This window comes from Doryrhamphus excisus, chromosome 15, assembly GCF_030265055.1.
Source record: "Doryrhamphus excisus isolate RoL2022-K1 chromosome 15, RoL_Dexc_1.0, whole genome shotgun sequence".
In the NCBI taxonomy this organism is placed as follows: domain Eukaryota; kingdom Metazoa; phylum Chordata; class Actinopteri; order Syngnathiformes; family Syngnathidae; genus Doryrhamphus; species Doryrhamphus excisus.
The window spans coordinates 7,060,709-7,204,887 of NC_080480.1; the positions used below are offsets into that span (position 1 = coordinate 7,060,709).

The 144,179-nt window shown below is 40.5% G+C and overlaps 2 protein-coding genes and 1 long non-coding RNA gene across 9 annotated transcripts in view; 1 reads left to right on the forward strand and 2 right to left on the reverse strand.

Annotated features, from left to right (window-relative positions):
* LOC131103837 (paralemmin-2-like) overlaps positions 1-71 on the reverse strand; it is a 7,991-nt gene extending 7,920 nt beyond the window's left edge. Inside the window, exon 1 of the mRNA XM_058050452.1 lies at positions 1-71. This exon is cut by the window's left edge and continues 76 nt beyond it. The gene's annotated coding sequence lies outside the window, so the exon portion shown is untranslated.
* A 10,472-nt stretch (positions 72-10,543) lies between these two features.
* On the forward strand, positions 10,544-76,644 carry plppr2a (phospholipid phosphatase related 2a). Of its 7 annotated transcripts, none has more exons than XR_009119691.1 (9): positions 13,597-13,965; positions 23,657-23,760; positions 44,951-45,139; positions 62,161-62,281; positions 65,618-65,868; positions 66,140-66,316; positions 68,762-68,905; positions 72,003-72,131; positions 72,251-76,644. XR_009119691.1 is itself a non-coding variant. In XM_058050448.1 (8 exons), exons 3-8 carry the CDS (start codon positions 23,692-23,694, stop codon positions 69,038-69,040), a joined length of 1,086 nt encoding a protein of 361 aa, XP_057906431.1. In that variant the 5' UTR covers positions 10,544-10,561; positions 13,832-13,965; positions 23,657-23,691; the 3' UTR covers positions 69,041-69,841. The 7 variants fall into 7 exon arrangements, 5 of the variants coding, with proteins under 5 accessions (XP_057906431.1, XP_057906429.1, XP_057906433.1 ...); XR_009119692.1 differs by having other exon boundaries at positions 68,789-68,905; XM_058050448.1 differs by lacking the exons at positions 72,003-72,131; positions 72,251-76,644 and adding an exon at positions 10,544-10,561 and having other exon boundaries at positions 13,832-13,965; positions 68,762-69,841.
* LOC131103838 (uncharacterized) lies at positions 75,776-102,520 on the reverse strand. The gene is made up of 3 exons (XR_009119693.1): positions 102,378-102,520; positions 76,974-77,045; positions 75,776-76,585 (listed from the first exon to the last, which is right to left on the reverse strand). It is a non-coding gene; the product is annotated as an uncharacterized LOC131103838 (long non-coding RNA).
* Positions 102,521-144,179: the final 41,659 nt, after the last annotated feature.

A 144,179-nucleotide genomic window follows, 5' to 3' on the forward strand; every position in this document is an offset into this window, starting at 1 on the left:
CGAGACTGCTGTAGTCATGATAGTAGGTTCCACCCACTGCCTACCGAACACCCCTTTACATTCAACAAGAGACTTCTTCTTCATGAAGCATCAAGTGAAGCAGAAGGTGGGCCGGGGGTATTTTTTTACAAGACACTAACTGACGGATTAAAGTGGGCAGCTACAGCTGGCAGAGGGCAGGGATGCCGATGGAAATAGTTCAATGACACAGCACATAGTACGCATTCTGACACTGTATCTGCGTTGATAATGTGAGCTGTAAGCACGCTGCGGCATTCGCTGTCTTTGCCCAAAGTGGGTCACTGGTATTTGCACTTTGTCATGGCTGGTTTTTACATGAAAGAGAAGTCAAGCAGGGTCCGCACACACCCCTCAAACCTTTCACAGAGCACTGATTATTAGGCAGAACATGAACTTCTTCTTGGCATGTTCACTTCAGGCAGCAGCCATCAAATGAGTGCAGACCATCGAAGTGACATCCAAAAATGTTTGTGTGCTCCACTTATTTTGACATGCGGTGAAATTTCATGTTGGTTTAAAGCACACTGAAGTGGACTGTCAAATGGCTGAAAAGAAGGAAAGGCAATTTTATACACTCCCCGATCCCAATTTTAAGACCTTTTTACAATTTGAACTTTTGAAGTAGTGCGTCCATTAAATTAAAGAGCAAGACAAAAAAAAAAATTTGAGTAAGAAATTTATTTCAAACAATCATTATTCTGGTGGCACGGCGGTCGAGTGGTTAGCGCGCAGACCTCACAGCTAGGAGAGGGTTCAATTCCACCCTCGGCCATCTCTGTGTGGAGTTTGCATGTTTGCATGTTCTCCCTGTGCATGCGTGGGTTTTCTTCGGGTACTCCGGTTTCCTCCCACATTCCAAAAACATGCTAGGTTAATTAGCGACTCCAAATTCAAGTGTGAATGGTTGCTTGTCTATATGTGCCCTGTGATTGGCTGGTGACCAGTCCAGGGTGTACCCCGCCTCTCGCCCAAAGACAGCTGGGATAGTAGGCTCCAGCACCCCCCGCGACCCTCGTGAGGAAAAGCGGTAGAAAATGAATGAATGAATGAACAATCATTATTATTGTTCATCGGCTGATCAAAACTGCATTGATCTCTTGATGGCAAAGGTTAAATGTATTTTTTGTGATCTGGGCTGCTTTCTTCTTCAATGCAACAATGAAGCTTCGGGTTGTGCAGGGGCGTCAAACGGCACCTGGCTATGCAGAGATGTTGCCGGGTGAATGAAGGGCCCTCATTAGTGTGGTAATGACTGGAAAATTTTGGGATGGATAGCAAGGGTAGTTTATCAGTATATCTGATCAACCTCCATGTGCAATACTAAGGGCTCTAAATGCAATATACTAAGTTCTATGTGAAGTATTTCCATAATGCCTCATATTAACTCACTAGCAAGATCTCAGTGTATAGACTGGTCATATATCTCATCTTGTTTCATATTATCTACATACTGTATTGGAAATAACTTTTTTTGATTTTGTTAATACTTGGGTTGTTTATATTGTTTATTTTTCTATATTGTGTATTTTCTACTGCTTAACTGATTCTGTACTCTTGCTGCTGTGCAATTCAAATTTCCCCACTGAGGGACGAATAAAGGCATATCTTATCTTATCTTATCTTAAAAACGGTTCCAGAAAGTGGATGCGATCTGTGAAGCCATCTTCACCACTTGGAACTCAACAGCCGAGATTCAAACCAAGAACTACCAGACTGTGAAGCAGACATGCTAACCATATGTGACAGCACATGTTGAAACATGACCGTATTTCTTACCGATTCTTACCAGACTCCGTCATTTTTATTTTGTTACTGTCTCTTTAAGAATGGGAAAGTGATGAGGGCGTTGAGTCCTGAAGGAAAACATAAGTATTCAGTATCAGTTGGTCTGTTTTTGTTGAAGTTTGTTGCTGCCGAGAGAAATCGGTAAGAGACCGTGGTGTACTACAAAGATATTGATCAGCTCACTCTGACAAGGAGCTCAGTTGTTAACGCATGTACTGTCTCTGGGAAAAGTGTGAGGGAGTAGGCATGCGGTGTGAAGCTGTAGATAGAAACAGAACACATTCCTCACACATATAACTTGAACTTTGAACCCCCTTCATGGCATCCAAGCAATAAAATGTCATCCCACTTTAGCTCCACCTGTTTCTACAGTACTTTGTCAGATGCTTTCAAAGTATAGGCTGTATAAGATGTTTGGATACTTGCCCGATCTGGAAATTGAAGCATGAGTAACCTCTAATGTCAAGGTTATCCATGTATCCATTGCAATCATTCATAATATCCATCTTTATCACATACTACAGTATTAATTGGCCCTGTACCCTAGAAACTGCCCATGAATGATACGGGGAAAGGCCGAAATGATACTGTGTCAAAGCCCAGGGCAGTGATACTGATAAAATATAGAGTTTAACCATGTCCTGTATCAGCCCCCGTAGCTGTCCACTCAGAGCGTTTGTTTTGCTGCCGTCTGTGCTCTGTCAACATGTCAGCAGTTAAATAGTAAATAGTATAGTAAATATTAGTATAATAGTAAATATTAAATAGTACGTGATAATAAGCTAATGATTAATAATAACTAATAAGCTAACTAATGGATGCTCCCATTAATTGGTCACTGATCAAAATCGGTTGATTTCCATGAAATATAACGTGATCGCAAAAGCCTGTCACCTCTGGCTCGGAGTATTGCAACCTGTAGCGAGCGCCTTCCACCCTTTCCACACCTTCACCCTGTGCAAGGTGTGCCAAACCCAAAACAATAATGTCTGCTGTGTGGGACTTAACTGTCATTTGTGACTGTCATATACATTTTGCACCCTGCAAAACATGAAATATCTCGCCGGGGTGGCACATTGATATCGTGGCAGTCGGAGCTCTCAGGTGGATAGCACTTGGGGCCCCGCTGCGTGACGCCTGGGGGTCCTGTTCGAGTGGCATTCAAAGTCTCCTTAAAGAAGTCGCTTCTTTTCCCGTAAGATTCACCAGTGATATATCAATTTAAAAATGTACACTTAATCTATATGGCCGATATCAAGTGATTTCACTCGTGAGTGATCGGTATTGGAATCGGCACACTGATCGGAGCACCCCTAATTCAGATAATATCTTGCTGTTCCTTTCAGTATTTACATGAAGAGTATCGCATTCATTGCCATACAACGTGCATGAAGGATGCTAGTGAAGTGGAAGCACCACGGGGGGGTTCTTTGCTCTGTTTGAATATGACGAAGATGCTCATTAAGAAGGTCACCGGCATGCCGGGGGGAAATGCTATCTTTTCATAGCAGCCGTTGTCACATAAACACACACACACACACATAAATGCATATACTGTACGCACACAACATACCACCTCGGAATGAATGCGATCATGATACTGTATGTCGCCGGGAGCTTAATGAGATGAGAAACGGTAGTGCTTGATGTTTGGTTGGCGCTGCAGCAGCGGTTCCACAGATGCACCGCCCCTATTCCCATGATGTGCTTTCTGTGGAAGCAGGCTTAAGTGAAGGATGTTGGAAGGATTATCATAGACATATGACATCATCTCCACTAAGAGACGCAGAGAAAAGCCCTTAGCCAAATGATCTGATGTCAAAAAGAGCACCGCATCGCAATCCAGGGATGAGGAGGTTTTCAAGCGTGCCGTATGAATGAAGTAATCCCACCAAATTGAATTTAAACGAGGTTTATTACCCAGGAGCTGAAATTCCTCAACTAAAGAACTGAACAGAAAGTCTCATTTATCATAAGACTTCCAAATAGAACTGTAGACGACTGTTTTCGTCTTAAATGAAATCAGTCACTTAGCACTTCAGGTCATTTGATATGCCATGTTTTCTCCTTTATTATTAGTAATGACTGTAATCTAGTGGATCAATACGGGAAATTTACAGGAAACTCTTTTAAATTGATGCTTGACAGGGCCTGAGGCCCCTAAAAACCGGGGCCCGGGACCTTATGGAATGGATTACTACCAACAATAGGAAGTACTATATAGTTATACTCTGATACGTTTTCACTTCCTTTTTTATGTGATGCATAGAAGCCCTCTTCTAAATGTCGGTTTGATTCATTTCAGTGGAGTTGTCATCTTGCGGCATGTCGACTGTGAGCCACACTGTGTGTGTTTGTGTGTGTGTGTGTTTGTGTGTGTGACCCATGCAAAGGCCTGAATGTAGCCTGATGTCAGTGTAACTTCATCATTGAGTCAAATCAGGATCAAATCCTGGACGTACAAGACAGCCGCAGATGGCCGATGTGTGCTTTTATCGCCTGTTTCGCCACGCCAGCTCTGTCAAACGCTTCTTAATAGAAGGACGCGGCGACTTGCTAACTGTTGTTAACCCTTTCCCTTTTGTTAACCGTCTCCTCCCAAGAACAGATGAGTGCAACACGAAGTTGTTCGCTGTTGCATACACTATGAAGACTACACTCGCTCCCACTGAAAGCATCTGTCAGCATACATGTATTCTAGAGAGCTGCGCTGACTAGAATAAGGAACCGTATACCGATGATAATGCACAATTGTTAGTCCTGTAGGACCAATAATGCTTTCATTTCTGCATTTGTGCTTTCTAAATAGTACGATATCACACAAAACTGACATTTTTTGAAGCCAAATGTAATAATTTTTTACTTTTATTGCAAATGCTGATTCAAAATCGGAGAAGAGCACTAACTTTACAAGCATTCCAGTGGAAATTAGCCTTTCACAAGCAGTTACTAGCAGTGATGTAAGTCAGGCGTATTGGTCACTATACATCTGAAGACTATGTTGTGTTATTTGGTCTTGGTAATCTTACTTAAAGGGGATCTATTATGCTAATTTCTTGGCCCTTTGTATTTAGTTGTATGCCCCTATAGAGCAGCTACACACAATAACCAGCACAGAAAGCTTTCTATTTCTTCCAGAATCTGCACCTATTCAGATGTATTCTTACATCCTGTGAAAATGGTCTGTTTTAATGTATTTTACCCTCGGCATGCCTACAGGCACGCCCACTTCGTGGTTGGTCACACTCCCGAGTGCTGAAAACGACTTCCGTTTTGTGTTGCTAGCTGTGAAGTTCATAATTAACAGCGATTTATCTTTTTTTTTTTTCTTCCCCTGAATCCGATCCGGAAGTAAAGATTTATCTGGATTACAGCCATGTCCATATATGGAAATCCACCCCTGTGTGACATCACAAAGGGGCAGTTTTACCACGCCTTATGAAACAGAGCGTTTTGAGCCATCCCAACCTTCTTTTAGGGCTCACTTACAAATGCACAAACCTTATTATCTGAAACTTTGGTATCGTTTAACACAAGAATAGTACATGCTAAGTAGTACATTTGTAGGTCAGAAAAGTGGAAAAAGCATAATGTAACTATACGAGTCTATCCTTATTGTTTTGATACTGAGTTAAGTTCATGAGTTAGGTTTTTTCATTTTGTAATAAGTGTTATAATTTATTGCATTATCATGTTGATTGCTGCCTTCCACTCTTAATAATTAACTATCGATGTCCGATAACACTCTCACACTCGCATGGCGACAGTCCAACACCACAGCTTTATCACAGAGTGGGCACTGATTGCACATTTAACATCTGAATGAGTGGACAATGTTTCCATAAATGTGGATTTACGAGCCCCACGCTGATCATATCGGCATAGGAATCCCTCGTATAAATGGCGACCTTACGAGAGAGTAATGGCTCTGTGTGTGAAATAGCCTCATACATTATGCAGAAGAAGAGAGGGGAGGATGATGCATGAACAGGTGCAGCTGAGAAATTAAACATTAGATTTAAAAATGACACCTTTTGCCTTTTGACAGTATTAGCATTGAAACAGAGGCTCTGTGAAGCAATGTTGTGAAGCAATGTGTTAATGATGTTGGTGTCACGTCAAGGACGCAGAGACAGGAGTGTGAAAGATGATAGAAAGATGACAGAAAACAGCACAAAACAGGAAGCACTTGCAATATAAGAGTATAAAACAAGGACAACCGACACACAATAAAGTCATGTCAGAAAATGATAATCTATACTTCAGCACAAATTATTAGATTATTAGAGATCAATAGGCTTGACACATTTAAAAAATAAAAAATAATATTAATAGTCCCTGCTTTTCCTGGGTTCACGTTGGAAAAATGGTGAAAAAAAGTGCTTTCTCTCCTTCAAACGCTCCTCATCGCTTGTTGTTAACTTTCTTCTCCGATTTTGGATCATTTGCAATAAAAGTGACACCCACCCTCGGGCATCTCTGTGTGGAGTTTGCATGTTCTCCCCGTGCATGTGTGGGTTTTCTCCGGGTACTCCGGTTTCCTCCCACATTCCAAAAACATGCTAGGTTAATTGGCGACTCCAAATTGTCCATAGGTATGAATGTGAGTGTGAATTTGTCTATATGTGCCCTGTGATTGGCTCGCCCGAAGACAGCTGGGATAGGCTCCAGCACCCCCGCGACCCTTGTGAGGATAGGTAGAATATGAATGAATGAATATATAATTTAACTTTGGAGTACTGCTGTAGAAGGTGACAAATCTCGATGCTTGCAATTCCAGTGACAAATTCCAATAATAAATTTAGCTTGTGTTCACCTTGCTGCAAGTTTGTGAGGTGAGATTGATTGTCAAAGTTTCCCAAGCCAAAAAAAAACGTATCATTTTTGGATTTAAAAAAAGTATCCCCCCTTCATCATAAACCCCCGGCTGTGCATGCCCTACCTAATGAGGCGCCCCACTTCAGCATGTGGGTGTTTTACAGTAAATCTCTGCAGCCTGGGGCACCAGGCCCTGGATGCTTGGATCTTTGTCACAGCCTCAGTGTGCTGCACATTTGAAGTCTATTTCATTTCATGCCTCTTTGTTGTTATTTAACTCTGATTGGACTGATGAAAATGAGTTCTGAAATAGGATCTGAAAGATCTGGGTTTGAATTTTTTTCTCCGGGGTGGGGGATAGATGACACTGCGTCCCCTGCATATCAGGTCACAATACTTTTTTTTTGTATTGTATGTAAACAAAAACGGATATACAAATGTACTTCTATGCTGTTTTGTTTCCAGCCACTGTCAACCACAAAAGTGAGCTTCCGCCACCATCCCAACCCTTACCTATGAAATTGAATCTATTACCATCTCATTATGAAGCCATTGCTGCTCTGCATCCATGTTCTCTGCTTCGGGACCCCATCTGGTGTGTTCACAATAACATGCATCATTTCCCGTTGCCTGAAGGCTTTATTGCAGGCCAACATGAGCAAGGAGCGACTTCATGGGATCCCGTATAAATGGTGGTGGTCGTGGTGGGGGTGAGGGGGGGTGATATGAGCAAACTGCAGCACAGAAAATGAAATCACATGAGATGGAATTTATTTCCCAATAACTGTAAAAGCCGGGAACACCTGCTACACCAGCCCCGAGTCCCACTTTGACATTTGGACTACCTTGTTCACATCTGTCAAGTGGTGTATTTTGTCACGGCATTCACATATACAGTACCGTGCAAAAGTCTTAGGTCACCATTAGGTTACGTTGTTTGGGGCTGAGTCAATCTTTGTTTGCTAGCCTTACCGGGTTTACGACAGAGAGACGATGGTGACTTCTCTCTGATGTAATCAGTATCTGTATACAACATGATGAATGCATAAGAATGAATTGAACCAGGCACCTTTGGATTGGGAAGCACGTACTTTATCAACCAAGCCGTGCCATCACTGTTGAAGTCACAAAGTGATTCAGCTTTAGAACATTTTAAGTGACTTTTTCACCAGCATTTAAATTGGTAATTCATTTCTAATAGGAAACTTACACAATAATAAGTTTATATAAATATACACTTATAAATACTAAATACTATAAATATATAATACACTAAATGTGGGAATATTTAGAAAATTGTGTTCCAAAAGTAATTAATGTGAGCAGAGTTTTGCCCAACTTTGCTTGATGGTCCTTGAACACACCCACGCGGTACAGATATACTATTGCCATGTATTTCCCCCTATTTTCTTTCACCTCATATTTGGTCACAAATATTGAGTTGACCTTTTTCATTGCTAATGTGTACATTTGTGAGGTGCACCTCTGTGGAAAAACAAAGTCCAGGCTTGTGCTGGTTGATGGTGACTCTGTATTCATTTTGTGCTTTTCATTTGATGTTCGTCCTCTCATAGTTTTAATATTCATTCATTCATTTTCTACCAGTGGAGCCTATCCCAGTGGTCTTCAGTCGAGAGGCGGGGTACACCCTGGACCGGTCGCCAGCCAATCACAGGCCACATATAGACAAACAACCATTCACACTCACATTCATACCTATGGACAATTTGGAGTCACCAATTAACCTAGCATGTTTTTGGAATGTGGAATGTCCACACAGAGATGGCTGAGGGTGGAATTGAACTCGGGTCTCCTAGCTGTGAGGCCTGTGCGCTAACCACATGACCATCATGCAGCCCATAATACATAATGGATAAGAAAAATTAGATCACTATAATGTACATATATGTTATGCCCATATTGCTACTATGGTATAGGCCGAGCGTTAAACAGGACAAGCACACGTAATATTTTTGATTTAAAAAAAAAATAGTCCTGTTAAAGGAAGCTTCTGTTAACTTTGACATCCCTACAAAATGTAACTTCCTTAACGGTGTAGCAATAAAGGAACATGACGCTAATTAAGATGCAGGATTTGCTCAAGGTTGAGTGGGATTGGCCAGAGAAAAAGACAAAGGGTAGTGCAGGAATTTGGTTCTTTGTTGTGGGGCTGATTAATGAACTGGAGACCACAGCTGGAGCCTTCAGCATAATGATACCGAGCAGGACAATATTGTAGTGGGGGGGGGGGGGGGGGGGGGGGGGGTTTGTGTATAGGAACTGTGTGTTCTGTTAAGAGTGTGCATTCATGTGTCTGTGCAGTGTATATTTCCATGATGGGCTTCAAATTGCAAATGCCTCTTGTGCACTCATGTGTCCTCCAGGGATTGATCATACGTATGTAATGTTGCATGTAACTGCACAGTTGTCTTACGTAGAGGAATTAAGCGGTGTATTTTGAAACACGCTAATCATGGAGTAGATCCCCCGCTTTTTGATAGATCAAGTAAGATGATCAAATTAACAGCTGGAATCGGAGTCATTGTGTATTGTCGATGCGTTCCGACAAGTTCCGACGCTGTACTGCTAAAAGTGGCGAAGGCTTCAGCGTATATATTAGTGAGTCACACCATGTTCGGAATCGTATACATTGACCCACATCTTTCACGATCTCCCATCTGATGCTTTACTGACACTGAATCGATATGTGAATAATTTAAATGAGACGTGTTCAGTGGCAGTATGCGGTAAATGTAAAGGAAGGCATTCATCTGTATCAAGTTTGATGCCAAGGCTCGCATCCATCCGTGCAGTCGATTTGTCGTTTTGCATGGACGAGCTTTATTTGTACAGTGCATTTTGGTTGACTTATTTTTTAGGTTATTCACAAACAGAACGATCATTTACCGACATTCCCTTCGCCATATTCTGTCACTCCCCAGTCAATATGTACGGCATAAGAATCCGAGGGGGGGCAGTGGGGGTATGGACTGACAAATGCAGCAGAGTATGTGGCCTGAAGGAGAGTAGACCCCAGGGACAGACATCCTCGATGCTGTAAACTATAACGACCCGATAACAGGCAGATTTCTCATTTCCACAACGCTGCAGCCCCATCTCCACTCCCACCATGACAATCCCACTGAGACACACATTAGCCAGCCCACAGGACCCACTCGGCAGTGGAGGCGGGGTAGTGGAACTCGGTGAAATGGTTAAGAAAAAATAACAACAAATCAGTCTGAAACAGGACTTCTCAATTATTTCCCGTCATGCCCCTACAGGGAACACAAATGTTATTATTGTGTTTATTTCATTGTGCTCATGTGTGTTGCTGTAAATGTCTTCCGGTGCTGGGGGACCTCGATGTGGGGTGGACAGGAAGAGTTTTATTTTGTGTGGGAACATAACACACATGGCCGCCATGTGTGTTTTGTCTTCTTTTGCATGTAAACCGGCCATATAGGCTTTAGATATTATTGTGCCTGCAAAGGTCTGGTGCTTGTGTGTCTCACCAAATGTTACAGTAACATTACTGACACTTGTATTTTACTTTACTTCATGTTAGAATAAAATGTAGATACAATTAATATAGTGTTAGTTATCACCCTTATATCCATTTGCTTAGACAATAGAAAGTGTTTGAATGTGCTGAAGAAGGAATGTTCTCATGATCAGAGACCCCCAGTGACCCCCAGGTTCTGGAGGTGCCTGGATGTGCCAACAGCGACCCTTCAGATGTTGATCCTGCAAGAATGTGTCAAGATAAGAACTCATAAAACAATTAAAGTAATTACTTTCACATACACACACACATAGATAAACAAATACAGCTCGTGCAACTGCCTTCCCCCTTCTGCCCCCCCTTAGAGTTGCACGACCATGTAGTAGGGACCCCCGAAAAGAGAATAAAAAGAGAGGAGCGGCATGTCACTGGGTAGGTTGTTTCACTCTCCTAGCTGTGGGTAACTTTGAATGTTGTTGTCTGTCTCTTCTGTGTTTAAGTGTTTTTACAAGTGTCACAGGAGTTTGAACCTGACACACCATTTATATGAATGAAAATGCTTAATTTAAGTTTAAAAAAAAAAGGAAAAATTGCTGACCTATGCACATTATTTAACAAACTTGAGGCTGTATTCAATCATGAAATAGCATTATTAGATAGAAATAGTCCTTGTACAGGTACACAAAGGTGTTCTGGTATAAATATTTCATAATTTATGTTTTCTTTTATGTTTGTTTTTAGAAATATTACTGCCATGCAAAATAGGTCTTGGTGTAATATTAGTGTTTGGAGTTCTTAATGCACTGCCATTCATAAAATATAGCATTTGGTTGACTAGTGGCTATTACTGTCTCTGAAGTAATTTTATATTAATGATAGCGAGGCAAGCACCCCCAACACAGTGGCTAGCAGAGACACTTGAGGTTAACCTCCTGATTCATTTAGTACACCCCCGGGTGTCAGTGAGCCGCTGGAGTTCACCTGCTGCTAATGTGGCTACGTGCATTATGAAAGAGTGTTGTAGCTCCTTTTTGATGAAAGCTTCCGGACAAACTGGAATCAGATGTCACCTTTTATTTAAAAAGAGGTACATTTGATTTGATTTGGGGTTTCAACTATGATAGCCTCTGATAGGCTGAACTTCAGCAGCCTCCCACAGGATAAACGCAGAGGTCCGCAACCACAGGGCGGATGAGAACTTTCAGAAGCAATGATAAGAATAGGAAAACAAATATAATATGATGTATATATAATGATTATTCTCTTGTAATAAATCATTCATTCATTCATTTTCTACCGCTTATCCTGACTAGGGTCCCGGGGGGGGGGGGGGGGGGGGGGGTGCTGGAGCCTATCCCAGCTGTCTTCGGGCGAGAGGCGGGGTACACCCTGGACTGGTCACCAGGACAACAACCATTCACACTCACATTCATACCTATGGACAATTTGTAGTCGCCAATTAACCTAGCATGTTTTTGGAATGTGGGAGGAAACCAAAGTACCCGAAGAAAACCCACACATGCACAGGGAGAACATGCAAACTCCACACAGAGATGGCAGAGGCTGGAATTGAACACGGGTCTCTTAGCTGTGAGGCCTGCGCGCTAACCACTAAAAAAATCATTGTATTGTGAACTGTAGCATTGTCCTGTTGAAATGACCAAAACATGAGGGATACTCCCCTTGCAACATCTCCACATCACCATATACGGTTTGACGCCCCTGCACAACCTGAAGCTCTGAGCTCGGCTATTCTAGTCATCGGGACTGTCAAGGTTATGCGAAAAACGATTCTTCCACCTTTCAATGTGCCACCTTCTGTGCCTGCTTGCAAATTTCAAACAGACAATTATGTGGCGTTCAAGGAGACACGGTCTTTGAAGATGCTTTTTTTGTTCTTCAAACCCTTCTCTCGTAGTTGCTGTTGACATACAGCCAATCGTAACCCCTTTTTTGGGGGGTCTACAACTTGACTATTGTTCCGTAAGTCAGAGCAAGTTTAATGCGTCCAACCTCAGCAGCAATGGCGTGCTGCGCGAGGCCTTGCTTATGCAGCTCAACAATCCGACTGCATTCAAAAAGAGAAAGCTTCTTTTGCCTTTGCCATGAAGAGATTATTACAATGTAAATACTTAAACATGTCACTTAACCCCCATGTTTGCAAAGATTTTGGCTTTTAAAGGCTATGGTCTTACCATTTCACAAGAGTACTTAGAACCTCTTTAAGAATCTACAGTGCATGGTCTTAAAATTGAGATCAAGAGTGGATTCTGTTTACTGAATCACTATTTGAATCTCATGCATCCTGGAATCATAGTCTTGCAATATGCCAAAAAGCATAGGAAACAAACATTACCCATTCATTTTATTCATATTGTCCTATGACTTCATTTTTTGGTCATGTGATGTCGGTGAACCAAGACATGGCCAACTGAAGCAAGTCCAGATTCTAACATGTACTGAAGGGACAAGGTATGATGATGACTAATGGTTAGCATGATAGCATGTTGGCCATATTCAGGACATCTGGGTTGGTATCTCCATTGCACATCTAACTCACAACAGGGGCAAAAATAGCTTTACCCCTCCCCACTATTTGAGAAGCAATACCTTGGGGAAATTGAAATACATTTTTTTTGGGGGGGAGGGGTCAGGCAGTAGATCTTCATTGCAAGACCATTAAATGTGCAGTGATGTGCTCATAAGTGACTGAACTAGAATTAAGATGAAAATTTGATATCAGTGCTAATGGAAAAGTTTAGGACGAGTCAAAAAAAGTCGGTCAAAATCATGAACGACTCCCGAGGGTACAAAGAAATGTACTTTGGAATCTAGGGGTGATAGGATGATAGGGTGATGTATTCTTTTGATTGATGATTCTTTCTTCTATTTCTCATCCTGACCTGTTTGTGCATTCGCCATAATCACAACTAAACTTCGATACATCGTCTTACTCATGCACCTGCACAAAAACACAAAAGCATGATACATGTACTATTGTGATGTGATCTTCCTCTTCCTGGTCTGAGCAGGGGTGTCACGTGTGCTCCTGGAGGGGCAGATCAATAGCCATGTATCATTTACCAACATTCATTGAGCTGGGCTGGATCAGTAATCGGTACGGCGGTCTTACAAAAAGCGTATATTTCTAAGGTTCACCGCCTCTCCTTCTTTACACTAATGTTAGGGTGAAGTTCATGTCCTCTTCGTTTCTCACGACACTCGCCAAGAGGCATGAGGAAGAAAGTAAAACGGATTGGAGGAGGAGAGAAAGGGGAGCGTGAGGAACGATGGTGGGAGGAGAGATGGACAGTGGAAGACAAGGGGAGGAATGGAGAGGGAACACAAGCTCCGAATACAAATGAGCTGACACATATAATGCATTCCCTCTCTCGCTCACTCCCCCCCCCCCTCCTCCCCAGCCCCCCCTCTCTCTCCCTCACTGTTTCACGCACATACAGATGCACTCTTACTCCTCAGACATGCTTTCCCTCTCTCCCCATTTCTACTGTAGCTGCATTGGACCAAATACAACACAGGAGGTTATTTCAGCCACTTAAATCATTAGTCAGCGCTGGTTTTTGGAGCAAGCTTGTTAAAGGATGCCGTGTGTGTAGTGTGTGCATGTGTGTGTTTGTGTGTGTGTGTGAACGTGCTGCTGCTGCTGCTGATGCACGCCTCCTTCTCTTCATCTCTGAGGAGCTGTGGACAGAAGCTGAGGACGTGAGGAGAGATTTGTCACACTACTTTTACATCATCAACATCTGATCAGACATGGTCACCGCATAGGAATCTGGTACCACGGCGAAAGTCAGCCCAGCGACAAGGTACCCGAGGTAAGCAGGGAATGAGATGGGAGGGAGCAGGGGGGGGTTATAAATGCAGGGATGGATTTCTCCTTCACAAGGGGGAGATTTTAATAGCCAACATGCTTTGGGTGCTGGAGCAGCATAATCTGCATGTGCTATGCAAGTGAATGCTTGACATATTCTGCACTGCAAGTGGGTAACCAAGGATCTGTTTGTTGCGGAGTGTGCCTGTGGGTGTGTATGATCTACTGGGAGGAGTACCTGTCTGTGATATTCAGCATTTCACCATGGTATTCCCCAAACAATGCACAGGTGATTATAAAGCACTATGTTCATGATACTGAGTTGTTGAAGAATTTTGTTAATTTCGATGCTTGCTAACTCAATTCAGGTATACTTATGTTTATAATGTAATAACATTTGCATGATCTGAGTTTTATCATGTTTGATTCCCAAAGATAAGAACGCACCACCACCAGAAACACCCTCTATAATACGTTCCTTTCCTTCCATGTAATATGGGTCACAGAGGCAGAAGCCCAGGATTCCCTGTCTCCGGGCAACTCTCATGGGAATTCTGAGATGTTCCCAAGTCGACTATGGGACGTAGTCCGTCAAGTGTGCCCTTGGTTTACCCTGTGGTTCGAAGGCATCCAAAATAGATGCTCAAGCCACCTCAGCTGGCTCCTTTCAATGAGGAGGACCAGAGCTGGATGACCCAGCTCTAAAGCCTAGGTCACAACTGTTTCAAACAAGTTAAGACATCGACACACATGGAGGACATACAAAATATTTAAACTCGTGTTGGCCACACTAATTGGTGGGGTTTGTGGGGTGCATGACACACATAAGAGTCCGCAAGTGTGACTTACAGTCGATATAAATCGACATTTTGCCCAAACCAAACATCAGCAAAACATACAAAATTTGTCTTGTGACAAAGAACCTCTGCAGTCGGTCTGCTGGTCGAAAATCCGCACATCACACATGTGCCCTCCATTGCTTTTTTTTTTTGCACGCAGACCGGCCGTAGGGGCCTGTACGACCGGTTGTGATCTAGGCTGAAGGGTTAGCCCAGCTAGCCTGTAGAGGAAGGTCATTTTGGACACGTTTTTCCGCAATACTTCCCAAAGCATGTGACCATAGTTTGGGGTTCCCAAGTAAAGAAGCCACGCTGAGGACCATAGTCTTTCACTTCGAAAAAGTCGAAGCTCTAATAAGCCATCTGAACCGCTTCATCCACAGAGCTCAACATCATAAACACTAAGTTACTCCAAGACATTTTGTCCATGAAGAAAATAAACAGAATTAGTGACAAAAGGGTGCAAGAATTTCAAATAATCCTCTACCAACCTTCCAGAGAACAGGTTCAAATTAATTTTCCATGTTTACAAAGCCCAAATTTTCATGTACCCTCATGAGGCTATAGAGTTGAAACAGTGTTTGTTGTGTATGACTGAGAATGACACATGTGCAATTTGAGGGATAAGGGCTATTTTATTTAACAACAGTTTGAGTAGAGTTCTAAACAATGTAACATGACCAGAAGTTACTCCTTATCAGGACATCCTTCCGTGAATGGATGGACATGGGGCTTTTGGCAGACACCAAGCTTATGTAAGGGGTACACTTCAAGGGATTTTGCGAAATATGTTTTCAGAATCAGAATCGCCTTTATTGTTTTGAGTGCAGCTCCATGGTGAATTTTGTAGAAAGTAAAAATAAGAATAAGGAAAAGGATAAAAATAAAACAAAGAATAACAATATAAATATAAAAGTGGCAGGTGCTGTTCAAAATAAGTGTAAATATATGTACATGAAAAACAATAACCAATGCAGTAACAAGATGTAGAATTGCAGTAACCAAAATGCGGAATTTTAGTAAACAAAATGTAGTATTGCACATAGTCTACTTGAGTTTCACTTGAATGAATGAATCTTATTACACATAAGTCCAGTATTGCACAATTTGAAACTTATTGTACATAACAGTTCCACCCTCGGCCATCTCTGTGTGGAGTTTGCATGTTCTCCCCGTGCATGCGTGGGTTTTCTCCGGGTACTCCGGTTTCCTCCCACATTCCAAAAACATGCTAGGTTAATTGGCGACTCCAAATTGTCCATAGGTATGAATGTGAGTGTGAATGGTTGTTTGTCTATATGTGCCCTGTGATTGGCTGGCGACCAGTCCAGGGTGTACCCCGCCTATTGTCCGAAGACAACTGGGATAGGCTCCAGCGCCCCCGCGACCGTCATGAGGATAAGCGGTACAAAATGAATGAATGTACATAACAGTGAGGTGTGTGTTTTAGTAGTGCAAAAATAAGTAATGTTCATTTATGATTGTTTATTGCAGTGATAGCTTTGGGAAAGAAGCTGTCCCTGAGTCTGTTTGTCCGGTTTTAAAAGAACAACTATTGTAGAACCTCAGGTCAAAGTGACCAAATTAATTAATATATAATTATAGCTATAACTATAACTTTTGGGGGTCCCAAACCCCCCAAACAACCAAACCTTGTTTATATCCCTGTGTCCTGACACAAGAAGGCAGTAAAGTATACACATCATTGATGACATTGCTACAGTTCAAATTTGTGGTTTTATGATTAAACCGGGTGTAGCCTATTTGCATATCTTGTCATAATCTAAGCCATTAAAGTTTAGTTTGTTGAGATTTGACTGTACAGTCCAGGATACAGTTCCAAGTGTACTCTGTGGCAAAGGTCTCCAAATGGAACACCTTTGGAAGACTTGAGCTTTACTTTAGAAAACCTCTCTAAAATACACTGTTTCTATAGTATCATTATGATAAATTTGATATTGGACTAGGTAGGGACTCAAGTTATGGCACTATTGTGTTTTCCAGTCCATACAACCAAACTAGATATTTTGAAGGCTCTTTTTTTTTTAACAATGTTTCTTGTCCGTGTATACAAACTCCTATTACTCGGTGCCAGTAGCATATTTCTGAACTTATTTTTGGTAGATCTTGGACTGGATTTATGGTCATGACACCAAACAGTGCAGACACTCACTATAAAGCAAAGAGCCATTTTCCACTCCAGAAATGCTCTGCTCTCTTGAATATTTAGGTTGTGGCATCGCTTGACATGAAGTGCACTGAAACAGAAGAATGACTGACTGACTGACTGACTGACAGTTGGCACTTTCATGCTGCACTACTGCACCTTCAATTGTGCTACCGGTTGTGGATTTATTCTTAAATGGTGATGTGAACTGTACGGCAAGGTTCAAATAACTTGAAAAGCAAGCAATAGCTGCGTTGTTGTGGCAAATGGGTTGTGTGTGGAAGGGTGTATTTGCTCAAATAACAAGCGTATGTACTGTATATGTCCCGGGGCACGGTGATGGACTGCAGAGCCAGAAGAGAGGGCATATGGCTGCCTGGGTTGCTGTGCTTTGACTGGGAGTCCTTGGAGCGGCATGGGACTCCAATGTCCTGCCTTCAACATTATGCATGTCCACTAAAGAGCCACATTTCCCTCTGCAGCTCCATTTACTGCTTTCATAGACACCTTTTTATTGGTAATGCGGATATCTAGCCAACTTTGCCTCTGTTGACAGGTTAGTTGGACTTTTTCTGATTTGATGTACAATCAGATTAAGCTTCCTTTTCACTTTGCCTGCGCTTATCGGATTAAAACCATCTGGAGTGATTCTCAATCTGCATAACATTCTCAGAAAATCTGCATAGGGTTTTACACCAGATTTCAAAGTACATCAATAAGAACAAGCAAAACTGAGCTCATACAGTCAAACCTCAGTTTTTCAATGGCACAGATTTCGTATGATTCCATTTTAGACAAAAGAATTTTGGCCATAATCTTGTCTCAATTCTTGTACACCATCTCGGTTATCAACCAATATTGACTATTACAATAATGTGTTATGCCCTTTGGCAAAATGGATCATGTGTCGTTAATTAAGACGTGGAGGACTAGTCCCAACATTGCTTGTTTATTCATTACTGGTTCACATAACAAACCAACACCAACTCTTGCAATGCAGTCGCCCCTCATCTATAGCGGTTCATTGGTTCTAGAGTCGACTGCCATTAATACATTGATGTTCCCATGATATGGGAACAGTATTGGAACAAATTAATACTCCCTCGTCTCTTGAAGTTAGAAGGTTCCCGACTCGACCGGGAATTTCTGTAAACTAGGATTCCTTAGTTATGAATCAAATATTTTTGTAGTTGGTACATAGAATTATGACAGCTAAATGAATGGGATGTTTTATTCCACTGCTAAGTGACTACACTAACACTGAATAGTTTAGTGAACACAATACAACAACAATAGCTATGTACTATATTTTTCCTTTACAAAGATAATATTGGTAAGATATAAGATAATAATATATATGGTATTAAAGAGGACCTATTATGCTTATTTTTCAGCCATTTGTATTGAGTTGTGGACTCCTATAGAGCAGCTACACATAACCAGCAGAAAACCTTTCTAGATCTTCCAGAATCTGCATCTATTCAGGCTGTATTTCTTTGAATTTTGTGCTTCCTGTGAAAACAGTCTGTTTTAATGTATTCCACCCATGCCCCGCCTCCAAGCACACCCACTCTGACTGACTGTTGGGAGAGGGCGGGGAAAGTATACCTTGGCAGAGTTACAGCACACGCCCATATATGGAAGCCTGCCAATCTGTGACATCACACATCGCCAGTGTTAGAACGCCTTCTGAAACAGAGCGTTCAGAGCCACCCCAAACTTCTTTCAGGGCTCTTTTCCAAATGCACAAACCTCATTATCTGAAACTTTGGTATTGTTTAACACGAGAATACTACATTCAAACTACTAGGTCAAAGAAGTGGAAAAAGCATAATAGGTCCCCTTTAATGGAGTTGTGGTTTACAGTGGCCTTCATCCTATTGATAATAATGTGCTTCTAAATATGCTCCAGTCGGATATTCCCTACTTCCCAGCAGGAATGCAGCATCTAAGTCAGAAATAACACAGAGATGAATGCCATAAACAAAGCATCCACAGAAGGACTGGATAATATAATGCATGAGAGAGAGAGCTACAAAATCCAACGGAAGGGAAGGGACAAAGATATTAAAAGGATTTTTGTTTGTACTGCATCGTCAAATGTTACAGCAGTCGTCCTTCACGCTCCTTTTCAAAAATCAATTATTAATAAGCTCTTGGTGTTCTATGGTGATGGCTTTCCTTGGCTCGTTGGTGCGCTGGACGCAATTCTACTGTATTCCTGCCAGGAACTGTATGTAACTAGATCATAAGCAAGTCTTGTGTTTTCAGACCAAATTATGTCTTTAATTTAGTTTTATGGGAGCAAGGTCCTCACTATGAAATATCGTAACACAGAACACCATAAACTGAGGACCACCTGTATGGTTTTGGATAAGACTTAAAGGGTCCCAGACATGATTCATCAACTTTGCTTGATAGAGTAAACAAAGGTTTCTGGATACTTTCTCTCCAAAATAGTAGTCATGCCAAAACGATGTGTTGCTGCTGGATGTTCATATTATCAGTCATACTGTAAATTTCTTTTCTTTTCCAAAAGAGGAAAGTTTAAGACTAAATTGGACGCAAGTGCAGAGACAGATACGCACCTCATGTTCTGTTCTAGAAACCTTTATCTTGAAAGTACAGCGTAAACGCATTTTGAAAAGGGATTCTATCCCGATGCTACAAAGGAAAAAGACAAGAACGACGTCAAAGTTGCCAAAGAACATAGTAAGTCTCTTGTTTACATAGCGACACGGCTGTAATTATACATGTTATATAAACATGTTTTGACAGTTGGCTGTGGCGAAGGCAGCTGTGGTTGCAATGGCGACAAAATCTAAAGTAACTCAGGCTATAAAGACAACAAGGACAAGGATAAGCAACTCCAGAGTAATTTACATTTACCATTCTGTGTTTTGAAGGCAACCGATCTTCATCTCTAGAGCTTAAGTCCATGTTTTGCATGATCTCCAAATGTTTCTCCCTTCTTTTCGCCTTGGAAATTATGGACACATCACTCACATCTTTGCTATAATCACAGTAAACACCATCTGTCTCGTACATCGCTATGTTTGTGTAACTGAGTGATAGTACTTAGCTATCTGTACTTCAGAAACACAAAATATTGTCGACATACTCAGGGATCACTTTGAAAATACTTCACATAGTCCTTCGTGACTGAAAATAGTATGAGTGTCCTAGAACCTAGAACCTAGAACCTTTGTCCAGATTTATAGTAATATTTTCATTAGCCACGTTTACATGAGGAGACTTTTCTTTTTCCAAATGGAATCTTTCCGAATGACGTACCAGAAAACTGTGTATACATGGAAAGGAATATTCCAATCTCCTGTCTACATGCACCGCTATAATGAAACGGAATTGTCAATGAGGCATGCGCAGTAAAACGTAAACAACATCACGTGACTCATCAAAGATGGCGGACGAGAGTGTGATTACCACGGTTGTTGGGACAGTTGCTATGCTTTTTTTTAAAGCAGCAACTTGAACGTTCAGTTCTTTTAAAGTTTGTATCAAAAACGAACTTTCTGCTCTAGTCCAGTGATGACTGCTCGCCGCCATTTTCAAAACCGGAGAGATGTCTGCGTGTTAAGTCACAGCTGAAAGAACGCACCCTGACAACTTTCCAATTGAGTGGGTACAAGATACCTCAATCGCACTGGGGAAAGGAATATTCCACCCCTGTGACTCCGATTATATATTCATTCGGATTGGCACTTTTCTTTCGGAATGAGGTGTATACAAAGGTTACATTCTTTCCGTTTGAGCAAATAACCCGAATAGAATTGGAATATTTGGGTCCATATAAACGTGGCTATTGATAATTCAAAAGTGAGAAAGGCTTAGAGTGAAATTGTACCCCATAATATGTAGGACAGCTCAGAAGTCCACCTGCACATCAGTAGGGAATGTAAAAGATTTATCATTCCAATGAAACCACCCCTGGTTAGGTGTCCTACTTCTATTTCCATGATCAAAGCTTCTCCCACTCAACTTTGGTCACGTAGGACATCTCTCCCAAAACACAATAGCCACACCACCAACTCACACGTGTACTTTCTCAGCTGGTGTCCCAAACTTTGAGAGAGAAGCTCTTTGTGTGGCCTCCCACAGCGAGGAGGAGAATGTCTTCAATGGCTCATCCTCTTACACCATCTCTTCCCGGGATGAAATTGTCATTGTGACAGAAATAAGTAAGAATGATTCCTCCCTTCTGTTTTTTGATACCTTGATCTTTTGGTATCTAGGCGCACGTATGAACACACACACACACACACACACACACACACACACACACACACAGAGACAGTCACATTGTGCAAATAATCCTCTCTAAAAGCATTCTAACATTGTTCCGAGGACTGCTAAAAGCTTGGCTTCATGCCTTATTCATCCTTCAAGCCTATTCCTTCCACTGGCGAAAAGAAGAGATTAAGAGCAGGGTTGGGTGTCGTTAAGATACCATCTGATATGGGTGCAAAATCCGTACTTTAAAATGTGCTTAAACACTATATTAAATGTTTTAAAAGTGCAAAAACCATGCGTTTTTATTTTGTGGTTTTGACTTTAACATGGATCGGAATATGAATTTAAATCCCATATTATACTAATTTTAATACTATATATGTACATATATACAGTATGTGTATATACTACATATCACATTTTGTTCATAAGTAACTAAGAATTAATCACACACATAATTTCTTTTCAACAATAAATAGGGCCGAACTGCACGGTTGTGAAGTGGATGACATGCAGGTCTCACAGCTCGGAGACCCAAGTTCAATTCCATCTCTGTGTGGAGTTTGCCTGTTCTCCCCGTGCATGAGTGGGTTTTCTCCGGGTACTCCGGTTTCCTCCCACATTCCAAAAACATGCTAGGTTAATTGGCGACTCCAAATTGTCCATAGGTATGAATGTGAGTGTGAATGGTTGTTTGTCTATATGTGCCCTGTGATTGGCTGGCCACCAGCCACTCCAGGGTGTCTCGCCTGAAGACAGCTGAGAAGACAGCACCCCCTGCAACCCTCGTGAGGATAAGCGGTAGAAAATGAATGAATGAATAATAAATAGGGATGTATGTATAGGGGTTTCAAAGTCAATCATACAGGGGACCAAAACTACTTTAAGTGGACATTAGCCCTCCACCCCTTAACCTTGTATCTTCTATATTGAAAGTGGCATGGTACTATGTCCTAATAATCCATGCAGAAAAAATAACAGAAATAGTCAGATTTTTAGAAAGTGTCTTCCTAATTAGCACAGATGAATAGATTAGTAAGCAGCCTACACGTCTTTTATCCATGTTCCCTGGGCGTACAGTGCTGGGATTGGAACCCCTGTGGTTGAGTTTTCAAGTTGGGACAAATGTGCATCACGGCTGGTGAATGTGTCTTTATGTCGGCATAAATTACGCAGATTGCTGTTAGCACTTTGTTTGATAAGGTCAATGATGTGGGCCAACTTGATGCTATTTTCCAAACAGTTCCGCGGGCCAGATGAAATTGCAACATGAGGTTGTTTTGGTCCCATGTGTGATCTACAGTAACAAAAAACAGCACAAAAAGTATTTATGTAAATAAGTAACAACAATCTTTATCATCATTTTCCCCACGAGGGTCGTGGGGGTCCTGGAGCCTATCCCAGCTGTCTTCGGGTGAGAGGCGGGGTACACCCTGGACTGGTCGCCAGCCAATCACAGGGGACATATAGACAAACAACCATTCACACTCACATTCATACCTATGGACAATTTGGATTCGCCACTTAACCTAGCATGTTTTTGGAATGTGGGAGGAAACTGGAGTACCCGGATGCATGGGGAGAACATGCAAACTCCACACAGAGATGTGCAATAAATTCATTCATTCATTCATTTTCTACCGCTGATCCTCACGAGGGTCGCGGGGGGTGCTGGAGCCTATATCGATATATAAACGACTGTATTTTCTGGACTATAAGTCACTCCGGAGTATAAGTCGTACAAGGCCAAAAATGCATAATTACGTGGGTAGAAAAAAACGCACTGGAGTTTATTTTTATTTTTATTTTTATTTTTATTTTTATTTTTATTTTTATTTTTATTTTTATTTTTATTTTTATTTTTATTTTTATTTTTATTTTTATTTTTATTTTTATTTTTATTTTTATTTTTATTTTTATTTTTATTTTTAATTAATTTTACTACTTGACCAAAACAGACATTACGTCGTCTTGGAAGGCAAGTTGTAACATTAATAAAATAATAGAGAACACGCTAACACAATGGTTATTCAACTACAAAAAAAATAATATGTGACATAAACTGTTTTTTTTCTTTATTAATCAATCTGGAGTATAAGTTGCAAGAACAGCCAACCTATGAAAAAAAGTGTGACTTATAGTCTGGAAAATACGGTATATATAATTTTTCTGGGTCTCGGAATGACATATGTCCTGCAGACACATTGGTCTTTAAGATATAAAATATGTAAAGCAATTTCTCAGACTGCAAAAGGCAGGTAGCATAATGACTTCCACACTCATAAAATATGAATACTCAATTTAAAAAAAAAATGTATAGAAATACTGGACTGAATGAAATAGAACACCAGTGTATGCCCACAGCTCATTTGTCTTGGTCAGATTCCACTTAATCTTTCCACTCAGGACTAATTTGATGCTCTTTGCTTCTGGATTAGGAGGAGTTGAGAGGTTGAAGAATTTACACAGAGGCATGGCAGCGGAGGAGAAGCCAGGTGTGAAGAGCAGCAGCTCCATCGTTCCCTGTTTCCTGTTTGTTGAGGTAAGAATCCATGTTCATTCCCAACATGGGATTAAACAGTGTCACCATTGATTCCAATTCTGTGTTATTTTTTTTTTATACAAATGCGAGTTCGGTCACGTGACAGAAGCCCTTTTAGCTTTTAGATTTCCATCTGCAATCTCGGTGTTAGTAATGAATATTTCACTGTGATCTGCGGAGTTGGGGACAGCTCGACAAACATGCCGCCTGACAATCCCTCTTGGCATTGCACATCCCGCCTTGTTACAACACCGGGAGCAGCTGAGGTGTTCTGAAGTGGCTACAGTTGTTCTGTGGCGTGTTGAGTGTTTTTCCAGCATGTTTGCGAACAACATGATTCAAACAGAAAATATGACAGAAAAGCTTTTCAGCAGATGTGCTGTGATGCTTTGGAAATGGTTCTTTTTTTTTTTTTAACAGTGCATTTTCCGTATGGGCTTTTTGTGGGCTGGCAAGATTTTACTGTGAGAGGCAGTGTCAAAAACTCGTAAAACATTTTGAAACGGTGTCACTAGCCATGCACCATAGAGACGTTTGACCACAAGTGGATTATTTTCATGCTTTTATTGCAGGTTTGAATTATGTCACAACAGGCACAAGCATCCTGAACAGGAGCTACTGCTACGCCAAGCTAAACCTCAAACACCAAACTCCTGTTTTTGTCGCGCTATCGTGAGTCAGTGAAACTAGAGTTTTGGTCAACCCATGATGAGTCAGTAAAATTGTAATATTTAGGGAAATTTGGATGTTCATCAACCCATGAGTCGGTGAAACTTGAGTCTTGGTGTCGAGTCTTTGTCAACCTGTGAGTAAGTGGAATTTGAGTCTCTCTTGAGCACCTGTGAGTTAGTGAAACTCTAGTTTTTGTCAACCCATGATGAGTCAGTAACATTTTAATATTTAGGGAAAATTTGGGTTTTCATCAACCCATGAGTTGGTGAAACTTGAGTCTTCGTGTTGCGTCTTCGTCAACCTGTGAGTCAGTTGAACTTGAGTCTTTGTTGAGCACTCGTGAGTCAGTGAAACTCCAGTTTATATGAGTCAGTAAAATTTTTACATTTAGGGAAATCTTGGTCTTCATTAACCCATGAGTCAGTGAAACTTGAGTCTTTGTGTAGAGTCTTTGTCAACTTGTGAGTCAGTGGAACTGAGTCTTTGTTGAGCACCTGTGAGTCAGTGAAACTAGAGTTTTCATCAACCCATGATGAGTCAGTAAAATTTTTATATTTAGGGAAATTCGGGTCTTCATCAACCCATGAGTCGGTGAAACTTGAGTCTTTGTGTCAAGTCTTTATCAACCTGTGAGTCAGTGGAACTTGAGTCTTTTTTTTCACCACCCACGAGTCAGTGAAACTCCAGTTTATGAGTCAGTAAAATTGTAATATTTAGGGAAATTTGGGTCTTCATCAACCCATGAATCGGTGAAACTTGAGTCTTAGTGTTGAGTTTTTATCAACGTGTGAGTCAGTGGAACTGAGTCTTTGTTGATCACCCGTGAGTCAGGGAAACTAGAGTTTTCGTCCACCCATGAGGAGTCAGTAAAATTTTTACAATTAGGGAAATTCGGGTCTTCATCAACCCATGAGTCAGAGAAACTTGAGTCTTAGTGTCGAGTCTTTATCAACGTGTGAGTCAGTGGAACTTGAGTCTTTGTTGAGCACCTGTGAGTCAGTGAAACTCCAGTTTATGTGAGTCAGTAAAATTGTAATATTTAGGGAAATTTGGATGTTCATCAACCCATGAGTCGGTGAAACTTGAGTCTTCGTGTTGCGTCTTTATCAATCTGTGAGTCAGTGGAACTGAGTTTAGGGCTGCACGGCGGTCGAGTGGTTAGCACACAGACCTCACAGCTAGGAAACCTGAGTTCAAGTCCACCCTCAGCCATCTCTGTGTGGAGTTTGCATGTGCTCCCCATGCATGCGTGGGTTTTCTCCGGGTACTCCGGTTTCCTCCCACATTCCAAAAACATGCTAGGTTAATTGGCGACTCCAAATTGTCCATAGGTATGAATGTGAGTGTGAATGGTTGTTTGTCTATATGTGCCCTGTGATTGGCTGGCGACCAGTCCAGGGTGGACCTCGCCTCTCGCCCAAAGACAGCTGGGATAGGCTCCAGCACCCCTGCGACCCTTTTGAGGATAAGCAGTAGAAAATGAATGAAGGAATGGGTTTTCATCAAACCATGAGTCTGTGAAACTTGCGTCTTCGTGTCAAGTCTTTATCAACCTGTGAGTCAATGGAACTTGAGTGTCTGTTGAGCACCTGTGAGTGGTAGCAGGGTGAGTAAGTTAATACCTGTGAGTCAAAATTTGGTAAAAATAATCATGAGTTATTCATGACTTGGACCACTCTACTGTGTAGTACTGAACAATGTTTGTTTTGGCGGATTGTGTTTTGTAATACCAAAAAGCCGACCAATCCCAGCTGTGTGTGGTCTGCATCATGGCTGATGCAAGTTCAGATCTCGTAGAGATGCACGTCAAGCTCTCCTTGAGGGTTTGCAGGGGGAGGAACAAGACGGCTCATGCATAATGAAAGCATAATGAAACCTTTAGTGTCACATCCCTCAATTTGTACACCTGCATGAAGTGAGCTGGAATATTAAAAACTGGTCGTTACCTGAACACCTCAGTACTCAAGGGAAGGACTGAGATACCATAGCAAGGCCGATCAGCCGCACCCTTGTGTGTCTGGGGAAACACTGGCCCCCCCTTGGCTCTAATACACTCTGATCGCTCTCCATTAGGCCACTCTGTCGTGTGCCTCCCACTCATCAGCTCTCAGACCTCAGGACTGAGTCAATTCCCTGGCTTACTCAGCATTGAAGAGCAAGTGTGTGTGTGTGTGTGTGTGTGTGTGTGTGTGTGTGTTACAAGAAAGCATTAGGGACTATTTTTAGCTTTCATTTTTTATTTGGAGACATCCAACAACAAAATGGGGTCAGAGGGGAAAAGCCCTGTACATATAATAAAGTTTGTTTTCCTTTTGTGCATGTTGACTACATTGTTTAGTTATTTGGAGTCCATACATATTAAAGTAATCCATCAAATTAGACCTGTGTGGCCACCAGAACTAGTGATGAACGTATGATACTGCTCATTGTTTCCAATCCGATACTGAGTAAAATTCAGGCTGGTATCTCATGTGTCTCGGAAATTTGAAAAAGTAGTGTATTACATATTACTTATTTACCATCACATAAATAATAAAAAATACATTTAATTAATTATATATATATTATTTTATTAAATAAATTACAAAAATATATATGTATAATACAACAGTATTCAACACATTAAATTAATAAATAAAAAAATTTATCATGTCAATAAATTTTTTTATTTTTTTAATTAATTAATGTCATTTATTTATTTTAAAACCCACAGTTTATTGAGGTAGCGGGATGATACACAGAGTAAACAATTAAAAAAATAAAATAAGCAAAATTAAATCAATTAAAATGAATGGTTAATTATTAACAAAATAATAAAGAAGACATTTCATTCATTAAATATGTATTATTATTATTATTTTATTAACTAAATTACAAAAATATATATAATACAACAGTATTAAATACATTAAATAAATAAATAAATAAATAAAATTAATCATGTCAATAAATCGATAATTTTGTAATTAATAATGTCATTTATTTATTTTAAAACCTGAAATTTATTGAGGTAGCGGGATGATACACAGATATAGTAAACAATTAAGAAAATAAAATAAGCAAAATTAAATCAATTAAAATAAATGGTTAATTATTAACAACTCTGTTATTATTATTTTATATTATTAGAATATTATTATTAATTTGAGAATCAATGTTAGAGCACGTTAGCGCACACAATCAGGAGATTGGGAGGATCTGGGTCGAATCTTTAGATCCGGGCATCTGTGTGGGGTTTGCATGTCCTCCCCGTGTGCGCATAGGTTTCCTCCCACATTCCGAATATATGCATCTTATATGTTATGCTACATGCATGTTCATTGGAGACTCTAAATAAATTTCCCAATAGGTATGAATGTGAGTGTGAATGCTTGTTTCTCTATATGTGCCCTGCAATTTCCTCGGCTCTCGTCCAAAGATGGCACCAATATTGGCTGCTCTTTTGGTCCCAACCGCTCAACTGTTGCAATTATCAATGAAGATGAAGAATGCGAATGAATGCTGGGGGTGGGGGGTCAAGGATTTTGTGCACTGTTATGAGGAAATCTTTTATTCCTGTATTTATTTCATATATCCTTTTATGTGTTATGTGTACATACTGTAGGTAGTGACTTATGAGTTAATATAGTTACAATATAAGCGCCTATACTTGCACTAAAGCTCAACTTACATCACAGTTTAGGAACACCTCTGTGGTAAACGGCAACAATTCTTATTAATATAATTGTTAGCATCATACACAAATCTTGTGAAAACAGTGAATACACTATAGGCAGACATTGCACCAATATGCATTAAGCACAGATTCCATGAAATGATAGAACAAAGTCATGCTGCCAATTGACACCACGTGTCTAGATGCGTCATGCTGAGAAGCCAAGTGTGAAGAAGCCTGCTACACTCTGCTCTGGATGCCTTAAAAATGCCTTAAAAACACAGCAGAAGAAAATAAAAAGTCCAAAATAATGTAACTGGAGAGTAGAAGGAGTTGACCTATCCAGGATATAATGTGTTTGTGTGGAGGAGAGATGACAGTGACAGGGACCCATACCAAGCTACAATGACCTGCAATTTTCTTTCGCCCCACACCTCATCAGCAGTTTCCATGGAAACCAATCAGCTAGACTCATTCCCCGTCTTTGCTCTCTTTCGTCGGAATCCTTTCATTCGCCGTGCCCTAATCACAAGTCACAACCTTTTCCATCAGCGCTACCCAGCTCAGCCATGTTGTTCTGCTTTTCGCCTCCATTTTGCTTTTGTCTTATTTCGCTTTTCTCCTCCATTCTTTACCGAGTGCACTGTCTCACAAATAGAAACAGCTTCATTTCATATTTATTATCACATTTCCAGCACAAGTGGACATTACATTAATTACACTTATTTAATATTTGCTTGTTGAATGAAAGTAACTATATGCTTCAATTAATAAATAAATATTAAATAAAAAAGTAAATGTGGCTATTAAAAATAAAAATAAAAATAAAAATAAAAATAAAAATAAAAATAAAAATAAAAATAAAAATAAAAATAAAAATAAAAATAAAAATAAAAATAAAAATAAAAATAAAAATAAAAATAAAAATAAAAATAAAAATAAAAATAAAAATAAAAATGAGAGAAGGCTTAAATATAATCCCTGTATATTGCTATGTAGCGTTTGCATCCATGCAAAATGTTTATATTTTGGCCAAAATAAGCTTGTTTTCTCCTACCTTCTGGTTTGCAAGACCAAAGCAAAGAGTCTTTTTTTTTTACTACTACCACCATTTCATTTAATTCCGTAACTGTCAGAAAAAAGGTGATCCAAACTGGCCAACACATCGACCAACCTACCTACTGCACCATGTGTGCATACCAATAAATATCTACGCAAAACACCCATGCCAAATTTACACCTATATCTTGCCGCAAGGCATGTTGGGTAGCCCCCGGTACACTTTCTCACAGCATTTTTGCCATATTTTTGTTTGATTGCAAACTATATTGAGGAGGTTGTCAAGGTAGTAAACATGGAGTGATGTTGTTGTTGTTGTTGTTGTTGCTGGACTACCTAGCATGCCTTGCGGCACTTGTAAGTAACAGTTCACTTTGCGTGTTATGTTTACTGTTGTTGATCCAGATTGTCACAGGAAGTGGGTGAAGCTTCCACATTATTATTATTATTATTATTATTATTCATTGAAATGAATAAGGTGGGCAAATTTGACCACCCTTATTGAATAGTAATGTTGTTCTGTAGCCACTCATTGTGTAAATAAGCAGTGATTTTCTGTCAGTGCTTCACGGGATTAGTTTGTATACTTATTGCGAGGTTAAAGTCAAATAAACGTTATGTGTGCAAAGGCTAAATCACCTATCGATCCAATGGAAAGTCTTTCCTATCCTAAAAAACATTTTTCATTATTTAATGGACATATTCATTCTGTTATATTGATTTTTCCATTCCACAGGGAGGGTACACAAGAAAACATAAGGACCATTAAAAGGAGCCGCTTTAATCCTTTAGCCAACCAAACGGATAAAGGCTGATGGAGTTTATACAATGCTGTTGTGTTTCATATTTATTTACACAGAGGATTTGATTGGCTCACAAACAGTATTTAGTAGGTTTAATTAAAAAGAATAAACAATAATTTAGAAGAAGATTTTTATCCCCTAGGATAGAGTTGACAGTTTTTACTGTATCCCTTTCAGGATCCATGATAATATGCACAGCATCTCTTTCTTGAGTCAGGTTGCAGTACATAAGCCACCACCAGAGGGCACTGTTGCTACACGGCTGAGTCTCTCTTGCAAACAGTAAACTGACACTTGGTACGCCCACGTAAAACAAATGATGTTAGATGGAATATAATAATGCATCCTTCCACGTTACTGTTATAATGAAAATCTTCATGGTGGCAAATTATGTGGTTTTATTATGTATATTGGGTTGGGTGTTATTATATTATTATAAATATAAAATGATCATTTATACAGAAAGGATCAGTAAAAGCAGTAAAATGTAATAGAACACATATTGCTTATTAATATTATATACCCATATGATGATTACTAAGGAATATAATATAATATATAATTTATTTTATAAATTATAAATATAATTTTTTATAAATATAATATAATAAATACAGTAACTGAATACATGGCATGATTGACAGCACCTTATTAAATCATAAAGTAGTTAAATTATATCAGTCACGGTGGTATAAATGAATTAATACTGATATGCTAAAAGTGTTTTTGTGTGATACTAATATTTGTCCCATGCTGTTACATTATCCTTTCACCTTGATTACACAATTAGAAAAAAAAAAATCTCCTTTTGAATAGGACATTCATTTTGATAAATTTAAATAATACCTGAATTAGACTATACTTAACAGTATTTGGCATGCAAGGCAAACGTCTCTAAATGTGTTTAATAGGTTGGTGGCACACTGATAGCGTCTCACCTGACATAAGAAGTCATCTAGCGTTACCGTTGTTGGAGTATCAAGATTGGCACGCGCACACACACGGCGAGCTTTCAAGAGAACAATCTGATCGTGTTAACAGCTTCTCAGATGAGCGAGCCATCGATTGAATCTGTAAACAGAGAGCTCAGAATAACACATGCTATTTATTTCTCCACAGACGCTGCGTATTAATAACAGTATACGGTATTACATCCTTCATGCTTGACTGAGTACATACTAGGACTTGCATGAGGGCGGCCGCTGAATTTTCAATTCGGCTTGGGTCACATTTGTGTCTGATGATGGAGTCAGGTGACCTGCGGCTTTTTTCATTGCTAATTCCATTGCTGTCTGCTCTATTAGTCCATGCGTCATTCTTTTATTCTGTCTGGGTGTATATGAGTCAAAAACATGGATGTTTTTTTTCAAGGTGTAGTTATTTCTTTAAGAAATTGATGATTTCTTTGGGTTGATGTGCAAAATGTAGTGTATTTTCCAGATTATTAAGTCGTGTCTATCAAAAAAAGCATCACAAAGACGGAAAAAAATGGACTATAACCTGTCATCCAGAAAAAGATGACACCAGAGTACTCGGTCAGTGGCTGACACAGCAGCTACAATCTCTACGCTAGACTTAATTAGTGTCCTAATTAAACAACAATTACTCTACAACATTTCTCAATCCACACAGGCATCATATAATTACCGTTGCACATTACTTACAGACATATAGTCTCCAAGGCAGAAGCGTATTAAGTAGTACTCCATAAACAAATGCAAAATTTGTGTGCTTAACTGCGTAACGTCAATAGTCACGTTTACTTGAGGAGTTTTTCTCTTTCCGAATGCCCTTTCCAAAAGCAATGGTATACATGAAAAGGAATATTCCAATCACGTGTCTACATGCGCCGCTATAATCAACCAGAATAGTCAATGGGGCATGCGCAGTATAGCGTAAACATCAACATCACGTGATACCGACTTCCTCAGTTTTTCTTTTACTTGTTGGAATAACTCTGTATTGCCAGTTTTTCGTTCGTCCAGTCTTGAAATTTAGTTTGAATCAAAAACAAACTTTCCGCAGCAGTCCAATGCCGATTGCTCGCCTCCATTTTTTTAAATCAAAGAACATCTCAAGCTGTGTGTTACGTCATATCTCAGCATTCGCTGAAAGAACGCTCCCGGGAACAGGAAAAGACAAAGTTCAATCTTGCTAAAATGTATTTTCTTTTTTAATAAAACTGGACTTGTGAATGAAGTATAGAAGGGTTTAGATTCTGTTCCATAGATGGCGGTAATGCACACAAGAAGAAAAACACCACGAAGAAGAATGCAGTACAAGCGGGTACAAGATACCTCGATCGGATTGGGGAAAGGAATATTCCAGCCCTGTGAATCCGATTATATATTCATTCGGATTGGCACTTTTCTTGCGGAATGAGGTGTATACAAAGGTTACATTCTTTCCGTTTGAGCAAATAAACCAAATGGAATTGGAATATTTGGGGCCATGTAAACGTGGCTAATGTGAACAGTACAATTCCAATTTTTATAATCCATGTCCACGGAAAGCATGTTTTATTGTGCAAGAGTCAGATAAAGGTACTCACCGAGGTGAGCAAAAGTTCATCTTGTCATGTCTTGTGTCACTGAAGTAGCTAGCGGCAATATCCCGCCCACACGCGCCAAGGAACACATTTGCAAGTTTTCCATAAACCGTCATAGCCAAAATTCTTGCACTCATTCATTAATTTTCTACCGCTTATCCTCACGAGGGTCGCAGGGGTGCTGGAGCCTATCCCAGCTGTCTTCGGGCGAGAGGCGGGGTACACCCTGGACTGGTCGCCAGCCAATCACAGGGCACATATAGACAAACAACCATTCACACTCACATTCATACCTATGGACAATTTGGAGTCGCCAATTAACCTAGCATGTTTTTGGAATGTGGGAGGAAACCGGAGTACCCGGAGAAAACCCACACATGCACGGGGAGAACATGCAAACTCCACACAGAGATGGCCGAGGGTGGAATCGAACTAGGGTCTCTCAGCCCATTTTGTGAATATATTAAGTCTAACCTCTGGTACTTGTTATTGTAGTTAACTATTGGTTATTATTTTCAAATGAGCTTTGTTGAGACAAGATGTAAACAATGTGAGGAGTACCCGGAGAAAACCCACACAACTGTGAGGCCTGCGTCCGCCGTGCAGCCCAATTCTTGCCCCCAATCCCTGAAACTGCCTCAAACACTGCAGCAATCTTTACTTCCGGGAACACATGGAAAAGTGTGCACGACATCACACACGGTCATATTAACTAGCTCTACTCTGAGTTTTCGGACACTCATTTCGGCCGCTTATATTCGCCATCTCGTTGTTTCAGTCCCAACCCAGATCTCATGGCCATAGGTGAGGGTGGGATTAGACGGGAGATCAACTCTCTCGTCACCATGGCGGTCCAGTACAGTGAATGCATTACTGCAGACGCTGCACCAATCCGCCTGTTGACCTCACCCTCCAACTACATAAAAAATCAGATATTAGCTAAAACTGCGAATAGGGCATCAAAGAAACTCATAGTACAGTAGGACATCAAACTTTGAACTTAATGTATTTCCGGGAGATTATCACCCTCCGATTTCTTTATCCACCCATCCGTTTTCTACCGTTTATCCTGTCCAGGGCCATGGGGGTTTGGAGCCAAAACCTGCTTTTTGGGGGGGGGTGAAAGACTGCCTACTCCCTGGACTGATCACCAGTCAATCACAGGGCACACACAAAGACGGGCGCTGAGTCACTGAGTGGGAAATGAGCCCACACTGTCTCCACACAAGTCAGGCTGGGGAAGCGCTACGCTATTAGTGACTCCAAGAGTTCAGAATGAATTCCCTGTCGGAAATAATGGAAATAATGTGTTCCAGGGTTACACTCTCTCTTTCATGGAACCTTTTAACCTGAAACGTGTTAAAGCTGGTCCCTGTTCGGGAATGTGGAAAGCGAAGCAAAACACATGCAGATAGTTGATCTTTTGATGCTCGCTGAACCGAGGTCTTGGGATGAAATCGAAAGGTTTTGTACAACATTTTTACACAAATATCCAATAAATCAACACGGTATATAACAACCAATACCAATACAGGAAACACTGGTTTTCTTCCAAATTGTCAGGTCGCATCTTGTCAATGAGTAATTTGAAAATAATGACCAATAGTCAACTAAAATAACAAGTACGAGAGCTTAATATATTCACAAAATGGGCCTAGAGATCCTAGTTCAATTCCACCTTCGGCCATCTCTGTGTGGAGTTTGCATGTTCTCCCCGTGCATGCGTGGGTTTTCTCCGGGTACTCCGGTTTCCTCCCACATTCCAAAAACATGCTAGGTTAATTGGCGACTCCAAATTGTCCATAGGTATGAATATGAGTGTGAATGGTTGTTTTCCCTGACATGAGTGATCTTGTGTGGTTCTATAGAGCCAAGCAACACAGTCGGCTGTAGGCGATAAAAATATCTCAAAAGGACCCAAATTAGAGCCCTCTGGACATGAAATAACACCCCTATAGTCGCCAATACACTCCTGTTACCCAATATAGGAGACATAATAAGATATTTAGGGCTGCTCAGCGGACTAGTGGTTATCGTTCAGACCACACAGCTAGGAGACCTGAGTTCGATTCCACCCTCGGCCATCTTTGTGTGGAGTTTGCATGTTCTCCCCGTGCATGCGTGGGTTTTCTCCGGGTACTCCGGTTTCCTCCCACATTCCAAAAACATGCTAGGTTAATTGGCGACTCCAAATTGTCCATAGGTATGAATGTGAGTGTGAATGGTTGTTTGTCTATATGTGCCCTGTGATTGGCTGGCGACCAGTCCAGGGTGTACCCCGCCTCTCGCCCCAAGACAGCTGGGATAGGCTCCAGCACCCTTGCGACCCTTGTGAGGATAAGCGGTAGAAAATAAATGAATGAATGAATATTCACAAAATAAGAATCCACTTTGCAAAGTTGCACATTTTGATGTGGCACAAACATCCACATAAGCACAATCTGTGAAATTACGTATAAACTGGACTCATTCAGCACATTATGCATAAACTCACTATGGGGAAAACATTCAATTAGAAGTTTTAAAGAAAGACACCTTCCACCCCTTTCTATTCCCTCACATAACCACTGAATAGAATAATCCCTCGATTATTGCGGGTAATTGGTTCCAGTCCTGCCTGTGATAAGTGAATAAGTAGGATTGCTTGTTTATAAATGAAATATATTTGTGTTAGAACAGAGAAAACCCGTTTAGAACTTTCTCAATACAGTTTGTAACATTATTAGAGCCCTGTAGACATGACATAACACCGCTATAGTCACATTTACACTTGTATTACCCAGTATAGTAAACATAATTGGAGAAAATGTAGAATACTACATTTTTTCTGTATTTTCTGAATACCCTATACTCATGTTTTAGTTGAAAAATGCTTGATTTAGGGAAAAATACATACATTAAGCTTGAGTATGCAAATTTTTTGACTAATAACAGGCCGTATTAAATTGCAAAACAGGATAATTTATTAATATATTTATGAAAATTTGAACCGCAATTTGGTGAGCGACGGCTATATCATTATGGGAAAACTATACTGATATGAACCGATATCCAGTTTCTCAGCCAATATTGGCGGATGATGATGATGATGGTCGGCCTGGCCTATGAAGACGTTTATCTCCATGATGTCAGATGAAAGAGAAATGGGAGGCGCTTTTAAAATGGTGGAAAAAGAAAAGGGGCCGGGTGGTAAGGACGATTAAAGCAATTCTTTATCTTGTTTCTGTCATTCCCATTGGACTCCACATTCCCTTCAGTCCACACATTAACAGCACAAAAGCTCCCACTCGCTTTGCTCTCCTCTTAAACCTGCCCTTGGACACACACACGAACACACAAACACACACTCGGAGAAATACGGCTGAAAGGGTGCAGGTCAATACTCTCCAAACATCATGTTCTGTTTCCAAGTCTCCTTATCTTTTTTTATGCTTTGTCAAATTGCAGACTTTTAACTCTGTCAGTCAGAAAACTGTGATTTAATTCATTATTGATACCCTTAATGTTCAATAATGATAATAATTATTTTGAAAATGAAAAACGGGACACTAAACAAGGATTAAATGTATGTAAATATTTCTATAGATGCCTCAGGAATACAGTCGTTGCCTATTTCCCAGTCTTTTCAACGTCTGCCAGCAGGGAGCCTTTTGTACATCTGAAGTGACAAATTAGCCTTCAGTGCAGGCCACTGAGCTTGTCCAGCTCCTGCTGAGAAGCTCTAATTAGCAATGACCGCCTGTCAGTATTTTGTTCCTGCTGCAACATAACCTACATCTCAATCGGAAACTTCCTTTTAGAAGACATGTATCATGACATAACTGTAGTTGTAATAAAATGTAGGAAAAGACACAAAGGAATAGCAATGTGTGTTGAGTATAAAAGTGGGAGCACGATGTGTGGGTTGGATGTACTGGCAATATTCTTGTGAGTGGGTGTTTTTTTTTTTGGCAGGGTAGAATACAAAGACACTGACTCACTATAAAACTATAAAACAATACAAGGTCATGAATCAAAACTGTCTCTGGAATATATAGTAACAGAAAGCTGACACAGTATTCTATGTGGTACGGTCATTATCTAAATATGCTTTATGTTCATTGATGTTCTGTGCATTATTCAACATAACACAACTAAAAAATGGAGCTTCCGTTCTCAGATCTACCGTCGTTCCTCGCTCTGCCGCAGCAGGTGTCAGTGATGTTACATTGATGAGACAACAACAGGAAGTACAAAAAGGGGTTCTCCCAATGCTAATGTGTGCGTTTTAAATGTCTTATTCATTCTTTTTCTACCGCTTATCCTCACAAGGGTCGCGGGGGTGCTGGAGCCTATCCCAGCTGTCTTCAGGCGGGAGGCGGGGTACACCCTGGACTGGTCGTCAGCCAATCACAGAGCACATATAGACAAACAACCATTCACACTCACATTCATTCATTCATTCATTCATTTTCTACCGCTTATCCTCATGAGGGTCGCAGGACGAGCTGGAGCCTATCCCAGCTGTCTTAGGGCGAAAGGCGGGTTACACCCTGGACTGGTCGCCAGCCAATCACAGGGCACATATAGACAAACAACCATTCACACTCACATTCATACCTATGGACAATTTGGAGTCGCCAATTAACCTAGCATGTTTTTGGAATGTGGGAGGAAACCGGAGTACCCGGAGAAAAAAAACACGCGTGCACGGGGAGAACAAGCAAACTCCACACAGAGATGTCCAAGGGTGGAATCGAACTCAGGTCTCCTAGCTGTGTGGTCTATGTGATAACCACTAGTCCGCTGTGCAGTCCTAAATATCTTATTATGTCTCCTATATTGAGTAACAGGAGTGTATACGTGACTATAGGGGTGTTATTTCATGTCCAGAGGACTCTAATTTGGGTCCTTTGAGATATTTGTAGCGGCTATCGTGTTGCTTGGCTCTGTAGAACCACACAAGATCCCTCATGCTGGCAGGGGTGGTCATACACTTTGGTCCATGGTTGTTTGGGTGCAGGCCTCCTGGCCATGGTACATGAGGGTCAACTGGGCATCGTCACGACCTGGCCTGGACTGGTCTGGTCTGGTCGCTGGGCATTGACAAAGATCTGGAGATTATGGTAAAGGACTGGAAAGCTTACCTCTACCTTTCCAGACCCTTTTGTGGCCACCAAAACTGTGGGCCCACATCTAAGTGGTCCTCTTTGGGCGGCTCCACGGCATTCCTCTGCACCAGGAGGAACCAAAAGTTCACTGTTGAGGTAGAATAGTTGACTGGCACTTTGATCTGGCTCACGTAATACACACTAATATTCAGACGGGGCTATTTGACACTCCCTGTACTGACGGGGACATTGTGGAAAGTTCTCATTTGATCTTTCGTACATTTTGTGCAGACACGTGTGAACAAAGATTTAGAACGGTTGTGTTAGACGTTGGCATCACCATGGTGACATGGACAAAGTATGAATACGGTAAGCGCCATCATTTAACGTGCGGGGTTTCTTTGCACACTGTGACCAGAATAAGATATAATAGAGAACAAATATGATGGAAAAGTGCCATGTGATTGACAGCTGGGATAGGCTCCAGCTCGCCAGTGGCCCTATTGAGAAGAAGCGGTATAGAAAATTAATGATTGAGAGTTTAGAAGAGAGTTTAGAAGACTAAAAAGGGGGGCTGCATTGCTGTGCAATGAGCAGTCTCTATTACTGCTTTGCGGCATTGCAGGCCCATAAGCAGACAAAGCAGACCCATAATTAAAGGCACAACCCAAAAGCTTAGTTCATTCATTCATTCATTTTCTACTGCTTATGCTCACGAGGGTCACGGGGGTGCTGGATCCTATCCCGGCAGGGTACACCCTGGACTGGTTGCCACCCAATCACAGGGCACAAATAGACAAACAACCATTCACACTCACATTCATACCTATGGACAATTTGGAGTCGCCATTTGGAATGTGGGAGGAAACTGGAGTACCCGGGGAGAACATGCAAACTCCACACACAGATGGCCGAGGATGGAATCGAACTCTGGCCTCCTAGCTGTGTCGCCTACACCCTAACCACTCGTCCGCCGTGCAGCCAATTATTATACAATTTATAAAATAATACACAAATAGTTATTTGACTCTCCGAATGTATCATAAGCTCAATAGGGTTGGGTGATAAGAATGATTGTGAGCTATTCGTTTTTTTTTTTTCTAAAACCTTCCTTTCCTTCCTTTCTAGGGCAAACTAAAAAGGAGAGAAAATGTTTCTAACAAGCACTCAAGGGTCATTTTCACAATTTCCCTTTATGTGCTCTAGCTGACCCAGATTTCAGGTCCTCTCTCGACTGGGCAAAGGGGAAAAAACTCATATCCAGACAAACACTTTTGACATGTAACATTTCTCTTGGCTGACAACACAGTGACCTTAGAGATATGAGAGAAACAGGAACCTGTGGAGAGGTAGGAGGCACGGAACAAAATGGACCAAATTAGCCTGCTACCTGTTTACCCCTTTCTATATTCCATTGTTTTTTGAACCAATCCCATATCTCCTTACCCTTCACAACTATGCCTTGTCCGTCATATGTAGCTCCTGTTTTTTTGGAACCCTCTTAATAGAGATCTACTTGTTCATCTGCTCCAACTCTTCCATCCATGAAACATAAGAAGCTACAGACACACAATAGAAGTGATTTGAAATGATCACCGCTTGTAACTCAATTCTGGCATTTCATCATAGGGCACATATAGACAAACAACCATTCACACTCACATTCATACCTATGGACAATTTGGAGTTGCCAATTAACCTAGCATGTTTTTGGAATGTGGGAGGAAACCGGAGTACCCGGAGAAAACCAACGCATGCACGGGGAGAACATGCAAACTCCACACAGAGTTGCCCGAGGGTGGAATTGAACCCTAGTCTCCTAGCTGTGAGGTCTGCGCGCTAACCGCCCGTGTAGCGTAGTATGTTGTAATAATTTTCCCAAAATTCCAACATTATTCTAACATTATTCTTCTTCCTCTTGCGGCTTTTCCCTTCAAGGGTCGCCACAGGAAATCAATCTCCTCCATCCAAGCCTGTATCTCTCACACCAACTACCCTCATGTCCTTCTTCACTACATCCTCTTAGGTCTTCCTCTACGCCTCCTACCTGGCAGCTCTAAACACAGCATCCTTCTACCAATATATTCACTATCTCTCCTCTGGACATGTCCCAACCATCTCAGTTTGGCCTCTCTGACTTTATCTCCAAGGTCTCTAAACATGTAATGTCCCTCTGTTGTACTCGTTCGTGATCCTATCCATCCTGGTCACTCCCGATGAGATCTTCAGCATCCTTATCTCTGCTACCTCCAGTTCTGCTTCCTGTCTTTTCCTCAGTGGCACTGTCTTTAGACCAGGGGTCTCAAACACATGGCCCGCGGGCCAAGTGTGGCCCGCAGGACACTAGTTTGAGGCCCCCGCCTTGATATGAAAGTTTAATGTTAGAAAGTAAAGTTTGATATGGATGCTGTATGGTATCATGTACCCAGAAAAATTATTACGTTTATGTTAAAGGTTAAATAACTGTTAATAGTTACCCTCCCTATCCGTGTGGAAGTGGTAAGTTTTTGGCTATTTAAGTTTAAAGGAAATAACTTGAAGGCTACCATTTAGGTCGCTAGCTCTCTAGTTTGCGAGTTAGCATGTGTCTCAAGACCCTGCAGTTGCGCAATATGTTGTAAATAAAAAGAGTATAAATGTGACTATAGTCGTGTTTTGTCATGTCTACAGGGCTCTAATAATGCTTTGTTCATTTTAATCTGAAAAAAATAATTTGTCTACCCACCAACTATATGTGGTTTCTTAAGTTTTTATTATTTGCCGTTTTATTATTATTATTATATTTATTGCTGATTTATTGATTTTCTTTATTCTTGATTTGTTTATTTATTTTTCATCTTATTTTGTGTAGAAAAATAGAAAGTAAGATATTTGAGAACAGTGGAATGTTTTATCAGAGCTTTTCTTGTAGAAAATTGGAACCAAAGCGAAGTTTAAATTTTTTTTGTTTTCAATAAATGCGTTTTTTTTTTGTTTTTTGGGGGGGGAAAACCTGATGCGGCTCAGTCTCACCCAGACCCGAGTTCCAGTGGCCCCCAAGTAAATTGAGTTTGAGACCCCTGCTCTAGACCAAACAGCATGGCTGGTCTCACCACAGTTTTGTATACCTTTCCTTTCATTTTAGCTGAAACACTTCTATCACAAGTCACGCCTGACATTTTTTTCTCCACCCGTTCCATCCTGCCTGCACACGCTTCTTCACCTCCTTTTCACCATCTCCATTCTTCTGAACTGTTGACCCCAAAGTACTTAAAATTCTCCACCTTCTGTATCTCTTCCCCCTGTCACCTCATTCTTCCACTTGGGTCCCTCTCATTCACATACATGTGGCATAGATACCGGCAAAAAACTGATGCACGAACGGGGAGACTGCAAACTTCACACAGAGGTGCCCAAGCGGAGATTCAGACCATATTTAGTTTTACTAAATAGAAAGCCAGATAGAGCTACAGTGCATTCATCTCAAGACGTGCAAAGTGTGTGTCATAGCTAATGTGCTTCGTCTTTCTAACGGGAATTAAAGAACATTTTCCTTCCCCCAAATTCAAGGCACACATTACACAATGAGCACAACCTTACGCTTACCTTATGTAAGAGAAGAACTCCCACCACCTTCATCAATTTATAATTTCCAGCTTTCATCAAATATGGCTGACCTTGTGAAGCTGTCTCTTGATGTTTGTCAAGAAAAGGTACTTTTGATGGCGTGTTTTTATTCAGCTTAGGAGAGGGAGAGAGATTATATTTTAAGTGCTGATGTGCACCAAGGTGGGCCTTTCACAAGCCATCGGTTGTGTCTGTACCTTGGAGTCTTTACCGCAGTATTTCCAAAATGATTTGCATTTGAAGTCATCATGTCACTCCAGTGAAATTTAATGCGTAGATTGTGAGACACAGGTATGAAATATTCACAAAAAGTGCAGGAAATATGCCTGAGAGAGGATAGATAAAGAATGGCAAAAGCAGCTGAGATCAAGCGGGGAAATGAGAAAATAAATGGAAAAGGGTTGGATTTTAAAAAAAAAAAGTACTTTTAGAGCTTAGGGCATATTAAAAAAAAACATTGGTGTTCTTTTCAAGCTTTTTAGGGAATATTAACTTGTTTGCAACTCAAGGCGAAACAGCCGATTTTAACACAAGTGTGAGAGCCAGTCGCTCTTTAAAATAATGAAATATTGGAGACACACCACACAATAAAACCAGAGGACAAAAGGAAGGCTTTGTGAATCACACATTTAAAAGCAAACCAAGGAGCTCCCATCAGTTGGCCGTGCCTTCCATCCACCTCCAGTGTGAGTGCAAAAATACACTTTGTGTAACCTTGTTGTGAAGCTTGGAGAAATACTTATCTTTAAAAAAGAGTTTGTGAAGCCGGACACTAAAAATAATGAAGCATCTGAGCCTGATCCTTCAGATAAATTTTCACCATGACAACTGTGGATAGTGATGTCTCCCTTGAGATAAGAATGGCTTCCTACCAAGCATACCGAATAAAAACTTCTTCTGTTTATCATCTCTATGTGCTTTGGGCTCATCCTACCGCAAGTGACTAAACGTGAGTGTTATATTAAGGGGAGTGTTGAAATACAATAGCATATTGCAGTATTTCCATCAGAGTACTGAGCTTTTCATGCTCAAACACTAGATAGGACAGCTCTAGTCTGAGAGGATTTTGCAGGATCGAATTTATCGTCTCAGTCTACGTTCACACTGCAGGGTATGATGCCCAATTTTTAGTTATTTTATCTGATCTCTTGATGGAGACCATTGAAGCCAAGATCCCTGGTCAAGATCTCTGGTGTCAACATTATAGCTTTTTGTCATTGAGCCTTTTGCTCGGTTTTTACAATTTTGGTTCTGCTGTAAGCCTCGGGCTAATGGCAAATAAGCCACAGACCAGACATCGGGCACCCCGTCTTTTTATCTGGTGAAATGACTTATTACTCTTGTGGTCCGGTGATGGTGGTTGAGGGGAGAATAGGAGTTTTGTTGCAGCCGGAGCTGGTCAAATCGAGGTGTACTTCACACAATGCTTGCAGAGCGAGGCCCCTCTGGCTGGGTACTGGGGACTGGGTTCAGGGCTGGGGCTTGAAACAAATGCGACATATTGGCTCCCCTTGTTCATTCTGTTTAAAAGCAAAATATTCCAAAATAAGGCTATGGCATTGACCGTAGAAACCATCCGTTTTCATATTTGCGTTTGCTAACTTGCAGGCTGCAGCATTCTCACGAGCAGCCCCAACTTCACCCATTGGCACAAAGAGACACTCACTTCGTATATTTGGCTATAGAACCAACACGCCCGGTATTGAGTACCGGCACAGAGTAAAAACGCTCTTATCATTCAGCCTGTTTAGACAGGAGGAAAACAAACAGAAATGCACAGGTCAATTTATCAAGACCGGCAAAATTAGGGTGTTTATTTGTATTAATGGCTGCACGGTGTAGCCAGTGGTTAGCACGCAGGCCTCACAGCGAGGAAACCAGAGTTCAATTCCACCCTCGGCCATCTCTGTGTGGAGTTTGCATGCATGGTTTCCTCCCACATTCCAAAAACATGCTAGGTTAATTGGCGACTCCAAATTGTGCATAGGTATGAATGTGAGTGTGAATGGTTGTTTGTCTATATGTGCCCTGTGATTGGCTGGCGACCAGTCCAGGGTGTACCCCGCCTCTCGCCTGATGACAGCTGGGATAGGGTCCAGCACCCCTCGCGACCCTCGTTAGAAAATGAATGAATGAATGAATGATTTACTGTATTGTTTATTGTGACATGCCAAGCTCCAATTGGTGGTTTCAGTCCTTGGCTCATTTGTATATGTTCGTTATACGCAACCTAAAAGTTCAGACTGCAGTAGCATTGGATGCATGTTGGATTTATGACCGGTGTCACAAAATCGGAATACAGGCCACACATAAAAAAAACATTTGAACAGTCCTGCAGTGTGAACATAGCCTAAAGTAGAGGGACTCCCACATGTTAAGATACAATGGAGTGGGGCCTTTGTCATTTGGGTGGGTGATTCCACTCAGACCAGAACTGTCCTACCTAGTCTTTGAACATGGTAATGGTTTTATTTCATTTGAACATGCATCAGATTACAATTGAATGCATCACATAATCAGTTCACAGTCCCACATGGAGTACTCCAAAAGGAGTAGTAAGAAGCAAAGCTTATTAAATCCTACCCCTCCATCTGGTACTTTTACAATCAGTAACTGTTACATTTGTTCACTTCCTGCTTTCCTAATATAAGTTTTTTTTAAATTGTATTTTATTTTTGTCACATGAACTGATGAAGCCTGCTCAAATGTCTTCTAAAACAACCTGAACTGTCTCGTTGTGATTGATGAGTTGATGACCTGAGTACGAAACTATGGTAGGTATTGTTTAGTCAGACCTCATGAACGGCACTATTTAGCTAAGGAAGTACTGTGCAAAGAAGCAGTCGTGTTTATCGTGCAAACATATCTGACACACAGCCATAGTAAATATTCTCACAAGGCTGGAATGTTTATGGCAAGGACACATTCACACCTCCATGCCTTTATAACAGACTACACTGACTACACTCTTTCGGGAGCTTAGTCAGTTTTGACCTGCTGGAGTGTAATCCAAGCTACAGAGCCTTTGCGGAGTTCTGATCAAGCTCATCAAAGTGGATGCCACTTTGTTATGTTCCTCCTGGCTGTTGTATCAACACATCTCTTGCGGGGGCCAAATGGGATTTGTCATTCCTGGGTGGTGATGAAAGAACAGCGGGGTTGAAGGTTTGCTCGCTGACAAGCGCTTTCTGTTCAAAAGGACTGTCACCGTGCCTGCACAAGTTGTGTGCACAACTCCGACGCTATTTTGCCATTAATGATGATAAAATACAGATTAGAGGTAATTTTTTCTCTATAAATTGTGTTCATTTTTTCTAATATTTTTATTTACGGACTTTCCTCACACTTGCAATGTAACACACACACACACACACACACAAAGCTCGACCATGCCCACTCTCTCTCCCTCCAGTTTCATACTTTACTTTACTTTAGTGCAGGCAGTGCTGTGGAACCTTCTTCCTGTATTTTGTTCCCATTTTTCTCCCCAATCTCCATCTATCGCTTTCATGTTCTTATCTTTTATATGTATGCTCGCTCTCGCTCTCCCTCTCTTTTCTTCTCAGCTTCTCCTCTGAATCCAAACACTGAACATCCCAGCGTGTCTCTCATATTTCCCTATGCATCTCCTCAGCGCTGAGGGGAGCAAGAACCGGACTCTTCCCTCTTCCTCTCCTCCTACACCCCGTCCTCCCCCTCCTCTCGCTCTCCTCTCGTCATCTCGCTTCCTAACGGAGAGATAATGTTCTATTTCCAGCTGGTGATCATGGCTGGGACGGTTCTCCTGGCTTACTACTTCGAGTACACAGACACTTTCCCCGTGCACGTCCAAGGGTTCTTCTGCTATGACAAGACCTTCTCCAAGCCCTACCCAGGACCAGACAGCACCAGCAAGATCCCCCCTGTGCTCATCTACTCGCTTGTCTCAGCCATCCCCACTCTCACGGTAAGAGTTTTATCTATGTAGAGGTGTGTGAGGAAAGCGACGCTTGTAAGTGGGTGAGAGTGTGTTGAAAGGGATGGCTGTCAAAGTCGCTGTCGAGCACCAGAGTGAAAAGTTCATTGGTTCTCCTGTGAGTTTTTGCAGTGTTGTGTTGATAAGGTATCTTTGACATGAACTGCACTACTGATATAGTGAGCAGATTGGGAAGCTGCATGGAAGTGACACCCTCCCCCAAAGCCTTGACAAGCAGGTGTATGTGTGTGTGTGTGTGTGTGTGTGTGTGTGTGTGTTCAACATAATAGGAATGGGCAGGCGGGTCATTATAGAAGGAGGCAGATTCAAGAACACTCCAAAAGACAAAAAAATAGAGAGCCAAAGTCAGCACATAGTTATCATGGCTGGCAGCAAGAGCGAAAAACAATTGGTGGGGAATAGAAAGAGACAATAAACACAAAGGGAAGCAATTTAGAGGGTGTACATGTGCTCTGTGCTTCTGGGAGCGTAACTGTTGGGTCCCAAGCAAGCTGGAGTGCAGCAAACTTTAAATGGGCAAGACCATAAAACTAGTCAGACCAAAACAACTCAATAATTTGCCCCGATTACGGTACATCCAAAAGTACCGATTAGAATGAATAATATATGGAATTCTACGCAGTTCTTACAGTAAATCTCTAAAACTGATTTCTGTAATGGCTGCATGGCGGACGAGTGGTTAGCACGAAGGCCTGACAGCTACGAGACCCGATACCCCTTACCAGCAATTCCACCCTCGGCCATCTCTGTGTGGAGTTTGCATGTTCTCCCCGTGCATGCGTGGGTTTTCATATTCCAAAAACATGCTAGGTTAATTAGCGACTCCAAATTGTCCATAGGTATGAATGTGATTGTGAATGGTTGTTTGTCTATATGTGCCCTGTGATTGGCTGGTGACCAGTCCAGGGTGTACCCTGCCTCTTGCCTGCAGACAGGTGGGATAGGCTCCAGCACCCCCCACGACCTTCGTGAGGGTAAGCGGTAGAAAATAAATGAATACCAGGGTTTCCCAGTTGAACAGCATAACACATGGCAGGTAAGACACAACACACAATGTGGAATGAGAAATGACTTCACACTAACAACAAACAAAAAGAGCCCGCTAGGCATGCTGGGTACTCCAACGGCGGCTCCCCCCAATGCTTAGGCTGCAGATTCAGGAAGTAGTGACATGGACACTAATATCACGTTTTTGAAGTCATTTGTAGCTATTGTGTTTTGATCTGACAAGTCTTAAGTAAGTTTAATCAAGTGTAGAATTTCTCCATAAGTGTCGAAATCTGATGGCTTTTAAATGAAATTCATATCGCATAAATTTCAGACTGTAAGTCTCTACTTTTACATTCTAGTTTAAACATTGATGTGGCGACTTCATGGCTAAAAGTAATACAGTTCCCATAATGCTCAGAGTGCAGATTCAGGAAGTAGGGAAGTCTTATACAGAAATGATGTTTTGATCTGACAAATTTTAAGTTTAATCAAGTGTTCTCCTGAAAGTTGACCTGAAAGTGTCTCACGTTTCACTCATCACAGCACAGAGTGTAGGATTGCAAGGTTTAGTGCGTCTTTGTGTGTAAATATCCCATGTTACAACAACACATGCAGCTTTTCGACAAGTGCGGCCTACATATGTTACAACATTTTTTTTTCTCATTGGTGGATAGTCAGGAAGTCGATGAACTGAAGCTTTTTGTTTTGATGAATCAAGTAATCGCTTGGCTCTAGACCAGGGGTGGGCAAACTTTTTGACTCGCGGGCCGCATTGGTTTAACAAAATTGACGAGGGGCCAGACTATTATGTTTTTTACACGTAACTGTCCACCTGGAATTATTGTATCTGTAAAAGTGTCATGCAATCTGCTATATGTGCAATTTGAGGTCATTCATTTGATGTAAAGTGCGTTATAAATTAAATTAATTATTATTATTATTTAAATATTTTTATTTTATGTGAGTGTGAATGGTTGTTTGTCTATATGTGCCCTATGATTGGCTGGCCACCAGTCCAGAGTGTACCCCGCGTCTTGCCCGAGGACAGCTGGGATGGGCTCCAGCAACCCCCGCGAATGAATTAATATTTTTTGTTTTTATTTTTTTTTATTGTGCTTGTGTCCCTTTTTTCAGGAGCACTTTGTAAACAACAGACCACATCAAATAACAATATTGATAAAACAGCTACTTCAACCATCAAAAGGTTGGCTCAAGCCATGATGCCAGGTTGTACGATAAATTTCAATGAAATACTTTAAAAAGAACAGGCGGGCCATATTCAATCACTTGGCGGGCCGGATGTGGCCCCCGGGCCATAGTTTGCCCACCCCTGCTCTAGACGGACCAAATCAATTTGGTTACCATTTTTCCAACTGTTTTCCTAAGGCAAAGCTGATGTGTGTGATAATAGATAAAAGATAATTGGTCCGCTTTCATGGATGACTAAGGAAATGAAAAGTATTCACATTTAGATTAGGTACAAGGTAGTCTGTTGCTCATATACATGACAGGCCATACATAGTTCAATTGATCGATCCATCAATGAATTGTTGAAGCTGTATGGTGAGCTATTAGCTGAACAATGACGTGTACATTATCTTTTATGAGTCATAAACGTTTTTGCAAAACACTCATAAGTCAATAACTTTATGTTCTATTGTTAATTTTTTTTTTAAAGATGCTAGAAAGACTTAGCTGGAGTACATATTCTACTGTCATTAATCCTACCTGGTCTTTTACATAGGTGTGTACACTTTCATTTTCTCACACTTTGGAGTTTTCCTTGCATACCTTTTACATATAGGGTCAATTCCGGACTTCCTGAATGATGAGGCAATGAGAAAAGAAATGTTGTACATACGCAGGCCGCACTTGTGTCCTATTTTAACACGGGATACAGTATTTACACACAAAGACGCACTAAACCTTGCAATCCTACACGCGGTGTTTGTTTGCTGCAATGAGTGAAATGTTTTTTCCATTGGAGTTGAACAGCTACTGTAGAAATTTTACACTTGATCAAACTTGATTTTGTCAGATCAAAACACCAAGACTTCACTACTTTTTGAATCTGCACTCTAAGCATCATGGGAACTCCATTGCTTTTAGCCATCAAGTCGCCACATCAATGTTTAAACTAGAAGGTAAAAGTGGAGGCTTACAGTCTGGAATTTATGCGATATGAATTTCATTTGGAATATACATATGACGGGCGGCACGGCGGTCTCGTGGTTAGCGCGCAGACCTCACAGCTAGGAGACCAGGGTTCAATCCCCACCCTCGGCCATCTCTGTGTGGAGTTTGCATGTTCTCCCCGTGCATGCGTGGGTTTTCTCCGGGTACTCCGGTTTACTCCCACATTCCAAAAACATGCTAGGTTAATTGGCCACTCCAAATTGTCCATAGGTATGAATGTGAGTGTGAATGGTTGTTTGTCTATATGTGCCCTGTGATTGGCTGGCGACCAGTCCAGGGTGTACCCCGCCTCTCGCCCGAAGACAGCTGGGATAGGCTCCAGCATCCCCCGCGACCCTCGTGAGGAAAAGCGGTAGAAAATGAATGAATATACATATGACCTTTTTTCCTTTTCATGTTCTACATTGATAATGGTTTGGTTTATTTCAAACATAACTATAAGGTTACAATGGAGTTCTATACATCACATTACAGTTTCACAATTCAGCATGTACAAAAGGAGTAGGAAGGAGCAGAGCTTGGATAATCCCAGCCCTTCTTGGTGTTACAGGAGGGGCATATGGGGGGAGGGGCATCTTTGCACTGCACTGACAACAGTTTTTATTTTTTATTTTTATTTCAATATTTACACAAAGTATGTAATTTAGGATGCTTTTGAAATCTGTTACAGTTATCTGCCATTCGGTTATTCATTCATTCATTTTCTACCGCTTATCCTCACGAGGGCGGGGGTGCTGGAGCCTATCCCAGCTGTCTTCGGGTGAGAGGCAGGGTACACCCTGGACTGGTGGCCAGCCAATCACAGGGCACATATAGACAAACAACCATTCACACTCACATTCATACCTATGGACAATTTGGAGTTGCCAATTAACCTAGCATGTTTTTGGAAAGTGGGAGGAAACCGGAGTACAGAGATGGCTGAGAGTGGAATTGAACTCGGGTCTCCTAGCTGTGAGGCCTGCGCGCTAACCACTCGTTCACCGTGCAGCCCCATGCGGTTATCTGTCCTTTAAATTCTCCAGGGAGATTATTATTATTACCATCGTCATTTCAACACTTTTGCTGTAATTGATAAGAACATATAGTTTACCGCTTTGATACTCACATCTTTGTGATGAATATCATGAGAACCGATGGTGGATTATGCATTTTGATGCATTTTTAAGCACGTGAATTAAGTCTAAAACAGTAATTCATTCATTCATTCATTTTCCACCGCTTTTCCTCACGAGGGTCACGGGGGTGCTGGAGCCTATCCCAGCTGTCTTCGGGCGAGAGGCGGGGTTAAAACAGTAATATGTACTTTAAATCAAAGAAAAAAAAATCTATAGTCAGTTTTTGTGGAACGTTTGGCAACTTAAATAAAAGGGCATTACCATGGTGTGTGTGTGTATATATATATGTTTGTGTGTGTAATTGCACAGCTATATTTATAAGAACTGAATACAGGAGTTAACTGGTTTTGATGCCTTTTCCGGAGTAGATCTAGGTCATTACACATGGCTTCCACCTACACTATTAGTGTTTCCTCACGTGCACCAGCAGAGAGCTCGTGGTGCTCAACAGCAGCAAGGTAAATCACCGCACTAACTCCCCGTGATGGAGCCATTGTGGTACAAATAAGCTCTGCACCGCGGCTTTATTCTAGGCGGCAACACCGCGGTGCTTGCTGTAGAGATAATCAACCGCAATCATATTACGCTCTTTCACTTTCTGTTCCTGCAAATCGGACATGAGTAATAGGACTGACAAATGGGACTTTCTGTGTCAAACCACCTTTACTTGAGTTGTAAACTGTAGGCTATAGTGATCGGCAAGTCCGGGTCGGATCATTTCCACACCGTCAATCTTTACAAAGGCTTTGCTTAGATTCAGGGTTTTAAAGTTTGTGAGTATAAAACAGCTGGAACCTACCCTACTCCCCGAAAACTCAACCTAGGTTTTGTCCTCACTCACCAAAATAAAAATAAATGATTTTTGCCTTTTCTTACTAACTAGGCACGTTTATTTTGCCTCCCCATCCAAACTCTTCTGTGTAGCCTGTTGTCCACGTCCGAAAATGTACCATAATGTACCGAAAACACGTACCATAAACGGGTCTGTGTGTGTACAATAGGGGTGTAAGAAAATATAGTTATGGTGATATATCGCGATACTTCGTTCCACGATACTGTATCGATATTAAAAAGTATGATTTCGATATTTTTAGGCATTTATCATAATATGTATATGGTATTTATTCAAGTGCAGACACGGCAAAGGTTCATTTCTGATTTTAATTTAAACCTCCGATCGTTAGGTGGCAATACTTACGTAGTCAATTAGGCAAGGACGTTGAGTTGAACGAGATTGACGAGTGAAACGTCTTCACACAAAAACACAGTTCAACATGGCGAATGCGAGCACATAACAGCGACCCCTGCGGCGTACAAGGCTGAAGTGTGGACACATTTTGGATTTCTACACAAAGTAGGGTGTGTACAAATTGACAAAACCCATGCCGTTTGTAAAATGTGCCATACCCGAATAAAGTATTCGGGAAACACGACAAATCTGCGAGACACCATGAGGACCTGCCGCTAGCAAGCAATGCAAAGGTCCTTTTGTATACTACAAAAGTAGTACTGTGATATTGCAGGTATTTTGTTTTTCAAATTGATATCACTATTTTGTTAAATAATGGTTATTTCAAGCATCCTAAAAGGACTTTTTACTGATGTTAGTTACTTTGTTCCACAAAAATACTGTTCTGATGGTGGATAAGTCAGGGACTGTATACTCTGCATTTTTTTCACTGCTAATAGAATGTGAACATTTGAGCAGGATCTTGAGACATAATTTAATTTATTTGTTTTTTATGGCTTTTTTTAAAAATAAATTTAAAGCTGGATGTTAAAGCTTTATTTATCCAAATGCTACAACTAAGTTTTTACAGAGGAAAGTTTGTGATACAGCATAACATACTGTTCTAATTGAATAAAAATGTGTTTAGTAAGTGCATATTGCTGGTGGAATTCAGTTTTTCCAGGAAATAATCTTTAACTACAAGAAAAACCAAAAAAATATTGCCTTGTTAACAGTATCGTGATATGTATCGTATTGCCAGATTCTTGCCAATACACACCCGTAGTGTACAAGTCGTTCCGATGGCATAGAACCCACCCTCACGAATGCCTTCTCTTCTAATGTCGGCTCAACATTTGCAATAATCTTGACTAGTTAATTATAGACTGAGCCAGAAGCGTAACACAGTAAAGTCCAGCATGTCAGAGTACTCTGACCTGAACTCAACTTTGGTATCCTTGAACATGACTGAAATAGGTAGACCAGGGCGTGGTACAATTCCATTCAAATTGGCATAGCCGAGTCATACAATAACTGCTAAACATAATAATAATAGTACTAACAAAGATGTATCATTGATTAATGCAATCTCTGCTCCTGTGAGTAATTACCACCTTTTCACAAGCAAAATAATTAGACCGACTTGAAATATGGAAGTCAAATTGCAGTAATACAACAATTTGGACAAGCAAACAGACGGACGGGACGCAGGCCAGCGGGGCCAGGAGCGAGAGACTAATCTTTTATTCATCACTATCCTTGTGGGGAGGACAGTGGAGCCTCAAAAGGATATTGTTGTTTTTATGTTTTCTTTGTAACTCTGCTGACTTCAGAAGGCGTTTACACACGCAGCCACCTTCATTGTCACATCAGCTATAACGCAATAAAGTGGACAACAAAACTGCTGACTCAGTATGCCTTATTAAATCCAGCCGTGCGTTTTGAAATATACAAATTTTGTCCGGGATGTAAGTTGGTATAAGTCGCAGTATCAGTCAAAAAGTTTCACTTTGTCACAGAAAAATATATTAATTATTAAATTGTTCAATTTCATGATTGAAAACTGCCTATTTTTATTCTTATTTATGTTTTAAATAACTTATTTTATTTTATTATGTCTACTATATTGGGTTATATCAGTGTAAAGGTGACTATAGGGGTGTTATCCATGTCTTGAGGGCTCTAATTATATTAAAAACCCTATTAAGAAGGTTGGAAACAGACTTTCTATGCTCATTTGTAAATAAGGAATATGACTTTTTCACTTATCACAGTCAGTTTTGGAACCAATTAACCATGATAAATGAGGGATTCCTGTCCAGTGAGAGTGAGATTAGAGTCAAGTGAGATTTTTGAGTGTCCTAGGCACATTCAATTCCTAAGAAAAGATGACAAAACCAGAGGGAAGGGGCAATATTAATACAAACAACGAGACAAACAAAAGCTGATATAAGTACCTTACCTGTTTAATCAATGTCAGAATATCTTTTAAATTGATGCAGCCAGTAGGTACAGCAAAAAAACAAAAAACAAAGCACCATCTCTTTAACTTAAAAGCCACACGTTAAATTATATACAGTGTTCCCTCTTTTATTTTTTTACTATTATATTATAATGTTTTAAAAACCCTCATTATACACTTTAAACACTTTTCTCAGACAAGCATTAACATTTTCTCACATTTCTCTCTTGCTTAAACACTCAAAAAAAGTTCAATTTAAATTTTAATGATCAACCTATGAGGTCAGCTGGGATAGGCTCCAGCACTCCTCGCGACCCTTGTGAGGATAAGCGGTGAATGAATGAGTGAATGAACCTCCTGACTTTGGCCCTTCTGGTCCTCTGTAGTGTTTTTGTATCCTTGTTAAAACATATTACTTCTTCTGTAATGGCGCCCTACAGCTGCAACTTCTTCTTCCTCAACTCTCCTTTGGGTGCAACCACAAGTGACTTTGACGGCATGGAATGTTTTGTCAACATTTTGGGTCACTTTTAGTCATAAAGTGAAACTGCTTATTTATTCATCGCAATTATAGCTGCAATTTCATTAGTGGTTGCCCACTCCTACACCCATATCTTTCATGATTGACTCTGCTCTCATCAACATTTGTCTTTCCAACTCAAAGGGTCTTTTCTTCTGCTGACACTTTTACTGTATGTTTCCCACATCCCAATGGCCGTATCATCTGCTTTTTTGTTGGTAAACAGAGAACAGCTAGGTTATTATTTTATGAGTCACAAAGATGAACTCCGATGTCCAAAAATACTCTTAAATACTGACTTAAATAATAATACGCTCATATGCTTCACTGCTTTCCATTTTGTTGCATTTTGCTGTTGAGTTCAGTCTGTACAGCACATATAAATAAATATTCTAAATCGTATTTGAAATTGGGGGGGGGGGGGGGGGGGGGGCTTCGTAAACACATTTCTGTCCCCCCCAGTTGGGGCATGACAGAAAATAATTGAGAAGCGTTGGCTTGAACGGATCAACAAATACTACAAAAATTGAGCTTAATGTGTTTTCCACATTTGAGCGCTTAAAATTCAAACTATTACTGAATATTGCTCATCAAATATTATTCATATTTTTTATTATTTAAATTAGTCATCCTATTTTTATAATAGTAGTTATAGTAGTTAGTAGTAAAAAGTAGACACAGAAGACCACTGTCTATTTAAATTATTATTATTTATTCAAAATTATTTAAATTATTTGTGCAATTTACTGTTTACGCTGTACATTGTTGTTCATATTTGATGTCATCTATTTATTGTCCACATTATTATTTATTATTTATTATTTATTATTTATTATTTATTATTTATTATTTATTATTTATTATTTATTATTTATTATTTATTATTTATTATTTATTATTTATTATTTATTATTTATTATTTATCATATGGGAGCCAGGCAACAACATTTAGTTGGCAATTTCACTGCTGTGTTATTGTGCAATGACAAAGGAAGTCTATCTATCTTTCTATCTATCTAGACTCAAATATGTGTTATCACACCGTTTCTTAAAAGGTGTTACTTTGGGGTGTTTACACCAGACAGGAATTACACTCATTCCCCGTTCTATATTTATATTTAGGGGTAGCAAGGCATAGCAAAATGCTAAAATTGTTGTTCCAGTAGCCAGTCATAGGAGTGTAAAACCATGCTCTTTGTTTAAACGGGACTAACGTGTGGTGGATTGCAGCTATGAGTAACTCCCTTTATATTTGCCTATAGCCATTATCTGTGCCTAAATATACATATGACCCGCTGTCATAAATACAGAGCCCCCCCCCCCCACCCCCCGTTTAGACTGGTGTACCACAAGCCCATGGGTCAAAGACACAGATGGTAGGGTGGGATTCATGGTGGGACTGGTAGCACAGCTTGTCGTGGCACAGGCTGCCATGTTGGCTTTCTTGCTTCTGTTCTGTGAATGCAAGGCAAATACAGAAAATACACCATGAGATGCATTCAAAGTCATTTGAGCACATTTTGAAACAAGTAACACTTACCATTGTCAATAGAATACTGCATTAAATGGAGTAGGACTGTCAATCGTCTTACTAACAGGATTTATACAGGTAAACATCAGAATCCAAACTACAACACATCAAACACTATTGTGGGACCTCTGAAACTTTAGAATTGTTGACAAATCGTATAACATGGGGCCTTTCGTGTGAGCTGGTTGTACAGTATAAAATATTCCTGGTGACCCGAGTCCGTCCCTGCATCGACTCGGTGGATTATGTCTAATGGAGACAGAGCTGGAACGTGCGTACGCCTTCTTCTGGCTGATCTACTACTTGGATCAGAGGTTAACAAACCTAACAAGATGGTTTTTTGTGTGTGTGTGTGGTCCCCATGAAGAGACAGGACATTAACTACGAAGACTTCTTATCTATTCTTGAAATTAGGTTTCATGAATTACTAAGGTTTGCTGTTTGTAAGAGTACAAAGGGGTGAGTAATTCAGGGACTGTACGGAGAATGCAGGGCTTAATTTTTTTGGAATGACCTGTATTTTTACATCTTGTTGATTTATGGTTGACAATGGTGATGTACTGTAGTGTTTTCATTCATTCATTCATTTTCTACCGCTTTTCCTCACGAGGGTTGCGGGGGTGCTGGAGCCTATCCCAGCTGTCTTTGGGCGAGAGGCGGGGTACACCCTGGACTGGTCGCCAGCCAATCACAGGGCACATATAGACAAACAACCATTCACACTCACATTCATACCTATGGACAATTTGGAGTCGCCAATTAACCTAGCATGTTTTTGGAATGTGGGAGGAAACCGGAGTACCCGGAGAAAACCCACACATACACAGGGAAAACATGCAAACTCCACACAGAGATGGCCGAGGGTGGAATTGAACCCTGGTCTCCTAGCTGTGAGGTCTGCGCGCTAACCATTTGACTATTAACTATTACTATTAACTATTACTATTAACTGGCACCCAGTCCATGGTCTGACAGGTAATGGTATGAAAACATGGATGGATGGATGAATCCTGGGTTTTCACCCTCACTAATTGTGTCTCTCTCTCTTGAATCCAAATATAAACTGTATACACCACTGGCCATTCTTTTTAATCATGTCAAAAATTACTTTGGGCAATTCCTTACTTGATGCCGGTGTTTTCAGGAGGCTGGTCTGAATGGTCCCCTGATGGTGAAGATGGCTTCACGGAGGGCATCCACTGTCTGGAACTGATGTCCATTTTTGTAAACTTCCCTTGCCATCCATCCCCAAATGTTCTCAATTGGATTTAGATCATGAGGAAACGCATGACAGTCCGTTATTCCTGAGGCAGGTGTTATAAACTGCAGTATTGTCCTGTTGAATAAGTCAGTCATGACCACACAGACGAGGGCCATCAGGCATTAAGGATGCCCCTGTACAACTTGAAGCTCCAGGAAAACACAGAGCAGATCATGACGGCGCCCCCTGTGGGGAAAACAAGGTGGGATCTCCTTGTCATGCCAGTAACGTTGGAAGCCATCAGGACCGTCCAAGAGAATACAATTCTCTTCCACCCTTCAATGTCCCATTGTTGGTGCTTTCATGCAAATTCCAAACGGGCGATTTAATGTCATTGAAGGACTCGGCACCAGCAACAACCATGTCTTGACCGTAGGGATGAGTACTGGGCACCGACACACTTAAAATAAAAACATATATGTACATAAACCTTCACAAAATGACCCAACATCAGTACCATTGAGTACCAATATATAATCCCAGGTATTGGGTATTGGTTGGAATGCGAACGGTACCCATCCCGACTTGATTGGATCTTCCGGGTCTACCACTTAACTGTTCCGTAACCCTCATTATTATCAACTTTTTTTGTGTCACTCCCATTTGGAGTGTTTTGTACATATTTATGTATGTGACATACGTACGTATATAGTATCTCCACTTCTGCTCGGGCGGTGTCTTTATCCTCTTCATCCTTCTCAGTAAATCTTCTCTTCTTACAGCCACATCATCATAAAAAGGGCACGTCTGATTGCACATTCGTTTGACTAATAGCCACCGACACAAATCAAGATCCGATTACTTACACACAGCGAGAAGAACCTCCCAGCCTTCCATTGTGCGGACAAAAATGGCTCCCTGATTGTGTTTGCACATGAACAGAGTTGATCATATCCGTATTAACGTTCATTTCCTCGCTTCACTCTCTCATCTTGCATCTATATAATGCAAGTGAGTACACTTGTAATAATCGACACTCGTTGTATGCCGGTGCGATTCTTTGTGCTCATTCAGCCATGATACAACATCACAGGCCTTTCTTCAGATGATAGCGGGTCCAGGAATACTCGGATGCAACTGTGGCATAGTATTTATAGCATTTATAGTAGTAGTTCTTTGTTTTTGTTGTGGGACTGGCTGCCATAGTATTGTTTATAACTGGCAATGCTTCACTTTGGGCAAAACCTGAACTTGTGGAACTTTGAGAAACGAAGGGCCCACTCCATATCAAAACTTTTATACTTTTTAATACTGTTTTGTTGCTGTGTGCAGTTGGTATTTTATTTTATTTATGTACTTTGAGCTGTACATTTAGTGGTGTGGGGTTGCTAAGTATCACCGTCTCCATTAGGGTTTGTCTTATACAATTTTCATTAGTCAAATTATGCCGGTTGTGGTTGTTCTGCTGGTGCTATTTGCCAGGCGTGTCCACATACTGAAAAATAAAGGATGCAAAACCACTTTAAATGCAACATATGTAGATATGTTATGTATATTTCAAGAAAAAACCCATTGTGATTTAGGTGAGAAAGCATAATAGTACGAACTTTGCTGTCTTTCCCCCATTTTTGCTGTTTTTTTTCTTTCCAATTCTGTAAACTTAAATAATCACCTTTTTGTATTTTTTGTAATATGATTTTACTCCCATAATATTTTTATTTTATTCCCATATTATTATAACAATTTTCCCAAACCTATTTTCCTAAATTTATAACCTTACTTTATTTTGTTTCTCATAATATTAATACTTTTTTGAGTTATTTTTTCCATTATATTTCAAGTCTATGCTACTAAAATGACACTTTTCCACGTAATCTGATTTTATTCTCATAAAATTGCCATTTTTTTTCTTAATATGTAGACTTTGTGTAAAATTGCACCTGTTTTTCCTCCCAAACTATTTCTTCTGTAATTTCTTATTGCCTTTATGACTTTATTGTCATAATAGTATGACTTTATATTCATAACATTATTAGTTTTCCTTCAACCTAATTTTCCAGACATTACTACTCCATTGCTTGTTTGAGTCTAATTTTTGCTAATATTTTGACTGTATACATGTACAACTACTGCAATTACTATTATTAAATATTAATTATTATTGCATTAATTATTAGAATGTGTCACCGGTCAATAAAAAAACAGTGTAGCGGCAAATGGCCCCCGGAGCGCAGTGTGGACACCCCTTGACTGAAGCATTTTTCACATCGAAAAGTTGACATTAATCCAACCTCTTGTTCATAGTTAATAGAAACTTATGACATAAGTTGCCATATTCATATTTTTGCTGTGGTTTTGTATTCGTTATTCCATTTTAATGTCTACAAAAGTTCTTAAACGTCTCTAAAAAAGTGCAGCGAGTCTTTTTTGTGATTGTGAAAATGCTGATCCTACTTGGAATTATTCAGAGGTTTCATTGCTATGTTTGCAACCTGTTCGTGGTTGGTCAAAACAATGCATGTGATTGGAATTGATCAGATTTGGCTTAAACGACGCATTGTTTGGGACGCCCATTGGGAGGGAATCAACTGAGAATAGTTTCCAGAGAAATGCCAGAAAATACTGTCCATAGACTGGGGATGGGTATCTAACAGGAATAAAGGTAAAGAAGACTAAAGCGCTACAGTGTGGCAAAAGTACTACATGGTGTGTATTAGGCCTACCCCCCCGCTGCTTTAAAGCTATGCCTAAGGCAAAGTGCTCAAGTGCGCTAGTCCACAAGTGACAGCACAGTACCTTGACTGTCATATATATATTCTGACGTGCAAAGCTTTCCATGCACCAGCGGTCTTGGCGGACACTATGCTGTTTTTAAATTACCCCCTCAGTTAATATCTCAGCGTCTGACTGCACCCCTAATAGCGCCGACTTGATTCAACTGATTAAACCCCCTTCCGCTTTAATTTCATGCTTGCATTATTGTTTAGATGGTTGCCAAGGAACACCCTCAAGGGTTGTGTTGCACTAATGGACCAAAGCACAAACCAAGCACACAGTGGCCAGGCCTCCACATGTTTTTACCTACCGGTAATTGGACTTGGCTGGACCGGCTTGAAATGCCGGAACGTTTTCATCTTGTTCATTGTTGTAATATGGGAAGCATAAAAACAATGTTAGTTTTGGGGGCCACTTCAAGACCGCTGAACGTTTGAATCTGGCCCGCCAGTTACTTCATTCATGTACCTCGAAAACTATCATTTTGCATGTATTTCAATGTGTAGGCGTTACTCGCATAGACTACATGGTACAGTTATGTATGTGCCATATGTTTACTTGCCTGGATACATTTTGGATTGATGAAGTGCTACACTTGTAAAAAGGCAAAAGGGCATACAGGCAGGCATTTTCTACTGCTTATCCTCACGGTGCTGGAGCCTACCCCAGCTGTCTTCAGGCGAGAGGTGGTGTACACCCTGGACTGGTGGCCAGCCAATCACAGGGTACATATAGACAAACAACCATTCACACTCACATTCATACCTATGGACAATTTGGAGTCGCCAATTAACCTAGCATGTTTTTGGAATGTGGGAGGATTCCAGAGTACTTGGAGAAAACCCACGCATGCACAGGGAGAATATGCAAACTCCACATAGAGATGGCCGAGGGTGGAATCGAACTCAGGTCTCTTAGCTGTGTGGTCTGCGCGATAACCACTAGTCTACTGTGCAGCCCTAAATATCTTTTGCCACGTCCAGAGGGCTCTAATTTGGGTCCTTTGAGATATCTATCGCATCTACAGCCGACTGTGTTGCTTGGCTCTGTAGAACCACCCAAGATCACTCATGCTGGCAGTGGGGGTCATACACTTTGGTCCACGGTGATTTGTGTGCAGGCCTCCTGGTCCATGAGGGAATGTGGGAGGAAACCGGAGAAAACCCACGCATGCACGGGGAGAACATGCAAACTCCACACAGAGATGGCCGAGGGTGGAATTGAACTCAAGTCTCCTAGCTGTGAAGCCTGCATGCTAACCACACGTCTGCAGTGCAGCCTACATGCAGACAATGTGGGCGATTAATTATTAATTATTGGAAATTAATTATTCCGAACCTCACTTCCAAGTCCCAGTGAAGTCATAGTACATGTAACTTGTAGGTTGGGTTATTACTTTGAGCCCGATATCATTATCAATTTTTTTCCCTGATCATAAAAAAAACGCTATTAAAAAAATCCTGTATACAACACATATGTGTTCATTCCACCACAGGAGGTATGTCATGTTACACATATCGATATATATATCAAATAATATTTCTGCAAAAAAAGCCAATATCGGACATCCCTAGTTATTACTTTGCAACAGTAACTACTATATGTGTACAAATACAGCTCATTATGATTTCTGCTATGAAGTTTTAATTATGACTTCATAATAAAATCTGTATATACTCTGTATATGTATAGTTTGTGTTGCATGCATTACGCCACATAAACACCCATTCAGTCATGGAAAGGATATTAGGCTGTTCTGGGCAGTGCAGGCTTTCTGTGACCTATTCAAGGCAATGAACTGAGCTTATTAGACCAGATATTGTATTGGACATAGACCATTACTGTAGGTGATGCAGCGTTGCCATGACAATGACAGAACCGCTACCTGATTCTTTGATAAATTAGCGAAAAAGGGAGGAAACAAATTGTTGCTATTCTAATACAGTATACAGTACTATAGGATATTTCAATTTGTAGTGAGTGTACACCATAACTGATCACTTTTTAACCTGCTGTGGTTGTCATTAGATTAATGCATTCCAAATTAATCATGTTGATGCTTCACTTTGCTTTTTACGTTTCTCCTTAATGCAGGTGGTCCTGTGGTCAAATTAATACCAACATTTAACTTAATGGAACTCCTAAATCACTCACAGTGTACACAGAAGACATGGAGGACAATAACATCTTACATTTATAGCTGTGGTCTAATTGGGAGGAGGAAATAGAAGGCTCGGAAGGAAAAGCTAGTGAGATAGAGGATGCAGGATCACTTCTGAATCAACATAACGCTGACTTGGATGCAGTACACAAGCAATCCTTTCCAACTCAATAATAAACCTTCTGTGTTGCTGCATGGTGAGAGAGTGGTTAGCATGCAGGGCTCACAGCAAGGAGACCCGAGTTCAATCACACCCTCGAGTTTGCATGTTCTCCCCGTGCATGTGTGGGTTTTCTTCGGGTACTCCGGTTTCCTCCCACATTCCAAAAACATGCTAGGTTAATTGGCGACTCCAAATTGTCCATAGGTATGAATGTGAGTGTGAATGGTTGTTTGTCTATATGTGCCCTGTGATTGGCTGGCCACCAGTCCAGGGTGTACGCCACCTCTCGCCCGAAGACAGCTGGGATAGGCTCCAGCACCCCCTGCGACCCTCGTGAGGCTAAGCTGTAGAAAATGAATGAATGAGTCATGCTGTTTCATTGTTAAATATGGCTTATTCATAGGCAAAACATATGCATAATTAAGCAAATTCATGCATACAAATGGCTAAATGAACTAAAATACAAATATAAGGCATTCAAAGATGTTGATGTAGTATTCTACACTGGTCACTAAGTGTCAGTAATGTCGTTGGGATATTCGGGGAAACACACCGGCTACTGTTGCGTAACCCACAGCATGCTCAAACTCAGCTCTGAAGCCCCAAAGTCACTTCCTGTCTTACAAAAAATTATTACAAAATCATTCATTCATTCATTCATTTTCTACCGCTTTTCCTCACGAGGGTCGCAGGGGTGCTGGAGCCTATCCCAGCTGTCTTCGGGCGGGGTACAACCTGGACTGGTCGCCAGCCAATCACAGGGCACATATAGACAAACAACCATTCACACTCACATTCATACCTATGGACAATTTGGAGTCACCAATTAACCTAGCATGTTTTTGGAATGTGGGAGGAAACCGGAGTACCCAGAGAAAAAACCCACGCATGCACGGGGAGAACATGGCCGAGGGTGGAATTGAACTCGGGTCTCCTTGCTGTGAGGCCTGTGCACTAACCACTCACCGCTGTGCAGCCCATATAACAAAATATTGTATGAAAATATTTTATTCATAAATAAGGATTCCTACTTGCTACTTTTTCTGTGATGTACTTTGATATAGTCAACATGTTTTTTACTCATGCAGAGGATAATAAATTACATATCTTCCAAACATTGTAGGTATGTTTGTTTGTGTCCACAGATTCTTGTTGGAGAATTGTGCGCTTTCTTCACCAAGGCTGAAGGGAGCCAGGAGAAGACCATTGTCACTGCAGATTGCTGCTACTTCAACCCCCTACTGAGACGCATCATACGCTTCTTAGGTGAACACAATGTTTTGTACTCCGGCATCCTTACACTTCAGGCTCGCTGTCATTTTCCTGACTGTGGTTCTGAAAGAGCATAAAAAAACAGCAGATATGGTGCAAAGTGACATGACACCAACTTGAATTGATGGAGTTTTTAAGCTACTTACACTCATCCTTTGATTTTGAACATGTTTAAATATTTATAAGCACAATACAAGTCAATCTTGAATACAACCTAAATCCAAACTTACATACAGCGGTGTGAAAAAGCCATTACTAAAGCTTTGGGACTCCAGCAAACCACAGTGAGAGCCATTATCCATAAATGGCCGAAAACATGGAACAGTGGTGAACCTTCCCAGGAGTAACCACCCATCCAAAATGACCCCCAGAGCATACCAATGACTCATCCAAGAGGTCACAAAAGACCCCACAAAAACATCCACAGTATTCATGACTCCACCATAAGAGTATATGACATTATTTTGCTTTTGCTTACTTCAAGGATAGTCTTTGTTTGTTCAACCATCTTGTTTGTTCATTATTACTCTGCTTGTTTTTATTAACTCCTCCTTATTTCCCCCGATGCAGAATATTACCTTTAGGTCTTCCGTGACTTTGCACATGTCACTTCCAGTATGTGTACTGTAGGTAAACACTGTTGGTCTTAAGAATAACCCCTGGGGTACACCACTAATTTTATCTCAGCATGAGGGTGTGTTGCCTCAGCTTCCTGATTGTTAAGCAAGAATCCCTTAATGTTGTATCGTTCCAATATGTGGATTCAGATTTTTTATTGATTGGATTGTTAGATCCATAAATAACTTTTAGCAGTTATTTAGGTAATAATTGATATTGAGAAATTAGTATATTCAGGAGAATTTGCTTGGTTGAATGCTTGTGCTCCAATTTCACAGCTATTGTAAGCTGATAATAATGTGTTGATACTATTTTGAGAGGTAAGACTTTATTATCACTGGTTTTATTCAAAGCTGCTCTAAATTGGATTCACACTACATTTAAACACTGTGGTTAACGAGTGTGGATATAAGTGCAGGATCCTGGTTTGCATTGCTAGTGTTGCACTTTGTCACCGTTTTGGTTCATGATTTTTATGGACAGAATTTCTCAGCACAGGCAATGTATCGCGGGGGTCCACTTTGGGGGGCCTTTGGATCCCCTCTCTGCTATTCCCATGGCCTTCAGCGTTTACTGGCGAGGTTTGCAGAGTGTAGAGTGTGAAGCTTGTGGGATGAGACTTAGCATCTCCAAATCTGAGGGTGGATTGCAACCTTCCCCAAGGTGGAGGAGGAGTTAAAGTATCTTCAGGCTGGAGCGTTACATCGACAGGGTCTGCAGCAATGCCATCGCTGTACCAGACCGTGTGGTGGAATTGTTGTGTATCAGAAGAAGATGGCTGCTATGCTCAGAGAGCAGTTTTTGAGGTCTGATTTTTAGAGTAGGCATTTTTGTGATTTTGCTAATGTAATACTTTTTAGCGCATATTGTTTTGAGAAGCCAAACTCTTTACTTAAGTAGCCAGAACTAAGTTCCTCATCACCAAAATCCGACCAGAACTGGGGTGGGGTAAGTCACCGTTGATGCGCTACACTGCGGATAGGGATGTCATATAACTTCATGTTAAAAAAATCTGGGGTTCTCACTTACTTTCTGTCAGGCCCCCACTGGGGACAGAAATGTTTCTGCCCCCGTCCCCATTTGAAATACTATTGAGAAAATAGCAATATCTACTTATCTGCACTGTATAAACTGAACTCGAAAGTGAAACCAACAAAATGGAGAGCAGTGAAGCACACAAGCGTTTTCAAGCGACAAATATCATGCTGAGTACATCAAACTCAAACATTTTAGTATTTCGGCACGCACCTCTCACCCGCCCCCCCTCTGAGAGTTCACCACGCTTCCCCAGGGGGACACCACCCCCCTTTTGAGTAGCACTGCTTTAAGATAGCTTAATGAATATCAGCACTGTCTGATGACAACCTTGTGCTTCCACTTGAGAGATTGTGACTTTGATATTAACTTTGACTGCATGTTCTGTTAAAAGGTTGTAGCTAGACAACCAATGAATATGTTTTATAACTCCATATTTTCAAGCCATATCACCATCGGTGTCAGATGTGTCCTTCAAAACAAGTACTTCAGACCACTATACCCCAGTTCACAAAGGAAAAGTCTCTATATCCATTGCCATTACTTACGATAGGAATTATGATTATAATGAAAGGAAATTGCCAATGCGATGCTTTGATGACATTGTGAGCTTTGTGCGTTGTTATACCTTACTACCATTTGTTACAGGCTGGGAGGAACATAACAATATCACCACAGGAGGCCATTGTTACATGCACATTATGACCTCGCTCTCTGTTTCTCTAATAACAGTTGTTTGTTGGGGTGTCTTGATGAAGTACTGTGCTGGAAAACACTTTCATGACTCCTGGAAAAAAAAGAAATGTGAAAGAAACAGTCAACATGGACAGCAATTAAGCAAAAAAAAATAAAACATAATCCGATTTCAGATTAACATTTGCAATAAAAGTACTACTGGAATTATGTTTCATTCAATCCTGTCCAGTACCCGCCATTTTAGACTATTTTGACTGATATTTTAAGGCACGCAGAATATTTTTGTTCTATGGCTATATAAACATGGAATTAACATTTGCAATAAAAGGACTACTGGAATTATATTAACTCATTGAATCCTGGCCAGTACCGGCCATTTTAGACTATTTTGACTGATATTTTAAGGCACGCAGAATATTTTTGTTGTATGGCTATATAAACATGGAACCTACCAAAAGAAAGATTAGGCTTGTTTGTTTCTACCTTTTTCCATTCTTTTGTAATCAGCAGTAGAACATAAGTGCGTTTCATGAAAATATCAGTTCCCAACAAAAAACAAGGGAGGGAAACAGCTTAACACCATTATATAAGAAACTACACCACTGATAACCAGTACTCACCATTTTAGACTATTTTGACTGATATTTTAAGGCACGCAGAATATTTATATTGTATGGCTATATAAACATGGAACCTGTCAAAAGAAAAATTAGGCTTGTTTGTTTCTACCTTTTTCCGTTCTTTCGTAATCAGCAGTAGAACGTAGGTATGTTTCATGAAAATATCAGTTCCCAACAAAAAACAAGGGAGGGAAACAGCTTAACGCCATTATATAAGGAACATATAATGGCACTCAACCAGTCAACAGTACCTCTTTGTCACTTTGGTACCCCAGCTTTTATTTTGAATGGTATTGGCTGAAAAACTGCGTACTAATTTAAAAACAAATATTTCTACCGTCCTATACTCATCTGTTCCCAGGTGTCTATGCCTTCGGTCTGTTTACCACGACCATCTTCGCCAATGCCGGCCAGGTTGTGACAGGAAACCAGACTCCTCACTTCCTTTCGGCATGTCGACCAAACTACACAGCACTGGGCTGCCAGTCCAACATGCACTACATCACAGAACGCCGCGCCTGCACCGGCAACCCTCTCGTGGTCATGTCTGCACGTAAATCCTTCCCATCCAAGGACGCCGCGCTCAGCGTCTACTCTGCAGTGTACACAGTGGTAGGTTGATGCATGCTGGAACTGGTGCGTCCGTAAAGGGCTGTAATATACACTATCAATCTCACCTCTTTGGTGAGGGATGATGTTTTTCATTTGACCCTTTCAGTGAAATTTAACATCCATTCATCTTGGTAGGATGGGAAATGTATTTCACTTTAACCTTTTAGCTAAAAGGAGGAACATATGGTAACTTTATTTGTGTCACTGGGTGCAGGACTTCCTGTCTTTGTTGTTCCCTACTGTGTGTGCTCTCCCATATGCCTTTCTTCAGATGTACGTGACGCTGATGTTCAAGACCAAAGGCACACGTCTGACTAAGCCCACGATCAGCTTCACCCTGCTCTGTCTGGCCATGATCGTAGGCGTGGTCAGGGTGGCTGAATACCGCAACCATTGGGCAGATGTCCTGGCGGGATTCTTCACTGGTGGATCCATTGCTGTGTTTTTGGTGAGAAGTGAATATTTACTCGGACATAAAAAGAAAGTTGTGGTGGAAATAATTATTCTTAGAGGTTCCCTTAAGCCAAACAAAGAAAAACCCACAAGAATCACTGAAGTAATCGAAAAATATATACATAAGTAATAATACAGAAGTGTACTAAACAAATGGAAATCCGACATCGATTTGTCTGGTAAAGAGGGAGCTAAGCTGAAAGGCAAGTTTCCCACTTGTCCTTGTGAGTAACCAACAGGATTGTGGGTACAAACGACGTTCATCCGTGGGGTTCTGGGGTCTAATAAGGTGAGAAGCACTGTCAGCTCGGAGTAGAGCCACTGCTCCTCCATATTGAGAGGACTTAGACGAAATGACTTGGTCAGGATGACTCCAGGATATGTTCAGGGAACGTACGGCCGATAGTTCTCGAGGAAGACCCAAGACACACTGGAGAGACTTTGTCTCTCAACTGGCCTGGGAATGCCTCAGGATCTCCAGGGACGAGCTGGACGATGTAACCCAATATATTAGTCACCTAATATTTAGTTGTAATGAAGTACTTGCTGTAACTCTGAAGGAGACTCTTGCACCAATTGACAGGTATTTTGGCCAACTCCTCATCGGGCCCTTCTCCAGACTCCATGTTCATCTTGCCACAGATGTTCAAATAGATTTAATCATAGGAAGTCACTTCAGAATAGTCTAGTGTTACAGCCATTCTTGATCGTTTTTGCTGGTGTGTTTTGGGTCATTGTCTTGTTGAAGGATCAAGCCTTCTGACACTGAGTAACACTTCAGAACACCTTGATCGCCGTCAAATGTAATTGAAGCCTGTACAGATTAAAGATACCCTGTGTCCGATGTACCAAAAGCGGTCTTAGAACATAACCAATCTCCTACATGATTCATAATAGTTATGGTGTTCTTTTCTGTATGCTTCATTTTTGGATCTGTGAACATATAATGGTAATGGTAATGGTTTTATTTCATTTGAACATGCATCAGATTACAATTGAATGCATCACATAATCAGTTCAAAGTTCCACATGTCCAAAAGGAGTAGGAAGAAGCAAAGCTTATTAAATCCTACCCCTCCATCTGGTACTTTTACAATCAGTAACTGTTACATTTGTTCACTTACTGCTTTCCATAATACAGTTTAAGTTTTTTTTTTTAAAATATATTTTATATACTGTAGCAACCTTGCCAAAAAGCTTTCCTAGAAACTATATAAGTGACTATTGTGGGGTTTTTAATTTTTTTTTAACAGGCCTTCCTTTATTTGTACAACACTTCTAGTTTTTGTATATGCCACAGTAGCTTCAAATTCCCAAAGTACAAGGCCAAGAACAGTAATCCCTCATTTATCACAGTTATAGGGATCCAGACATGACCATAATTAAGTCAAATATTTTCATAGAGCATAGAAAACCTGCTTGGAACCTTTTTAAAGATTTTTTTTCCTTAATTTTTAGAGCCTTCTAGACATTAAATAACACCCCTAGAGTCACCTTAGTACTCACATTAGCCAGTATAGTGGACATAATAAAGGAAAAGCAAGTAGACTCACACATGTTAGCATTGGAAGCGTTCCTTGTTGTTTTTTAAAATCCTGTTCGGTCCAATATTTCCTGCAGTGCATTATGTTATTGTATCATCAATGTGACATTACTGACACATTGTCTTTGAATGCATGTTCTGAATGCCATACAGTATGTGGAATCAAACTATGGAATGGATTGAGTAAGACCCTCAAACAATGCACAACGATGAGCCAATTCAAGAAACAATACAAGCAGTTGATGTTTGCTAAATACAAGGATGAAGAGTCTTGAACCAGTCATGATGTGCTATATATATCACTATATTGACACTTACTATGGTACCCATTATGTCATTGGATGGTCATATCACCTCGTACTTCGGTACGTGACAAAATTAAATAAAATAAAAAAACTTCGGAAAGCAGGAAGTGAACAAATGTACTGATTGTAAAAGTACCAGATGGAGGGGTAGGATTTAATAAGCTGTGCTTCTTCCTACTCCTTTTGGACATGTGGAACTGTGAACTGATTATGTGATGCATTCAATTGTAATCTGATGCATGTTCAAATGAAATAAAACCATTACCATTATTACCATTACCATAAATATTTGCTCAAATATGCATATATTTGAGCATTTTCAACTGTGTAACAGCATAATTTATGACTTACAATATTTTGGAGTGAAGTTGCAATATTCGAAACGTGAAATGCACTTAGAAATTGTGCCTGTTTTTGGAGAAAAAAAATGTAAAATTATTTTTTGAGCAAAAATCTGCACATTTGAAATGATTGTAAATGCTGATACACTTACATTGACTTTTGTCAATGTCACCTTTCTCCTCCAATGAAAAAGAGTTGGAGAGTCCATCCACTTTTACGCCTCGGAACTTCTCTTTAACTCTTCCTCCAGGTGACATGTGTGATTAACAACTTCCAGCAGTTGCAGCCCAGGCCTCCTGCACCAACACCCCAGCACCCCGAGTCCACGCTGGGTATGCCCATGGTGACGCTTCCCTGCGTAGAGAGCCCCATCGAAAAGTTAAGTGGTCCTCAGGTAAGACCGGGGGGCACATCTTGCCCATACGCTAGACTGTATGTGAATGACACTCCTTGTCTTACCCGAATGCGTCGTCCTCCTTGTTCTCCCAAACACGCATGTGTGAAGCCCCCCAACAAAGACACCCCATGAATCCTATAAATCTGTGCACATGCACGCTGTGCAGTCAGCTGATAAGAGCACAGCTGGGATTTGTTCTACTGGCGTGAAATGTGCAGCAGTTACATTTTGACCAGAGAATGGAACAAATTCTATTTTGTGTTTGCTTTTTCCTCTCACTCTACGGTGTTACACATTTACATACACGGAAAAGTCACTTGTGTCTTTGTTGCGAGTCAGCAGTTCGCCCGACGACACGTGCGGTGTAATTCAGCATTGTGATTAAATGCAAAGCAGCTGGCCGCAAAATTCTGCGACACAATGATGTGATTTACAAAGCAACTTTATGGATGGAGCAGGTGCCATTGTGTTGGCTGTATTCACATCAGGATAATGGATCTTCTGCTGGCTTTTTATGGCACTTTGGCCCCTTGAGTAGAAACATCTCATAACCTGGCCGACACTGCAACGGTTTAGAACCGGTGATGTTAAATTATATACAGTATACATAACATAACGGCACAATGCAGCACAAAAGAATGGAACTATTCTGGTTTCATTTGGACCAAATGAGGGGGGATTTGTGCAGAAACGTAAGCAATCACATACATTTATTTTAACTACACAGAACAGCACAAACAAAAATGAAAAAAAAAACCTAGTTGGGTTGCATTCTCAACAGGTCGGAGTAGATTATGTAATAAAACTAAAATCTATAACTTAAACTGTTTATATCTCAAAAGCGAAAGCAGCACACAAGTTCATTTTAATTGTACAAAACAGCACAAACAAAAAGGGAACCACTTAGAACATTTTAGTTTCATTATGTGCATGTTTTTTTTTTTTTTTTTTGGGGGGGGGGGGCTGATTACATAATAGCCCAAAACTTAAATCATTATCTCTAAAACGAAAGCAGCACTAATGTTCGTTTTAACTGCACAAAATAGCACAAACGCAACACAAACGCATGGGCCTATTTTGGTTTCATTTGGAGCAAGTGGGGATTTGGGTGAACTTTGGTTGACCTTTAAAAATGTGTAATATTATAAAAAAAAACGAAAGCAGCACTAAAGTTTGTTTTAACTTCACAAAATAGCACAAACACAACACAAACGAATGGGACTATTTTGGTTTCATTTGTAGCAAATGGGGGGTTGGATGAACTTTGGTTGGCCTTTAAAAATGTGTTATATCTCTAAAACGAAGGCAGCACTAACGTTCTATTTTAACTGCACAAACAGATGGGACTATTTTGGTTTCATTTGGAGCAAATGTTAACTTTGGTTGGTCTTTAAAAATCTGTAATATCTAAAAATAAAAAAAACAAAAGCAGCCCAAATGTTCATTTTAACTGCACAAATGCAACACAAACAAATGGGACTGTTTTGGTTTCATTTGGAGCATATGGGGGGTGGAGTGAACTCTGGGTGACCTGTAACAGAAACTGTAATAACAACAATGAAAGCAGAACAAATGTTCTTTTTTATTGCACAAAACAGCACAAACAAATAATACTACCAGAGTTTTGCGTGGGGAGGAGAGCCAACTTCACTAAAATCTAAAACCAATGTGCGATTTAATGAATAATGGTGCCTATTTATGACTATTTTGTTAAGTCAAGGCGACATGGTTAGGAGAAATCTACGGATACAGTTTGTCAAATACAACTTTGAGTCGTTCCTACCTCCAGACTTGCACAAACGACAGTTAAATCTAAATATAAATTATTTATTTGTTATCAGTATTCGTAGAAGCAGGAATTTGTCGGTATTGGTATTGGCTTAGAATATATATATACCGTATTTTCTGGACTATAAGTCGCCAGAGTATACAGTGCATCCGGAAAGTATTCACAGCGCTTCACTTTTTCTACATTTTGTCATGTTACAGCCTCATTCCAAACTGTATTAAATTAATTTCTTACCTCAAAATTCTACACAAAATACTCCATTATGACAATGTGAAAAAAGGTTTTTTTGACATGTTTTGAATTTATTAAAAATAGAAAACAAAAAAATCACATTTACATATGTAAGTCACACAAGGCAAAAAATGCATATTTAGGTAGGAAAAACCCCAAACATAAGTCGCATTTTTTGCAGGTATTTTACTTTACAAACTACCGTATTTTCTGGACTATAAGTCCCTCCGGAGTATAAGTCGCACAAGGCCAAAAATGCATATTTAGGTAGAAAAAACCCCAAACATAAGTCGCATTTTTTGTGGGTAATTTATTTTACAAACTACCGTATTTTCTGGACTATAAGTCGCTCCGGAGTATAAGTCGCACAAGGCCAAAAATGCATAATTAGGTAGACAAAAAACATACATAAGTCGCACTGGAGTATAAGTCGCATTTTTTGCGGGTAATTTATTTTACTACTTGACCAAAACAGACATTACGTCATCTTGGAAGGCAAGTTCTAACATTAATAAAAAAATAGAGAACAGGCTGAATAGGTGTAAGATATGCTAACACAATGGTTATTCAGCTACACAAAAAATAAACATGAACAGAAAAGGTGTCCAGTGTTTTTGTAACATAGTCGCTCTGGAGTATAAGTCGCAGGAACAGCCAACCTATGAAAAAAAGTGCGACTTATAGTCCGGAAAATACGGTGTATATATGGTGCATCCCTACTTCAAATGCATTGTAATCATTGAGGGTGATGGTTACTGTGGAGTAGGTAGTGGCCGATGGTTTTGGCCATGGTGATATCACTTGGGTTGATTTGGTTGTACTCCATCCAGGCCAAAAAGACGGCCATGCTTTTATAGCCACGCTTGCCCATTGGTGGCCAAAACTGCCTTCCAAAGCCTTCATACACGAAACCGCTGTCACGTAAATATAGCCACCGTGTTTGCAGAATGCCCGGCCGGCGTCCTCTGTGGTCTGTCACATTTTCTAACCCTCACCTGATTGCCTCTTTTCCTCTGTCTCCCACCTTGCCTCTCTCCTCTCAATCCGCCTCCCTCGTCCCTCACTGTCCTCCAGCATCCAGCACTTTGCTCCCCCCCCCCACTTTACAACACCTACGTTCAACCATTCTAACCAACTTTAAGTCTTTTTTGCCTCCCACCTCACAATCCCCGTTCTTTGTTCCCATGTTTCTGTTTTGTACATGTAAGTTACCCCCCCCCCCCCCCCCCCATGGCATCCCGTACATTGCTCTTGATTATCCTTCTCTTCACTTTCCTCTACCCCCATCCTCTCTTCTTTCTCGTCCCTCTCTTTCCCTTCAGACCCCGCGGAGATCTCCGTTCAGCGGGATCACATGACCATCAGCCCTATCGGTTCCCCGCCAAACCCGATGTCCTCATACTGTCTCGCTCCATTTCCAGCGAAGTCTAGACCAGCCCGAGCAGCACTCGCCGCGCTGTGCCGCCCATCCAGGTGGGCGGTACGCAACCCTGCACCGCTCTTATTCCACGCAGGTCTAGAACTGCACATACCCACCCTCCCCCGCCTTCTTTTTGCCCCGCCTCAACTCCCAGGGAACCGATAGGCAAGACTTTTTCAACTGACTTTCTACTTTTGATACAAACTCATGTAATCTGGCGTGCTTTGTGAAGAAATACAAACTGTGACCACAGAGAATGTCCACACTCAACCCCCCACCCCCCCTCCCAAAATGTGCATTGGAGAAGGCGGTACTTGACAGTGAAATTCCATCATCACCGTTTCATGTGACGTTGGACCAAAGAAACCCTGTGAAGGATACGTTTACTCACCTAACACAACCTTTTCTTGCTTTTTCCTCACTCCCTCGCTCAATCTTTTCACTCGCATTCTCTATCTCATTACTTTCATGCATGCTGCGCCTCAAAGGCACACACATACACACACGTACACACACACACGGTAGTCGGGAGTCTCCATGTTCCAGTCCTCTCCGCTTGAGGTTTACTCACATCAAAGGATCCATTTTGGATCTGTCGGCAGACGCAGCAGACAAAAGCAAACAGGATTAAAGAAGAAACATCTTCACATGTCGATCAGCCGCGTGTTTCTCTCTCAGATGGTCGCAAACTGATGCAAAGTACTTGCGTCTGCGATAAGGAAACAGGTGTTCTTTTAGGCAGGGAGGCTTTATTTAATGCCCGCATTTTTCTGTCAGTTAGTGCTGGAATGGGCACCGCTGATCATGTTTGCAAGTTGGATGGGATTTGGAGATTATTATCTTGTATCCAAAAGCTCTTTGTCAACACAGGCGCTCTTAAAGCAAAGTTCTTAAAGGCAACAAGGCTAAATCTGTTTTTTTGTTTGGGTTTTTTTTTTTTTTTTTCCATTGCTCCTTCCTCGCCGTCTTCTACATTTGATTCTCGCCTCCATTTCAGAGGCACGGGAAAACAATCATACATATTTTATAGGGTTACCCCTACACACACGGCTGATGTATCTGAGGTCAGCTTTTATGGGATTATGGTCCTATATCAAACCAAACACCCTATTGCATAACACCAGGGTTCCATACGCGGTTTACCTTTCTATATTCTATACTTTTTCCAGACTCACTAAATAGATATGCATCATTAGAGCTGCAACAATTTCAATTTCAGCCTCTCAAGTGTGCATATTTTTTCATTCCCTTAGTCATCCGTGAAAGCAGCCCTATTATCTTGGTCTTTTAGGCAAAATAAGACATTCACAAATATCAGATTTGACTGTGGAATACAGTCAGCCACATTTTTGCGTGTTTTCAAACGTTCTGCAGACCAAACCACTTACTACTTGTGTTTGGTTCATGTTGATTTGGCATGTCTAGTCAGCGGGAGCCGCCATCACCTTTCCATGACAATTGGGGGGATTTTTTTCAACTCAAATTTTTCACATCTTATATTTAAGAAGTTTTCAACACAACTTGAGACCCTTCTACAGCGGCATGTTAATCCTAACTCTAAGTCTGGCGCAGCGCCGCGCACCCACGCCTCCATCCCTCCCACCGGCGTGACAGGGTTTAACGCAGCCTAGTGTAATCTTAACCAATCAAATGAACACCTCTCATTGCCGGACTGGACTGCAGAACTCAGAGGCCAAGGTATGCGTCATGCTCCACTTACGCCACCTCATGGGACACTCTCTGTTCCTGACAGTTACATTAAACACAGCAGCAGGCTAATCCAGGCATCTTGCTTGTTTTACACCAGTATCCCTGCTCTACAGCGCCAAATAAGAGAACCTTTGATGGTATATTTGCGGTATCGCCTCCTCATCGTCCTTAATAAAATAAACAGTAAAAAATATATCCTACAGCCAAATTTTAACGGTGTGCGCGACACTCTGAAAAAGCTGCCTGGTTTTGGTGAGATTTCTGCACTGTGCGCCTGTCAGTGAATTTACCATTGCACAGGCTGCGCTTCGCCTGCGCCAAGAATAAAGCTGAAAATATGGACACCTCCCATGGTGCGCCAACACGCCCATCTCGGCTACGAGTCTACCAAATTGGCTGCTCACTGTGATGCATTGGACCAAATTACCACTGCCACCCTGCGCCACGAAATTTGAGCCCTATGTGTTTTTTCTCGCACTCAAGCTAGACAAAGTAACCCAGATACATGAGATGTACCGTGCAGTCACGTAGTAAGCGAACAGGGCAGACAACAACATGAGATGCATTCATAAACATTGGGTCATTACATATTTTAATTTTTTCCCCAGAAAAAAACCCGCAACCCACTTACAAGTCGTATCATTATCCACTATTTACACTGTAAGCTGTATATTGTTGTATATATATTTTTTTCTCATCTTTTTCTATCAAGATTAATATTTTTACGCAGACATTACCAACACTCTTGGGGGAATATCTTGTATATAGTAGATTAATAGAGACGAGCGTGCAGAGACACCGGATCGCTCTGAGTTATTATTATCGGATATATTGGCTGGAAATATCAAGGTAATTAGTTTTAAAATGAGCTGCCTACTGCACGCTGAGACAAGGGCTGCAAACTGGGAAAAGATCTGTAAAGCTGAACATTTCAAAGTGAGCCACATGCAAAAAAAGCCAGCATAATTAAAGAAAAACATGAATGCTTGTGGCTGAAGCAACAGAAGAAGAGACTTTTCACAGCTAAGAAAGCGCGCATCTAGCGCAGGGGCGTCCAGCTGTTTTTTTTTTTATTAGCCTGCGGCACATTCTAATAATATTTTAATTTCACAAGAAAACTAAAAACACAACAGCAACAGCAAAAACTGAATATTCAGCAGTAACAAGAACAAAGTCAAAATATTAATGTCATATTATGATGAGAAAATAACATCATTTTAGTAGCATAATGTTGAAATATTAAAAAGGATGTCATTTTTAAACATGACATAACATGAGAAATAAAACGACGAATAATGTGTACATTTTTGCATAAAAAGTTATAATGTTATGAGAATAACGTTTGACAAGAAGTGGAATAATTGGAAAATTAACAGCAGGAATGTAGCTTTCATTTTAGAAGCTGTAATTTTACGAGAATAAAGTCAAAATATTAAGAGAAAAATTGTCATTTTAGTAGTGTAGAGTTAAAATATTAAAGAAAAATGTGTTTTTATGTTGGGCAAAAAGTTATAATAATGTATGAGAATAAAGTCACAATATTACAAGAAGAACATGTCTTTTTAGAAAATGTTGAAATATTGCGAAAAAACAAACAGCAAAAAAAAAAGCAAAGACTGAAGTTCATTCTATAAAATGTTTTTTGGACACCCCTGATATAAAGTATACATCTCGATAAAAGCAAACCAACACTAGCCCCCCCCCCCCCCCCCTCCTGTATTTTGCACAACTTTCCCCGTTGTCCTCCCATCTATTCCCAGTATAAGATGAGCACTATAAACACCAGCCATGCAATACTTTTGTACATTTCATCCCCTATTAAAGACACGGTGTAACAAATGAATGATAACTTTGATCTTTTATACAATTCTTTTTTTTAATATTCATGCCATTTTGATTATATTTTATTCCGTTAAGCTGTGAGGTTGAAGTGAACATTCACTGACTGTCATGCACTATGAGAAACCTAAAAAAAAACCTGTGTGGAAGCTCAGTAAGGCAGTACACACACACACACAGACACACACACACACACACAGTACAGGCACGTGTACAAAACTTTGTATCAAACTGATGACATTTGCAGCATGACACCCCTTCCATTGCTTCTTTGTCGTCCCCATGAAGCAGAAATGCCTTAAGATTATCTCCAATTATTGGTGCACACAACAGCACATATGGGCGATGACTATTCTGAGTGTTATGTGTCTTCAAATGTTCAGTGCACGATTAACATTTGTGCATTGTGAGTCAGTGCTTGCTGTCTGAGAGCTGCTTTTCGTTTTAAAACCACCCAGATATAATAAATGTGTCGACGCCAAAAGGAAGGAATCATGAACTGGTCAGAATATAGAATATTTTCCACTGGTTCAGTCCTCTAAAGTTATTTCTGCTTCATAGTGAAGAAAAAAACAACAACACCACTCCGGTTGACTGACAAGTAAATAAAAAGCACCAGTCTCCTTCAGCTCTGCAACTCAGGAGGAAACATGTTTTCTTTCTTCAAGTCTTGTTGCAGCAAAAGTGTCTGTTTTGTAAAGATGTGTGTGATGAGAAAAATAAATGGATATTGCAATAACAGAAGAGTCTGAGAGCATTTTTTTAAACATTGGTGTCTTTCTGTGTTTCCTATGCATTCATTTACATCAGAACCTTGGTTAGTGTCATTAATTGGACCCAAAACGGACACCCGCATGACTTTTTTTCCCATAATAAATAATCCACAGGTAACCCAGTGAATCTGTTCCAGACCAGCTAAATCAAAACAAGTTTTTATAGTTTTAACCTGCAGAAGTCGTTAGTGTTCCATTTTTAAGGCCTAATTCCTGTTCTAATGCTCTTATCCAACACATCATAGTCCAACGCTCCCTGCCACAGCACGGACGTTATTATTATAAAATGAAACATTTTACTACCTTCAATCAGGTCTCATTTCTCACATCCTCGGGGGCGTCGCCGCACCACCACCATGTGCGGTGACAGGCAATCTGAAATGCATATTAATAGATATTAATAACAAGAGGGATAAGTGAACATTTAAAGAGGAGCCATTATGCTTTTCCTCTTTTCTCACCTAAAAATGTAGTTACAATGTTGTATTTTCGTGTTAAACGATGCCAATTTGTCAGGTAATGAGGTTTGTGCATTTAGAAGTGAGCCCTGAAACCTGGACTTCCTTATATGGGCATGCCCAGTTGAGCAACAATGACTGCGAGGCAAAGCTAATTTTGTTTAGGTTAGAGTTGCAGATGAAATGTTCTGATCTGTTAACAACACTTCACATGGGACTGTTTGTGAACATGGACCAATACAAAGCTGGACTAGATGCCAGATTGTTGCTGAAGTCCGGCGCCTGTCCAACATTACTTGAGTCAGAAGAACAAGCTATAAATAACAACTCATCAGTGTCACAAATGTGTTTATTTTGTGGAAGTAATTTGACAAAAGGGGTTCAGCAGCTGTCTACAAGTCCTCGGGAGCACGACCAATCACAAGGAGAGGCTGGGGTGGATTAAAAAATTACACAGACAGTTTGGGTGAGAGTAAGAAAACCAATTTTAAAAAATGGAGGAAAAGGCGCAGAGTCTGGAAGATCTAAAAAGCTTTTTTTGCAGGTTATTGTGTGTAGCTGCTCTATAGGACTCGGCAACCGTATATGTTCTTTCTCATACTTTTTGGTAACAGTCATGTTCAGTGAAGGAACCTCATAGCTGATGATTATAAAGCTAATGAATAAGAATACTAATCATAGAATGCACGCAAACAGAGGCAAAATCTTGGCGAAAATTTTCAACACACTAACCTTAGCATACGCTAGGTTTCACTCTACTTGTGGTGACCCTCCATGAATACATTTTTGTACCGACACAGATGGATTTGATGCCACCTGTTACCGATCCTCCATGTTGACTTTTGCTGATGTTAAAATAAAACTATTTTGTGGAAGTAATCTGACAAAAGAGGGTCAGCAGCTGTCTACAAGTCCTCGGGAGCACGACCAATCACAAGGAGAGCCGGGGGTGGATTAAAAAATTACACAGACAGTTTGGGTGAGAGTAAGAAAACCGATTTTAAAATAATGCAGGAAAAGGTGCAGAGTCTGAAAGATCTAGAAAGCTTTTTTTGCAGGTTATTGTGTGTAGCTGCTCTATAAGACTCGGCAACCATGTATGTTCTTTCTCATGCTTTTTGGTAACAGTCATGTTCAGTGAAGGAACCTCATAGCTGACGATAAGAAAGCTAATAAGAAATAAGAATACTAATCATAGAATGCACGCAAATTGAGGCAAAATCTTGGCGAAAATTTTCAACACACTAACCTTAGCATACGCTAGGTTTCACTCTACTTGTGGTGACCCTCCATGAATACATTTTTGTACCGACACAGATGGATTTGATGCCACCTGTTACCGATCCTCCATGTTGACGTTTGCTGATGATAAAATAAAACTATTTTGTGGAAGTAATCTGACAAAAGAGGTTCAGCAGCTGTCTAGAAGTCCTCGGGAGCACGACCAATCACAAGGAGAGCCGGGTGTGGATTAAAAAATTACACAGACAGTTTGGGTGAGAGTAAGAAAACCAATTTTAAAAAATGCAGGAAAAGGCGCAGAGTCTGGAAGATCTAGAAAGCTTTTTTTGCAGGTTATTGTGTGTAGCTGCTCTATAGGACTCGGCAACCGTGTATGTTCTTTGTCATGCTTTTTGGTAACAGTCATGTTCAGTGAAGGAACCTCATAGCTGACAATTAGAAAGCTAAAAAAATAAGAATAATATTCATAGAATGCACGCAAACAGAGGCAAAATCTTGGCGAAAATTTTCAACACACTAAACTTAGCATACGCTAGGTTTCACTCTACTTGTGGTGACCCTCCATGAATACATTTTTGTACCGACACAGATGGATTTGATGCCACCTGTTACCGATCCTCCATGTTGACGTTTGCTGATGATAAAATAAAACCTAAAGTCCTCCTCATGCTCCTCGTGTGAGGTGTGTGTCTGTTTTTTTTCGTTTGTTTTTTTTGATGGAGACGTGTGCATGTGTAACAAACTGTGATTGTCACACCACGGTGAACCGTCATGGTGGTTTCAGCCAATTACCTGACAACAACTTGCATCGCTTAAGAGCGCCTCGACCATCTCCATGGCAACAAGCCATGGGGGTTGACTATCTGATGACAATGATCCAGATTTAGAAGTGTTAATTAGTTTTTATTGATATTGTGGATATTATTGTTGGTTTAAAGCAGTGGTTCTCTCAATTATTTTCTGTCAAACACCCCCCCGCCGCCCACCCCCACGCACACAAAGGTGACAGAAAGGTTTCCACGCCCGATTTGCTATCTATTTATTTATCTGTACTGAATGCTAAAGTGAAACCATGAAAAAGCAACAAAATGGAGAGCTGTGAAGCCTACAATCATATTCACCAGTCAAATTGCTTGTTGAGTGCCATAAATTTGTACGTTGGCAGTAACTTTAAAAGTACTCCCTGACAGTTCACTTTGCAGTATTTGAGAAGCACCGTTTTTTTTTTTAAGACAAGACAATTGCACAGGAATTTTCTTGGATGTTTTAATAAGAAATAAATAGAATATATCACGTAACTATACCATAAGTGTCACGTTCCGATCACAGGGCACATATAGACAAACAACCATTCACACTCACATTCATACCTATGGACAATTTAGAGTCGCCAATTAACCTAGCATGTTTTTGGAATGTGGGAGGAAATCAAAGTACCCGGAGAAAACCCACGGAATTGAACTCGGGTCTTGAACTTGTTTAAAACCTTATAAATACTTTTTTTTTTTAAACATTAGAGCCCTCTAGACATGAAATAAGAGGCTTATATTTATTCACCTTGGCACTCGCATTAACCAATACAGAAGACATAATAACTTATTTTTAAAAACTTGACATGGATAAGACATAATATTAATAAGACTCACATGTTATCATCCTTTTTCTTCCGGTTTTTACTTCCATTCTATACCGTACTTCCTGCGGTGGCTGAATACCTTATTTGTATTTTCCAACCATTTTTATGCATGAAAATGCTTTTAAAATGAATGCAAACAGGCCATATCCAACCACAAAATCGCAATAATTTATAATTAATATATTTTTGAAAAACCGTGAAGCTGTAACATCCGAAGCACAAAGTAGAGAGGGATTATTTCATACTTAATTTAATCCCATGAAGGCAGCACTAAACAGCAGTTCAAATAAGGGTACAGTACAAGTACCGTATACTAGATTTAGAATGTTTTAATGATTTAGAATAATTTAAAATGTATATTACTGCTTACAGGGCTGCACGATGGATGAGTGGTTAGCATGTAGGCAACACAATCTCCTTTTTCCTCCCACATTCCAAAAACATGCTAGGTTAATTGACTCCAAATTGTCCATTGGTATGAATGTGAGTGGTGATTTGTCTATCTATTGTCTATCTATTGACTATATGTGCACTGTGATTGGCTGACGACCAGTCAGTCCCGCCTCTCGCCCAAGGATAGCTGGAATAAGCTCCAGCATGCATACCTGTGACCCTAGTGAGGATAAGCGTCAAGAAAATGATCTTTGGTCCAATGTTTTTTCCTTTTTCCCCTGAAACTCTGCCATTTTTCCCCATAGATTGGTAATATAGATGTATAAATATGGGATAATACAGATAAAAAATCCTATAACTTTTACATGTTTATGTCTTAATGCTTCCTTGGCGATCCTTGAACACACCATAATTGTGTGCTGTGACGATTCCATCTGTTCATCTATCATCTGAAGCGGTGTTTACACTTTGCACGCATTTGGTCTCCTCATGGTCCTGCAATTTGCCGTGGCAATGCCTGACAAGGTTGAAGACAACTTTAAGCACTTGGAACGCAATATGGGACTGAAAATGATGCGCATTGGCACAAAATACCACCGTTTCACACAACTTACATCTAAGTTCTGTTGACGTATGACACTGTATGTAAGATTGACACATTGTTCCCGATTGGGTATGCAGTACCAGCACCACTTCCCTCATCCGTGAAGCAGTTGTGGAATTATTTGGTCCCACTTTGTCCAACAGCAGGCATCACCCCAGCTTCATTTATTTCTCTGCTTGCAAGCAACCTCCCAGATGTTCAACTCCAGAGAAGAATTAAGCTGACATTGCAGAAAAGTAAGGTAAGTCTATATTTTCCTGCAACTGCAGGAAGAGCAGGAAGAAGGCATAAAGTACAAAAAAGAGAGGCAAGGACAATATGGGAGAGGGAATCGCTTTGGACATTATGATTACCGTAATTTCCGAACTACAGAGCATATATGGACTACATAGATCTATAAGCTACAGGTGACCATGTTGTAGCAATCAGTTTTTTGTTACAAACATTGCATGTAATCCGACGAGTTAAACAATAGCCTACCAGCCAATCACAGGGCACATATAGACAAACAACCATTCACACTCACATTCATACCTATGGACAATTTGGAGTCCGCAATTAACCTAGCATGTTTTTGGAATGTGGGAGGAAACCGAAACCCACACGTGCACAGGAAGAACATGCAAACTCAACACAGAGATGGCCCAGAGTGTAATTTAACTCGGGTCTCCTAGCTGCGAGGCCTGTGTGCTAACCACTCAAACACCGTTCAGCCTCCTCCTCAGCAACTACGGTATGCTAAGTTTCTGTGCCTCAGTCATTAGTTCCTCATTAGCTGTTTATTCATTCATTCATTTTCTACCGCTTTTTCCTCACGAGGGTCGCGGGGGTGCTGGAGCCTATCCCAGCTGTCTTTGGGCGAGGGGGGGTACACCCTGTACTGGCCACCAACCAATCACAGGGCACATATAGACAAACAACCATTCACACTCACATTCATACCTATGGACAATTTGGAGTCGCCAATTAACCTAGCATGTTTTTGGAATGTGGGAGGAAACTGGAGTACCCGGAAAAAACCCACATATGCACGGGGAGAACATGCAAACTCCACACAGAGATGGCCGACGGTGGAATTGAACTCGGGTCTCCTAGCTGCGAGGCCTGTGTGCTAACCACTCAAACACCGTTCAGCCTCCTCTTCAGCAACCACGGTACGCTAAGTTTTTGTGCCTCATTCATTAGTTCCTCATTAGCTGTTTATTATTCAATTTTTTTTTTTACAAATCATTAGTTTACATGCACACTTGTTTGTTTGCACTTGAACTTGTCTTAGATGGGATTTAATTTCCCAACTACAGATGAGCCTGTTTTTAACAGTAATATATGAGATGTTTCAGCTCAACCCAAAAGGTTTTTTTCTCTGGTTAGGGGGAACTGGGCTGAGAATAATATTCCACAGGGGGGTACTTTAGTGGAAAAAAAATGTTGAGAACCACTGCAATAAACTAAATAAAAGCTTCCGTATGAATGCATTTGCAGGTTGACTCCACAAGATGGCAATGTACATCATAGTTATTGTATGCATTAAGGGGGTGAGGTGGGGGACAAGAGAGCAAGTAAGCATTGTTTTCTCATGAATACCAACCTGTGTCTTCAAATGAAAGGAACCATTTTGCACATCTGTGCTTAAAGAGGCAAAGAACGCTACGTACATTGCCACAATGTGCCACAAATAATGTCTAATATCTTTAGATTTGATTTGACTCCCAAATATAGCTCAGCCTAAATGAATCGCAGTGAAAAGCTTATAAGAGCTACATTAGAGTTCTGCTGACTCTAATTGCAGCCTGCTCAATTCTCCAGACTTTGGAGAGATGCACCTGCAATTCCTGAAAACCTGTGGTTCACCGAGTTGAGACGACCATCGAGCATCCCATCCAGAGGGATTCAAAGGATGATGCTGTTTCCTTGGTAATATGCCACCTGCAGCGTCTTTCCTTTTTTTTTTTTTTACTTATTTATTTTTTGCCTCATTAGTGTGGGCAGCACAACTCCCTGTGTTACTTTGCTAGGAATGTTAATTGTACGAAGGTCTTCTCCGCATTCCAATTACAAGCTTTGCTGGTAAACTAAGCTGATGTTATTTTTCTAAGCAACATTTTCGCCTTGGGTTTCAAGGTAGATGTGATCAGTCCGACCAAATGCTTGAATTCCAGCGCAATGCAGGATAATAGGACGGCGTTTTAAAACTGTCAACATACGAGTTACTGTGTTTCTGTTATACACATATTCAAATCTGCATCATCGTCAAGTATCCTGGCTGGTCCACCAACTAAAATTAGAAAAGGGTTCCCCAAGCACTGGTCTGTATATTTACATAAAATGTAATTAAAATGCACATCAACTGTGGAAATAAGTGTTATTGTTGTATTCCAAAATTGATATACCGTAAATTTAGTGTCTAAGTCGTACATGTCCACATCATAATATAGCATATTATGAGTCTGTGAGGACCAGGCAGTGCTTTGACAGGAGCCAATCATTAGCTATGAAAAACAACAGGCTTGTCAACCCATTGGAAATGGCAAATGGCAGGTCATTACACTCACGGTGTCATCTTACAAAGAACTATGAAGACATCACACAGCAACTTAACACTCAAAACGCCAGATGCAATGCATTATGGGAAAACTTTAAGGGGTTGTTTTTTCCCTTTTTAAATGGCATTGGTACACATTTGTATATTTCTCAGGTATACTTTTTGAGTGTTAAGTTGTGGTGTGATAAGTTTAATGTTTTACCCATAAAAAATAGGGTCTGAGCAACGCATGGTTTGGAGAGCTGCAATACATACATACATACATACATACATACATACATACATACATACATACATACATACATACATACATACATACGTACATACATACGTACATACATACATACATACATACATACATACATACATACATACATACATACATACATACATACATACATACATACATACATACATATATATACATGAACATACATATATGTGTGTGTATGTGTGTATATATATATATATATATATATATATATATATATATACACATAAATACATATATACATACATATATATGTATATATAAAAACATATACATATATTTACACACATACATACATATACATACATATATATGTATGCTTATATATGCATATATATACATACATATATACGTATATACATACATAGTATATGTGTGTGTATAAGTATGTATTGATGTATGTGTGTATGTATGTAGTATGTATAATTATATATGTGTGTGTATGTATATATGTGTACGTATGTATGTGTGTGTTTATGTATATATGTGTCTGTGCATGTATGTTTGTATACATTTGTAGTATGTCTAATTATATATGTGTGTATGTATATATGTGTATACGTATGTATGTGTGTTTATGTAAATGTGTATGTGCATGTGTTTGTATACATTTGTATGCATGTATGTATGTATGTTTATATGTAAGTGTATGTATGTATGTATGTATGTATGTATGTATGTATGTATGTATGTATTTTTGTAAGTGCATGTATGTATGTATGTATGTATGTATTTTTGTAAGTGCATGTATGTATGTATGTATGTATGTATGTATGTATGTATGTATGTATGTACATATGTGTATGACTGCATATGTATGTATGTGTGTGTGTATGTGTAATTGCATGTATGTTCTTATATATGTATATATTCATTTATTCTTATATATTTTTCATGTATATATTTATACAGTAAAGTATGTATGTATATATGTATGTATGTAAGTGTATACATGTGTATGTATGTGTATATATGTATGTATGTATATATGTGTATGTGCATGTATGTATGTTTATATGTGTATGTATATTTGTATACATGTATATGTATGTATGTTTGCATGTATGTATGTATATATGTGTGTATGTATGCATGTAGTATGTATGTGTATATATTTATGTGTATGTTGTGTCTGTATATATGCTTGTATATACTATGTGTATATGTATGTAGTTGTATGTATGTATGTATGTAGTATGATTATATGTGTGTGTGTATGTATATATAAGTTTATACTTATACTTATGTGTGTATGTATGTATGTATGTATATTTGTGTAAGTCCATGTATGTATATAGTATGTATGTGTATATATGTATGTATGTGTAATTGCATGTATGTTCTTATATATGTATATATTTATTCATTCTTATATTTATTCTATGTATGTATGCGTGTATGTGTATATATTCATGTGTATGTTGTCTATGTATGTTTGTATGTGTATGTATGTGTATATATGTATGTATGTGTATATATGTGTATGTATATGTGTATATATGGCCAAGAGCTACTCACCTTTGTAACACTTTTTTCATAGCTTATTTCAAGCCAAACAAAGCCAATATGCCTTTTTTACCAGAACATGAGAGAAAATGCTGGCATCCACAACTCACCTTTTCTATTTCAGAATGCATTTATTTCTAGTCTTCCCAGATTATTAACTGGAAAACTTAAATGAAAAGCAGGTTTGGTCACCTCTGCTGGGTCCCTCCAGCCGCATCCGCTACAGCCGACTCCCTCTTTTGTGCCCGGAAAGAAGACAAAATGCCGTCACTTTTTCGTCAGCTTGGCACCACTGCTGAAATCAGTGTGCACAACACCACACACTCACCCGTCACTGTCCACATACATCTTCTGTGCTGCTTATCCTCATTATTGGTATGCTGGAGCCTTTTATACAGTATATACATATACATACTATACATATATATTGTGCATTGTTAAAGGGAAACAAAGATGAGACAGGTACATGAAAAAAATGCCATTGTCCACCTTGTTAAGCTTCTTTCTGAGGGTACAGTCACTACAAATAGTTTCTAGCCCTATTATCTATGTTGTTTTTTGGAAAATGATCATATATATTTTACATAATATTGCAACATTGAGTCCACATTTTCTCTTTTCAGATTAAATGAGATCATTAAGTCAGAGAACTGAAAACGGTGGCTTCAGTGTGTGTAGGCGTATGTGCACAACTGCCATTATAGAATAATGTCTTTTTTTCGCCATAAAAATTGTGTGGAATCAAACTGCATGTGCACATTTCTGTTTACTACTCCAGGGTTTATACACACAAAATGAAAAGTTGAAAGCCTGTAGCGCACCATTTGGAGGAAATATGCCATTTAACTGCAGAAAAACGTCACACGCTGAACATGCCCTGAGTGTGATGAGGTCTAGATTTGGATTTGGAACAGAGCCGCAGCGAGAGACACACTGGAGAAAATTGCTTCTCTTCCTGGCATTTCATAGAAACAAGCCCACGAGTTCAAATGTAATTGATTAGTTAAATGGTGTTCCTCTGCGTTTGATAATAACTTCATATAAAAGCCAACGAGCTCTGGGTAGCATTAAGATTGCACTTCAGTAACCTCAGGTAAAAGCCGCATGGCAAAATCGTATTTTTCTGGATAACATCAGTCACTGTCATTGTGTGGGTTGGAAGTGCCCTGGGTGAATCAAGTAGTTTCACCCCCACTAACACAGGGACCTGCATCTTTCCACCAGTCCAGCATTGAGCCTTTCGGATCCTTTAGAAACACTGCAGGCTAGTCCAGCAATGCTGGAGTAAGCAAAACTAATTCTGTGTAACCGGCCTCACCACATTTGTTTTGGAGGAACCGCACAAAACTGTATGTACACAAGGCACTAACATCAGTACAGTAGAGGGAGGTATGTTCAGGGACCACCAGCAAATGGAGAAAAATCGTAAGTAATTGCAACACCCATAAAAAATTTTCACACATGCACACCCACTCTCATTTTTTTCCTCTTTCATTCATAATCTAGCAGCTAGTATTAGTGGTGTGTCAGTCATGAACGAACGGGTGAAGAGATCAAGGTCACTGCCCCGAAAATACCCGTTCAGTCTGTTCAGTTGAAAATGCTTTATTTTTGGGTCGGCCGGAGAGTCACTTCACCGTTGCTTTTGCAGGGCGGGACTATCTGCGTGTTTGCCTGTCTTATCCTATCGTCGCGCCTCGCTCTGTGGGTGGGTGGGGTTAGCTGACTGAAAGACCGAGACCAAGAGATTGACCGTCACTTTCGGTGACTTTGCTCATTCCGTTCACAAAAAAGAACAAGTTCTTTTGACCCGTATGTTCTAAACCGACACACCACTAGTCATCACGTGTTGTTGCGCTGTTGAGTCGGAACGAACGTGAACATAAGTGAACGGACTGACTCGACACAGCTGACCAGGTTTATGCACAGCAAAGACCACAGGCTAACGACCAATTGACCGAAATGACGGAAATGAACAGATCTTTTTACTGAATGAACCAGAATGATCCGGTTCACTGAAATGAACGGTTTTGCCCACCAAAAGCTTTAAGACTACAGCCTTTAAAAGCCATAACGTTGGCCAAAATGTGTATCCAATATCAGGTATTCATAATGTTTTGATGAAAAAAACAGATAAAGCGTCCTCTCCTTGAACGCGGTCTTATTGAAGAGCTGCATAGGCAAGGCCATTCATAGCGCACCGTCCTGCTGAGGTTGGACGCAGTAAGACAGTCATTTTGAACTTTTTTCAAGTATCCTGAGGGTTACAGAACAAAAAAGGTGCAATGGTAGACACAACAAAATTTCACCGGCGAATCAGATTGGCAGTCCGTTAAGACACGGGACCATCCTCGGCCAAAATGAAGGTTGTTACTGGTGCAGAGTGTAGTTTAATAACCATCAGACAGCATGTGCGAAAGAACAAAAAATGTCTTCAAAGGCCTAGTCTCTTTCAATGCTGCTTAATTGCCCGTTTGGAATTTGCACCAAATCTGTTACAATGAAAACTGGAAGAAGGATTTTTTCTCTGATGGGCTCCAGCATACTCCCGCAACCCAAGTGAGGATAAGGGGAATTGAAAATGGATGGATGGAATGGGGGACTAAATAACATGATGGACTAAAGAACATACCTAGCAGGCGGAAGTAGGTTAAATTAACATAACGAGCAAGTTACCGGTAAGCAAGCTCACCAAGCTCCCAATCTCATTCCACATTACTGAATCTATTGAAAGCAGCATATATATTTAGTGTTTACTGTTAGTGTGAATTAACATTAAAAATGTTAAAAATTATATATACAATCTGACATGATACTTGATACTTTTCTTTAACTAAATCCATATGCCTTCCCTCATTTTATCACCATGGATACCGCTTGCTTCAGCCTCACAGCTGTCACTTTTGTCTACTTGTTTCAGAGGAAAAAAACTCAACTAACAAGTGTATCACAGAGTCAAGGTTTAAACTTGAGCAAACTCAAGGGTTTACAAGTAGAGTTTTAAATCTAAATTGGTACTTAAAACTGTGTGAGTTACCTCAAACCATACAATATATAGACAGTATAGTCACTATACTATACAGACAGTATAGTGCCTGGACAAGAGTGGCTTTTCAATTCTAATTCGGATCAGAAGTGTTTATACTGTCTGGTTCAAATGACCACACACCTTTTGTTCTCCCATGTTGTCCCGTTTGAAAAAGCTTCAATGGCAGTGTCAGCAGAATAATGTGAATTCCTTGGTTATAAATGGAATAGCTTCATAATTATCAGCACAGAAAACCTGTTTACAACTTTCTAAATATGTTTTTTAACATTATTAGTGCACTTTAAACATGAAATCACGTGCTTGTGTGTGTTGCTGTAAATGTGTTCCATTGGGGATCTGAATGGCAGGTTAACAGGAAGTGACATCAGAGCTGTGTTAAACCAAACCTGCAATAAAAGCCTGTTGTTCCGACGATGTCTGATTCTTGTGTGTCTCAATGATCATTACAGTAACATTACTGACACCTTGTGGCCACAGTATATAATACTACATATTTTAAACATCATGTGAATGCCTTATGTTTGTATTTTAGCTAATTCTGTTATTTCTATGCTTGAAAATGATTAATCTAGGCAATACAATACAATACAAACGCAAACATGCAGACTTTCCCCTTGGAATTCTATATAAGCACATTCCGGCACATAAGTTCATTTCGATCCTTAAAAGTACTTGAAGATACATCGTTTCCTCAGGATTTATAAATATGCATTTTTCATTCAATGAGTTAATGTTTTATAACCTGCAAAGCATGCTGGGAAGCCCACATGCCCGGACTACAAACGTATTATTATCAGAATCAGGTTTGTTGCCAGGTATAGTTCATACAATACGTTGGTGCAACATTTATTAAGGGTGTCACAAGGTCTCATTGTCACGCCCTGTGCAGGTTCCCATGTGACAGTTTGATTGTGTTTCCTGTCTGGGCTTTGGTTTCCGTTTTTGACACTTATTTTGTATTGGACTTCCTGTTTTGCCTCGTCTGCCTCCGTTGTCATAGTCACCCACACCTGTCCCTAATTTCAGTGTCTATTTACTTCAGGTGTGTGCTTCTCCCTGTGTGGGATCATTATAGTTTGTTCTTCTGCTACCTGAGTTGCCTTTTTCCTGCTGCTGCAATTTTAGCTAAAATAAATATTTTTACCTGCATTTGGTCCTGCTCTCTGCATCCGGGGGTCGCATCGCAACACAGACATGCCGAATCGTGACACTCATGTCAAATCTCATGAGATTAAAATGTGACAAGACTCCTCATTCATTAAAAAAAAAATATATATATATATATATATATCTCGGGGGGGGGGGACTAGGCTTTTTGACAATAATAAATAAACTCATTAATGAACTTGATGACGTTGTCGGCCTCTGTATATTGTCATATGCATGCATGTCTGTTTCCTTCGTCTCTGTACTCCAAACAGGCAGGTAGAGGCTTCACTATGTGTATTAGTTTCAGCACCTAGCGGGGTTTGTTCCACAGAACAATGGCACGAACAGAGTGAGTCCTCTTTGTCACGGTGGGTTGAGGCGGGGCAGCTAGTATACACACAGAGGCCAGAAGTGTGTAACGTGGAAATTGAATTGGTAGATTACAATATATTGTCATATCCTTTTCATTGTACTTACTATTGTTATTTCAAAAAGGTACATGTTGAATACAGGAAGTGAACAAATGTATTAGCAATTGATGTGAAAGTGGATTGTAATACATTATGTGATGTATTCCAGTCTAAATTCAAATCCTCACCATTAAAACAGCAGAAGTTGAGACCCTGTTGGGGGGGGGGGCAGCGGTGAGTAGCGAACATCTTTTGGCTATATACATAACTGCTTGTCACCGGTTGGGTGTGGACATTAAAGGACACGTCGAGTGAGCGATGGACTCCCACTCAAAGTCTTAAATTCCACGCCTCTTCTTTCTGCAGGATGCAGGGCCTGTGTTTTTTTAAAGCAGGTGCTGTTGGTTTGGGCCATCAGTTTCCCCCCCCTGACAGTTTGGAGGCGAGGAGCAGTCGGCTGAGGCGTTCCATTGAGGAAGTAGCACATGTCATCATTGTGGTTAAGTGGCGGAGAGGAGGAGAGACATGCTGGATGAGTCATGATGGGACAGAGACGTAGAAGGCAGGGATGTGTGTGTGTGTGTGTGTGTGTGTGTGTGTGCATGTGCATTATTACCGTCTCCGCCACAGCTTTACCTCCGATTGTCCTATGCTTTTCCACTTATATGAAAATGAATGCAGGCCACACACACACACACACACACACACACACACACGCACATGCACACATGCAGCTCGCATGCACACAGATACCAGCTCAATATTAATTTAGTTAGATTGTAATTGTCCAGGCAGAACTAGAGACTGACACAAAGAAATTACACATAACCGTGAGTTATTGATTTTGTGTTGGGTGCAGAGGGTGTGAAATAAATTGAAAGTATTACTGCAGCATAGAGCGAAGTGTGCTGTGTCGACAAGAACATAATGTATACCGTTTAAATGGTCCCTCTAACATGGCTAGCAATTACAGTTGCCCATTGAAAAGCAGGGAGATTCAATCAGGCAAAGTTGAAGCTCATAACAGTGGTGAGGCGGGGTTAATTAGCAGATTTGGCTCTAACCAACCACGAAGGAAGTTGAAGGGTTGAAGGATAATGTTTGTTTAGATACACAAGCACAGTGTCCGGCGATAATGTCTCCATTGACTATTGATCACGGCGGCGTGCGCCGTTCACGCTGTATCTCCTCCAGCATATGTGCTGCATCCACTCCACCTTTCCCCTCCCCTCTTTGCTTTGTCCAAGCATCCAAGAAAAATCTGTCACCCACCCCATCATGCCCCCCCACATCCCTCCTCCACTACCACCACCACCCATCACGTATCTTCACGCCTGCTTTCTCTTCTGTCGGCCTCTGCTCCTTCCTCTCAGCATCCCCATTCACTTCTCCCTCATCCCTGTCTTCAAGCCCTCCGTCTTTCTTTCTCTCACTTGAATATAAGCGTAAGGTACAGAGACGCCACCCCCCGTCTCCAACACCACCACCACCACCACCCTCCCCGACACACACAGCCCTTCACTCTTTGCATTATCTTTCCCGGAAATTGCATTTCCAGCACAGCCTGGGCCCCATTATGAAGAGGGAGCGACATGCTGTAACCTTTTTAAAAAGCCATTAGTGATGCACCTGCCCCTCCCCCCCTCCTCTCCCTCCTTCACAGCACCCATCCCTGAGACACCCCCCCCCCCACCACCACCACCACCACCACAACTAAACCTCACCCTTTATGCATATATCCCCAACCCCCTTTTCTCCCTTGTTTTACCCTCCCTGACCCCTCCCCACCCTCATGGCAGCTGTAATGTTATTAGGCCGATTCTACAGCCATTATTCAGCCAGCTCCACTCGCCCCAGCTGAACATGGAGCAGACGCAGAGGGAGAAGCACAGGGCAACGGCTACAGCGATAAGTGTACAAAGGGTTATGTGTAACGTTCATCTGGATGCATGGATGGATGGAAAAATCATAGTCATCGTATGCATAGGCTGGACAGTAGATGCCCGCTATTGGCGGCTTTTACGTTCCAGAATCACCCATAAATAGCACATAGATGTAGATGTCATATGACATCAGTCAGCTGACTCCTGCTCCCTCCGCGGAGTTTCCAGCTACACGTGGCAATGCAACCTTCATCTTTATTATTTTGATTATGAATAAAGATGATGCTTATGTCTGTTCACTTGTAGTTGTATAGAATAAATGTTTGAAAATGTGTATTGTTTGATACTGTTGCTTGGCGTCCACTGAAGAACTCCACTAAAGAAATAGTGTTTTCTACCTGCCTGTTTCTTAATCTATTATTTCATAATGAAATGAAAAATGTGCCAATTGCTGAAAGCTTTTTAATATGTTGCCTTGACTTCGGCTGCATTATCTTTTGCATAATTGTTTTCAATCCTTGTATATTTGTAATATTTGATAGCAAATGCTAAGTAGGTATAATACATGAACTGTGTGTCCCAGTGAACGCTACGTAGCTATTTTGACTGACATATTACCGATGCTCAGGTTAGGTACACAGCTATTGAGGAATTATGAGTAATTATTTTTATTGCCATATTGAATTTTATGATATCATCTACTTTGAAATAATAACTGTCAATATTTACAGTAGTATTTCAAAGATTTTATGTAGAATGAGGTAGATTATTTTGACTTTTGAAGTGTATGCGCCAGTGAAATATACAGTATGTATAACATATATAAATATATACTCTTTTTTTAAATAAACATTCATTCATTCATTTTCTAACGCTTATCCTCACAAGGGTCACGGGGGTGCTGGAGCCTATCCCAGCTGTTTTCAGGCAAGAGGCGGGGTACATCCTGGACTGGTCGCCAGCCAATCACAGGGCACATATAGACAAACAACCATTCACACTCACATTCATACCTATGGACAATCATAGTCACCAATAGTAAGTGATGGACTGGTGGACTCAACTCCAAGTTTGGATCAACATTTCCTGAGTGACTGTTTGTATTACCTACACCAAACCCAGCGTGGTTTATTTTTCTGTTTGTGTTCAAAATAAACTTGAAAAGTTCTGAATGGATTTGGATGAATTTTTCAGGAAATGTCGGGAATGGGATATGGAAGCACTGGTTCAATTTTGGGGGTGATCCGGGTCGGCGTCTGGATCTAGGAATTTTTTAAAGGATTCTTTAACATTGTGATATAGGACCATTTTCAGCATTTGTGTAGAGAACGCCACAAAAAATACCCAGAGCGCTTTGGAAAAAAAATACAAGACAAGTTTTCAACATTTTCTAAAATATATCAAAGATTGATCTACAGTACATAATGGAAAAATTCCAGATACTATGATGCTTTAGTTCCTGTGTGTATACTCTTATTTTGGAGTTATGCCCTGCTTTGCCCTGTTTGGTATTCTCCTGTGTTACGCAAGTTTCTGCTTCCCTTCTATTTAGTTTAGGTGTGCTCTCTGTTGGAGCATTGTCATTATACTGCTCTTGTATGGATTCCTGCCGCTGCATAGCAGCCTTTTTCATTTCACTTTCCGTCTAATTTCTCGCATCCTGGGGCCGTCCCCACAACACTGCAAGCCAAAATGTGACATTTTCATCATAAGACAACAAATGAAGCTTTAAACATGTAACAAACATGGCTATATTATATATAGCCATGACACATTGGAATCTAGAGTGTCTTCAAAAGCGATGCAGTTGGATCCATTACGGAAAGTGTGATTTTTGTGAATAACTACTGAACTAATATTAATATCATTCATTCATTTTCTACCGCTTATCCTCAAGGGTTGTGAGGGTGCTGGAGCCTATCCCAGCTGTCTTCAGGCGAGAGGCCGGGTACTGAACTGGACAATTTGGAGTCGCCAATTAACCTAGCATGTTTTTGGAATGTGGGAGGAAACCGGGTAGAACATGCAAACTCCACACAGAGATGGCCGAGGGTGGAATTGAACTTGGGTCTACTAGCTGTGAGGCCTGCGCGCTAACGACTCGGCTGCTGTGCAGCTATATATTATCATTATGAATCTAATTGCTAATAGTATGTTTTCATGGTGGGCTGCACGGCAATCGTGGTTAGCATGCAGGCATCACAGCTAGGAGACCCGAGTTCGATTCCACTCTCGGCCATCTCTGTGTGGAGTTTGCATGTTCTCCCCGTGCATGTGTGCAGGGTTTTCCTCGGGTACTCCGGTTTCCTCCCACATTCCAAAAACATGCTAGGTTAATTGGCGACTCCAAATTGTCCATAGGTATGAATGTGAGTGTGAATGGTTGTTTGTCTATATGTGCCCTGTGATTGCCTGGCGATCAGTCCAGGGTGAGATAGGGTCCAGCACCCCGCAATCCTCGTGAGAATAAGTGGTAGAAAATGATTTTTGTCATGGTCAATGAACCTAAATATGTAGATAAAATAAATGTAGGAGTAACATTTATGGTGTAAATCACGATATGGGGGGAACTATGGTGCTCGGCGGAGGTCTTCTTAGTTATCCATCCATTTCTATACGGCTTATCCTCACCAGGGTCGATGGATTTATGGTTGGGTATCCGTGTACAGACGTGTGTACATGAGCGTGTCTCTACAGATGGTAGGATATACGAGTCATAAAGGTGAATGAATTCAGCAGAACATCAAGAAACTGAGTCGGAGGCGGGGGAGCGCATTTGATAAAAGGTAAACAACGAAACATCCGCTGTAGCGCTCTAGCCCCCATGTCTGCTGTTGTCTTTGGGCCTTCTTCTCACAATCACAACACAAACAGCGACTGTAACACCCGAGCCACACATGTCGATACGCAGCATACGCAGCAGAAGAAACTCAATACACAGTTAGTCAGCCTGTCAAAGAAGCACGGTTGTTGTTGCACTGTCATGTTGTGTTGTCGTTTTGGACCACACTGGCTGCATTATCGTCCAATTAGCATGCAGAGGCGAGCCAAAGAGGGCAGTAAAGAGAGAGAGAGAGTAGAGTGCCAGGGAGTACTAGCAGAAAGCCAGCGAGTGGGATGAGACAAACCAGGCACACACACGCAGACACTAAATCCAATTGCATGGACAGGTTCCAGGAAGCGGCTAGTGAACGATATAGAAGAGGAGAAGGTGGTGAAGGAAGAATCTCTTTTTTTTTTTCCTCCTCTTCTAGTTCTTCTCCGTAAAGCCGAATGCAGCAGCTGCAGCTTAACTGTACTGTACGAGCCATCTCTCCGACACAATAGAGCTGCTGCATGGCTCAGCCCACTAAACGACTGTCAATGTGATGGAGGTGCTGCACTTTGCAAGAGGCATATCGCACAGAAACCCAGAGGACGCAAATCTATTAAAAAAATATTGTTCGATTCTGACCACTTCATAAACCCCCGCTAGCGCACAGGAGGTTGTTAATTAAAGTCATTATTAGGATACATCGAGCTAGCTCTATTTATCTCGTCTCCACCCTCTCCTTCCTGCTTCCTCTGTCTCCAGACGCTGAAACCAAACCCCTCGACAGACGCCCTGCCGATCGATATAATGACATCATCAGGGATGGACATCATCAGTGGGCCGAGGGTGGGGTGCTGATCTGAAAAAACACCGACTTGCCAACACACACATATCCACACACACACACACACACACACACACGGAGGACAAGAGAGCCTGACCCAAGCGCCGCATTCCTCATATTACTTGGCGCCTGTACAAGCGCTGCCTACCTGCTGCTACTACTGTAGTAAATCTGACTGATGACAGGCTCAGGACCTCTTCCACTCACGCGTGAACATATGGACACACACTGAGCTAATAGACAATGAGAACATTCCCCTTGAGGGAGCCGGCCACGTTGATAGATTTATGTACAGTCAGTTGCATCTGTCATATTTTAACCCAGCTATCAGGATGAATGAAAAACAAGTCAATCACCGTCATAATTGTGTGTGATCAAGCATTTAAAATGAACAACGTAAAAGCGTGAATGTCACTCTCTGCTGATGAATGTGACAACCTTTTCAAATCCCGGCTGGTTGACTGACGGAACGAGTGATCGCCTCACGGAGCTGCCGAGTCGCTGATTGAAGCCGAGCGAGGTTGTAGATGTGTTTTTTTTGTTTTTTTTTTCTATATTGGTATGGCTTGAATGACGCGGGTACCGTGGTCAAGGATGGATGTGAGGTGGACGTAGCGCACGGCGGACTCAAGTATTGATGGTCTTCATTTTTTTAATGCTTCTGTTGCCACGGTGACATAGTGGTTAGCATGTTGGACTTTCAGGCAGGAGATTGAGGGTTCAAATTTATCTTTGAGCATTTTCTGAGTTTGCATCCTCCAGTCCAGGGTGTAGCCCGCCTCTGGCATAATTGCATATTATTATAATATAATCATGTTTTTGTCTGAATATTTTTGCCTTATTCTCAAAATTACAGATGTTTTTTTTGTATTTCTGCAATTTTTTAAACTATTTCAAATGTTCTTCCTGTAATTATGACTTTATTCCCCATATTTGGACTGTAATTCCATATTGTAACCCGAGTAAATATAGTACCATAATTGTATAACTTTTTAAATTATTATGGGAATAAAGTTGAAATTACGAGAACATTTTTAAAAGTTTAAAATAAAAAAAAACTTACTTTTTTTTTTTACAAAAACAAAGTTAAAATGTCATCAAAATAAAGCCAATATTAAGAGGAAAAAAATGCAAGGTTGAAATAATTGGGAAATGTAAAACAACAAACTATTATGAGAAAATGTCAAAATATTCATTTATTTTCTTTAATTAATTTATTTATTTATTCATTCATTCATTCATTCATTTTCTACCGCTTATCCTCACAAGGGTTGTGGGGGTGCTGGAGCCTATCCCAGCTGTCTTCGGGCGAGAGGTGGGGTACACCCTGGACTGGTCGCCAGCCAGTCACAGGGCACATATAGACAAACAACCATTCACACTCACATTCATACCTATGGACAATTTGGAGTCGCCAATTAACCTAGCATGTTTTTGGAATGTGGGAGGAAACCGGAGTACCCGGAGAAAACCCACGCATGCACGGGGAGAACATGCAAACTCTACACAGAGATGGCCGAGGGTGGAATTGAACCCTGGTCTCCTAGCTGTGAGGTCTGCACGCTAACCGAGAAAATAATATACAAAGATTATTAAAGAAGACAGCTGAAATATTTTGAAAATAAAAAAAAAATACAGCACAAATATGGGGGGAAAGGTTCCTAGTAATAATACGCTTTTCCACTTATATCAAATCTATCATTTTTCAGTATGTGGCCCTCGGAGGAAAACATCTGGACACCCAGACGTTTGTAAAATACTCAATCATTGTTGGCACTAGCGGTTGGACATAATAAAACGTAGACATGATGTATAAATCTCATCATTCTTGCGTCTCAGCTGTAAAGCTTGCTAATATTATACTTCTGGTGTGGCCTGGTGTGCACATCTCAGGAGGGATTTGGTTCCACCGCTCTTTACATTTATTGTCCAAATTATTGATCTCAATTTCAGTGGGATTAAGGTCCAGAGACTGGCCAGACCACTACAGGTTTTTCCATGTGCTCCTTTGTTGGTTTGACCATATGTTTTGGGTCATTGTCTTCCTGGAAGACTCATTCATACAACATCAGTTTCTAGTGTTCTGGCTTGGACCAAGATGTTGTCGTCCAAAATTTTCTACAGTATAAGGTTTGTCGGATCCCTGAATTCTGTGAAGTCTTCTTATTCGGCTTAACAGCCCCAAAAGGAGGATGATTCTTGGGGTTTTATTCGCCATTTCTCTTCTTCCAAACACATTAAGTCCAGTTCATTCCAGACAATCACATTCTCTAAAGACTTTTGTGGATCATTTAACTGCCCATTGACAGGATCTTATGCTGACTGAAGTGTGTTATCTAGTATTGGTTTTCTTGGTGACTGATAAACTCCTTTGCTGTCAACAACAACAAGATCTGATATGCAATTCCGGACTGATCCCTAGCCTTTTTCAGAACCATCCTTACCCTATAAAAGGTTACATCTTGCATGCAAGCATTTGCTGTTGTGTTCTTTTAGAGGTTCTTATGAAACCTGCTGAAATTGAATATAGCATTCATGCCCGTAAAGACGTTCAGTAAACTTCTGACCCCGTGTTTCATCGCAGTGTGGCTTGTATTCATCTTCAAAGAGTGTAGAACATACAGTATACGACCACAGCCGTCTCAATGAATTGCTTGTGCATTTATCGATGTCCTGCTGCCCGAATCCGATTGGAAGAATCATGAGTTGCAACATGAAATAATGTTTCATGACTCAATTAAAGCCTTTCTGAATATCCATTTGTCAAAGTAAGTTGCCTTCAGTGGGTGTTATGCTAAAGAGGGTCCCCGGACCGGCGGGTATATCTCCTGGCATCAATCACGCTCCTTTGGGTGGACAAGCCTATCCAGCACAGCACAAATGGACCATCCTCTATCGACTTTGAGCTCCCTTATCATCTGAAGGAAGGCAGCAGCTGTGGTGTAGACATCTGCAATTTTCTCAAGTATTTGCCGAGGATCAATTGTGTCAAAGGCCCCCACAAGAAAAGCCTTTTTTTTTGTTGTTGTGCACACTCTGAAGTGGTGGGCTGCCGGTGGTCCATTATTAAAATCTCTTCCTTGTGTGCTGGGTAGTTCCCTAGCTTGTTGTGTTCACCCTAAGGTTTATAATTTAGCCGAAATGACCCTTATGCACTGATGAATGCGAGACAAGAGGAACTCAGCCAGCAGCACCATTGCAGTGTGAACGTCCATTTTTTGGTCTGAATCTGGACAATGCTGCTAATACAGGAATGTATTAAGTCGCTACGGCATCAAAGAAACAGTCCATCTATTGTCTCTTTGTCAGCAGCCAACAGATATTTACATAACTCCTACATCTGGTAGGATTTCCACAAGATCTTTTACATTTCTCACATCATAAATTTAGATGTCCATGTACGAGAACTCTCGACCTCTGACCGTTCACACCAGAGTAGAGGTGGTTGTGGAGGGGGCTGCAGGAACCAGAGTGTTTTTTGGCCGAGATGAGAAGTATGCAGATTTACCCTGTACACAACTGAAGATTTATGTAAGTATTTTATCAAAATAAATGTGCTATAGTGCTCCACTGGGATCCTAAATGGAATACTTGCATAGTTAAACCATTAGAAAAAAAATTATTTTGGCATTATTAGAGCCCTCTAGACATGATATAACATCCCTATAGCCACCTTTTCATTAATTTTCTACTGCTTATCCTCACGAGGGTCGCGGGGGTGCTGGAGCCTATCCCAGCTGTCTTCAGGCGAGAGGCGGGGTACACCCTGGAGTGGCCGCCAGCCAATCACATGGCAGGCAGAAGATTGAGGGTTCAAATTTATCTTTGAGCATTTTCTGAGTTTGCATCCTCCAGTCCAGGGTATATCCCACCTTTTGCATAATATTATTATAATATAATCATGTTTTTGTCTTAATATTTTTGCTTTATTCTCAAAATTACAGATGTTTTTTTTTTGTATTTCTGCTATTTCTTTAAACTATATCACATTTTCTTCCTGTAATTATGACTTTATTCCCTATAATATTTGGACTGTAATTACATATTTTAACTTGAGGAAATATAGTAATAATAAATAATAATACATTTTATTTGTATAGCGCTTTTCAAAATACTTTACAGAAGAATGGAGTTGAATAAAATCCATTAAACAGAGTAAAAGATACATTAAAATACAACATTCATTCGTTAATACACAGTTAAAACATGAGTAAAAGCGGGGCGGGGCACAGCAGTCAGGTATAAAAGGTTAGACATAAAAAACAGATTTAAAGAGGTGGGTTTTGAGTTGTTTTTTGAAACTGGGAAGGTCAGGGCAAGCACGGAGTGAATGGGGCAAAGAGTTCCAGAGGGTGGGGGCAGCGATGGAGAAGGGTCTGTGTGCCATAATAGTATAACTTTTCAAATTATTATGGGAATAAAGTTGAAATTACGAGAACATTTTTTAAAGTGTAAAATAAAAAAACAAACAACTTAAAATGTTATTAGAATAAAGCCAATAATTAAGAAAAAAAATTCAAATGCAAGGTTGAAATAATTAGGAAATGTAAAAAATAACCTGCAGAATAAAGTCAAAGTATTGCAAGAAATTGTCAAAATATTAATTCATTTTCGACCGCTTATCCTCACGAGGGGGTGCTGGAGCCTATCCCAGCTGTCTTCGGGCGAGAGGCGGGGTACACCCTGGACTGGTGGCCAGCCAATCACAGGGTACATATATGTAGACACACAACCATTCACACTCACATTCATACCTATGGACAATTTGGAGTCGCCAATTAACCTGGCATGTTTTTGGAATGTGGGAGGAAACCGGAGTACATGCAAACTCCACACAGAGATGGCCGAGGGCTGCATTTTTCGTCCCTCCGTGTCCTTTCTCTGCCATGCAATGCAGCAAGAAACAGGAAACGGCACATATTCTATCAGAGAACATGTCACATTGGAAACTTACTGTCATTTTGAGTTAACTTGTATACAATAGCAATAAATTACATCTCCGTACAAAACGATTCTTAAACAATAGAGATGAATAATCACATTTAATGAGGTTCAAAACAAAGCAACGTGTGCTCACACTTGAGGAAAATGTAAGCATCTCATCTCATTTGTGGGAATAATTGGCCAATCTTATAGTGACAATGAAGAGCCCTCCACAGGCTGCTCTGACTTTTAGGCAGCAAAATTACAGACATGTCCATCCACCGACCACTTTAACCTCACATTGATAGGAAAAGGCAGCAGAGTGTCACTCAGACATTATCAGCGCCGTGTTGGATGTCAAAATGAAGCCATTCATTCCACCATTTGCCCCCTTCAAAAGCACTTTACACTATGAATCAACCGATATGAAATAAACGCAATGAGATTTGTTTTATTATTGTGGTGAATGCGTTATGCAAGGGGAACTTTCTTGACATAAATATTGATTTAGCAGTTTTTTGTTTTCATTTATTTAATAGCAGCAAAATATACACCGAGCGGGGAATTACATTGAAATTATATTCAAATGTGTTTCTGTCAACCAGGAAATGTATTCATTACATTGGTTGCACCCTACCTCTTTTTCAAAGCATATTTTGTGGGGACTCTGACGTGCCACTCAGATGTAAATTGGAATATTCAACAACATTTTTCAACATTTACGTCCCGTCTTTTCATATAAGGTTGATGTGGCTGGGTTGCTCACTTCTGCTTCACTTCCGGTATTCGGAAAATGGGGAAAACATTCAATGCTGTCACATTCACACTCGGTATGTTTATACAACGTTTGGCAGATTCATGCGAATAATGGTGAAATGATTTGCTTCACTTGTGCTAATGTGCATGATGTGTTGCATAAAGACATGAAATAGTTGGAAAACAAGGCGATCAAACACCCGTGTAAGCTTGTCTTCTGCATCGGTCATAATGAATGTAGCAGCTGAAAATAATGCCTTCAACCAAATCAGCCCGTGTAAATACATTCTGGTATGTACGCCGTCTTTGAATAAGATTTTTCATAGTCAAATCGAATTTTTGCCCATCGCTGACTAATCGTCAAATGTTTTGTTTGTTTTTTTTTCCAGCAAGTTGGCATATTACTAGGGATGTCTTCAAGTGCAAATGGGAATTTATGTTGTCAGAAAAGTGCACATCAAGGCTTAAAAAACAACTTAGATTCCAATCCACAGAATTACCCGTTTTAAATGATACACTGTTGGTTGTTGTCGTGTGATACACAACAAACTTCTTGGGTTCATCTATAAAGTATGCTTTTTCTACTTTTCTGACCTCTAAATGTAGTTAGAATGTTGTATTCTTGTGTTAAACAATGTCAAACAGGAGCCAACACTTTGTGTTAAAAAGAAAGACACAGCCGAATGGGTGCAGATCCTGGAAGATCTACAACGGTTTCTATGGTGTGTAACTGAAGTCCACAAATCAATACAAATATCCATACATTTTCTACCGCTTATCCTCACTAGGGTCAAAAGGCGGGGTACACCCTGGACTGGTGGCCAGCCAATCACAGGGCACATATAGACAAACAACCATTCACACTCACATTCATACCTATGGACAATTTGGAGTCGCCAATTAACCTAGCTTGTTTTTGGAATGTGGGAGGAAACCGGAGTACTCGGAGAAAACACATTCAAAATACTTTCAAAAATAATATGTAAAACTGCATGAACCGTAGTCAACACTTATTTCCTAGCTCTAACCCAACATGTAGTAGAACATCACTGCCATCTATAACCCACACCATGAACATAAGTATCATAAGTATACAATATTGTACATTTGTCACTATAATACAATATGGATCTCATAATGCAGAGGCGACAAGAGGTAAGTTTTCACAGTCTGGAACATAAATCTAGGGTGCCAAGCAAACAAAAGGCAAAAACAAGAATAATGCTCACCATCCTGGCGGAGATCGTTAACATGCTGCAAACGGACACGGCTGGACTGGATGGCATGGAGTATGACCAACAGCAAACTCAGGCAGAGTAGGCAGGAGTGGTGGCAACATGTGGCATACTAGAGTATCAAGCTTGAGGTGGGAATCACCAAGGTGAGCCTTGAAGGATGATTATGATGATAGGGACCAGCTGCACATGTCCTGTAGCTCCGCCCACCTCGAGGAAGTCGAAACAAGAAAAAGCCAGCCAATCACAGGGCACATATAGACAAACAACCATTCACACTCACACCTATGGATAATTTTGAGTCACATGTTTTTGGAAAACCCATACAAACTCCACACAGAGCTGACCGAGCTGGGAATTGAACCCAAGTCTCCTAGGTGTGAGGCCTGTGACTAACCACTTGGCTGTGAGTTGACTATAACTACCTAGAGTTTCACAGTAAGGTGTATCACCCACTTGAATTTCTTTTGGCTATACACACAATACTGGTTGTATAATATACGTATTTGGTGTTCATTGAATACTTGGCCACTTATACAGTTGGAGTATTTCGATGAAGTATCAACCAACAAATCAAGTAACAAATCTATAGTTTAAAGGGGGGCTATCATGCTCATTTTCTGTCCTTTGTATTGCATTATGGACTCCTATAGAGGAGCGATAACCCGCACGGAAAGCTTTCTAGATCTTTCAGGTTCTGTAAATCTTTCTGCACTTTTTCCATGGATTTCCCGCTTCCCGCCCAAACGGTTTATTTAATTTACTCCTCTCCGCTGTGATTGGTCACACTCCTAAATGTATCCCGAGGACTTCTGGACAGCTGCCGAGTTAATTTTGTTTGAATACATACAGGACACTGATATATTACTTACAGCTCACTCCTCTGACTCTTCAACACAACCAAGTAACGTTGGAAAGGTGTTGGACAACAGTTTAGCAGAGTCCAGCTTCGCCCACGTTTACAAAACAGTACTGTGTGGCATTGACAGATGAGCATATTTTTCGCTTGCTGGCTGGGAATCACAAACACCAACCACTTTTGCTTGATACTTGCCCTTTCAGGAAAGTGAAACAAAATTGTTCTTTTACACTGGAATAAACATTTGCAGTGTGCCATTGCTACAGTCAACGGTGCTGTGTATTTATATCGATATAAAAACATCTGGGTTGCATCAACGTCAATAGAACTTGTTGTTTTAAAAAAACAACAACTGTAAAAGAGAGTGGTTGTTTTTGTTCAACACAGCAAATCTTTTTGATGTGCATACTGATTTTTTTTTTTTAACTTGAGCCCCTTATATTCCGGATGCCCTTCCTGACAAATACTGATGATGCTTACTAGTGGCTATTTGAACCCGAGGCATCCGCACCAAAGTCCAGAACACTAACCAATACACCACGGTTGGCTAGCTGTACAACCGAGTGTGTCGAGCCATTAAACCTTCTTTCAGGGCTCATTTCCACATGTGCAAACCTTATTATGTGATGCTTTGGCATCGTTTAACACAAAAATACAACATCGTAACAACATTTATATGTGGAAAAGTACAAAAGGTCTCCTTTAATTTTCTGAGGCAAATCTTTCTGCATCTCCAATTTTCATGAGCATTTTCAAATTCAAGGATTATTTTAACTTTGGTTTTAGTAAAAAATGTACCAAAAAGAAAAGTCATATGCAGTATGCAAGAAAGTAGTCATTTTACAATATATTCCCCCCTTTTGGGGGTACTAAACCCCCAAAACAACACTTCAAACTGCAAAAGTGTAGAGCAATAGGTTCAACAACCTTTCTCTGGTTGTTTCTTGAACTTGTTTACCTTGATTTCACTTGACGTCTAGCAACCAATACGCAATCCAGCAATCTCTCGCTGGGAACACCAACGATAACTGTTTTCATAGCTGTGATACGGTAAATAAATCAGACTTCTATATCAGATTCTAATGCAGCTGGGCAATGAAAATGCTGATTACTTCACATTCAGCGGGACGTTTTTCAGAGCAGATGCTGCGTCATGCCTTTCCAATATGGTTTATAACACTATTCTGAGAAATAATCTGCTCCAGGTTTTGATTTCATTTCTTATGAAATGAAGCATTTGTGGATTTTCTGTACACTTTAACACAGTGTTACCCAATATTTACTGAGCCAAGGCACATATTTCACATTAAAAAAATCTTGCAGGGACGAGTCAGCATTGGAACGCTGATTCGTACATCAACGTTAGTGCCATATTGGATGTGGCACGAGAGAACGAGGGAATTGGACCAACTAGTTTACAGTCCAAACCTTTCACAGGTCAGACTGGAAAAAAATATATATTTTGATTGTGTTTGGTCATTGTAATATCATTTTATGAATGATTTTTTTAGGATTCCCTTGGTGAAACCAGCCACCTTTGTAGAAAGGTGGGTTATTAAGTTTGGTTGCTTTGTTTAAGGGTTCGATCTGCCACATTCAAATGTATCACTGCAATGGTGGCTCTCAATTTTGTGGTTGCTTTGTGCATATACTGTATAATATTTTTTGCCAGTACTTGATTCACTTTAGTCAATAAAATTGAGTTTACCATCATTAAAATGATACATTAATTCATTCATTCATTTTCTATTGCTTATTTGGGCGAGAGGCGGGGTACACCCTGGACTCGTCGCCAGCCAATCACAGGGCACATATAGACAAACAACCATTCACACTCACATTCATACCTATGGACAATTTGGAGTCGCCAATTAACCTAGCATGTTTTTGGAATGTGGGAGGAAACCGGAGTACCCGGAGAAAATCCACACATGCACGAGGAGAACATGCAAACTCCACACAGAGATGGCCGAGGGTGGAATTAAACTCGAGTCTCCTAGCTGTGATGCCTGCGTGCTAACCACTTGGCTCGTCAAAATGATGCATGCAGGCTCAAATATTTAGATACACGCCAACTAGTATTTGGTCCCTTTGTCCCTTTGCAAGTTTTATCTCGAGCAGATGTTTTTTTTTTGTCACCATCACCATCAACAGGCCTCTGGCATGTTTCTGGCTGGATATTTAACCACTCTTCTTGGCAGAACTGGTATAGTTATGTTCGATTGGTTGCTTTCCTGGCACAGAACCGGCTTTTCAACACAGACCACAAATCGGGTGGAGGTCAGCAATTAGGAAGCTTAATGTCAGGCTGATGTGTGTTGGGTTCATTGTCCTGTTGGAAAACCAAATTGTATCCAAGTTTCAGTCAACGTCCAGTTTGGAAATCTATATGGATTTGTCGTTCTTTGAAAATAACTCACCGTAGAGCCTTTGCTGTCTAAAGTGAGAATACCTTAAAGTGTGGCTACAGTGTCAATATTTAGTGTAAACACCATTATTATCCAGCACTGTTTTTATCCTCTTGGGCACGGAATTCACCAGAGCTGCACTGGAAATGTTACTGGACGCATCTTCATCTGGATGGTAGTCATCTGGCACACTGCTCAGTCTGGCAGCTCATTGAAACGATGCTAATGGTTACGGTAGGTCTTAAAAATGAATCATTCATTTAAATGGTTTTATGAGACTTCACATGTAAAACATTATTTTCACTTAAAATTGACAGACAAAAAATTAAAATTAAAATTAAAATTAAAATTAAAATTAAAATTAAAATTAAAATTAAAATTAAAATTAAAATTAAAATTAAAATTAAAATTAAAATTAAAATTAAAATTAAAATTAAAATTAAAATTAGGCGGCACGGCGGTCTAGTGGTTAGCGCGCAGACCTCACAGCTAGGAGACCAGGGTTCAATTCCACCCTCGGCCATCTCTGTGTGGAGTTTGCATGTTCTCCCCGTGCATGTGTGGGTTTTCTCCGGGTACTCCGGTTTCCTCCCACATTCCAAAAACATGCTAGGTTAATTAGCGACTCCAAATTGTCCATAGGTATGAATGTGAGTGTGAATGGTTGTTTGTCTATATGTGCCCTGTGATTGGCTGGCGACCAGTCCAGGGTGTACCCCGCCTCTCGCCTGAAGACAGCTGAGATAGGCTCCAGCACCCTCCGTGACCCTCATGAGTAAAAAGCGGTAGAAAATGAATGAAATTAAAATTAAAATTAAAATTAAAATTAAAATTAAAATTAAAATTAAAATTAAAATTAAAATTAAAATTAAAATTAAAATTAAAATTAAAATTCTGATGCATGCGCAAATGAAATTATACCATTACCATTACATATTTTATACGATTTTGTCCTCTGTTTTTTTCTGTTGCTGGATACTGTAAAAGCCACTCATTTAGTCTACGCTTTTCACAAGGAAAACTGTCTCATAACAGACCTTTCTCATTTGAAAAACTCAACCATATTCAACTCTTGATCTTCTGTTCCAACATACTCCGACAGCCAGTCCACCTTAAAAGAGTGGATGTGATTCCGCCATAATACAGGGTCAGCAGGCAGCATTTAGCTCCAGTAACTCTCCTGCATCAGTAGCAATACGTGAACCTGCAAAGTAGAGTCATGTACGACGTCCCGCGATGAACTGAATTGAATGTAAACATAAAACACGTACCAACAGGATCTCATCACTTGTTACCGCTTGTTATCGGTACTCTCAGTATGAGATGGGAAATGAAATCAGTGGTATAGCACATCACTAATGAAAACTGTTTTGTGGATGACTTTTCCAAGAGAGGGGGGTCACAAAGTCACCGTGCATGTTTGAATGAATGTTTCCCTCAATAGCCAGTGATATATGCATCATAAATGCAGCTGCAAAATTGATCAAAAATCTTCATGCTGGCCAAGAGCTAAATTTAAAATGCAATTAAGAATACATTTGAATCTGTCCTGTTCTGTTCCAGAGGCTTCTTTTGGACACTGATGCACAACATTCTTATGCTGTGAGCATATTGTCTCATTTCCACTTGCCCTTGTCTCTGTGTTCCTGATATCACCCAAAACAACGTCAAGCTGAGCAAGCCAGCAAAAAAAAAAAGAGGAAAAAAAATGGTGAGCAGCTCATTAATCTTAATGCCCAGCATCCCATTTGAAATGACCTCAAATAGAATTATTAGTGTCTCTTATAACAACAAGTGTACCCCAAAATTACTTTTCCTTCACAGCCTATCTACTGTATATTTATAATGGCTTCATCACCACAAGACAACTCCATAATTCATTCAGGACGCAACTGACAGTCACAAGGTGAAACCAGCTTGAAACAAGTCAACAATTGACAGCAATATAAACAATTCTCCATATGAATTCCAGCAGCTGTTTTGCATAAAAGTCAATGTATGTGTTCACTGTGTATGCGTTCACAAGGGCTTTCAACTCAGACCTTCCAAAGGCCAAAACAAAAAGTATTTTCTTTGCAATGTAAATTCATTATTTTTCATTTGGCTGTGAGTAGTGAGAAACACAAAAGTGTGGTTACTGTTAAAGCACTTCCTTTTGATACATTTTAGAGGATACAGTAGATCCCTGCTTTTCATGGGGTTACATCCTGGGACCAAACGTGAATGGCAAAAATCCGCAAGTAAATACACTCATGAAAAATGTATTTTTTTTTACACACGGCTCATTCCTCCCCATCCAGGTCCAACATTGACAATAAATGAATGTTTTGTTTTTTTCAAATCAGTATCACAAATGAAAAGCCTCATAATTCCTCCATCACACATGTTGTCAGTCTCTCTCTCTTGAGTCACTTTTGTCTCGAGACAAATTAGCCATTTAGCTTGAGCTATACTCTCCATCACACAGTCCTCGAGCCTTTTCAAAACACGTTGGTGATAGTGGACGGATAGTGATCTGAGCATTCCAAAACGGAAGCTGTTGTAATACTACACTTGATCAAACCTACTCAAGATGTCAGCGATTGCTGCATAAATCTTCAAAACGTGACATCCACTTCCACTTCGCTAATCAACGTCACTGAATTTGCAGTGTAAACATCATGGGCAAAGTCGTTTTTAGCCATGAATTAGCTGCATGCAACTAATTAATTTACGTCATATGCAGCAGGTGTCCTAATGCCATTCATTTTAATAGCCAAATTAAATAAAAACAAAAAAAGGTTGTTTTCACCGCTTTCTAAAAAAAAAAAAGAAGAAAAGTCTAGTGGGAAAACAGGATGTTTGGTCACACAACAGATGGAAGCAGAGTCAAGGTCTCGAATTTATATGTAGGTTTCACTTACAATATGTATTGTCTCACAGCAACTACGGTGTGTTCAAGGATGCCAAAAAAGTGTGAGATCTCAATGCTTGATGAAAGACATAAACATAAAAACTGGCCTTTTTTTAACAGTGGTGTTAAAATGCTTTACATTTAATCTGTATTATCATATATTTATAAAGTCTTACCAACTCTGGAGAAAAAATCTTTATTGACAAATTGACGGGGTTGGTTTTGGTCCTGGGTATGCTGCATTCAAAGGTCAAACCTCCTTGTGAGTTCTAATTGCCACAGAGAATAAATCAAATAAATTTCCCAGTACTATATAGTGTTTGTATACATCTTTATAGAAATCCTTTCATACAGCGTCTGCATCTTGCCGCCATCAAACAATAGGAACATACAATGAAATGATGTGACATCACAGTCACAGCCACGATGAACAGCTCCAAACACAAAGGAGAAGAAGAAAAGAATGTGGGATGAAAGACTCAGAGAGAAAACCTTCGTAGAATTATGATGGTCTAGTAGTCGACTTTCCTGCTGTGCAGAATGTGAGTGTGAATTGTTGTCTCTATAGGGTTTCTGTGATTAACTGGTTTTGTCTTTTTGCACCGTATCAGCCGGGATAGGCTCCAGCTCTATGTGATCCTTACAGGATAAGCAGTACAAAGTGGATGGATGGACGAGGGTTTAATTATGCCTACAGAGACTATCTAGCATTACATTTCATGGCAACAACTCAAGGTAGCTGAGTAGCCTTGAAATTGGCTCCATTGTTGATACAATTCAATGTACTGCATGTTCATTCCATCACTCTGAACATTCAGTAAATTGTTGAGGTACCTACGGATGTCATGGCGTCCACTGTGGTAAGCATTCATCTTATATGACTGCAAAATAAATGGCTGGAAATAGATATAGGAATGTACAGTTTTTGCTGTTTTGTGTTAGGATGCTTTGTGGTTACGAACATGCACTGTAAACATGAGATTGACTCAAGACTACAGTGAGATACACTGAGGAAAGATAAGTATTTTTCATTTCCTCATGTCTCCTAAGCGGCAGTGCACCAACAAAAAGGAAAGCCATCATCATGGAAGTGAAAATGAACATCATATAAAGCACAGGGAGGAGAAACATCCACCAATATTATAGTATTTGTCTGTCAAATAAATTTGTGGTCTGTGTGAATAAAGATCAAAGAATTCAAAGAAAAGGAAAGCCATCACCATGTAACAAGTACAAATATAAAGTGTGTGCTTCATGCGGCGCTACACTGAGGAAAGATAATGTTGCTTATGAGTTGATTTTTTCAGTGCATGATGTCTCCCAAGACGCAGTGCACCAAAGAAAAGGAAAGCCATCACCATCATCATAAAGCTCAGCGAGAGGGGAAATGCCCACTAATATTGTCATCTTCTCCTGTCAAATTTGTGGTCAGTATGAATGATCATTATTATCTGTCCATAAAACTTTGCACTTTCTTATGTCACCCAATTGGCAGTGCACCAAAGAAAAGGAAAGCCATCACCATGGACCAAGTATAAGAATAAAATATGTGCTTCATGCGGTGTTATACTGAGGAAAGATAACATTGCTAAAGAGTTGTTCTTTTTTTTTTACTTTATGATGTCTCCCTCGAAGCAGTGCACCAAAGAAAAGGAAAGTCATCACCAAAATCAACATTATAAAGCTCAGGGAGGGGGAAAATGCCCACTAATATTGTCATCTTCTCCTGTCAAATTTGTGGTCTGTATGAATGATCATTATTATCTGTCCATAAAACATTGCGTTTTATTGTGTCTCTCAAGCGGCAGTGCGGCAAAGAAAAGGAAAGCCATCACCATGGAGCAAGTGTAAGAATAAAATATGTGCTTCATGCGGTGCTACACTGAGGAAAGATAACATTGCTTATGAGCTGTTTTTTTTACTTTACGATGTCTCCCTATCAGCAGTGCACCAAAGAAAAGGAAAGCCATCACCACGGAAGTAAAATCAACATCATAAAGCTCAGGGAGGGGAGAAATGCCCACTAATATTGTCATCTTCTCCTGTCAAATTTGTGGTCTGTATGAATAAAACATTGCACTTTATTGTGTCTCCCAAGCGGCAGTGCGCCAAAGAAAAGGAAAGCCATCACCATGGAGCAAGTACAAAAATAAAATATGTACTTCATGCGGTGCTACACTGAGGAAAGATAATATTGCTTAAGAGTTGTTCTTTTTTTACTTTATGATGTCTCCCTATCAGCAGTGCACCAAAGAAAAGGAAAGCCATCACCATGGAAGTAAAATCAACATTATAAAGCTCATTGAGGGGGGAAATGCCCTCTAATGTCATCTTCTCCTGTCAAATTTGTGGTCTGTATGAATGATCATTATTATCTGTCCATAAAACTTAGCATTTTATTGTGTCTCTCAAGCGGCAGTGCGCCAAAGAAAAGGAAAGCCATCACCATGGAGCAAGTATAAGAATAAAATATGTGCTTCATGCGGTGCTACACTGAGGAAAGATAACATTGCTTATGAGCTGTTTTTTTTTCACTTTATGATGTCTCCCTAGCAGCAGTGCACCAAAGAAAAGGAAAGCCATCACCTTGGAGCAAGTATAAGAATAAAATATGTGCTTCATGCGGTGCTACACTGAGGAAAGATAACATTGCTTATGAGCTGTTTTTTTTTCACTTTATGTCTCTTTAGCAGCAGTGCACCAAAGAAAAGGAAAGCCATCACCATGGAAGTGAAATCAACATCATAAAGCTCAGTGAGGGCGGAAATGCCCACTAATATTGTCATCTTCTCCTGTCAAATTTGTGGTCGGTGTGAATGAAGATCAGTTATCTGTCCATAAAACTGAGAAAAACATCCCTCAAGGTATGTCATCATAACAAAATCTGGATTAGTGATGAAACCCTACATAGAATTGTGTTTTAAAATAATTTTCTGCTGGAATAGTTCCTCCCTGAATGTTTTTATCAAGCTCTGTATAAAATCAAGGTCCCATTGTTCCATATTCAATGTAAACCCTGCACTATTATGATCCCAACTCCATACATATGATGCATTATAAAGGAAAGGTTAACCTGCTTAGCAACAGTAACTAAAGGGCACTGGGCTGTGCAAGCACTCAATAAGTGTGCTTTGGTATGTTGGATATGTCATGCGTGGAGCCCCTGGTCAGACTGACTTTATCTCACCGTGTAGCAGGGTGCCATTTGAGTCTCTCACACACACGGCTGCAGAACCAGATGAGACCAGGCAGTAGAAGTGATGGGGAAGCAGCAGGTTGCATCACACCTCTTCCCCAGCTCAATGCCACAGTCTCACCACGGGTCCTTTTATATACAGTAGCATGTAATGTATGTTCCGTTTGCTTTAATCCCACCTGTCACTTTTGCCCCGAGCGGACATTGCACTTGCACACTTCTATTCTCAATTTGTTTCCTGGTTTTCCCCCGTGCCTCCCTAATTCCATGCCATTAGAAGTACAGGGGGACACTTTGCACATTTGGTGCAACAAATGGCCACATCATGTCTACTGTATACAGTAGATAGCTATTTTTTACAGGGGCTACAACTACCAAAAAATGTAATAAAAATTTATATTTTTGACACATAAAAAAATGTATAGCAGTATTCTATTCGTTCCGCCTTGCAAGGGACAATCCACCTTATGGACCAAATATTTTGCAATAAATTTTACATTGTGTGTGCACAAGCAAAAAGCCCTCTTTGAGACGTAAGGGCCCAAAGGGAAGAAATATGGTGACATAATATCGATAATTATACACAACAACAGCTCCACTTGTCTGTGTCGGCAATATGACAGGCAACTCGGACCTGGTGGACTACTCAGCTACGCTACCCACCGGACCCAATGTCAAGGTGTGGTGCACCTGGTTTTGAACACTTCACATCCGTAAAGGGAAAAAGATGAGTACAATAATGGCGCTTCACATTGCAATTATTAAGGAACTTGACTAAAAATTAAATCACCTTATTACTGTTGCAATGGCACCAAATATCATCGTAATGAGACCGTATGGATAGTACTGTAAGTCACCTGTACCGCGGCATCCCTAATACTCACTACTAATGAATAATAATGTAAAAGGATCGAAGACTGTCAGTGTTAGTGCTTCCAAATCTGTTCATCTGGTGCATTGGAGGACCACCAAACAGAATGCAAAATCTCAAAACATGACAAAAAGACATTATCAGTGAAGACACAAACATATAAAAATTGTAGTTTTTCGAACAGTGGTACATTTTACCTGTATTATCACATATTCATAAATTATTACTGACTTCCGGGGAAGGAGATGTGTTTTTTTGTGCCAAGAAAAAGAACACATACTAAAATATTTTTTTGCTGAATGTGAATGTGCGGGGGATCCACTGTATATTTTTGGGATTTAAATAGGCTTGAGTCCTAATGACCACCCTGCTCCTCACCCACCCGACGCCTCCATAGCAGGTGGCGCCACTGGCAGTGGGGCAGAGAGGGGGCTTTGATTCCTAAGCCAGTGAGCTCAGTGCATATTCAAACGAGGGCCTTTTGTTTGTGTTGCTGCAAGGCCAGAGTCAGACTTGCATGCAGAGAATACAAATCAGACCTTTGACAGGAGCAGTTAACCTGCCGCTAAATATAGCTGCCCCGGGTCTGGAAAAAGATGCAGGAAGCACAGGAAGAGATGGAGGCACAACATATAAGGGGGTGCAATGTAACGAGTGAATAGGGATGGTAGAGTATGAAACATATAGAGGAAGAAAATGAGAAGCCATTATTTCTGCATCACCGTTACACATAAAAGAGAGAATGGTGGGCATTGAGCTGAAAGGTAAATACAGGAGAGCAATGCAATGATGAATGCTAAGCCAGTCTGATGTATGTGATGAGGAAGGCGGGTGCGCGAGGGAGGGGGGGGCAAACACAGAGTCAGAGAGGGGGTAGAATGGTGAAGAGAAATGAACGATAGGGAGAGTCTGTTTAATAAAGCAGCACTCTTGGGGGAGCGAGGGAGTGCAGGAGAGGGAATGAGAAATGTGCTCATACTACTGGGATCTGAGCAGACTGCAAAAGAGGAGGGAGACAGGGGAGAGACAGGGGAGGAGAAATTAGAGAACCAAAAAGCCAGGAAACGGGTCTTACAACTCATCTGTCCTGTCTGGGCTTTTTTTTACTCCATCTATATTCCAGCACTAGTGTGACTACAGACGCTACAGTTCAGCTAGGCTCCATACAGTACGTAAAAGAAGTTGCATTGGATAATATTTTATACGTTATTGGTTCCAATCGAGTGCTACCTTTTCAGTACAGTTCAGGAAATTCTGATCTGGCTTCTATTTTCACAGCCGGCTGTGTAGGCGGGACAGGAGGTCAGCTAGCCACATGAATAGTGTGACGTTGTAAAAGCATGACATGGTGTTAGCAGCCAATTAATTCAGCGAAGAGGAGGAACGGGACACGCAACATACACCGCTATCCAGTTGGTCAATAGACTAGCAGCGGGGGAGCGCGACAGTACCCTACCACCTGTACCACCCAATACAGGAAAAGCAGTACTGTGTGGTTATTTTGGTAAATGTTTTCTAAACCAAACTAAACTGAGTGGTCAGATAACACAACATTTTCAATTTTAGTACTGAATTCAAGAAATAACTCATGGCAAAACAGGATGCGTCTACCTGACACATCTTTGGGAACTTAGGGAACCGTCACGGCAAGGATCACATCTTCAGTGAAGGTAAAAGTCACCTTAAATTGTTCATTTATCTTTTTTATTCATCATTAATAGTTTTTATGTGTATTTTAAATGGTTTTCTGCATGTAAAACTATGATTGTAAAACTATAAAAACTCATTATTTGTTATGTGCGAATGTTAATGCTAACCAAGTTTCCACTGTGTATCAAATGTTTATTTTTTGTATGGCTTCATAGCTCAATATGGCACCAAAAAATATATATAAAACTATAGTCTGGTGCTTGTGTGTCTCATCGACTTTTTATACCTGACTGCTGCACCCCGCCCCGCTTTTAGCCTTGTTTTTAGCTCTGAATGAATGTATGGATATTGTATTTTAATGCATCTTCTTACTCATATTTAATCTTTTCTCTACGGTAAAGCGTCTTTGAGTACTCTGAAAAGCGCTATACAAATAAAATGTATTATTTATTGTTATTATTATCGAGCATTACAGTAGCTCTACTGACACCTAGTGGCCAGTGTAGAATACTACATATCATCACAACATGTTTGAATATGTCTTCTGAATGCCTTATATTTGTATTTTGCATTTATTTTCTACTCTTGTAGATTTTCTACTCTACATTCTAAAAAATGTGTATCAAATCTGCATTGCATTGACTTGCAATATTCCACCAAAACATTAGGGGGCAGAGTTTTTCAGCGAGTGTGCAACCACAATAAATGTTAAGTAGCTATTTAGCTTCCTATGTCGTAGTCGTGAACTGTGGCGACTGATTCGACATCCAGATGGTTGTTTGTGAAATCAGTGCATAATAACGCACCGCTGCGTTGTAATATTTGGAATAGTAATGAATTAGTTTAGGAATAACACCTTTGTTTTAAACGTAGACTGATCATAAACACCCCCCGGGTCACAAGTCAGACAGACACAATGTAAAGAAATGACTCCAAAAACAGCACTATAAAGATTATGAGACACGTTTATTATCGATATTAATTTTGCAGTCACCCATTCAGCAGTTACTGCTCTATATTAAATATAACACCCTTGCCACTCACTGCGGTTGAAATTATGGCTTGTGCGTGTGCGCTCTCTTTCTTTCCGTTTTTGATTTAGAGTAAACGCAGGCCCCGTGACAGCCAGCAAAAAGCCTGTATCCTGATTCCGTTTGACAAATAATAAAAGCAAGATGAATGGCGGCGCAGCCTCACAATATGCCCACTTTGCTATACGGAACTATTATGCAACAGCAGAGCAAACCCACTTGCACTTCCACTACCGACGGAGCCCAGAACCCTTCCTTCCACCGAGGAAGCTGAGCTTGTGTAATCCCTGGTGGATAAGGCAAGGTTTGGAGAGATTTGGGGGGAGCAGGGATCCTGCTGGAGCTGCCAGTCGTCTGCTGTGGAAATTCAACGCCTGGAAATCCCACGGGATTGGATTAGGTTGGAAATAGAGCCAGTCACTGAGAAGTAGCTGGCTAGGAGCTACAATGCGTACGCTGGGGCCACAGATGTGCTCTTGAATGAGCTGGCCCAGAGACATCTCCTACCTGGGAATCACACAGATTGTCCATCAGCTCCTACAGTATGTTGTGAGGCTAATTAAACACTGTTTCATTTGCGAGCAAAGGAGCCTGTGCACAATCGCTCTTGCAGGGAGGCGGAGGCCAGTTAATAACGGGAAATGTCGATCAGTCATTACAGCCAGGATTTAAATACGCGACCATCTGTAATTTTGAAAAGTTAATTAGCCCAATGTGCAAAGCGGTCATGTTCAGGGCAAATGGCGCCAAAGTAGAGCTCTCCAGGCAGCCTGCCACCGCCTAATGAGTGTCTCCCGGTGTGCAGGTTTAGCGTTTGAACAGTTTGGTGAAGGTTACATTTGAATAATTTCCAAGCCTTACTTAGACACTATTGTTTGATATGCTTATTTTGCCATAATAGAATTAAGACATTAGGATGGCCGAGGGCAACTGCCGGCTGCACTAAGTGCACTGTCCTGCATCCTTAACAAAAGAAATGGCGACTCTGCATTAGGCTAAGTGCTGCTGTTTTTGTCCAATATGCATTTTATATTTAAAGGGGCACTATTATGATTTTTTTTTCCACGTTCCTGACCTATTATTGTTCTTAGAATGTTATATTATCGTGTCAAACAATGCACAACTTTCAGATAATGATGTTTGCGCAAGTTGCACGGCAGTCGAGTAGTTAGCGCGCAGGAAACCAGGGTTCACTTCCACCCTCAGCAATCTCTGTGTGGAGTTTGCATGTTCTCCCCGTGCATGCGTGGGTTTTCTCCGGGTACTCCGGTTTCCTCCCACAATCCAAAAACATGCTAGGTTAATTGGCGACTCCAAATTGTCCATAGGTATGAATGTGAGTGTGAATGGTTGTTTGTCTATATGTGCTCTGTGATTGGCTGGCCACCAGTCCAGGGTGTACCCCGCCTCTCGGCTCCAGTACCCCCTGCGACCCTAGTGAGGAAAAGCGGTCGAGAATGAATGAATGTTTGCGCATTTGAAAGTTAGCCCTGAAAGAAGTTGGGGTGGCTTTGAACGCTCAGTTTCAGAGCGTTTTCTTCTTTTTCTATTTTCTATCTTTTCCCGTTCGTTAGTAATCAGCAGTAGAGCATTGGTAAGGTTCAGGAAATTATCAGTTCCCAACAAGAAAAGGAAGAAAAGACACATTTCTAGCATAACCTTCACTTTGATCAACTATTTGTTCTTTTGTGACAGCTTAAATATCTAAACAACTATACCAACTTAAACAACACAAAAAATGTAACAATATTAACTATTTACAATTAATTTGGAACTAAACTGCATTTGTGTACACACAGGAGTGTGTGAGTGTGTGTGCATGCGTTAAAATTTTCCTTACAATGCGTAACCTACACGCTACACGCCTCCATGCTATTCCATGTCTTTGCTATCAAATTAGTTCATTAATAAAGTATGGTGCTTTGTGGGTGAGTATAGCCTATTATTGGTAAAAAAATATGCATATTTAAGTAAATATCCCATAGTTTGTGCCTAAATTAAGCATTCCAAGCATAAATGAACTAAAATATAAATATACAAATATATGGCATCCACAAGACACATTGAATAACATTGATGATGATGTGTAGTAAGCTACACTGGTCACTAGGTGTCTGTAATGTTACTGTAATGTCTGTGAGACACACAAGCACCAGACACGGCTTTTATTGCAATCCTCGCAACACGCACAATAATCCCTAACACGTGCCACTGTTGCTGCCATAACCCACGCCAAGCTGAAACTTAACTCTGAAACCCCTAACATCACTTCCTGTCTCGGTCCTCACTCAACTCCAACTATCTTAATATTATATTTTCTCTTTCTATGTGTACTATATTGGATAATATGGGTGTACAGATAACTATAGGGGTGTTATTTCATGTCTAGAGGGCTCTCGTAATGTTAAAAACCCCATTTAGGAGGTTGTAAACATATTTTCTATGCTAGAACTACAAAAATATTCATATGAATAAGGAATCCAACTTTGAGGAAATTCATTTATCATGGTCTGGTCTGGAATCAATGAACTCATTCAATTCCAAATACATATAAAAACCGAACACTGAAGCTCAACAATGTACTTTTATGTGTTTTTTTTTGTTTGAGAGGCAAAAGAGGAAAGTAAATTATTATTTTTTAATGCAAAACAACCAAATTTTTGTGTTGTTTATGTTGGTATTTAAGCTGCCACAAAAGCACGACATATACTATTCTTATCTTTTCACAAACAGCTGGTTTTCTCCCTTTTTTTTAGTTAGGAACTGATATTTTCCTGAAACGTAGCTATGTTCTTTTACCGGAGAAAGGTAACAACAAACTTTTTTCCTGATGAAAGACTAGTGTTTCTTTTGGTAGGTTCCATGTTTATATAGTCATGGAACACAATATTCGATGTGCCTTGAAAGATCAGTCAAAATGGTAGTGGAGGGGTTGGGTTTTTTATGTGAGGTGTTTTCTGCAGAACAAAACACCCATTTAAGAAAATTCCACCTAAATGTAAGCCACTATATTCATAACCGTCTTTTTCATGTATGGAATCTTCAGTCAAGTACAGGGCGTAGCAGTTTTCCACTCAATACACATTAAAAGTGGAGGACGGGAAGTGTTTTTCTTTTTTTTTTTGCATGAAGTGAATCCTTGATAAACAAATACAATGTAATCCAGCCTTTCGCTAGCGAGAGTCAAGGCTAGTGATTGGAGAAACCACAGCCTGGAGACCCTCTGTCATCATTAAAGTCTCCTGTTTCCTCCACTTCACCTTCCCAGTGAAATACATGAATTGACAAAGACAAGTGGATAAGATGAAAGCAGCGTGCGGGGAACGGCACTACAAGCTCCAACTATTAATGCCGCACTTCAGGCAATAAGGAATTTTAATTAAAATAAAAATCAAATAATCAGACTGTTCAAACTGTTACTGTTGCACTTGTCTGCATCGTTTATCTTTCCTTAAAAGAAAGGCGGGGGTGTCCAAAGTGTGACCCAAAGCTTGTTTATTATCCCTCGGCATATTGTAAAAATAAAATGAATTTTTTATTAATGAGATGTATTACATTTGACTCAAATTTGCATTTACAACACAAAGCTAAGATGTCAATTTTTTTTACCTACATTGGATCTTTTAAAGCACAAAATATATCACGCTGGGTTTTTTATTCTATAGCTATATATTAGATTATATTTTGTTTTTTCATTCATTTTCTACCGCTTTTCCTCACGAGGGTCGCGGGGGGTGCTGGAGCCTATCCCAGCTGTCTTTGGGCAAGAGGCAGGGTACACCCTGGACTGGTCGCCAGCCAATCACAGGGCACATATAGACAAACAACCATTCACACTCACATTCATACCTATGGACAATTTGGAGTCGCCAATTAACCTAGCATGTTTTTGGAATGTGGGAGGAAACCGGAGTACCCGGAGAAAACCTACGCATGCACAGGTAGAACATTTTATTTTATTTATAATATATATTATATATTTATTTATAGCAGTAATCATTCATATTTGTGTACACAAAACCTAACCAGCTTATATATATATACGTATATATATATATATATATATATATATATATATATATATATATATATATATATATATATATATTTTTTTTTTTTTTTTTTTAATTTTTTTTTTTTTTTTTCTAAAAATGAACCAAACCGTGAATTTAACACCAAGATATGTCCAAAACCGTGATGGAAGTGTAGCCAGCACCATGACTTGCAGTGCTATTGAGGCACACTTGATAGCCGGATGCTATGCTAGCTTGTACAAAAAAAGCTATCCAAACACCACAACATGTAAAAACACAGGACACACAATGTAGCCTACGTACTGCACTACGTGGGCAAACAAACATATCCAACATCTGCATCTGATATGCAATATCCATGCCAAAATAAGACCCTTATATTCCCAGCACAAGGCCGGCTGGTAGCTAGCGTGGTCACATTTTTGTCACATTTTTGCTTGATTGCAAAATATATTGAGGAGATCGTCAGAGAAGTTCACATTGTTGTTGCAGCTGGATGACCCAACATGCCTTGCGGGCATTTGGAAATGATACATTTAAGCTATGTGCTTAGTTGTTTGATTTACTATGTTAGTATGTGTTAACTTGCTGTGAATGTGTTGTGTTTTTGTTTCGTTTTCACACCTTAAGACCCAAATCCTGTAACCCAATGCCGGAAGTCAAACAAAAAGTTCCCCCCCCCCCCCCCCCCCCCCGTGTCCTATGTTTATGTTCCTGTTCCTGTCAACATTAGCACTACATTTACCAATTAAACAGCCTAGTAGGTGTGGCTAAGTGGTGGAATGAAGTTAAACACTGCGATGCATTTATTTGTCTTTCAGTACTTTCAGCGTTAGCGCAGACTCGCCAACATGTACACATTTATGGTACTCAGTGTTCAACTTGATTATACTTCACAACACTCCATTTTGCTACATTTCCTTGACTTCAGTTTCGAGTTCAGTCTGTACAACACAGATAAATAGATAGAAATTACCAGTTTCCCAGTAGTAGGGGGGCGTGTAAACACTTCCGTCCCCGGGGGAGGGGGGGCATGACAGAATATAATTGAGAACCACTGCTGTAGAGACATGGCAGTTATTTCTAATGTGAAAAGGTTTGGGGATTTTTGTGAGACTGAGTGCGTGTTTGTGATTTTGCCGATGTTGTTGTGGTATTGTTCAGTCCACAGTAGCCTGGATCTGGGTTTGAACATGTGGAATCTACTGTAAATTGTCCATAGGTATGAATGTGAGTGTGAATGGTTGTTTGTCTATATGTGCCCTGTGATTGGCTGGTGACCAGTCTAGGGTGTACCCAGCCTCTTGTCCGAAGACAGCTGGGATAGGCTCCAGCAACCCCCATGACCCTTGTGAGGATAAGCGGTAGAAAATGAATGAATGAGATCTGGGTTTGAACATGTGGAATCTACTGTAAATTGTCCATAGGTGTGAATGTGAGTGTGAATGGTTGTTTGTCTATATGTGTCCTGTGATTGGCTGGCGACCGGTCCAGGGTGTATCCCGCCTCTAGTCCGAAGACAGCTGGGATAGTCTCCAGCATACATATTGTAACTAAAGACCACCTGTATCAACATTCATCCATTTTTGTTGTTGTAGGGATTTTTTTTTTCAATTTTAGTTGCAATTAAAAAGACAAGCCACCAGCTTGGTGGTCTGCGCACCACCTTTTGTCCTCTTATTCTAATTCTAACCAGCTAAGTCAACATAATGACAACCCACCCACCCCCCCACACACATGCATGACATTCATCATGCATTATTATCCCATGCAGTTATTAGTCGTGCACCCCATAAATCCCCCTGTATCTGAGATGTCACCATCATCCTGATCACAGTGAGCATCCATCACGGTGACGTGTGAGCCTGAATCTCTTCCTATACTCCCCTGATTCCTCAATTGTGGAGTCGCCTCCGCCGCGCCCCTTTGACCAGGCGTGATTCGCAACAATGGGAGGGAGAGAGAGAAAGAGGAGAGAGAGAAGAGAGAGCGAGAGAGAGAGAGTGAAAGAGAGAGAGAGAGAGGTTCCAGGATCTTCAGGGAGGATAAACGGCGCCTCTCGGATCTTTTTTTTTCCTCTCCCTTTTACCTACATTTTCCTCCTGCAGGGGAGATGCTTTTTTGGATAGAGGGAGGAAGAGAAAACAGAGAGTTAGAGAGGGGGGCGTTTCCCCTTTCAGTGTGATGACCACATATTGCAAAAAAAAAAAAAAATCCACTATGTCGTCGACTTGAGCGCACAGGGAAAAATTGGACCGACTTCCAACAATGCGGTGAGTATGGAACACATCCACTGCCATCCTCTTTTTTTTCCGTGATCCATTGCCGTGGAATAGAATTAACGCAGTCGCGTAAGTCACGCGTAAATGCGCGCAGCCAATGCGCCCACAATGCACTTTAAAAGAGTGCTGTCAGACCATGTCAGGTGGGTTAATTCATATTATTTGACCACCATAAATAATATCCTGGTGTAAGGATGGAGTGGGAGGGGAGAAAAACGGGGTGCAACAAAAGCCAAGAGTGGTGTTATTATGGGATGTATCTTTTTTTTAATGTCCTCTCCATGCTGTTAACTACATTCTTTTGTTTGGTTTTATTTTTGCTCAGAGAAAAGTAAAGAGTCGGACGCTTGTTGCTCATTTTTCTGGTGGGTGGGTACTTGTTTCTCTAGTCAGGCTCATCACACTCATATATATATATATATATTTATATATATATTAAAAACATATAGAATAAAAGAACACTATGGATGATTCAGCTCTTTTAATTCTCTCTATGCTTTCTGTGATGCTTCGCTTGATGTTTTGCAAGTCGGATACACTAACCATTGCCAAGCTGAGATATTTCTACTTGTACTGTACTGTGATGAGGCCTTCATTGCTCATTCACTTTTATGTGGTGCTGTGTACGTTTCTTCACGTCCATATGGGCATAACACTGCACTTTAACTCCATAAGGCAAAGAGAGAGGGCTGACGTGATGATGATGATGATGATGCATACTCTTCAATTGATTGCTTTCGGCTCACTTCAATGCAATATTTATGATGCTATACACCACAAAAGTCAGTCGTAAAGTCACATATTCAAGGGAAATTCAAAGTGGATTCTCGTTTGTGTTTGTGAGGCTATTAGGCATTGTGTTGTGTATACAAGGGTGTGCATCCAGAGAAAGAACATCAATTTTACTGTGTATATGTGTGAGGTGTGTCCCCACCCGCCCGCCTGCCCGCACCGCCCGCCCGCCCGCCTCAGTGTGTGCTTGCGCTCAGCCCTCAGGCACATTGGCAAGCATGAACTCTCTGAACTCAATCCTTGTCCATTAAATTCCTATTGATCAAGCAGCAAAGAGAGACATAAAGTTCCATCTCCTCGCTTTCATGCAGGCTTTGAGCGAATGCACCCACCCCCCCTTCATTCCCTCCCCTTAAAGAGGAGCAGCAGAAGAAGAAATAGAGGCAATGAAGAGAAGTGAAGGTTGGTTGGGAATCCATTAGTAGTAGAGATGATGGAGAATAGGAATGAGACAACTGTTGGTTACAGAATTCCATGTGTGTGTGTGTGATTATACATTCATTGTATGTGTGCGTCCTTGAATAAGATTGATTGTTAGTGTCCCCTTTTGTGTGTGTGTGTGTGTGTGTGTGCTTGTACACCAGTATGTATGAGCTGATTATGGGAGACTTCCATTTAGTAACGCAGCAAAGCGGCACAACGCTCCACGGGGAGCTGTCCTTGGTTCTGATCTGTGGCCCTCCTCCTCCCCCCGACCGCCCCCACAGCAGCCACAACCACCCCCCCCCCACCCCCACCCACCACCACCACCCTGTTGATTGACATCCACATGGTCTCATTTAGGCTCACTAACGGCTCGGTGCGTACACGCAGATGAGTGTATACATGACTGGTGCTGTGTTTTTATTTATTTATCTTTTGTGGTTGTGTGTGTGTGTGTTGGGGGGGGGTTCTCTCAGAGGGCCTTGAGCAGAGGGGATGCTGGGTAAGAAAGCACGGAGTGAAAGAAGGAAAAACAAAACATCTGTGCGGTAATTGGCCTCCCCTTAGTATTGTAACGCATACATTGACATCTGTTTGATAATTGGCTACCCTGGCTCCTCAGCGTGTGTCATGCTAAATGCCGGTTTGGTGGAAAGAAAGAAATGAGGAGGAGTGGGATGGGGTGGGGTGTGTGTGTGAGGGGGGGTCGTGGCGGTAGCGGGAATATGTGTATGTGAGTTTGTGTGCAAATGCATGACTGTGGTGTCTGACTTGGGGTGGGGGGGAAGGAAGGGAAGCGGTGATTTGTTGGTATTGTGAAAGCGCCACAGGTCTCTTGTGCACACATTTACTGCCATTGTCTCTTTCATGAAAGAAGACCCTACCGATGCATTGCCCCCCTTCCACCCCCCCCCCCCCCAACCCCGAGTGGAGGTGCGCTCAGTTCACAGCCTGCATTTAGCTCCACAGATGAAAAAAAAATATAAGTGCTAAGTGTCAAGTGATTGTTTACAGCCTCTCCTGCTCGGCCTCTGGGGTTTTTCTGCCGTGGTGATTCGAGCCACAGAGCCAGAAGTGATATTAGCTGCTTCCGCAATTTGTTCAGAGCTTTAGAGGGGAGAGGCCGTCAGATTGCATAGATAAATATGTTGAATAATTGATGCGGCGCATAGTGGGGAGCTGTTTGGAGCACACGGGAGATTACTAGTGATGCCTATGCAGCCTTGCAGACACTCTGTCTGCTATGGAGAAACCTTGATTGTGTTCTATTCTCCCAGGGCGTACCGCACACACAAAGGCATCGGGGTGCGGGTCGGTGAAGCAACAGGTTTCAAAAGGGGGTTAGCGTGTGTTTTTTTTTTTTTTTTTTGTACATCTTGCATGAATTCATGTTGAAAAGTCCCTTCTACCGGACCTCTCCATCATCAGACGTGGAGGTTTAAGCCGCCGCTTCAAAGAACTAATGCCGATAATACCTGATAATACCCACCTATTGTGTAATCCCGTAGATCTATACAAGAGTGTCAGAGCTTAGAGTGTGTGAAGGATTCATTTAGGGGATTTCTCTTAGATGACACATGTGGTGCACTGGGTCAGCAGGGACCGGCCGAACAAGACCTCCAGGATGTTGAGTACCACAGAAAGTGGGGGGAAAACTCGGTGGTCTCCTTCTCTAATGCCGTCTAACGTGAGAGCTTATGGTGAAGCTGTCGAAGAGGATGTAAGAATTGTTAAGACAAAAGGCCGTAAGATCTCAAGGCACCGCATCCACAAGGGTGCTATCAGGCTACAACCTCCGAGGAAGAAGAAGACTGGCATTTTCCAACCTGTTTCTCTACCTTTTTTCATCCTTTTCTCCACTCTCCCTCCTTTTGAAAAAAAAAAGTGTGGTATTTCACATGCAGAGGTGTTTAGAATAATAGTAGAAATCACTCCTTTCATGTAGTCTCTTTCAGCACGGAGGAACGTGCCGCAGTGTTCTCCGCCGTTTGATTCCGGGGGCCTTGAAGATGCGAGGGCAAAGGGATGTGAAGACTGCTTATCTCTTCCTGACACAGCCAATCATGTCGTAGAATGACAGTCTGAACCCAGCTGATACATACCCCCCTCCCACCCCTTCTCTCTACCACCCCCCCCATAACTCTCTTTTTCACCCCCAACACACACACACACACATAACACACTCCATCTTGCTCTATCAATTTCTTCCCTTTCATCTCTTTTGAAATTGTGCACTCTTTTCCTTCCCCTGACTACCCTCCATGCTTTTTGCTTTCCTTCTATTGCTTACACGCTGCTTCGGCTTGTCTTTTTCTCTTCCTGTCTTCCTCAATGTCTTCACCCCACTATTTATATGTTTATATTTATATATTCATATTCACTTTTTATTGTTTTTTTAATCTTAGTTCTATCCTTATTTTTCAAATCTTTTCACATTTCTTTCCTTTTTAACACTGCACACGCTCATTATTTCAACTCCTATTTGCTTCATTTCTTTCATACTTTTTACATTCTCCACATTTTCTAACTTGCTTATTTATTTTCTATTAATTGTTTTATTTTATATATTTATTTAATCAATTTATTTATTTTAATTTATTTGAACATCAAAACAAAATGTATTACTATTTTATTACTTTTTATTATTGTTGCATTATTTTACACTTCCCTTTCCTGTATTAAGTCTATTCTCCACTTATTTTAGCTTACTTATTTTTTATTTTATTTATTTTTTATTTTTACAAAATTTACTCCTATTTTAGTACGGTTTTGAATATTTATTAGTCTTATTACTTTAAATCTAATTAAATCTTTACTTATTTTACCTTTATTTTTTTCACAAGTAATTTTTTTAAGTAAATATATATATATTCTATTTATTATATATATTATTTGAAGTATTGCAATTTTAGATTTTTTTTTTAAATTGATATCATATTTTTAATTCTTATTTTTAACTTTTATATTTCTTCTTTTTTCCCCACATATTTATTGGTTTTTCCCGCTCACCCAACAATAGATATGGAACAAGGGGAGGACTAAATAAGCTCTGCTTCTTCCTCCTCCTTTTCAGACATACTGAACGGTACATTCTGTCCCTGAATGCAACTTGTTAAGCGTGCCTGAAACAAATACCACCAGAAATCACCACACGTCCACGCTCCTTCCACCTTGCAGTCCTCCTATTTTGACTTTCATCCTTTTTTCATTATTTCCTCTCTTGTTTTCCTTCTTTCTCTCATGTGTTCAGACTGTGGAGGAAGGGGGGTGTGGGGGGGTGGGGGCACCCTAGCTCAGCACAGCGGGGGCAGCCACGACATGCAACTGTGGTGCTCGCTGATAAACAGGAATAGTGATGGAGACCCTCACACTTCTTTACTCGCACCCAGTAAGGGTTGCAAACCTTAAAAAAAAATGTGACTCTTCGTAAGTCCATCACATTCATTGTTAACCTGCTTTTTTTGTGGCTAAACTGATGCTAACTCAAATGAAGACAGGGTATTTTTTATAGCTGTGTGACAAAGATGTTAAAAAATGAGCTTTTTATATTTATTTTGTGTATAGCTTGCAGGTTTAATTAAATTAAATAAAAAAATTCAAATATAGTGTATAATTTAAAAAATAATCAGAAATAATAATCAGAAATAATTTTTTTAAAGTATAATTTAAGTGCGGTTGAACTGATGCTAACTCAAATGAAGACAGAGTATTTTTACAGCTGTGTGACAAAGATGTTAAAAAATGAGCTTTTTACATTTATTTTGTGTATAGCTTGCAGGTTTAATTAAATTAAATTAAAAAAAATTCAAATATAGTGTATAATTTAAAAAATAATAATAAATAATAATCAGAAATAATTTTTAAAAAGTATAATTTAAGTAAATACTAAGTACTAGTACTTAATGTCTTCACCACCACCCAAAAGGGTGCGCTTTGGTGAGCGATAGATTGCAAGATGATGCAAAACCGCATGCATCCAATGGGCAAGTAAGATGCGTGTACCCTTTGGATGCAGAATGTGGTGCTGATGAGAGTAGAATTGTTTGGCGTGTAAAGATGAGAACATTTAAGAGCATGCAAAGGCTCTAAATAAATGACACTCCCTATGCTGTCCAGCCAATAAATATTGATTTTCTCTCTGTTTTAAATGACTTGTTGCTTAGTAATCATGGTGAAATCTAAAGCGTTTTTATCCTTAATTGTGTTGCTCTTTTATTCACGGACGTATTTTGTGTGTTTTTTCTTGCAGGACCTGGTCAGTTTTCCGCAGCTTATGAAATCCCCACCCTTCCCTCCAGCTCTCTCCTGCTGTATGGCGTCAGACTCCATAGCGGGGTGTGTGTATGGGGGGGATGGGAGACGAGCGCTATAGAGAGGAGAAAAGGTGGAGGGGAGTGAGGTGGCTTGACCGTTTGCTCCCGTCTCGACCACGGGTATTCTTGGGTTGATAATACAGATGTCGATGTTATTGCTTGAGAATACGCGTAGCTGAGCGGAAGCGTTTGTCACCGGCAACAAATCCTCCACAGTCAACTGTAACGTGTGGAAATGCTCTACTGAAGTCTCCGAAACTCACCCCACTCCTCTACCCGGCATCCTCCTGGCCTCCGCAGGAAGTAAGAACCTTCCAAGCGTGCATCACACACCTTTTCAGCTCGGCTTGTTCATCCGCTTGACAGATGCCCTTATCAGAGTGCATGGTGAAGAGGGGAATCCAATAAGTGCACATGGAGGGGAGGGGGGCACACGTGGGGGCATTGAAGAATCGGTGCAGGGGCGGCGAAGGGAGGGGAGTCTGGGCCCCTGATGGCAGCGAGACACGACTATGCTCGACAGGACAGCAGGTCCAGCAGTTGCACTTGCTGCTGTGTATAAGGTCACAGTCAAAGAGCAAATGCAATATCGAGACAGGCTGGCGGGCAGACGGGCGGGCAAACAGGCTGGCGGGCAGGTAGGGGCAGGAGCAGAACACATTTAGAAAGTCGGAGATAAATCTTAGTCTACTTTAAGATGCTCTGCAAGGAGGAGGCTTGCGTGAGAGCGAGGCTAATCGGACAAACTGACAAATGAAGCAAAAAGCCTGCTGGGATCAAATCATATTTTGTTGTCCAATCTGTTTTCTCCATGCGGACATAAACCTGTAATATTATTTACCATTTGTCATGATTTATTTGCTGTAGATCTCTGGTATCTGCCCCACTTCCGCTGACTCGGAGGCCAATGGATCATATTAGTGTTATTGTAATGGGGTGTAATAAGATTATTCAAATCCCTCTATTTCACAGTGGGCTAATGTGATAGTGGGGCTCATCCATGTAAAAGGCCCTTTGACAGGAGCTGTGTCTGTGTGCTAAACCCTGAAAATTCCCAGCCAAGAGGATTCTCCACGCCACTCCCCGGAGACTCCACTTACACCGGTGTCACCGTCTCTATCGTTGTGTGCGTGTTCCTGGTGCTGGTGAATGTTGCGATATTTCTGCCTCCCCTTTCACACAGCAATTAAAGATCTAATTGATTTCTCTGCCTGCGCTGATCACCTGCTTCACTAGTTTTTTGGGTTTTTTTTTTTTAAAAAAAAGACGTCTGATGCTGACAATGTGTACAGAGACCTGACACGATAACATGTGAGTAGGGCTGCCCTGCAGAACATCACGAGTTAGAATAGTCCCCCCGCCCCCATATTGTGATTCACACCAAAATAATCATCTCATTTTTTTTTTGATCAACCTTGGATATTTCAAGTGCTCTGACCGTTTCTTAAGAGGTTATATGCACAAATGGAGAAAATGGTTCTATATTGCAATGTTAAAGAATGCTTTAAAATGGTGATAATCCCCAATATTTTAAACTATATTCCATTTCTAACAATTCCTGAAATTTTCATCCAAATCCACTTAGTACTTTTCAAGTTATTTTGAGCACAAACAAACAGACACCAGCAAAAATATAACCTCCGTTTGGTAACAACAACATAGCACATACTAATTCATTCATTTTCTACCCTCAGGGGTGCTGGAGCCTATCCCAGCTGTCCTCGGGCGAGAGGCGGGGTACACCCTGGACTGGTCCCCAGCCAATCACAGGGCACATGTAGACAAACAACCATTCACACTCACATTCATACCTATGGACAATTTGGAGTCGCCAATTAACCTAGCATGTTTTTGGAATGTGGGAGGAAACCGGAATACCCGGAGAAAACCCACACATGCATGGGGAGAACATGCAATAATAATAATAATAATAATAATAACAACAATAATAATAATAATAATAATAATAATAATAATAATAATAATAATAATAATAATAATAATAATAATAATAATAATACATTTTATTTATATAACACTTTATATACTTTTTTTATTTATATTTATATAACGCTTTACAGTAAGATAAAAACATCATCAACATCATGATTTATGTAACTACAGTGGAATTTTGGTTAGCAACCGCCTCAGTTAGCATGTTTTTCAGTTAACGTACAAAATGTTTGTTTGCTTCCCTTCTCTGGTTTTCACAGTTGTGTTCTTAATGTGTTTTGTTTTTCATCACAAAATTCTTGTTAGCATAGTGAGCTTGTTAGCATAGTGATATCATCAGCAAATGACGCTTAAAAATGTTAACACCAAACATGTTTACATAGGTTTGCATGCATAAAACTAATCTAAATGTACATAATAACGTATGAACTCATTCAATACCAAAGACATATTTATACTTTCTTATACACCCGAATGCCCGTTCCCAAAAACAGATTTATACGTCTTTTACATTGTTTTGTGCAAGAGATAAAAAGAGGTGATGACGCATCTGCAGTTTAAAAGTAGTCACTTTTTGTGCAGTTTTAAATGCAGATCTTCTGCATGTAAAATCACACTTGACAGCCAGCAGGACGTGGAAGAGCATGGAGGAGTGTAGCATGCTGGTGCTTACGTATTTTAACACATGCACGTACGCATGTGCACATGCGTGCACAAAGTTTAGTTTCAAATGTGAAAATTGTAAAAATGTTCATGTTGTTATATTTGCAAATAAATTGTTATTTTGATGTCAAACAACCCATTTGTATTGTTGTATATATTGTGATATAATTGTTTACATATTTGAGTTGCCACAAAAGCAAAAAAATGATGTAAAATGTGAAAGTTATGCGTGAGATGTATAATTTCAAAGCTGTTTTTCTCCCTTCTTTTAGTTGGGAACTGATATTTTCCTGAAACTTACTTATGTTGTACTGTTGATTACTTTAAAAAAAAACAGAAAAAGGTAGTGTAATCTTTCTTATGGTTATATAGCCATATAATACAATATTCTGTGTCCCTTGTGGCTACTGAAACTGTTGAATTTTGAAAAATGGCTGAGATAGAATGAATGAATTGAAAATGTGACTGGACACCATTTTCCTGTTTTGTCAAGAGTTATTTCTTGAATTCAATAGTGTTCATTTTCTTTATCAAAATACTGGCACTGTATGAATTTCAAATGTTTTCTGCATATAAAACTATTGTCAAACTATAAAACGTGTTAAGATGTTTGGTTTTCTAGAATTGATTAATTGGACTTACATATTTCATTTCGGAAAAATGGATTCGCTTAGCACCCATCTCGGTTAGAGTCAGCCCTTCTGGAACAAATTGATGACACTAAGCAATGTTCCACTGTATATGTATATTTTCCTTTGTAATAAATGATAAGAAACTGTCATACACATTTTGGCCAATCAGAAAAAGCTACCACAGAGGACTTGGTTTTCCATTATCACGCATCTGTTTATCAATACAGTGAGATATTGGATATACAATGAAAATAAGCACACACTTACACGGAGCCCCGAAAACAGCATAAATGTGTTAAGGAAGTCAATAACTTCATGTTCTGTTGTTAGATAAGGTTTAAAAACATGAGATAATGAAGCACATTTCCTATGACACAAAGCAAAAAGCTGCGTTTAACCCGTCCACACACAAACGGTGAGTCAGACACAAAAACGATGGTTAGGTGTGGACAAGAGGCTAAAAAAATATGTGCTTTTAAAAGCTGCAGAACCAAAACAAATGCAAAATGGGAATTCTGCTAATGCCAAAACCATACAGAAATGCTGCACAGAACAAAACAGATGTTAGCCAGGCTGCTGGAGGGAGGGGGGGTCAGATATGGATATGATATCAGATATGGACTTGGGCTGTAATAATATTATATAGAGCAACCAATATTTATGTGCAAGCTCTCCCTCAGGTCTGGAGCCTTTGGTAGCTTCCAAGTTACATTTCTCTCATGCATGTGTTTTGCGGGTTTGAATGTGATGACATTTGCAGCATTTTTGATTTGCATTTGCGATTGATTGACTGATTTTTAATTTGCATCGGTGGATCCCCGGACAGTTATGATTTAGCATTCCCAGCCTCAAAAAAGTTATACATTTTTTTGTCCAAAATAGTTTTTTTCTCTGGAAATAGGCAGTTTTTTCCCACCATGATTCGTTGAAAATACGTGATAATATATGTAAAATGTATAGCTTACATTAAAAAGTCAGCAATTTTGTTTTTTTGTCAAGCAAGGAGATTTCAAACTTTTTTCGTCTGCCCTTAAACACACCATATTTGCTGTAAGAAGGCAAAAGTGAATCTTTCATACTGTATAACTTCTACACCTCGACTCTGATTCAATCTGTTTATCAATCATCTTACATTATCAGTCATTCATGGCAAGTATCAATACATTTTAAAATTTAAAATAAAGTATGAGAGGAATATTGAAGAGTGATGGGCGAGGCTACTGGAACCAAAACTGATCTAATATCTAAATAGTGTCTTATGTTGTATGTGTTGATCTAAAATTAGAAGAGAACCTTAATTTGCATTGGTGAAGAACTCTACCACAGTAATCTCTTGTTTATTGCAGTCATTTGGTTCTGTGATAAGTGAATTTCCACAAAGTAGGATTCCTCATTTATGAATGGAATAATTTTGTGCAGCGATTACCATTTTCTGTTTTAAAATAACTGACAGCATAGATCCTGTTATCCTGTTGAAAGACATTGAGCAGTACAAACTTGTTGTTATAACTGAACATGAGGTCGTTATCTCAACTTTAAAAGAAAAGTTCGAAAATTGCTGTTGTTTTGCTGACGGCCTGGATTGCTAGCTGTCAGTCTGGCAGAGCAAAAGGGGACAGTGGCTGACTTTCAGACCTTTCCAGAGGTCACAATGATCCATGCTTTGTAGTTACAGCTTGGAAAACTCATTTATGACCATCAAAATGCAGTTTTCGACATTATTAGAGTCCTCTAGACATGAAATAACATCCCTATAGTCACCTTTACACTCCTGTTACCAAGCATAATTGCAGTGAAGAAGCCATTTAAGGCATAAACAAGACTCGTGCTCCTTAAATGTCTTCTCTAGGGGAACAGAGTTAGTTGTGGACAGGAAGTGACATCAGGGGTTCAGAGCTGAGTTACGGGTTACAGCACGTGCCTGTTGATGGATCATTCAAACCTGCAATAAAAGCCTGTTGTTCCGCCAATCAGTTTTGCTGATTTACATTACAGCAACATTACTGACACCTAGTGAACACAATAGAATACGATACAACGTTGATGTCTTTGAATGCCTCATTTAGGTACCTCATACTATATTTGTATTTGAGTTCAATTAGTCATTTTTATGCTTGGATATGCAAAAAAAAAATCTTAAATATGTATATGTTTGGACTAATAGGTCGTATTCAACCACAAAAACAGCATGATTTATTAATGAATGTTTTTGAAAAATCATGACAGAGTGAAGCCACAAAATGTGAAGTGCAGAGTGGCGAGGGATTACTGCAAACCATCCTGTAATATTTTTAGACTCAACATTAGACTAAACATTAGAAACTTCTCCCAGTGAGATCAAAATGTCAGAAACACAATGTTTTACATGACTAATAATTTGATGTAAACATACACAGTGTACCTTTTGTATTATGTGAAATAATACTTTTTATTACCTTTGTAAAGGAATCATTTTTAATGCATTTTCTGGTTTGTATGGGTACCTCTGTTCCAGTTTTCTACCTATTTTTATTGCTTATAGACAGCTGCTAGCACCTGCTTGAGATGACAACCTAATGACTTTGTGGTAATTGCGAGAGGAGCCATTAATCTTGCAGGTAGGCACAATTTCATCTACAAATAAAATAATGATGACACATGGCATTAGGAATATCTGCAAAATTAGCATTGTTGCCAAATCCCAGCCCAGCTCTTAGAATAACTGAATGACTAAATCCACCGACCAGTTTATAACAAAGCTCATAATGACCAGTTTTGATGACGATGTCAAATGTATTAATTTATAATATCATGTATAATACATTTATAACTCTGTAGAATTTAATGCTGACCAGTTAAGGTACCTTGCTCAGCTGGGCTCGGCTCTAGCTCACCTTGAGGGCCTCTACCCAAATGAGGATAAAAAATGAATGAATTAATTAATATATTTATACATGTCTTACGGCGTAGAATCACCCGGTTCTAGTTTTGGTGACTTTATTAAGCTTTATTTTGGTGCTAAGTGAATGCAACAAGTGCTTAAAGGTGATATTGTGTGTCTCCATCGCTCTCGGTGGGGACCAGCACACAACACGTCCTCATTATCCACACATCATGGTCACGGCATGGTGCGTTCACAAACAACATGACAACACAACCATGTCATTACACGAACTTCATTGTGCTCAGGTTTTTGTTTTTTTTTTGCACGGTCCCTGTTTTTCAGATTTTGTTGTGAGAATTGTGAGAATTGTGGATTTTATTTGATAATAGTGAATTTTATTTATATTATTGAGGTATTTAAATTAAATTACTATTCTGTTCAAATTGCATTGTGACAAATTATAACAATATGTTGTGGATTTATAAAAAAATTAGTGAATGGATTGTTTAGTTATATTTTATTTATATTAATGAATTTAATATAAATAAAGGATGTCCGATAATATCAGCATAAAAATGAGGACCCTGACAGGGGAGTAGGGTGTACTCCTTACTCTACGATCAAACCTCAGAAAGAATCACTCGGCATCACACACTTTTTCTAGAACTTGTTATGCATATTGTAGAATTTGTCTTATTTTGCACAGTGTTTGGTTATGAAATGCATCCAGTAGAAGAAGCATAATGTGTTCATTATACAATATTAGTTTGAGGGATGAGCAGTGGCCTGTATCGATATCTGTAATGAAGTGCTGGGCAATATTGGGTATTGGTAAAAAAAAAAAAAGAAAAAAAAAAGCCAATATCCAGCATCTGCCATGACACAAAATGTGTAAGCTTTCCAGTTTTTGTGCCAGTTCTGGTATCATTTCAAATCAATCAATATATCACCGATAACAAATAATTTACTTTCATTCATTCATTCATTTTCTACCGCTTATCCTCACAAGGGTCACGGGGGTGCTGGAGCCTATCCCAGCTGTCTTTGGGCGAGAGGCGGTGTACACCCTGGACTAGTCGCCAGCCAATCACAGGGCACATATAGACACAACAACCATTCACACTCACATTCATACCTATGGACAATTTGGAGTCGCCAATTAACCTAGCATGTTTTTGGAATGTGGGAGGAAAACGGAGTACCCGGAAAAAACCCACGCATGCACGGGGAGAACATGCAAACTCCACACAGAGATGGCCAAGGGTGGAATCAAACTTGGGTCTCCTAGCTGTGAGGCCGGCACGCTAACCACTTGCCAGCCGTGCAGCCTGAGCTTGAATATAAAATCCCTAAAATCATTCATTCAGTAGAGCATAAAATTTCTTGTTTTTCACTTGTTGCACTCCAGCTGGTACTGCTGCTGTCAAAAAAAAAAAAAAACAAAACCTGTGGCTTTTCCACTCCATGGGAGGACGGCAGTGACAAGCACCTTCCAGGTCAGGCACGTCCCAATGCCTAAAGAATGAAATGAATACTGTGGAATTAATTGCCTGATTACCAAGAATAATGAAGACATAACTATATTACACCGGCTGGAGAAAGCCATGGTGTATAATAAACGCAACTGACTCCTCTGGTTCCGTTCCCACGGGGAACACTACAGGATCTCATTGTCCTGTAATTTGATCAGGAAATGTGCAAATTCAGCAATTTTTACTGACGAAAATTTGATACATTTATAATACATTTCAATTGACATATATTAATATTTATTTTATGTTATCATTATTGGTTTTGTTTGTGTGCCTCACCTGCCTCCCCTGACCACACGTCGCTGAACGAATACCCAACCCCGGCAACATTTCTTAATAACTTTTGATCAAGTGGATGTAATTTTATGTCCATGAAGTGCATTGTACGTATGTCTGCATCTTTTCCAATGATTTCTCATAACAGCTTCCACACAATATTACTTTGTTCATAAAGGATAATCAAGTGAACTGCCTGCACTATATCTGCAGCAGCGTGCTGTATAATCACGCTGTCTGCCTACACGCCCCAGCTCTCAATTCACCTATAATTCATCACTGTTTGCTTGCCATAGGCTTGACAAATGAACATGATTAATCTTAGTCTTTTGCTCTTCTATAGCAAACAGGAATGTAACAAAACATGGCCGGCCGAGCACACGTGAGCTGACAAAGAAAGCCACCTCAGTCAGAGCCATCCTTTCTGCGTACCCCCCCAACCCCCTTTTCTCCTCATCTCCTCAGTCCAAACTGTCCCAATTTACTCCAAGTCTCCTCTGGCGCTCTAATGGCCCCATAGCACGAAAGCAAACTGAGACAATGGAGTCTGAATAAATAAGCATGTCTCGGTTTGGCCGCACGGTGTTAGCAATAATTTCTACTTTGATGGGTCACTCCATTACAATTACCCTGCAATATGTATCCAAGCAAATAAAAGACCAGGGGGGCCAGCAGGGATTCGACACAGAGATGGCTGGAGAGAGAAAAAGATAGCAGAGGTATAGGTTGACAGAGAGGAGGAAGGGATGGGGGGAGGAAATCACAGTGCAATAAGTGCCCTCTCATTAGGGCCTGTCTTTATCACTGTGCAGCTCCTCTGAGACGAGGCAGATGAGAGGAGGGAACAGAAGGCCAGAGGAGGAGAGCCGAGCCCAGATTAGGATCCTTATTGCTATGATAATGACTGTTTGTCATCCACTGCTCACGTTTCACACCTGTGGTACATGCAGATGAGTTCGTTAGCCCCCGTCAGGGTTGTAGCCGTCGGTGTGTGTGTGTGTGTGTGTGCGTGTGTGGCGCATCCACATGCATGTGCGTGTGTGTTCCAAAATGAAGAAAGAGATAAGAGTTCATGGACGTGAGCATAAAGAAGAGCTGGAGAAAGAGGAGCAGTGTGTGTGTGTGTGTGTGTGTGTGTGTCTGGCATTCACCCTTGGAGTGCGTACGCATTTAGAATGAACAAATAGATAAAGATAGAATTAAATAAATATGTAACAATCACATGCATTGCTCTCGGTGCCTGGCAACCGGATCCCTCCGTTGCCGTGGAAACAGTTGCTACAGAATGTGAGGTGATTGGCAACCGTGACAACGAGGAGGGAATAACATTTGACCCCTCTTGCTGACGGGGGGGAGGGGGAGGAGGAGGAGGCTGGGGGGAGTTGGGGTGGGGAGGGGGGATACATGAAGTTGGGGGGGTTGGGGGGTAGGAGAAAGACGATGGTATCAGAGGGAAATGCGTTTAGAAATTCATCCTCTGAAGCTGCTTCACTCTCACTTCCTTAACACACACGACCCCCCCCCCCCCCCCCCGCAACCCCTCAAACACACCCACCCCCCCCCCCCACACACACACACACATACACACAGTATACTCCGACACACACGCACACACGCTTGATGCTTTAACATACCAGCACTAATGCCAACTCAATCTCACACTGTGCCACCCACCACCATAACACACACACACACACGCTTTTCAACATATTTCACAGCAAATCTATGCTATCACATGTCAAATCTCAACGAGGGGATTTGGGATTAAGGTGACTATGTTGGCTTTGTTGATGCAATGTGCAGTACACATGCTTTTGTTTGTAAACGCACACACACTCCACTCCACCCGACGGGCATTACTCAATGAAGCGCTGTTTTACATTACTTCCATCTTCCTTCATATTTCTCATCTGTCCTCTCCTTCCCTCTCCTCACTCTTCCTCCCTCTCTCTGCCCGGCTAAACTAATAAGGGTGTGATTAATGGTCTGCTAATTGCTGTAATCTCTGTTAATTAGAATGGAGATTCTTCAGTGGTGGAGTGTTTAGGGGGCAAGATGCATGTTGCTCTGATCTGGAGGTCCACGACTGGCAACGCTTGGACAGTCAAGATCTCTATAGTGAGTATTACAGTTACTTGGGGAAAGAATAACACGATTGGTCCTCGGTTTAGGTTTTGTGGTAACAAACAAGCTCCATTAATTTGGTAAAAAAAAAAAAAAAAACGACATTCAGTGTATGTCTTTCAACCATCGGTGAATCAAGGAAAAGGAAAGCCACCAACATGGAAGTGAAAGTGAACATCATGTCATGAGCATTATTAATATTATCAAGATTATTGAATACTAGAGGGGTCGTGGATTCTTACAAGGAGACCAGACTGGCCATCATCTTATCGCCACCCCTGTGGGAGTAATGGTCTAACCCCAATGGGACAACCACAGGAAGAACCACCTGTATGGATGAAAAATGTAAGTGGATTTTTACTGTAAAATTACACAATACCAGATTAGGTATACATTTTCCTTTGACTGCTAATGAATGCTAGAGGGGTCAAGGAGTTCGTGTTCTGCTACAAGGAGATCATGGAGGAGGAGCAGAGGTTAGCTGACATTACAGGTAGATATCCGCGGTAGTGATTCATTCATTCATTTTCTACTGCTTATCCTCACAAGGGTCACGGGGTGCTGGAGCCTATCCCAGCTGTCTTTGGACGAGAGGCGGGGTACACCCTGGACTGGTCGCCAGCCAATCACAGGGCACATATAGACAAACAACCATTCACACTCACATTCATACCTATGGACAATTTGGAGTCGCCAATTAACCTAGCATGTTTTTGGAATGTGGGAGGAAACCGGAGTACCCGGACAAAAAAAAACATGCATGCATGGGGAGAACATGCAAACTCCACACAGAGATGGCCGAGTGTGGAATTGAACCCTGGTTTCCTAGCTGTGAGGCCTGCGCGCTAACCATTCATTCATTCATTCATTTTCTACCGCTTATCCTCACGAGGGTCACGGGGGTGCTGGAGCCTATCCCAGCTGTCTTCAGGCGAGAGGCGGGGTACACCCTGGACTGGTCGCCAGCCAATCACAGGGTACATATAGACAAACAACCATTCACACTCACATTCATACCTATGGACAATTTGGAGTCGCCAATTAACCTAGCATGTTTTTGGAATGTGGGAGGAAACCGGAGTACCCGGAGAAAACCCACGCATGCACGGGGAGAACATGCAAACTCCACACAGAGATGGCTGAGGGTGGAATTGAACCCCGGTTTCCTAGCTGTGAGGCCTGCGCGCTAACCAGTATTCATGTTATGAGAAAACTACAGTATGGTAATTTCTAGAGCCCATATTTGTATCCGTAAATGTCTTTTTTGGGGGCAATAATTTGTGTCTTATATGTTTATTTTCCCCTTTGAATGTAGCTGCTGCATTTAATGACAGTAAGCCACGAAATGTTTATTTAGGGAGTCAGATATGAGCCATAAACACTTTCTGGCTCAGTGCCTGGTGTGCGTTTCCTGATATGTGTTTATCTGAGAGGTGTGAAGACCAAAAGCCCGGGCCCTGAGGATATACATGTACCCAAAGTCACACATGTATACACACACACACGGCCATAGCAGATGTGGCTGCACATGTGTCTCACCTCGGACAGTGAGGTGGGCTGTAGGTAACGTAGAGTGACAGCTAGGTGTCTGCAACAAGGCTGTCCAGACATGTGTCGCGTACGGCAGCTGCACCGCTGTCCAGATGTGGCACACGCATCCACCCGCGTTCCAGATGTGGCAGAGAGAGTCATAACACAGAAGGCCCGGAGATGCTCAGATGTCGAGAAAATAAGGAGGACCAGCTTGTGTCCCTTCATCGAGGAATATCGACGTGGGAATGTGCTGGTGCTGCTGTATGTCTGCACTGTTTTGTCATGAGTTGCTTTTCTCTGAGTTTGTAGTTTGTCAGTAGTTGCTTGTGTGGGTGTAGACTGGAGAAGATGCGCACGGCACAGCACAAACTTATGGCACCCTGCCCCCCCCCCCTCCCTTTCTGACACCTCCACACACACACACACCCCACGCACACACACATACTCGGCCCTGGTATAAAGCAGCTCCACTAGTCAAACTGCTTTACATCTAAACCAAGAAAACGACATTAGAATTTGGCTCTCCTGTCCAGTGGGATATTAAAGTTTTAACAGTGTTGACTCTCTTACCGCCCTTTATTCTCATAAATGCTGCAATAGTTACATTGTACACATATACAAGCCATTCAGTGGAAAAGAAAAGAAAAACTACTCCTCCTGGAGCCAAATGAAGTTATGCTACCGAGTGGGCATATCGAGTCTGCCATCTTGTGTCCAGTTGCAGAATATGTAAATTATTACAAATTACATCCATTTTTATCCAGTGTATTATACAGTAGCCATTCAGCATTTGAGGCAAATTTGCACTTTTTTTAAAATATATTTTTCCCTTCAAATTAAGTTTTTTCAAAATGTCATTCACCATAAGTTAGCAATCAGTTATAAATTCATTCATTCATTTTCTACCGCTTATCCTCACGAGGGTCGCGGGGGTGCTGGAGCCTATCCCAGCTGTCTTTGGCCAAGAGGCGAGGTACACCCTGGACTGGTCGCCTGGACTGGTCGCCAGCCAATCACAGGGCACATATAGACAAACAACCATTCACACTCACATTCATACCTATGGACAATTTGGAGTCGCCAATTAACCTAGCATGTTTTTGGAATGTGGGAGGAAACCGGAGTACCCGGAGAAAACCCACGCATGCACGGGGAGAACATGCAAACTCCACACAGAGATGGCCGAGGGTGGAATTGAACTCCAGTCTCCTTGCTGTGAGGTCTGCGCGCTAACCACTCGATCACCGTGCAGTGTTATAAATACATGATAATACAGGATGCAACATGGGCTGCACAGCCGCCAAGTGGTTAGCATGCAGGCCCCACAGCTAGGAGACCTTAGTTCAATTCCACCCTCGGCCATCTCTGTGTGGAGTTTGCATGTTCTCCCCGTGCATGCGTGGGTTTTCTCCGGGTACTCCGGTTTCCTCCCACATTCCAAAAACATGCTAGGTTAATTAGCAACTCCAAATTGTCCATTGGTATGAATGTGAGTGTGAATGGTTGTTTGTCTATATGTGCCCTGTGATTGGCTGGCGACCAGTCCAGGGTCCTCTCGCCCGAAGACTGCTGAGCTGGTAAAAAATGAATGAGTTGATTGATCAACAATTGATTGATCGTTAATGTTCCTTTAGACAGGACAACTCCCTTTCCATAAATGAGACCAACTTAATTTATGTATTTTTGTGTTTGTTTGTTCAAAAATAATAATCAATAATCATTTATAAAAATGACTTGCAGCTCTGCCATGCGAGCAAAAACGATACACTGGGCACAGGCTTAGCTTCTGCCATATCAGTAATGCTATTCGGCTAATTATGAAGCACTATTAATTAATCATAATTAATTATGAGATTCCCTCAAGCATTGGAAATGTGTTGATTCTTAAACCACGCCCATTTCCACTTGTGTCTCCCCTCCATTTCAAATTTTCAAATCCCGTTTTGTAATCATTTTGGTCATACCTGAGTGAGTCTCCTCTGGTAGGAAGCTGAGGATGCTGCAGCTGAACATGAAATGATCAAAAAACAAAACCTGGCTTATTAGTCAACGACATATCTGTAAAAGCTTCAATTACTCTTTCAGAGGATTGGGTTTCTTAATATGTTTTGAAGTCGTATTAATCCTTCATGTTGGTTTTACAAATATTAAAATACCATTGTATCCTCCTACTCAAATTCAACAATTAAACGCAACACCCAATTTTATAATAGCTGTTTTTGTCTTGCTACCTGCATGCTAATTAGAACTCCTCCTGAGATAATTAAATAATTCCAGCCATGCTAAGTTCAAACATTGCTCAGTGGGCCCAAGGGAGGTTAATAATTACTGTAATTGACTAAGGATGACTGCATAATGATTTATTTAGCCAAGTGTTTTCTTGGGATTACTGTTGCTATTGTTTTATTAATGCACAAAACTCTCCTCATCAAGGCATAAGCATTAATGTATTAATACACCACATAAATACAAATTACATTAATACCCAGAGGCCAGTGTAAACATTGGTTTCTGTGTAGCATACTAAATATCTCTGAGGGCAGGCACCTGACATAATATAAATTCACACACATATTTAGCCCGAACACATGGAATAAATATGATTTATATGCTCAGTGCTTAACCAACAAGGCTATTTCAATCAAATATTTAGGTTTCTGCTCAGGGCATTTCACACAACATTTCCCATTCTGCAACAATCTCATCGTATTTTCTTCCTGGAACAGATGGCATAGTATTTTCTTGGTATTGACGGAGTTCATGGGGGGGAAAGCAGAAGAATTAAAGATTACTTTTCCATAAAAATGTAGTCTGCAATCCGAGATGATTTCATTAGCCCGAGCTGTCTTCTTCTGGTGCGTAGCGTTGGACTAATGACTTTTAAATAGTGATTAGTTATTATTAAGTTCCCAAAAAGTCACAGAATTACATCTTCATGAATGTAATTACTTAGCAGAGAACAATTGAGGCCAACATGACTCTTTTTGACTAGCTATTTAGCTTCCTGTGTAGTACTGAACGCCGAGATAGGCGCCCGTGCATAATAACGCCAACTCCCAACATTGCTATTCCCTGATTGTGTTTTACAGGCGAGAAGAGATTCGATCAAGTCCCCTGGTGTACCTGACCTCAGGGTAGAGCCGCTGACATTTGCAGTGAATCTGGAGCTTTGCCTCATGACCGCGTCTGTTAAGACTAAACTTCCGATCGACTTTGGCTCAAATGTCTCCTTCTACCGATGCAAACAAAAGGAAAAATGCTTTACGTCTTCAGTCAGTGCAGCTTCTTGGAGTTCTTTTATGTTATAATATAGTTCCAGCAAGTGTTGCTTTCGACATGGTGCAGAAATTGTCTTTTTTTCCAGGGCTTTGTCAGACATCCGCTGGAAAAAAAAAATACAGTCGGCATGACAACAGCACCTTGTCGACCATAAAGTCGACTAGACCTGATTGCATTCATGTCAAGGGAAAATCTGCTGCAGGCTCAAATATAAATAAGAGACAAGACAAGTTGCCCCTCGCTATCTGGATTTGAATTTCGCGGTTTCACTGCGGTTATGCTGTAAATTCATGAATCAGATCAAATTTTGTAGTTTAATACAGCCTATTTTTATTTTTTTTAAATGCACATTAATGCAAATATTACGAATCCAACATCAAATGCTTGTTATTCATTTGAAATAATTATTAAATATCACCTTTATTGAAGTCTTGTTGGAGCTCATTGTTAATGATTGTTGCTATTATCATTTTAGTTTAGTTTTTTATTGAATTCAATGATGTTATAATGAAATTGCTGGAATCCGCACTTTTTTTTGGCCCCATGGCAAGTCATTTTTTTAGTCACACTCAATGAAAAATGGAGGGTGGGGTTGTTTGGGCACTTGATTACTCAACTGTTTTCAACTGGTGAGCCATTTTCAGTGGGTGGCAGATCTTTTCCTTGAAAAATGTATAAAAATAATGTAATGACCTATTGTTTGTGAATGCACCTCACATTCATTTGCTTGTCACACCGCTGTGAGATATACGTATGCCATGTTTCTGGGCAACTGCTTGAGTGAGAAAGAAATGGATATTAAATGGAGATTTAACATGCCAGACATCCGACACACAGCTGCAGATATCTGCTGGAGATGAAAAATATAATTTTATCTGAGAAATCCTGCAATTTTAGTCATCATGCTAGGTCCCTCGGCTAAAGTAGTTGAGAAGTACTGCCTAACAGGACCACACAATCCTTCTCCGGGTACTCCGGTTTCCTCCCACATTCCAAAAACATGCTAGGTTAATTGGCGACTCCAAATTGTCCATAGGTATGAATGTGAGTGTGAATGGTTGTTTGTCTATATGTGCCCTGTGATTGGCTGGCCACCAGTCCAGGGTGTACCTCGCCTTTTGCCTGAAGTCAGCTGAGATAGGCTCCAGCATAAGCGGCATAGAAAATGGATGAATAGGACAGAAAAATTCCAGAAACATGCCGCTGACTGCATCATATTGGGGAATATTTAGCTGGATGGGTTGAAAGCTCTCCTTGGGAATGCTACTTCTGAACAATACCGCCTTTGATAATTAATAACAGCAGCATGCACTCCCGTAAACCAGGTTATCTTTCTATCCGCCACTGGTTTAAAAGGCTTGTCGTTGCTGTTATATTTTACATGATGTACAGCGGATAGCCTCTTCCTCCTATATACCAATTAGAGCCTCGCCCTGGGCTACAAGCCAGACCACCTTTACGTCTCATTAAATGACCTCAAGGATGAAAAATAATGTCAGCCGCACACACGCGTTCCAGGTTGTCTAAACATGACTAACAGCGAAATAACGGCTCTGATCCAAAGACACAGCAGGCCTGCAGGTTTCTGCACAAACTCTGACTTGGCCTGTCCTTCGTCCCGCCTCACATCTTGATGAGAGGAGCCGTCGGGATTGCAGTGAGATGAAGTAGCCTGCTGTATTTAATTACACTGCTGATACAACACTGTCATTGTTGTTCTCATTTCCATAATCATTATAGGTTAATCATAGCGGGTCATCTGGGACATGAATTTCCATGCTGAAAAATGTAAATTAAGAATTAGTTTAGTGAGGCCGGGTATATTAATTAAATCAGTCCAATTATAAAATCCGTTTAGCGAAATCTTTGCAGGTTTTAATCCAGCAAGATAATTGTTTTTGACATTTTGTGAGTATGACATTGATAAGTGTAACCAATTCTAATATATATACCGGTTTATAATTCATGCATTCCTTATGGACATTAAATACAACTTAAAACCTCAGAAATGAAACTTGATTTGTCCTGGTATTGAAGCCATTGATGCAACATGCTCAAATGGTGAAACCCTCACGTTATTCACACCATTGGCTTGAGAACAATGGACAGCAATAGAGTGCCCCCTTGTGGCCGGCAGGCAAATAGACTATATCATACAAATATCTATTAAGCTTAGCATGCCATAAGAA

Excerpts from the sequence above, each read along its gene's own strand:
- plppr2a (XM_058050448.1), top strand. The coding sequence starts at position 23,692 with ATGGCAGCGGAGGAGAAGCCAGGTGTGAAGAGCAGCAGCTCCATCGTT. Across the intron at positions 23,761-44,950 it reads CCTGTTTCCTGTTTGTTGAG|CTGGTGATCATGGCTGGGAC; the intron begins GTAAGAATCCAT and ends TTCTATTTCCAG. Across the intron at positions 65,869-66,139 it reads ACTCTGCAGTGTACACAGTG|ATGTACGTGACGCTGATGTT; the intron begins GTAGGTTGATGC and ends GCCTTTCTTCAG.